The sequence below is a fragment of the Cornus florida genome, unplaced genomic scaffold (genome assembly GCF_030987335.1).
Source record: "Cornus florida cultivar Cherokee Brave unplaced genomic scaffold, ASM3098733v1 CherokeeBrave_3.0.0_Hap2_Chr06, whole genome shotgun sequence".
NCBI classification, from domain to species: domain Eukaryota; kingdom Viridiplantae; phylum Streptophyta; class Magnoliopsida; order Cornales; family Cornaceae; genus Cornus; species Cornus florida.
The window spans coordinates 87,931,838-88,059,162 of NW_026775576.1; the positions used below are offsets into that span (position 1 = coordinate 87,931,838).

Consider the following 127,325-nt stretch of genomic DNA (forward strand, 5'->3'; position numbering starts at 1 on the left):
CATCTCCTATTCAGGCTATTCCTCAAGGCTGTGAAGCCAATGTCCAAACTCCAACGTGTGGGTAAGACTACTCAAAGGCATACTCGGTTGTCCCTGTGGGCGTATTGCAACGTTTATGAATCATATCCAGTATATTGACGGTGGATTCAAATACCTCCTGTTATGCAAGTGCGGGAGTTAAATTTCATTCGCGTTCTAAAAATGATACAAGTGGGGAGTTTTCTTCAATTGGAAGATCTTTTATAAAAAGACATATCCCATTGATGGATGAGGTGAATTGATGACTCCGTTTTGATCTATATTTAATTATTTACAATAAAAGACTATCCACATCACTCACACGCATAATCACATCTTAAATAGAAGATTTGAACCCAATTTTCATGGACTCAATATGAATTCTGGGGTAACAACCAAATAAACTTCTGTCACACTACAGTTTGGAAAACGCATGAAGTACATGCACTCCAACATATATTACTTCTGTTTCCTACACTTAATTGAATATCATATCATAAGATTTGTTTAGGCCGGCTCAACCTGTCACATAAAGTATGTGTGGAAGCGAAAGGGAGCGCGAAAATAGTAAAATTTAAATCGCTCAAAATGAGAATCTGAGTAAAAATTTGTAAAGCGTGAAAGGTAGACCGATTTAAAAAAATTGTATGACTTAAAGCACAACCATAAAATAATTAAGACGGCAATCTAAAGCCTCTAACAAAAGAAAATGCCCCATACAAGTCAATTCATTATATTAATTATACATTTCTTGATTATGCTTTATTTATTATTTTAATTACCAAATATACACAATTGACAATAAAAATTGCCAATTAAGTGGCAGCCTAAACCCCCAGTGTGAGAATAGGCCCCATACAAGTCAACTCATTATATTAATTTTACATTTCTTGATTATACTTCATTTATTGTATTAATTACCAAATAAATACAATTACTCTTTTATACCCCCAAGTTGACAAAGTGAGGTGGCAGCCTAAGCCCCAATTTAAGAAGAGGACCAATACAACTTAACTCATATATTAACTATAATTTTTTTTTATTAAACTTTGTTTATTATATTAAATATCAAATAAATACAAGTCAACCCATTATACTATTAATTATACATTTATTGATTATATTTTTTTATTATATTAATTACCAAATAAATACAATCGTTCTTTAATACATCAATATAAATTGACAATTAAGGTGACAGTCTAAGCCCCCAATGAGAGAAGAGGCCGTATACAAGTCATCTCATTATGTAATTATATATATATTTTTATTAATATATTAATAATTATTTTTTATTATATTAATTAGGGTGCACTAAATAAATATAACTTCTTATCCGTTACGAGTTTCCAAAAATACTTATCTTATCATTACATCAAATTTTTCTCTCAACAATCTCACCCTTTGGTACTTCTTCCAATTTTAAATTTCATTGCATGTCAATACTTGTTCTTATATTAAATATATATTTTGGGTTTTGTAATTTATTGACTTGGAATTTGTAAGATATTGACTTCACTGCACAATTGATTTACTGTCTCTTAAGGTGTAAATATTACTTTTTGTATTTTCTCGCTTACCAAGAGCATTGTAAAAAAAGAAAAAAAGAAAAGAAAGAAAAGGCTTTAACTATGTTTTTCATTCATATGCATCCCATGGGGAATTTTGTATATTTAAGAATTTTTTTATTTTTTATTTTTTTGTCAAAAACTATCCCCTTTTTTGAGAATTGTATAATCTCCCCTTTTTAAATGACTTTGAGAGTTACATAGTCATGATACAATGTGATCAGGGAAAATCAGTCATCTTTAAAAAAATATTTCAGAAAAGCAAGTGTGTTCGGTGTTATTGTGTGGAGCACACTTGCTTGGGAATGTTATAAAAAATCTGGTTGGGGAATGTTAAAAAAAAGAAAAATAATATATATATATATATATATATATATAGAATGAGATATGTATTTTGAGGTATCTTAAAATAAAAAATAAACAAAAATTTTGAAACGAAGAGAATAATTTGAAAGGCAAGACTTACCTATTTATTGGAGTAGGTTTTCATTACTAATTGTTAATTTGGTTCAATCATAAATATACAAATAAACTGTAATTACAAAATCATAAAAATTATAAATAAAGATAATAATTTTATTTAAAATAAAATTCAATCTCTTTAATTTATTTATTTATCATTTTTTTAATTTTATAATTATACACTATATATATATTTGTAATTGATCCTTATCAGCAATCTTGTTTTTTTTCCTACACAGTAGATAAGTCATGTCCTAATTTAAATGCCGTTTGAGTGTAGTATATAATATGCCCAATTCGTCCAATATCTTTGGTCGAATCCAATTCTGAACGTGAACACAAGCAAAAAGTTGTAATTTCACCAGAAGAAAAAGGGTATTCTACTATGGGAAAATCCTTTGGTTTTCGTCAAGTCATATGTTCTGTGAAGACACTTGTCACCCCCAAGAATCAAAAGTGTAAATAGTATATATTATAAGACTCCGTTTTTCCAATTTATTTTTTTCTCTTTAAAATAATTTGGTAAAAGTATTTCCTTTTTGTTCTTTCCCTTGAAACAAACAACCCACACTCTTTGTCTTCTTTGTGCACATAAAGAACGACAGAGCTGAAGAACCGAAAAGGTACACTACTACTTGGAAATCACAACATTTTCTCATTTCGCAAAACCGAAAGAAAATGGTTGTTGAAGTCTAGAATAAACCCTAAACCCCTCTTTGAAAGTTAGCTCTCAAGAAAAAAGAAAGGAAGACGACGACATCACTCCCCTATCTCTATTCTTCAACTCTGTTCCCAATCACACACACATTCTTCAATTTCACACACATTCTCTCCTTATCTATGTATGTATATGTATTTATATATGCATAGGATCATTCACATATATGTGCATGTGTGTGTGTCAGAGAAATTTGTTGTAATTCTCACTTTTTTTAGTTAGAAGGGTTGTTTGATTCTATGGAAAAACAATCACATTTCTCTGCAACTTCATAAAAGCTACTCTGGCTTTATATTTAATAAATCTGTAGCAGAGAGAGTGTTTGGGAGTGCAATCTAATGCAGGTTCTCGAGTTGTCCTGTAATCTATGGCTTCGATTAATGTCGATGAGATCGCGAGCATTTAAAGCATTGAGATTTGATTCATCAGTCCAGTCCTATTAATTCACTCTCTCTCTCTAACACACACACACACACACACACTGTTTCTCTATCTATCAGTTCAATCTCAGAAGAGGAGGAGGAGAGAGAAGATGGGGAGAGCACCTTGCTGTGACAAAGCCCTAGTGAAGAAAGGAGCTTGGACTCCTGAAGAAGACAAGATTCTGGTTGATTACATCACCAAGAACGGCCATGGCATTTGGCGTTCCCTTCCTAAGCTCGCTGGTAATTCTTCGCCTCTCTTGATTTTTCAATCCTAATTTTACAGTCATCGTCGCTATTACTGTTATGGTCACATGTGACTTCTTTGATTTCTTAAGATGATGAAATTTTTTGTAGTTGAAGATGTGATTGATTCAATCATTTCCACAACCACTTTCCAAACATCTTAGAAACTCTCAAATAAAAGCTTGTTTCTCACAAATTGATCCTTCACATAAAGTCGACTACACATATATAATTTTTCCTAATATAGGATTAACCCATTCGCTAGTCACTTTGAACTTTTGGATGATTTACAAAATCCAGATGCAAGCAATCGCCTGCAAACCACGTGCATCATTTAAGTCCACACCCAAGGAGAGTACCTCTAAAGACCTTATTAGTTGGGCTACATATTCCTCAAGAAATATGGTCTACATATTTGTGTATCTATATATTATATATATTTGTGAGTTGTAATTATCTATGGTATATACTTGGGATTTTCTTTGATTACTGTAAAGTTGTGTTTATATTTTTTCAATTTTTTATGGTAGTGTCACTCCCCTCAAGTTTTTTTTCAATTTTTGGTTAACTTCTTGACCATTAATCTATTTTAAGGTCTCCTTCGATGTGGAAAAAGCTGTCGGCTTCGATGGACAAACTATCTTCGGCCAGACATCAAACGTGGCCCCTTTACTACTGAAGAAGAGAACACCATCATCCAGCTGCATGGTGTGCTTGGTAACAAGTAATAAATTGCCTCAATTTTTTCTTCCCAAGTCTCTTTCAATTGCGGAAAGTCTATGGATTCTTTAAATGCTTTGCTTTGTCAAATCTTTTGACCAGTGAGTTCTTTTACCTGGTTAGTTTCTAAATTTTTTATTCACTCCTACTATATATGCATCCATGACAAGAGCCCCGTGCACTGGGTTAGCCCTTTTATGAAAATATCCATGAATATATCTGTCGAATTATATAACTCTGTTCTTGCATAACATGGATATCGACTTTGTTCCAAATCATACGAGGCACGAATTATTGTAAGCACATGGATCATGTTCTAAGGCTTTAAGAGGGTGCTGAAATTTGAAGCTCCTTCACTTGACTGTGTTCATTGTTCTACACTTGGTAACTTGTAGTCTGGTACTGCTCTTAGTTAGGTGAAGAAACTACTGTAATCTTTACTCTCTTCATTGAGGAATTTATGGTAATTATAGAATTTGAAGTAGTTTAATCAATGGGATTTCTGGTCGGATAGGCCAACAAACTTAAGGCCTTTTGTCCAACTCTCTGGTTGATCAGCTGAGTAAATCATGAGCTTGATGTCAAGAACACACATTTTCAGGTGGGCTGCCATTGCATCCAAACTACCAGGAAGAACGGACAATGAGATTAAAAACTTCTGGAACTCTCATCTAAAGAGGCGACTCTTCTGCATGGGACTTGACCTGCAGACTCACAGGCCATCCTCAGATTCAAAGTCACAGCCCCCATCAAGTCGCCATATGATACAATGGGAGAAAGCCAGAGTTGAGGCTGAGACTCAGCTTTCAACAGAGTCATTACTACTCAACAAGCCATCAACAGGTGAAACCAACTGCGATTACTTCCTCCGCATATGGAATTCTGAAGTTGGAGAATCATTTCAAAAGATTAATGAATGCGATGGAGTGGTGTCTCAAAGCCCAATGTCTCATGCATCCTCTTCGACAAAAGATGGGTCGGGTTCAGGTATCACAGCACAGGCAGCCCACACCAGGGCTAGTACCTCTAGTGACACTGCTGATGTGCAAAAAAATGTGGACTATCTGGATTCTCGAAACGAAGCAAATCACATGATGGCTGGATCAGACACCTCAAATTCGCATGAACCGGATGATTCCTCTTATCTACTGCTAGATTACCCCAGTGGCGATGATTTGGGATTCCTAGAAGAACATACAGATGACATATCCATTTTCCCGCAAAAGTAAATATGACTGCTTTTGAGTAGTGCAGGAAGTGCAGCTAATGGTGCTTTGGAGCCCTATTATGTTAATCTGTTATGAACACTTATGTTCAATCTGGTTGGTTTACTGACTTTCATCTTATAGCTGCCTAAATTTTCTCTTTTATTTAAAAAATGTGGGGCCTAAGAGAAATCAAGTTAGGGGTATGAGCAAAAAAAGATTACCCATTTCGATGCCAAGTGGAAGATTAGTAGAAATTGACAGTTGGGGAAGCGATTTTGTTCACTGGTTGGCTGTGCAATTATCCATGCCATTACATTTTCCGACAGTAGGAAAACTATGCATTTTGAACATGCATGTATATATCTGTTTTAATCTTATTTTGGTCCCCAAAAAAAAAAAAAAAAAAAAACATTCTTTGTTTTTTTCTTTGCCTTCCATTACAGTTAATCTTGTAATATGCAGACAGTGGAGCAAGGACCACAAACACATTGCAAGAATTTGTAGGGTTTTCACATTAGTGATCACATCCACAAGTGAAAATATATGATGGTCTTCCATCTCCCAGATATATCTGTATAGTGATGTGCAACAATTCCTATTTTAATCCAACTCTAGATAAACTTAAGAGTAGTAAGTTCTAGCACTTATCTACCTGAAAGAGTACTACATTAATTGGAAAAGAAAAACAATTTTATAACCTGAAATAGAACAATGTCCCTACAATGCTTTACGATGTTTCACACACACAGGCAATTTACACTAACCCCACGAACAGCAATATGACAAGTGGTACTGTATTATTGTACATGGTCCCATGGTTGCCTGACACGTTTTGGTTATGATTTGTTTACATAATTTCACTAATTTGTTTTGTTACTGTACCAGTTTTTAATGTACTGCTAAATCTATAATTATCTGAGATTTCCAGTTTTTTCAACACCTTGGTACCTCTACCTTCATGACATTGAAATCATTGACATGGTATATATCACTACAAACTCAATTCTTACAAATTAAATAAGCTATTTTTCTCCACAAGGGATATATATACACACAAATACACCACTATGCACATAAAATAATGAAAATTCTCCACCATATAAGCTCGCCACACATCTGAAAAGAACAAACAAAGCCCAAAGATATTTACAGATAGGAATCTAGGACCTGATAATTTCAACTTCAGAAACATCCAATGAGTTTCTTTGGACCACTTCCAGTCGCACGGTACTTTGCTGCCATCTCCTCTGCTTTGAGAAGATCTTCCCCGCGTTTGGCTTCAGTCATTGCTCTCTTTTCTTCGGCTTCCTTGTGGATGAGCGCTATCTTGTTTTTCATTTTCTCTACGTACTCTGCCTTCTTTTTCTCCAAATTCTCCTGTTCAATGCATATGTGATGTGAAATGATCTCAACTCTGATTAGATAAAGGTCTTCTCTAAAACATCAGTGTGGTAAAGTTAAATACTAGTCATCTAAACTCGGGAGTTTGTTTCTATAATATTCTTTTACAGCATGATCATGACTTCTTACCTCAATCTTTTTCAGCTCAGCCTCTATAGTTGCTTTCTTGCTGTTCTCCCATGCTGCAATGGAGGATAGCTTTTTACAAGCTCTATTCAACAATTTAGAATGTTAGGTTTCATATACATAATCCACACTGATCAACATAAGTAATTTCATATTATTTTGAATTGAAGATGACATTCAAATATGAAAATTAGCCCATCTGCGTGTAAAGGAAAACTTTCATCAACTAAAAGTTTGACTTAACAGAAAAGCATTTGATTTTGTAAAAGTGCCTCAAATTGTTGGCATGTTTTCTGAAAAATGCAAATGATTGTGAAGGCAAAAATTAATGCAGAAATTTTTTTTTTTTTAAAAAATTAATTATTATATCAGGATCTTTTGAAATAAAAGAATATAGAATCTATATCAGATAATCAGATTATATGGTATATATAATACAATGACCGGGATAATTTATCAGAAGAACGTATTCATAGATCAGAATTCGGAATTGAATAATATATAAGCTATTAAATCTTATCTATCACCGATATCACTATACATTCATTGGCTAATTCACGCAATGTACATAATATTAGAACAATGAGTAATATTTATTTCTTCCCCCCAATCTATCTCCCTTGCCCCAAATAGAGAAAAACAAAAAACAAAATGAAAATATGACATAATGGTGCTGAATTTGCTGCATCTGCATAAAGCAGTATTAATATAGCAGAAGCACATAACTCACCGTGACTGATTCATTTTAAACTAAAATAAATTGACTTTTGCTAAGAAATCAAAAGCACAATTGTCAGTGTACCAAAATAATGTAGTAACTATTCCTGAAGATGTGTATGGCTATGCCACAATTGTCAGTGTACCCAGAACATCAATTTTCTTTATTCAAAGACAATTTTCCGGTTGGACATGGTGAAAAAAATAGTGTTTAAACGCTTATCATTATTACAGCATAGAATGCACTTTTAGCGGACGTTTTGGCAATATAAAATATATAAAGTTCCATACATGCTTGAAATAACAAAGTATACAAGAAGCTGAAACAGTAGAGTACATTCAAGAAAGTTCTTACTTGTTCTCCGCTTTTGACTTCTCACTTTCCTCCCATGCTCTGATCAGGGACATCCTCTTCTCAGTTGCAACTCGTGCAAGCACAGCATCTGAACAGATTATGAGCAAATTAATCACGAGTTTCAATCATCAACCCGTGACACGAATATACAAGATATGAACCAGATAAAGGAACAGAGAGATATTATTCGTCATTACCTCTGTTGACAGAGCCTTCAGTACTTTTCCCTTCTTCAGAATCCGGTACCTCTGTTAGAGCAGAAATGTTTAAACAATCAGAGTATCATAATTAGCAAGTTAAATCCTATGTAGTTAAGCTTGGGGCCAAATATTAATTTGGTCAGAAATGGGAAACAATCATTTCTCATGCTTCATGAAAATTTATTGAAGTACTTCAATCTTTTCTCATGCTTCAGGAAAACTTATTGAAGTAGAAAATGTAAAAGTCATGCACCATCTGGTGGTTTACTTGGACCATGATTAATATCATTGGTGAAAAAATGAAATAGTAAGTACCATGAAACCGACTTTTTGAAAGTCAAACATGACTTCCTTTCAACTACATCGTGTGAAGTGGAAAGATGCTGAGGTTTCTACCTAGATTTTTAATTATAATTGATTCAAAGGCACTGAACCCCACTTCGCTTAATTATCAAAAATTAATCTTCTACATTATCCTACCAGCACAACCATGGATGATTTTCATTACTTGGAACTTCTGGCAAGTCATTAACTGGGATCGCAAAGCCTAAAGGAAGAATTTCAATACTGTTCAAGCTATTAATATTTAACAGCAATGCATCTTGTACCATTAACCAGTAATAGGAAAAATCCCGTTTCTAAAGCTAAAACATAAAATGGTTAGATAGTAGTGATAAAACTCAGTAAAGAACAAATCATACTTGACGTGAATGAAAATTAACAATATTTTCAAAAGAGACCACCACATCCTACATATACAATCGCTTGACTTTTAAAATCACTTGATTCACACCACATTAGTTGAGAATGCGAAGTGTTATTTCCATGCTTAAGCACTTTCCAAAATTTCCAAACTTATAAAGATAACTAGGCAGCTATATGAAGTGCAGTGGCATACACAGCCAGATGTTGACAAGTGTAGGAAGACTTGTGATGGTAAGTTTAGCCTGTAAACACCAAGTAGCCAAGTTTTAAATTCTATAAAAAATAAAACCTAAAACTACCTAAAAAAAAGACCAATCAACCATCTCATTAAAGAACTCCTAAACCCTAAGACAATTACTGAACTATATGCAATGTCAATTATAATGCCTTCTCAGTTAAAAAACACTAACAAAGTTACTTCCCACTACTAACTTAACAAATATAAGTGCCCCACATCACTGAAGAACAAACAATTATATCAACCAATTATATCTTGTCACATAAGTAAAAATGCATTTATTTAGTGGGTCATATCATTACGTGTTAGCATTTAATTAGTTAGTGATACCATGTCATCAAAATAACAGGAGCATTAAAGTATTTCTCGTGTGTACCCCTCCTATGGATAATCCATAACAGCCAGCTCATCATTCAACAAACCTAGAAATATTTTAGTATGATCTTATTCTATCTCTTTTGTAAATGGTTCTTCTTGAATATTATATATCTCGGTACTCATCAAGGGACACTTGAGATTTTCCACTCAACTCAAATCTTATCATGGTAACTGATATGATTAATCTTTTCAAATATTTGGCTCAATAATATCACCAGAAAGAATTTAAGAGTAATTATTTATTCCCACTTTCTAGAAAATGTTTGTTTTTAATAAAGGGAAAGACTATTATTATTATTGGTAATAAAGATAAAGACTATTATTATTATTGGTAATAAAGAGAAACATTATTGCCAAAGAAGTTTTTGTTGCTTTCAAGTTTCAAATTTTGATGGTCAGTAAAAAGAAACATTAAAGCCAAATAAGCTTTTGTTGTTTTCAAGGTACAAAATTTTGGGCTTTGACCACTCATGCAACAAAGTAATGAATAATGATAACTATTACAAATAATATCATTCACTTCTATAGTAAAAATTTTCAATGCTCGACTTCGCTAATTTTTCACCTCCTGTTATTTACAGTAGTATTTAGGAATTTTGAGAGAAAATCTGAACAAATTAACAAAAAATTCGGTCAAGCGTCGAAATCTTTGGCTAAATATCATCAGGTAAATCTTGTCAGAAATTAAGCAGGACAGAAAAAAATTGAAGTCGGGATTGGAACTTAGAAAAATTAAATTTTTAAAAAAAGAGTGTGAATTCACAAATTGAAACAATGAACACACTGTTCATGCAGATCTGAAGAAAATATCAACACATAAAATTTATACTGTTACTTCTAATCCCAACTTTCTTTAACTAAATTTTATTCAAAATCAAACAAAAGAAACTTAAGCTAATTCAAACGAAAATCAATATTTCTCTGAGTTATACTTACAAACATATCTCCTATTAAAAATTAAGTTAAAAAAAATAAAATAAAATCAGAATTCCATACAGATAAGAAAAAACTGATCAGACTTTCATATATATATATATATAAAGAAAAAGAAAAAAGAATAGCCTGAATAATCTTCTTCAACTCCGTTTGGTTGGTGAGAAAATAAAAATAAAAAATAAAAAAATAAAAAGGAAAAAAATCAAAATTCTGGATGTTAAATACTTCAATATTTGAATAATTTAGTCAGTGACCACTCTCAGGCTTTTCCTTTTACAAGAGACGGAGACGGAAAGTAAACACTAAAAAAAAATAAAAGAAAATTATTTTTCTTAAAATTTCTTAGAATTTACTTCGTTTAGAGAGAGATAAATTACTTTCGACAACGGCGAGAGCTTTGGAGTCATCGGGTTTCTCTTCAGGTGGTGGAATTACGGATTTCTCCTCGGAAACGTCTTTTGGAGCTTCAACGGGTTCCGGTGCCGGAGCGGGCGAAGGCTCGGAAGGAGACTCGGACTCAATTTTCTTAGGCTCCTCCTCGGCCATCTCTCTCTGCTCTAAAATTGGCGAAAGGAAGGAAGTATAACCAAACAAACTATATGTCTAGAGAGAGAAAGAGGAGAGAGAGTGGGGAAGTTGGAGTGAGGTAACTGTCTCAAAAAGACTAGCTGGATGGGGTTGGTATAGATGCCAAAATATAGTTGGCAGACAGCGAAACCACCCCCATTATTCTATTCAAATTCAAATTCAATACTACTGCCAATTTTTAATGTTCTAATTAACCTATTTTTGTTTATAAATTATAGAGATCTTGTTGGGATTAATTTCCACCCAATAAATATATGGCTGGGATTAATTAACAAACATGTAATCGATATCTACACACATCATCGTATTACCACGATACAAACATGTACTCTAATCGATATCTACACACATAATCGAATAATCGTACTACCACGATATTAAAGAAGTTGAACATATTTGGGCCAACCTGATGTAAACAGTCTGGTATCGGACCCACCACACACCATAAATAGATTAAATACTTAACGTCTAAACCAAAAAAATAATAATAATAAATAAATATATTGAAACAAATTGCAAAAGCGACAAACAGACGCTCTCACCCTAAGATCGCGCCACCATTGTTGTTTGCGCAACATTATTTGACACAAATTTAAGAAAGCCACCACTCAAGGGCGGAGCCAAAAATATAAAATTGGGGAGGGGCAAATTATTAAGTAAAAAATTATTTTTTTTTTATTTATTTAAATTATGACAAAATTTTTTTACTACCTTGTTTTTTTTTTTTGTTAACATGTCTATAAATGATATCTAAATAAAAAATGGAATAAAAACATATGACATTAAATGAGGTTGTCAAATTAAAATATATATTTTTTAATCTTTAATTTATAAAAAACTATATATATATATATACATATATATATATATGCGCGCGTGTGTGTATGTATAGAGTATTATATAATAAAAAAAATTGAATATTATATGAAAGATATGAATAGAATACTCATATGTTATATCAAGATTATAATAACAACCTTCCAAAAAAAAAAAAGGAATAATTCCATAAAAATAGAGTTTTGGAGTCAAAGGACAAAAGAATGGAGTCAAAATTAAGTTTTTCAAATTAATGAAATTTTATAAAAGTCTGACGTGGAGATCAAAATTTATTATATATCATCTTTTTATTCCCAAAACACCCTTCTCTCATATCTAGAGAGAGAAATCCATCTATGGTAACCCCTCCTCCTAAACCAACCACCAACAATCCTATCTATCATCTCTCTCTTTCACCCACCTTACCAGTATACCCATTTAAAAAAAAAAAAAATTGTAAATCTTTGTTCTCCCTCTCACGTTTCCTCCAAAAACATCTTCTCCTCCAAATCCGATTTAAATCCAAAATTCATATCATACAAAAGAAAGAGGGAACGGACCCTCTCCAAGGGAATTCCTCTCGTAATATCTCCAAGGATTTAATCCTGTGGTTGTTATAGTGCCACATCACTATCTAACCATTCTCTCATTAATTTACCAAAACTTAATTATAATTAAATATGGTATCTTTTGGATTCCAAGATAACAATTACGGCGGATTTTCCATTCCGCTCATTTTACTTTTTGGTGCTAAAATTTCCATATAACAATTATGCTTCATTTTACTTTTTGGCTCTAAAATTTCTAAGATAACAATTACCATTCTGCTTCCCTCTTTCAATTTCTCTCCACTATCATCAATCTTTATTCGCTATAATTTAAAGTTTGGAAGATTTTACAATTTTTTCTGGTTTGAGAAAGTATTTTAAGATTTTGGTACATCAGATAACTCAAAGCTCATCTGGATCTCCTCTATCTTTCAGGGTTTTATCCACTGCAACGTCTAGGTTAGTTGAATCATATATATATATATATATATATCAATTTTTATTGAATAAGTTGGGATGGGAAATCAGCCGTAATTGTTATCTTGGAATCCAAAAGATACCATATTTAATTAAGTTTTTTGGTAAATTAATGAGGGAATGATAAGATAGTGATGTGGCACTATAACAGCCATAGGATTTAATCTTTGGAGATGCTAGGAGAGGAATTCCCTTGGAGAGGATCCGTTCCCAAAGAAAAATCAAGATTCAAGCTGAGATTCAAAAACTCAACACGAAACATCATAAAAAAACCAACACAATCCTCTCAAAAGGTTGATGCAAATGCTTGTGGATCCACAATAAATCTCCAAGTGGGTCTGTGCAATCCAAGTCACACCATAAAAATTGGAATATTCATAAATGAGAACTAGGCCCTTCTCCATTTTCCTGAAAGGTTTACAGTATCAAAGTAGCAAATATCTAACTTTTTTTTTAAAAATAATAATAACAAATATCTCTTAATTTCTAAGGTTTTGTTGGACTTGGCGACATCGATGATTTTGACAATGTGTTTCGAGAGTTTAAGGAAGGAGGAGCTGCCCGAGAAGGAAAGTTTGAGAGGATTGACATAGATGGGTTTCTCTCTCTAGATATGAGAGGGTAGTAGTATAATTTCATAACAACTATAGAATGGTATTTTGGGAATAAAAAGATGACGTATAGTAATTTTCCATGTCCACGTCAGACTTTCATAAAACTTCATTAATTAGAAAATTTTAATTTTGACTTCATTCTTTTGTCATTTGACCCCTAAAACTCCATTTTTATAGAATTATCCAAAAAAAAAAAAAAAAAAAGATTAGTTAGACTTTGATGAACACAATCAATTTCTTTTGCAAATCATCTTTAATAACCATAAATAAGTAACAAAAATAAGTATTTTTTGAAAATTTAGGGGGTCAATTTTAATTTTTCTATAGTAAATTACCATTAATAATTATAAATATACACTATTAATAGAAGTTACAGAAAATTTTGAGGGAGCCAAATAAAATTTTTATATACTAAATTATCTTTAATAAGTATAAATATACACCACTAATAGAGGTTACACAAAAAATTGATGAGGCCATGGCCACCCCGCCTCCCACCTCCCTCCGCCCTTGCCACCACTTAGGGTCAGTTTGGTAGAGTGGAAATGGGAGGAAAGGGAAAGGTTTGGAGGGTTAACTTGTGCTTTCAACAGTAAATTTCTTAACCTCCCAAAAATGAAAGGAAATGAAGGGAAAGGGAAGGATAGGCTTATTGTGTGATTTCAGATGCCAATCTTGCCCTTGATTAATTGATTTAGCAGTTGCAGAGAGAGAGAGGAGGGCAAGCTTGAGAGTTGAGAACGACGAAGCTTGCTTGCGAACAGTGAACCCGAATTGGAACAGCGGGTGATGGAACCTGATATGGGTTTTGATCGATATGGGTTTTGATTTTTTGAACAATCTGAAATTGGGTTTTGATTTTTTGAACAATCTGAAATGATGCCGATATGGGTTTTGAAGTTTTGATTCTTGTAGACAAATATATAAACCGAAATAGATGGGTTTTGAACTTCTGATTCTTGTAGTAGTTTGTAGTTGGAGAGAGAGAGAAGTTCGTCAGCCCATCTCGTGGTGTAGGTCGATTGAAGCGAGCTGCTACGCGCTACTTTTTTACTTGGGTATTGGGGTTGGGTAAAGGGCTAATGTTCATCATGGCACCCAAAAATCTCAATCAATTCTGGCGGTTGAGAACGAGAATAAAGAGATGGAGTTAAGAACGAGAAGAGGATGGAGTTTATTTGCCCTAAAAAAATGGAAGCTGAAATGATTTGCCCTAAAAAAAAATTTCCCTACGAGACAAATATATATATATATATAATTTTAAAAGGAGACAAATATATATATATATATATATATATATATATATATATATAAATTTATATTTTAAAATATAAAAGGGCATAATAGTAAATTTATTAAAATAATTCTCCTTCTTATCATTCCCTTTCTTTCCCCAAACATGATTATTATCATTCCCTTTCTTTTCCTTCATTAATCAACCAAACACAATACCAAATTAAAATTATCCTTCCCTTTCATTTCCTTCCCTTTTCCTCATAACTAATGTTATCCTTTTCCTTCAAACCCACCCTACCAAACATAGCCTTAGAGTACCATTCTTGTAGAATTTTTCTTTAAAAAAAATGATACTTAGAGTTAGAGCTATCTTTCTAGTCCGGAGGCAATGAAAAATGAATAAATGAGACATTCTTAAATATATATATATATTAGAAAAATGAACACGTGAGGAGAAACGCTTGTGAATATTTAAATTTTATTCGGCAAATAGAGTATATATATATATTCTACTTTTCCTTTCTAAAAATTGTTTTAGTAATATAACTTTAAACTAAAACAAATACTAAAAGTTACAGTAATGTTTTCTTTGATCATGTCAACATATTTGAAAAAAAAAAAAAGTACTAAAAAACACGATAAGACTTTTCAAGAAATTTGTATTAGTAGATAACTTTTCTAAAATACGTTTGAAAAAGGATAATAATAAAATTTCAAATATTCTTTAAAATAACTTTCTTTTAGTGTTTTCAATCTAACGGTAATAAAATTCAAAAGATTTTTTTTTTTCTTTAACTGGTTTGATTGTATGTTTTTTTTTCATTGAAAAGTTACATGTTAATATTTTCATAAACCACATGACATTTCAACAAGGCTTTGAATCTAACTACCTACGGCTTTTTAATCATCTCTGTATACCTCTTATGTTTTTTTCTTTCCAAAAATTCTTCTCTATACAAATTTTTTTTCGCAGTAAAAGAGTTGAATGAAATATTTTTTTATAGTTTTATGACGGTAGGTTTGTATAGTAGTAAAATTTAGAATAGTAGGCTCAATTGAATTTAGGAGTTTCTGAGAAAGAAAAAAAAAAATGACGGAAGTTCTGAAATGGAAAATGGTGACTTATATAGATGAGTTTGACCACAATCAATGAATGATGTTATGGTGAAATACAACAATGACGTTAAATAATTATACTCATACAAGGACTCTTACATATCACCGATACCTTGTGTCAACTCCGAATTAATGGTAGAAATTGCTCTAGGCGATGTCCTTGTGTGTGTTTAGATCTGGGTTTTCTAATAATAAACATATTCTGCAAATTTGTTTCTAGCATGTTTATTATATCATATTTTATTTCATAGGTGCTTTATTGTTTCTGTCTTAGAACTCTGTTCCATTTAGTTATTTAATTTGACTTAAATTTTGAATAGAACAATATTTGTTTTGGAGTAAATTACTCTTAAGGTAATTTTGAATTTTATGTCTTTAATTTTATTAATTAATGTTAGGGACATGAATTTGTTGAAAAATAGTAAAAAGTAAGTCACGTCTGTTAAAACTGTTTTCATTTTGAATAAATAATAATAACAATAATACTCATTTTAAATTTTGTTTCGATTGAATTAAAAATACTGAAAAGTCAGAAAGGCATGGAACTATGTGAATCCTTCACCATTAACTCACTAAGTAACATCAATATCAATTTTATATCTCCTTTTGAAAGGAAAGCCTTGCCAAGCTTTCATTATAAGAACTGGCACGAAATTGATCCATATAGATTTTACATCTCAACCATAGAGAGAAAACCTTCTCCACTCTCGCCGTTCTAATTGCTTGTCCTCTCTAAACATATTCAATCATCATCTTGTTTATCTATTCCCAAGCACTGTCCTAACTTTCTAACTTATCTATAGAGCTTTGATATATCAGAAAAGTGACAGTCTTTTATAATTAAGGTTAAATGAGTTCTAACCAAAGGATATAACTTTTACAATTATATTATAACTGGTGTATTAGTTTCACTAAATCACACGTATAGAAGACACGACGTTTCAAGTATTGTATTAAAGGGTTAAAATTTTTAAACCAAAATTTTATGACTCGAACTGAAAAATAATACATACTTGCTAGGTGCAATGGATGATTACCGTCGTAGTTTTGACATCCAAAATAATTATTAATTTTTTTTTAATTCTAAAGAAAAAATGTAAAAAGACTTGGATGTTAAATCTGGCTCGATCTATGCAAAACAAGAAACAATGTTGAAAAACAATACAACTATTACCTCTCAATGGTGCAACCTAAAACAGATGTAATCATAGACTAAAAGTAAAAACAAAAGTTGTATGGCTTTTTTTATCAAAAAGGTTAGAAATTGGTTAGTATAGAATTCAAATTAAAACTTACCTTAAAAAAATGAACAGGTGTTGATTAAATTTGATCAAATTTGTACCGAAATTCAAATTGAAACATACCTTCAATAAAAATAAAGCTTGGTTTAGATGTCAAAATCCAACTGAATAGATGTAAAAAAAAAAAGTCGATTCGATGTTTAATTGAGAGAAACTCCTTTTAAAACAAGAACTCTTTGCAAAAAAAAAAAGTGAAAGGAAAGTAAAATATGGAAAAAGAAAAATGACGTTATGTTTTTTTGTTTGGGTGAATGTAAAAAAAAACAATGTTGTGTTATTCTATTTTTGTTTATAATTATATAAATTATGGAGATATTGTTGGGATTAAGTTCCAACAAAGAAAGATATGGTTGGAATTATCAAACAAAATGAAATTGATATCTAGTTATCTACGCACCACGATATTAAAGGAGTTGGAAATATCTTTCCAGTCCCGATTTGGGCCAACCTGATGTAAACAGCCTGGTATCGTACCCACCAAAACACCATAATTAGATTAAATACTAACGTCTAAGTCAAGAGAAAGACAAAAAAAAAAAAAATAATAATAATAATAATAAATAGAAATTTTATTGGGCCAAATTGCAAAAGCATTGCTACAAAGAGACGCTCTCACAATAAGATCGCGACACCCATCATTATTAGTTGCGTAACATCATTTCACACCCAATTTAAGGAATGGCAGCCCACTTTTGAGTAACCCATTCTCGTAGCATTTTTTCTTAGAAAAATGATATTTAGTGCTATTATTCTAATGGAATTCTTGAGCCAAATGCTTGATTAGTGGGAGAAAAAAAACATGAATGGATGAGATATTTATGGTGTCATTTTATTTTTTGTTCGGTTAGATGAAAAATTAAATTAATAAATCATAGATGAGATATTTATTTTCACTTATTTTCGATTAGATGAAAAAATAAAAAATAAACTAATAAACAATTTACTGTATTCATCAAAAGATAAGGAGAGAGAGAGTTTTAAATTATTTTTATTATTTATATCATCACTATCTATTTTATTGTGATTTATGAAGTATATTATAATTTAAAACTTTTAAAATAACCTCACTTGTTTTCTCTCCACTCTTTCACTCATATTTAGAGGAATTAAAATTTGTGAGTCACCACCATTCTATTATCTTTTCTCTTATTCTCGTTGTTACCAAAATAAAGAAGTTTTTTACTCTTTCTGTTCAAAAAAAAAAAATGTCATGCTTTCTTTTTTGGTCCATCCCAAAATAATTATCATTTTTCTTTTTCAAACAATATATTTTACATCTTTCCATATATTTCCTTGGAGTTTAAAATTTCGAAGTTGAATATTCAAAATTTAGAAGGATAAATTATTAACTTTTCATAGAGACAAAGCATGTCTCACATATCCCCTTAAAAAATTTTATTCTCTAAAAATGACATTTAAATTAAGAACGAGGGATAGGGATGGCAATGGGGCGGTTTGGGGCGGGTTTCCCATTCCCCATCCCCGCCCTCGTTTAATTTTGGTGCTCCCGAAACCGCCCCATAACCGATTAATTTTTTGCTTCTAATCCCCATAACCGCCCCCCGCCCCATAACCGATTATATTTTTAGGGTAACTAAAGTTAGCCTCCCTAGTCACCTCCATCTCTATTCTCGTTCTCAACTCTGAACTTGCCCTATCTCTCTCCCTCTCTCTCTATGCAACTGCAAACTACAAAATCTATAAGAATCAAAAAGTCAAAACCCATATATTTCAATTTATCTATTGTCTGCAAGAATCAAAAGTTCAAAACCCATATCGGCATATCATTTTAGATTGTTCAAGAATCAAAAAATCAAAACTCTGAACTTGCCCTTTCTCTTTCTGCAATTGCAAACTACAAAATCTACACTCTCCAACGACTCATCCGGATCTGGTCTGACTCGATTCGATCCCGACTGATCACCCACCAACTCACCGCCTTGCCGCCTCCCAAACTCACCCAACAGCCTCCAGATTCACAGTCAAACAACCAAGAAGTTTGGACATCACAATTGCTAGCTTATTCAAGTGTCCAATCTCACTGGACGTCATGAAATCCCCTGTGACTCTCCACGGCGGAGTCACCTACGACCGCTTCAGCATCCAATGCTAGCTCGACGATGGCGAATTCACCCAACAGCCTTCAGACCTCGTCCCCAACCACACTCTCCAACGACTCATACGGATCTGATCTGGTCTGACCTCGTTCCCAAAATGAAATGGTGGATGTATTTTGGGTTTGAGAGAGAGGGAGCTCGGCTGCCGCTGCTAAGTGTAGGGTTTGAAACTTAAGTGTAGGGTTTCCAATATATATATATAGTGAAGGTTAATTTGGTAAATATATTAACATGGCAGGGTAAATTAATAATTTGAAATATTAAACGGGCGGTTATGGGGCGGGTATGGGGCGAGGATCTTAGTCCCCCGCCCTCGCCCCGCAACCGGCCGGGGTTTTTTTTTTAACTCCCATCCTCACCCCATTTAAGTAATCGGTTCTCCAAATTTACTTTAAATAAGGCAGGGGCGGGGGCGAGGGCAAGGGAGGGAGCGGGAGCGAGACGGTTTTCCACTGAATTGGAAATTTTTGCCACCCCTACGAAGGGAGTACTTTATGTTTTTGTCTTTCCATCATCACTCCTTCTTCCTTCTTACGGTGTTTTTGAATGCTATGAAAAGGGACCCACAATAAGCCAAAGTATCCCAACGGAGTATTTTTTATTTATTTTTATTTTAAAAAAGTAGTGCTCCCATTCTATCTTCAACGTATTGCCTCATTTTGAAATTCCAAAACCACTTATTTGTAAGTTAAAAAGTTCATATTGCTAGTTTGTTTTTTGTTTTTAAAAAGTAAAAGGACATTTTGGAGCATATGCAATTTTTCTCTATTCAAATTTGATATGAATTTATGATATCCAAAAATGAAAAATGTTACAAGAATTTTAGAATCCGAAAATATTGTTTTCTATTTTTAGAGTGCAATTTGAATATATATATATATATATACAATTTGAATATCACTTTTTCCACTATATAAGTTACTGAAAAGGCAGGTAATATTCACGTTTCAATTTTTCTATTTTAAAGTGAAATGATACCATTGCCTTTAACTCGTAAAATAAGAGAATAAAGTATTAGAGACACTATTATAATAAAAAAGAGCATTTATAAAAAAACGCATAGATGGTTGCTCAGCTCCACTGTCCACACCTATGCATGGATGGAATCAAATATTCTTTTATAACTGTAAATAATTAAGTATACAGTTATACGGACCAACGCACAATAAAAGGAAATTACACATATCAATCAACGTGGATAAGTCACATTGATTAACACAGTCAAGAGGATAGAAACTTCATAAAGGCATGAGAATGAAGTATGATGGTAAGTTATGTCGTTAATGGACAATACTTAGCTTATTAATTAGTGAGTTAGAAAATTTATACTCACTCTATATGTGACGGATTACTAAATTAACAAGTATCTTTACATTTAAAAAATAAATAAATAAATAATTTAATAGTTATTTGGGTTAAATCAAAATAAATTCGAATCAAATTATAATTTTCTTTTATCTCCCTCTTTTTCATGTTTGATTGTAATTACTATATCTCTTCTCTGGTGGTAATCAACCATTTATCAGGTAATTCTCATATTGGAGGGTCGTTCCAGTTCCCATAATGTTTCACTGTCTAGTCAATAGTAGTCTCATTCTTCGTTCATGCATAGATAGATTCTCATTTAATTTCAAGTTTCAACTGTCTTTTTTCTCCGGTAACTTTATAGAAAGATGGACAAGGGCCTGGAGTGGTATATGAATTCATTTATTTGTGTGTTGGCATTGACCATGTCAAAGGAGCAAATCATATGATAGATTTGTTTTTTTCTTTTTCTACACATCAAGGTATTTTTGTGCAGAGTCGAACTTAGAACGCTTGAGTATATGATTTGTTCCCTTGAGACCCTTTAATCACAAGACCAATAGTGCAGATTCATATGATGGATTGTTCTTAATATATGCACCACTTTTTTGTGTCTAAATTCTTTGAACCAAACCTTATTGATATGATGGATTATTTTTAATATATGCACCAAACGTAAGAAAGAATGAGAGGAGAGAGAATTATAATTTGATTGGGATTCATTTGGATTTAATTCAAATAGCAATTAAATTATTTATTATTTATTTTTTAAAATGTAAGGACACTTGTTAGTTTAGTAATGCGTCATATTCGTAGTGAGTAAAAGTTTCCTACTCATAGTGAGTAAAAGTTTCCTACTCACCGATAGGCAAGTATCATCCTTCTTTAATTACATTCTAAAATGAAAATTGAAAATTTGGGGTGACAACTTTTTCTTAGTAGTTGGATGGGGTCGTCTTAGTAGCATTCTGAAATTACTTGTATATCTTGAAAATTATTCGTATGATTGTAAATAGATCACAACCATCCTTATAATTGCGAGTAAATCACAACCTTTTGATACACCATAACACCGTGTTATTATCTCACCAATCCACTGACAACATACCCTTTCCTTAGATAGTAATTAATTAAGATTATTACCATTCTCATTATATCCCATTATATCCCAAAACTGTAAAACTCGTTGATTTTTCTCTTTTATTGATATATAAATTTATTATTTTTCTCTGAACTTTTCACCAGTTGTAACTATCCCACTATTTTAATCTCCTATAGCACATATTCTTCACAAAATAAACGAAATGAAGCACATATTCCACCACAAACACAAAGATAAAAATGCGATTGGGACACACGAACGTCAGTGACCAAGTGGACAAAACATTCACATGTGAAGGTTTCACATACTAACAATGATACCTCATTACACTCCAATTACATCATTAACAATTAACCACAACCAGAGATATGTTCATACAAACAATAGATATTAGTATTTTCATAGGTGACCATTGATATCAATAATATCTCATATAGCTGAATAGCTGTAGTCGTCTTCATCTGGAGGAGCTTGAGAAAAGACTGTTAACACCACAAAGCCTCCATACAGTATTGTAATAAGGGCAGTGAAGTTCACAAGGAAGGCCTCAGAGCCATACTTAGCAACGCCGGACGTCTCAAGGAACGTAAGCTTCTCCAGAAACCCTAGCGTGGCATTGGCAACAGCTAGAATATACACAAACAACCCGAATATAACATGCCAAGGAGCTGACGCATTTCTTATTGCAGTTGGTCCTCCAGGGTAGAAGAACACCAGGAATCCGTAGATCCACTGCAAATTATACCACCATTATCAAAGAAATTTCGAAAAGGAAGAAAAAATGAAGGAGAGGAAAACATTTGGAAAACAAATGATAAGAGTTAACAGTGTGGAAATGGAAAAAAGAAAGGAACTTCAGGAATTAATCACCTGAATGCCATAGAGAACGATAATTCCAATCCCGAGCCAGGAATGTAAACTGTACAGATTGGCAATGCTGCTCTCATTATGATATTTGAATGCCAAATAAACACCAATTATACCGAGAATCAGAGCGATAGCATGCAGAACTAGATGTATTAGCTTCTTCACGTCTCTCCTTAGAGGAAGAGTTTTGTAAGTCATAATGGCTGCATTGTTCTCAAACAGAAAAGGATAGAACTTATTAGAGTATGTGAAAAGTAATTAGTTCACAATTTCAATCAGTTAAACTACAACTAGGGTAGATTTGTTAATTACCTTCACCTCCAATAATAATAAAGCCAATTAACATAAGAACAGGGTGAAGCTGCAAAATAGAATAGGACATGTAAGATTCATAACATGAACATGGCAATCGAAACCACCCCCAAAGTTGCAGAACTTTATACAGCCGGTAGGATGTAAGATATTTGTTTGATTCTCTCTATTTGATAGTTAACATAAATTTTCTTAGATTGATTCATAATAAATATCCATAAATGCATACTCATAACAGCTCTGTTCAACATGCAGGGCAAATGCATTTTAAAGATAGTCACTCAAGTTCTCATTTTCCCTTCGGGTAATAATATCTACCATGTACCGTTCACTTGGCGCATCACCAACCTATTGATAATGTAGACCTGCTCAATTTTGATAGGGTTCGGGTACGCTCCTCTACCAGTCACATCAAATTCAACCTCACTAGGGTGCTTAATCAAAATTGGTCCTTTTACTTCTTAAATATCTCTAATGCTATGTTCGGTTGCATGAAATACGTGCTTTGAAATTGAAAATAGAGAAAATTATACTAAATTTTGATTTTTTTTTTTTTTTTCCCCTCTAATTCTAATTACAAGGCATCAACTTACATAAGTATATTCAAGATATAGCCACCTCGCCTGCAGCTTGCATCCTACTTAAAGGTTAAATTAGACCTCGGTAAATTTTAAATTTTAATCTGATTCAATTATGTTTTTTTGTGGCGGTGTTTTTTTATTTTTAAAAAATATATTAAACAAACATAAGGGAATTGCTATAGAAAAAATAATTCGAAAAAAAGGACCACTCTAATATATTTGTCTATGGTGAGTATAATTCAGATATCTGGGAGTCGTGTGGCTGCCGAATTCTCATCTCTTCGGAATAGAAAGGCAAGTAAATGGGGACCAAGAATTTAGAATAATCTCCAACTATCCGAGAAAAGGACACGTATTTGTGTGTAACCAAACAAAATGTTCATGAGAACAAGACAAACAAGAAAGGCATTCAGCTAGCATACATATCCGATTCCTATCATAATTCATTTAACACCACAAATATGTAACAAAGGCACGTGAGTCATCCTCAACTTAGATTAGTGGACGGATAAGTGATAACATCGCAAAGGATTATGTAATAAGGCCAAGACTAACTTTAAGAACGTCATGTGTTAGTCACAGATACATACTGTCCTACAAGGCATATATTGTAAGAAGTTTGTTTAATGGGAAGTAGAAAGGGTGTGTGATTGTACCATGGTAACCAAAAAGTTTTGAGATAATAATATCAACCTTGGGATATCCGGTATTGTTTACGGAATACATTACATTATTTAAATGACACGATTCATCAGTTATGCAACAAGTAATTTAAAGTATTTGTTGCATAAGTAATGTTGTTTCGTAATTGACTTAAAATTATTAGGGTAGCATAAGATAGGAGATTCCAATATGAAAGAGTAATGGTGATGTCACTAATTCAATTAATTTTCTCTTATAAATTTAAGAAAGTTAGTGATGTAGATTGTAGAGGGAGTATTAAAAACCAAATGGTAATACCATAAAAAGTTGTCAATTTAAGAGACAAACTTGCTTTTATTTGCCAATAAGAAGGGAAGGTGCTACAGATTTAACACCAATAAGTAAAGCACATGATAGGTCACTAATTTCTAAAGTGGAAATAAACGTGGGTATGTGTGTCTTACTTATTTATTACTGTATTATTTTTAAAAGAAAAAGAAAAAAGAAATAAAGAAAATGCCATGTGAGAAGGGTGTGTTCACCAAACAATCAAAGCAATGAAGGCATAACTCGCATGTCACGTGTTCACAGCCAGGTGTAAACCCACTCCCCAATAAGAAAATGAAAAAAAACAAAAAAAAAAAAACAGCCCAATAATGGTTAAGTTCAATTTAATACCCTTTTCAATTACCATAACTATAAGAAATGCACACAAAGGCAATCCTTTTGAGAGTGTGTTGCGACCATGGAAAACTCAGAAGAATTGAATGAAAATATTAGAAATACTTGAATGCATGGATAATGGAGTGAGGGCATACTAGTCTTTCAGCACGAAAACACTCATTCGTCCAAACAAAACAAAGTCACTGCCTAAAATCAAACCCAAATTCCCAAAAATACTTTGAAATTCTCAATCTAAGAAATGAAATATATATGCATAAACACATGTATAACAGTGAAAGAAGAAATATGGAGGGGGCTTACATTGAAGATGAGGCTTTTGTTTGAAGATTCCCAAGCTAAACCACCCCTGAACGCTATGCACCAAACCAACACCATAATAGCACCCGCTATAGCCAGCACTTGCGCCACAATCGTTAAAGGAATTGGCTTCACCCCTATCGCCATACTTTCTCTCTCCTCTCTTCTCTCTCTCTCTCTCTCTGCTTCTGCTTGCTCTTCTTGTTTATTCTCGATCGGTCTTTTGGTCTTCACTTGTTGTTCTTTGGTGAGATATGGACCGTCGGATGGAGATCTCCATCTAATCTGGATTGGTGAACACGTGGCAATAAACAATTAGGATAGATACACTGCCCACGTGTTTCGGACTTCGTGTCTCTTTTTCCTCCCTTGCCCTCACCAACCTTTCTTCTCACCCCCACTTTCCCTCTGATTTTGCCGGTGAGTGCAAAAGACAATAGGGTACAAATTATATGGGTTTAAAAGAAACTAATGAACGAGTTTATAAGAAGATTAGTAGAAGAAACACTTTAATGCTCAAGTTGTATTAACGATATGGAATTGTCAATTGATTAAATATTGATAATTAATGATTAAATTTATTAAAGTAAAACACTTTTACGTGATAGATATAATTGGTTGATAACACGAATAACATAATATAATCGATGCACAGGTGACATAATATAACTGTGCACAAGAAAGACTTTCCCGACTAGTAGACCAAAGTGATTTACTTGTGTGTAATTTATTTAAATATTAGGGAAGGTCAATGTAATTTGTTCAAAAGTTTAAAATTTTTTTTGAATCTGAAAAGTGAAATCCAAGGGTCCAAGTCCAGCCAAGAAGAAGCTACAGGGGTCGCAGATGAAGTAATCAGTGACGTTATTGGTGTCCTTTGGTGGGCCAATTGAATATTAATGTAAAAGGCATCTTTAGCAATCCCGGTATATGATCACGGTCACCTTCGCGGTTGTTATAGATTTGTGGTTTCTGTCCCCTCTTTAATTTGTAGCTGCAAACGGTGCTTTGATTTTACTAATTTTTAACCAACATGCAGATGCCATGTGGGGTCTTTTCCTCCATTTTGTCATCATCTTAACAGTGAGATTGACCACATTATTTAACTTCTTTTAATATATTTAATTTTTTAAAATATTTGTTAATTATTTTAACTGCCTCTTTAATTTTTACCAAACAAATCTACTTTCTTTTACTACCCATGAATCCGGATGTTCACTTATCTTCTTTTTACTTTCTCTTTTATGCTAACAGATGCCAAATCACACACAACGTCTTTTTTTTTTTTTTTCAATCGCTGACTTGTTTATTTTGTTCACCCCCCTCCAATCTTACTAATTATATCATCTATATTTTCTTCCTTCTGCATTTTAATTATACATATAAAAAATGATTATTTTGAATTTTAATAGTTATATTGTTACTTTCTATTACTTGATTTTTTTTTTTTTTGGTGTCAATGAGTAATTTTAATTGAAAAAATTTGGACAATTTCTTGATTTGTGCGTGTCATCCTTGTGCAAGAATGCTAATCTTCTTTCTATAGGACAAAATGGATAATGAATAATGCAATCCATTTTCTCTGTATCATTTTCTATTACGTACTTTATTAAACTTACTTCATTTATATCCTTCCTTATTTTATCTAAAACATCCGCTAACAGTTACTGGTTCAACATTGATCCTTATGGGTTGTGAATGAAGAAAACAGAACTTAATGGGCCTCACTGTTCTTGGACCCATGAGTGTTAAGCCCAAAGCAGATTGCCCCATGCAGCTGTAGCCCTGCTACTGCCACTCCCCCACTTTAGTTGCTTCCACTCCACACCTTCCTAAAACATTCCTCAAGAAATATATATATATATATATATAACAAATTTTCTTTTCTTTTCTTTTTACATTTGATTGTTCAAAATGTTTTACATTTCATCTTGGTTTTGCATGCACCAATGGTCGGACTGATGTCTGATTCAGCATGCGTAATATTCTGACGCACATTTCCCCTGAATTTGTCCATCATTGGAGAGAACTGCCTGTAAATCCCATCAAACGAAAGCCTCCACTGTTATGTACCAAGTCATGTGGCATCATCATCTTCAATGTAAGCCAAGAGGTGGAGTTCATATGGCACTTTCGTCTGGAAGCTCTGCAAACAACCCTGAGGAGAACTCCCCAAGAGATGGGTTACAAGAGGCTTCCGATAGATCCACCGAAAGCCCGGACGATATTTCTATGTGACAATCTTCTTGGAAGAAAATTCTGAAGGAGAGGAGAAAACATTCAAAGGAACATGACCTATCAAGACAAATTATTAGCCCAAAAGAGGAGACGTGCACTTGAAACATAATGTAAACAACTCAGAGCCATGCAGAACTATGTTCATGATGCAGAAGATTCAAGTCAATTGCAAACAAGAGTGAAAATCTAAGGGTACGAAAAAGAAAAAAGAACATATGAATAACACTAAGGCGACGGCAGAAGAATGTACAAGGATTTTTCATCAGTATATAATAAGTCTTTTTACGTTCCACCCTTTTGCATAGTTTTGAGCTCACTTAATTAGTTAATGTCAATAATCTATACACTAACAAGGAGTTAGCTTCATGAACACAGGTGAATAAAGCACGTGAGAGAGAGAGAGAGAGAGAGAGAGAGAGATTCATGCAGTGGACTGCACAATTTAAAAAAATGAACTAAATATCGATCGGTCATTTAAGGTGTCTGGTGTAAGTTCATCTCTCAGTCAGTAGTTCTATAAATGCCAAGCTCCTAGCTAGTTTTGGTCAAGGCAAAAAATCTATGAGCCACCAGGAATACAGATTTGATGTTAGAGCTTACCAATAGTTCAAGTATACATGTGCTTTTAGTGAATGCTGCAACAACTCTCAGATTTGTACCAATTACTGCGGATTTAAAGAAGCCTGAGCTGCAAACATAGACCCCATTTAATTAAGAATAGTATATGGCACCTGGATACTGTTGGTCTGTTGCTACATACAAAATTAACTAACCAACTTGTGTAATCAAAATGATCCTAGATCTATACATGTTTCATCTGCACTTACCGCTATTTTCACCTTGTGTTAAAATCTTCTGTTCACAGTGTGAGCATTCTTTTCACTCCAGATCAGCTTACTTTGTCCTCCGCCACCATTTGTTGCGAAAGAAAGTGTCTGCAGTTGGTCAAGTGTAAAGCTCAATACAATAAAAACAGACCTGACCATCATAGCAAAGGGGAATTCAGTTAATACACACCCGTCGTGCTCTCTTATCCAATGGAGTCAATGTCGGAGGAAGGGAAACTGAAGACTTCTCATTTTTGGAAGGTTGTACAGATCGCTTTTGCCTCTTATGATCGAGAATTTTCTTGGGAGTGCTTCCCCCTCGGTACCTGTAAAAGTCAAGAATAGATGGACTTTTTCTCTTGGTAACTTTTGATACATTCCTGGAGTACCCAAAACAAGGGGGAGACATGTCACATGGAAGTGATTGCTGCCGCAATCTGCTCTTCTCTTTGATTCTGTTAACTAACTCCACCATCCAGGGTGATCCTTGCTGTGCTTGTGCTAAGCGGGTGGCATTAGAGATTGGTGTTCCACCATATTGTGGTGTATCCTTTTCTTGAAATGAACTCTGGAAGTTTGGTGCAGTTTTGTGCCTTCGATCCTCCTCAAAGAGCATTTTGTGCCTTGAGGGCAAGTAATTGTTGTAAAAATCTCTATTTGAATGTTGATATGTTCCTTCCTTTGCACTTTCTCCATGATCTTCTACAGAAATCCAGACATCAGAGTCAGAACTAATCTCCGCAGCTGTTGGAAAAGTAGGAAGGCAGCTGCTACTGAAAGACAATCTTCTCGCAGTTGCAGAATTTCCTACTGCAGGATCTTTATCTATCTCATGCACCAGAGGTGAGAAACCTTTTGAGTCTGCTATAGAAGAGAAGTCCTGAGGTATCAAGGAACTATCATCGATGTCAATAACTTCGCCTATAAAGTCCTCCCGCATATTTTTGGAGTTATTTTTACAACGCTGGTCCAATTTGTTGATCAGAACCCTATCCATTCCCTGTTTTTGACCAAGAAATTTATCATTCAAGGGAAAATTGGATTTTCTGATTTCATCCGAATCCTCAGGCCCTCTTGACATTCGATAATCATTCGGCTTGCACGATCTAGAAGGGCTCATCATCATTGATAAACCTGAAACTGTTTTCTGACCAAACAAATCATCATTGAAAGATACACTGGGCTTTTCAGTCTCATCAAATATCACAGGACCTTCTGACATCCAAGAATCATTTTGCTTTAATGAATCAAAATTAAACAAGTCATCCATAGATACGCCAATTTTGTGTAAACTCCCAATGTGTTTATGTTTTTTTCTTGCAGTGTCACTTTGACAAATTTCAAAGTCAGGAACAGAAGATACTGAAGAACAGTCAGTCGTTCCAGATTTAGAATCCTCCCGCTCCCCATATCTGCACACAGCACTCAATAAAGTGACACTTTCGTCAGGAACATGATATTTCCGGATTGAAGAAATTCTATTCTCATGTGACCATTCGAGAAACTCAACAAGCATGCCTCCTGAAGACAGTATTGCATGAGCTGAGAGTGGATTAATTGAAGGAAATGTTGTAAGGAAAGATTCTGCAAGAGTCTCTGATTCAGACATTTTAGGATATACACCTTTGGTTAACTTAGTAGCATATCCAATGCAGCTCAGTATAATTTCATCAGTCAGCTCAGATGAATATGAACAAAACAGCTGTAAATCAATTCCTAGACTAGCTGCGGCAGCATAAAGTTCATCTGATGATTCCAAAATGGCAGAAAGGAAACTGCTTTCTCCCTCAAAGACCTGAGAAAGAAAACAACATAAAGAATTTGAAGAGTGAGCTTAATCAGGAAATGACTTCATGTAGCACAAGCTCAATGAATGAGAAATCAACTGAAATTATAAATTAGAGACTTCTATATTTCAATCCATTTTAAACTAAATCAAAATATTCAAGAGGCACAACAATCAAAATCCTTGAATTTTCCATGTTTCTTTGAAGTTTCACCAATTTGATTACTCAATATTGGGCTTTATAGTTTATACTATGTGACAATTTCTTGCAAAAGAACTAATACATATTTAGTTCTGCCAAAACTCATCTTCCAAATGAGCTGTCACCTGATTATCCAATAGATAACAACATGACGAAGAATCAAAAACGAAAAATATGGCCTTGACGTTTAATCAAAGAGGCTACAAGGAAACCAAAGTAAAATGGTCAATTCTTGGCACCTAGGAAGCATGGACATGCCAAAATGGGCGAAGAATCCGTGTCTGACACGTGTCGGACACGCCCCGACACGTGTCGAACACACCAAAAAACGTGTCTGGAATTTTTATTTTTATTTTTAATTTTTGGACATTGCACGGACACGCGTCCGACACGCCAGGGGTGTATGTTCGACACTCGTGTCTTATTTTTGGGGGTCTAAAAGATAATTTTTGAAAGAATATTGGGTTAAAGTATAAATATGTGAAGTTATTTAACAACTTTTACTCACTTATGTGGTCAGTACATAATAGTTTTAAACTTGTAAGGTTAATATGCAATTTTAGACAAAACAAATAGATATTTAAGGGCCAGTCATTACACTATTACAGTAGATGAGTTATGATTTGTGTATTTTTTTTATTACGAGGTTGATGAAAAGTAGTAACACTCAGTAATTTTTAAAGTACTACATCATATATATATATAATATACATATACTATTCACTGTGTCCCTGCCGTGTCCTAATTTTTTTGGATTTGCCGTGTCGTGTCCGTGTCCCGTATCCGTGTCCGTGCTTCTTAGCTTGGCACATTCTGTGCGACTTATAACATGACTATTTAACTTCTTACACCAGTATCACATTATCCTCCAAAACTATTTTAAACAATCATTCTGAAATGCTGTAATGGTAAGATAAACACTAGCATGGGTTTCAGTATCAGCTTACATCATCAGTCCAATTCGGTTTTATGGATTGTCATGAAAATCTCCAATTTGCGATTTGCCTCTATTATGTAGTGTGAATCCTTGGTCAGTTATCTTTACAACTTTTATTTCTTTGGGTCATCTGTTGCTTTTGTTCAGACTTTTGGTATGATAAATTACAACTTCAACTACTTAATCATATGCACATATTTGCCATCCCTCATTGTATAAATTAGTGACAATTGTAAATACCTAATCCCAACTAAAAATGCCGATTAATTCTGCTTTGTCATTCTGTCCCATCTAAATTACTGTTACTGTAGATCTCACTAGTAATTTATGAATATAAAATGCACCTGAGCAAATTAAGTGTATGTGGATGAACGTACTGTTTTGAATCAAAAAATGAAAAAACGAACATAATAAGAAAGTTTTATATACAATTATCTGATAAACTTAGATTACAAGACATAGTTGCTAGGTGCACCTTCAACTGGACATGTTGGACACACTCCCAAAAGGTCAAAACCATAACCAAGAGTCATGTCTGACAAGGGTACATCACTCATTAGAAGAATCCATGTAATGAAGGTTGTTTCATAGTATCTGCTGCGTGTGTGAGTTTCAATTAGGTAAAATAAAAAAATAAAAAAAATAACAATAATAATAAACAATTCTTGAAGTTATATTTGCTCATTGCAGATTTGTATTACATTATAAATCTGTATTTGTGGTCACAAAGATGCAGACAAGAATTTGTCAAGAATCATTAAATGCTCAAAACATTTTCTCATAATATCAATAAGATCAATTGGAAAGGATTTTCTTTCCTGTGAAAGAAAGGTTGCTGCAACAAAGCATCCAAAGAAGCTCACAGGAAATGCAAACACTCTCAATTTACTTTTTGAGGACTAATTATTCTCTCTAAATAAAATCACTCAGTTAAATAGTTTAAACCACATTGACAGAGGAAAGACACTTACCAGAATGCAACCGCTGAAAGTAAAACTCAGAGACGTCAAAACATTTGCAGCAATATTCTCAACGCACAAAGGTAAGCATGAAGAAGCCTCATTTGGAGCGGTTGCTTTCTTTCCAATGTTTCTGCAATCAAACCATGCTAAGCAAACGGCAGCACTTATTATAACATCTACAGGCAAATTTAATTCACGCTCTAAAACTTGTGATCCTTCTTTTTCCATTGCAAGAATTCTTTGGTATGTGCTCCTCCTTGAAATTATCATTTCTTTCTCAAAATTCTGAGTGTTCACAATAATGATGGTTTCAGGAAAAGAATGCACACTTGTGCAAATTTGCTTGGATTCCAAAGACAACGGTGCACATGGAACCGGCAAGGGCATACAGCAAGCTTCCACTTTGTATGCAGCATCTAAAGATCCCATATCGTACTTAATCTCAACAGGTACGAAGTTCAATAGCTCTTCCAGTTTCTGATTGCTCTCGTTCAGAGTAGTGTAATGAGGATCTCCTTTCTAGTATATGATTAATGTCAGTGGTGGCATAAAGTTTTGCAATACAAACTGATAAGTGAATACCATTATGAATCAAGAATGAATTATTACATGAAGTAAAGACAACCATTGAATCAAGAATGAATTATTGCATACTGTTTCATTGTTACCAGGAAAGACAATAAAAAAAAAGTGACACTGCTGACTGTTGAAAGTCAATCAACTACAACATGCTTAAATTTTGATTAGAAAAGAGATGAGCAATGTTGGTGTAATGATGCATAAAGAAAGATACTTGCCATTGTAAATCCAAAATTCCGGGGAATGTCAGCACCTTCGCAAAGTGCTTTTGGAACACTAGAGTTCTCTAGTTCCACCTTGAGGAAATGAAGATGAGGAAAACCAACTAGCTTCGGGGACACAGTGGAAACTCTAGATGAGTCACGTGAACCTCCATATTCCAAGATGATTCCAAATTTATCGAATGGAAGAGATGCAGAAACATACCTTGAAAATAACAGAAGGAAGCATTATCCACTGCTTAACAGCTCATAAACAATTAATACTACTCAAAAAGTACCTTGTAAAGCAGAAACATGCAAATTAATACTGATCTAATGACACCAGAACAGAGAAGTTGGAGTACAGAAGACCCTAATTACAGCAAGCTTTGAATTTAAGCTGGTGTGCATCAAGATTTTGGTCACTGTGCACAAGGTAATATTTAGTTTAAGAAATGGTTCCATATGCTTTGGGTTTCATGAGTGGGTTTCACTACTTTGCACTATTTCACATCTCTGGAAAAAGTATTACTAAAGAAAAATTGTAAAACTACCAGCTACTATCAATTTATCAGGTAGCGCACACACATATATATATAATAGATGGAAAAAACTATGATTTTAGACATAAAAAATCTCATGCGACTACAAAAAACCAAGATAGATAGGAAGTCAGGAACATATGATGTTCCAACAGCTAAAACCACAGCATTACCCTACTTGTTTACAAAACCATGACTCATGTGTAACCTGCTTACAAGTATAAATTTTAGAGTGAATCGTGTTATTGCCTTACTAATGTATCATGTTATAAGGTTAATGATTTAAAAGAAAAAATATCCCATGGAACTGTTTAGTCATGCTTTTTCTTTCAATGCCTGTAACTGATCAGGAGCATATACACAATAAAAAAGTAGATATAGTTAAGGGCCTAAGGCAATTATGATATAATTTTTATTTCATTTCTAGTACATGGATCTCCTAATTACAAGTATATATAGCAAGAATTTTAGTTAGTAACCAATAATAAAAAATTTATGTTACCTCCAACCATACCCGTTTTATGCATAAATAATAAATATAGAAATTGCCGTCTAGTTTTCTTTCCTTTCATTTGAATAGTAAGCTCTGCTAGTATCCTGAACCTTGTGACTACAGCTAGGTGCCCTAATCTGCCTACCTAGGGGAGAGCATACATGATTTGAGAAAGTGGACAGCACTCCCAAGGGGGATCTAGCATAGGTAATCAGCTATCTTCCAAACTCTGGGTGGAGTGCCAAGCAGGCTATCATATTACCACACCACCAGTTACACCAACAACAGCAAGTTCACAAAGCCAATTGAAAGAAAGTAGTATTTATGGGCAAATAACAAGAATCAATCCCTGGACCTGCATGTAACCATACATCAGTCCAATTGCCAGGTGTCACCGTCTTTGCTGTTCTACATCTTGTATTATAAAAATTATATTGTTCCTTAACAGAAAAAACAAAAAACCTTGATTTTGTTGCTTTATTCGTACTTGTAGAATTTAAATAATACACTCACAATTTAGTTGTATAATAAAGCTATATACGTATATACATTAATATAACCTCTAAGGTCCATTATTTGGATCAACGACAAAAATTTGGACTAACAAGCATGAGGAAGAGGGTGTGGGTAGGAGAAACAATGCTTTGTGCAAAGAAATGCCAAAGGTTAACATTCTGCAGTCTTCCTCTCCCAGCTCCCTGTACAGACCCAAAAAACGCTAGCTAATGTCCTTTATATTGATATATGCCCTCTACAGACCCTTCCATTCTCAGGGTTTTCAAGAATCAATTCTCTTGCACTCTTGTTTAGTTTCGCCCTATGCTCTAGTCACTTATTACTGCAGTTTAGGAAATCAATTGACAGAAGGATAGGCTTGATACTAAAATGTGCCCTCTTGTAACATTAAGATAGAGAGAGAGTTAGACCCAGTGCCCACCTTAAATATTCCACTTTCTAATATGTGTTTGATTGTGACATCTCATCACCAATTCATCAAATATATAACAAAATTTTTAATTGGATAAAAATTAAAAAAACGAATGAAATGAAAACTTCAACCATTTATATCACCCGAAGAAATCAGAAATCAATGATTGATAAGTTGCAATAGTAGATGAGACAGATTTATAGCAACTGACATTCCACCAAAAAAGTACATTTATGAAACTAAGACTTACTCATGGGATATGAAAGAACAATCTGCATGCAGCATGGCATCCATAGTAGCATCTGTGACCTCATTACTGTGATTCACATCAAGTTGACTTGTATTCATATGAAAATTTTGTAGCTCAATAAATGATAGCTTCATGGAAGTCAACAACCGCTTCAATGGCCACCAGAAAAAATTTTCAGCCACAATTAATACTTTCAAACTACTCTGGTTAATGTTTGACTGCAAAATCTGCTGGATAACAGATAATGATGGATGTGATTTGGTTATGTCTTTGTTAGCCTTCACATGCTCATCTTCAATCAAGCTCTGGAGGGAGCTTAGTCTAAATTTTATGGACTCCAGACCTCGGCACAAATTATTTGCATAGATATGAGTTGTATGGATGCCATAGTAACACAAATACCAAGCCATTCGTTTAATTGCACATAATGTGACAAATGCCATTCCATTATCACTACCATGAGACAATAAAGTTCCTTGTGTACTTGTTTTCTTCATGCAGTTCATCAGCTTTTCATATGGAAGGCTGAGCAATTTCAAATTATCCACAGCTAAATACTGTGTCACTGCAAGCTCTGTTTCATTCTTCAAGATGGCTAGATAGATATTTTGGAAATTATCAATAAGTCCCAGAAAATCATGAGACAACTTAATTCGATGCAACTTTATATCCCACAGCTGCAACTGTCCTATGCTGGTAGCACATGCTGCAACTGGAACACCAGAAGAAACCGTGGGGAATGTAGCCTTAATATCAGAGGCCTTGTCAGCAGGTTTACTATTTTTTCCAGTAGTAGCCTTATGAAGATTTATGAAAAAATCAAGATCATTAAACTGTGGCATTGGATCAACTATAGAAGACATCTTCTCAGCATTTATGTCAGTTAAAACTTCCCGATTTCCTGTTTCTTGACATCCATCATTTTGCAACTTACTTAAAGCAATTCTGTTACGACGCCCATGAACCACTGAAATTCCAGCAAAAGTAGTGGTCAGTATTTCTTTGTTCTCTTCTATGTTTCGCCCATTTGGGGTATCACCAGAGAAAACAAAATCGAGTATCAGCATCCCATCATCAATACATTTCTTATCAGAATCAATGCTGTAAGTGTTTATCTCCTCAAACACATTCCGACAAGAGGAGTAAATATTGCAGTTGCAATTATCAGACTCCAAAAGATGCCAATCTAGATAAATATCATCAGATGCAGACAGAGACTGTGGCTTCAAATCAGAGAGCATTTCCTCAACAAAGGCGTACAGTGAACTTATTTTTTCATGATCAGAGAGAATAGGCACGGGCAATGATTTAAACATCTCATCTGCCAGAGCAAGCTCATGACTAACAATCAGATCATCAAAGTTCCTGATGTTCATCTCTTCACTGAACACTTGTTCACACATTTCTGGTTCCTTAACTAGTTGTGAGTTGGGAAAAATGTTGAAGAACTCAGATGAGTCCAAATCAACGAACTGGAGGTCCTCAAAGAGAAATATGTTCACTGACTCTTCTCTTGTCCCAGGATGAAATGCATAGTTTTCTTCACCAAGTGAAAGTTCAATAATACATGGAACATCCGTTTTTAGAAAAACTTCAGAGAATGCCAGCTCAGATTCAAGGCACTGCTTTGATAGAAAATAATCTAAAATATCAATGTTCACAGAAACCAAAAGTTCCCTGCAATCAACGGCTACCTCATCTACTTGGGTCCAATCTTTAGGTTCCATATTTTCAAGAAGTAGAAGAAATTCATCCTCTCTGGATATGCTTGAAGAAATTCCCAAGCTAATCTCATCCACTTCCAAAAGAGGAAATATGTGATGACACAGGTGAAATTGGTCCCCAAAAGAACCATCTTCTTCTGAGAAACAAGCCTTTTGCTCGATGTGGTATTTTTGAGTTATGTCATCAATAGAATAAACAGATTGTTGTATCTCAAATGGGTATTGCACTGTAAACTCTGGATTAAGCATATCCTGCAACAACTGACCAAGTTCATCATCAAACTAACTTAAAACTTTACAACAAACCTAGCAAACTACACTAGCAATGCAATATAAACCAATTTACATTTGGAAGAAAAAAAGTAGAAATGTAACAGCCAAAAATTCTTGTGTTAAACTTGCATTGAAGCAATCATTAATCCTACCAGCTTCCTTGTGGTACAAGTCAAATCTTAACACTCCTTCCCGCAAGTTTGAGAAAAATATACATACAAATACTGTTTATTGGGAAAAGGCAGAGTGAAGTGTTGGTAGTCAGCGGCGCTGGAGTCGGGGATTTACTTTAGGGGGGCCAATTTTGGGTAATAATAAGATAAAAGGAATTCTTTAAACTAACGAGGTAGTGAATTTTGTTAGGCAAATGATACTAGCACTTCAAAAAAGTACTCCTGCACTGCAATTTTTGCCTCTACAAAATGACTTAATTTCAATACCTAAAATGATATACAGCTGCACTGCTTTTTGCAGCTGCCCCCACTGGGCATAAAGTTGCTCCACCACAGGTAGTCAAGGACTTGACATTTTCATTTAAATATTAGAAATTGTTTATATTTTATATACTATTTGGTCTCACTATCTTTATTCAAAAGAAAAAAGAAATTAATAGCAAGAAACCCATCCTAGACAGATTCTTTTCATAAAACTGGAAACAGATCCATTCTCAATACCCAAGTCTGAAAATTCACATGGAAGAAAACAAACAGAATCTCTTCATATCTAATTCAGAGTTTTATCAGAACTTAATGAGTTAGACATATATCCAATAACTTCCATTATATAACCTGAAGTAAACAGATAAATTAGTAATGCAAATAGGTAAAAAGAGAATGTTCCGGCAATGAGTGTGTAAAAGAAAGCTACAAGAGGGACTAAGTAAAAAATGTGTTACATATGCAGTAATGACCTACTAGGATCAGTTTCAGGAGTCAATATGCTGAGACTTATAAAAGAAAAAGTCAATATGCTGAGATAATGCCATTTTAACTGTTTGAGAGTTGACAATCAACACTATATAGATCATAGAAACATGCACAGAAAAACACACATAGGCAGCACAATTCCCGGTCTTTTAAGATCATTTTGAACTGATGTGCAACAATCATACCAGTAAAATGTTTATCCCTGTAAACAGAGAGATGCCACAAGTTGATCTCTTTAATTACTGTAGGGCACTTTAATACCTAATTTCTTACCATCAATTTTTTGGTAACAGCAAAGAAAATAACTAAGGCTTTACCACTGCTCTAACACCCAAAAAAGAAAATAAAATACCGGGTTTGGTCTTCCACATTAGCTGTGGCTAAGGAAAGATAAAAGATAAAGTGACCTAATATACATGAGATATGAGATGGAGGAGTTCTCAAAATCTTTTACCGGAATATTTTCAGCCTCCAGGACTTCAAAGAAAATTTGCATATCCTCCTTTTCGGAAAAACAAGCATTTTCCTGTAGTGAAAAAACAAGAGATACAGCATAAGATTTTTTTTTTTTTTTTTTTTGACGAAACAAAAATTAATATTCACAGGTTTATAGGACAGTTATGTTACCACAAATACATCTAGCTCTGGTGTTTCGAACTGGACTACTTCAAATCTGTTTTCGTCCCTAGCATCAAATGTAATCTCATTTTCCTTCTGCAGTGAGGTGAATCAGACTTAACAAAGATCCTATACCAAATTTAAATAAAAAGAGAAGGAAAAAAAAATGATTATCCATAAACAAACCTATTCTAATGCTTTGATTAATTCAAATTCCACAGTTTCAGATCCAACATTCCTCACACCCTCCACATTCTTTTCTTCATATACACTAAAAGGAACTCCAGAAAGTGACAATTACAGGTCTATTCAGAATCCTTCTCTCACAGAATTGAACTTATAAGTTGTATGTTTCAGAATATAATTTGAGCCGAAAGGTCCAGATATAAAATCCAGCCACTTACCTTAAGGGCCAGTTTGCCATCAAAGAGAGAACTCTAATAATCCAAAAAACTTCAAACTTGAAAAGGTAAACACAGTCTGGGTGAGGGAATTAATAATGAAATGTCCTAATTTTTTTTTTTTTTTGTCCTAATATTTTCTTATACTAATTCTCTTAGTGATCAGAAAGAGCCAACCTCAGCAAGCATTAATCTTGTCACGTAAGTAGTATAATTCTCAAACTTTGTGGTGGAGCCAATATTTTAGAACCTAACATTCAGTATGGAAACACTAACAGCTAATTTGAAGCTACATTGATTAACAGTTTACCTGTAAACAATAGATTTCAATACCAAATTTTTTTATTTTTTTATTCTGATCCCTTTATTGTAATGATTGTCAAATTTAATGGTTGAATCAAATGAAGACTCCTAAAAGATCATTTGAGAAGGAAATAAAAACTGAAACTTCACAATAAGATTTTGCAAAACTTGGGAGCCAAATTTTAGAACTTAACATTCAAAAGAATCCGGGAATAGATGATTTAAAGCTACGTTTAATTGCAGTGACAGTTGCACCTATAAGCATTATCTGTTACACCACAACAATATTCTGATCAAAGGACTTTAATTATTATCAAATTTAATGGCCGAATCACATGAAGACTCCTAAAAGATCATTTAAACAAAAAACAGAAACTGCCAATTCCCAAGAGCATTGCTCAAGACCCTCTGAAATCTCTGAAAACCTAATCTCAATACATACAAAACCAAAATTCTATCAATAGTTTACCACAATATCACCATTTTCAAATTTAGCAGAAGAGTCAATGTAAAATTTCAAAAGATCATTTGACAAAATAATAAAAATGTGCCAATTTAGAACTACATCCATGCTATTTAATCCCTGAATTCAGTACCTTAAATTTATAATAACCACCATTTAATCTTAAAAATTTTAAACGATAACCCAAAAATGAAAGTAGAAGGCCAATATAAGATTAAATCTGAATATATTCCACATTTCACCTCTGAACATTAAATCTATGTACTTTATAGAATAAAATCTCAAACCATCATCCATCAGCCTTTCCAAATTATAACACAAATAAACTAAGATCCGGTACAACAATCATGTTCCTGGAATTCAAAACCTCAGTGCCTCAACGAGCACAATCTTAATCCAAAATCCATCATCAATTCCAGACTCTACTTTCGGAAGATTAAAAAATTAAGAAGTTCAAAAATCAAAAGTAGAACTAAAAACAAAAGGAACCTGAGAATAAAAACTAAATTTAACAAAACTCGTGCTTCTACCTCTGAAATTTGAATCGCAATACTGCCAGCACTGAACTTTCTTCCATTTCAGTATCAATTCTTACAATAGAATAATAGATGGAGAATGTCCGAAAGGACGGTGATGAAAACGTCCAATAAGAATCTACGTTTGATTAAATTCAATATTATAAAAAACTATTCAAATATATCAATAAATTACTTTCGATCTAATGCTTCCAAAATTTAAATTCCAAGTCATAACTGTAAAATTCTGTAGCACTATCAGCAAAATTTCAGAGAAAATAATTCATGAAGTAACAAATCATTTACATTGAATGGAACCTATAATTTACCTCTGAAGTTCGAATTTCTGTACTATTCTGAGAACTAAAAAGTCTTGGCTCATCAAAGCAAGCTTTCCGAGAGCAATGCTCATTAGCAAAATCTCCAACGTCGACATTGATGGTGTGAGGCAGAACATCAGAGAAGAACTTGGAGAGAGCGTCGCCAATCGGAGATCTCTCGATCTCAAGAGAGAGGCTAAGAACATAGACTTCATTGAAGCAGTGAAAGTCTTGGAAGTTGGAAGGAGGGAGCTCAGGGAGTGGAAGGCGGAGGAATTCTAGGGTTTCTGAAGTGGAATTGAAGTAGTCGATGTTGAGAAATCGAGTTCGCATGTCATGCACTACGAGTTTGCTTGGAGAGAGAGAGAGAGAGATTGACAAGACGAGTTGGGGCAGAGATTGTTTTGCAAATGAATTGGCGCTCTTTCATCGCTTATACTGTATATATATTATAGGTTGTGGTGGTGGACCGGTGGTACGTACCGCGCACACCTAGATGCAAGCTGACTCCGAAAGGAGTAGATGTTACACTGCTATGGCCCATGGGAGAGTTCAACTTTTGTTGCCTACGTGGAAATATGCATCCTCTTTTTTTTTCTTTTTCTTTTTTTCTCTCTGGTTTTTTCAATTATGAATGGAGAGGATATCAATCCTTTTCCGATTGCTTTTTATTTTTTCCAATGTCACAAGTTTTGATTATACTATTTAAGTTTTCGGATTTTTTTTTTTTTTACCAAGCTTTTGGAAAATTGAGTTATTCAATTTACTTACACGTGATTTCAAACCAATTAAATTTGGAATCAAAGACATTTCAGTTTTAATATACAGGGGTAAATTGCCCATGATTGTGGTACAAGGCCTCTTGATTAATTTTGGAATTAAGACATTTCAATTTTAATATATATGGATAAATTGCCCTTGACAGGGTGTCAAGCCTCTCTTAGAGCATTTGGTGTACACCATTTTACTCTATTTACTTTTATAAAAATATTTAATTTAAAAAAATTGTTGATGTGACACTCTATTTTTTTTTTTTTCAAATTCATGCAATGGTGTGCTACATTTACCTCATTGTCTACTTTTATTTTATTATTATTTGTTTGAGGATATAGCTGTTTTGAGGGAGAGAAAAAAGTGACCACAAAGCATTATAACGCATTGATATTATCTATAGGATTATTTAAATGTGGACATTATAATAGATTATCACAAATAAGGACTACTGATTTCATACTCTATTTTTCACTCGTATCATCCTTTGTTTCTCTACTTTATGAAAATGAATTCCACTTTTTCTCCCATCCCGAATGCTTTTAAGAGCAACTGGGGCGGAGGCAAAAAAAGAAAAATATTTTTATAAAGTATAGAGAAGAAGAGTCGGTGTGGGTAAACTATAGAGTAACAAAATGGTAGGCTTCAGCAGTTATTCTCTATTGCATTGTCCACAGTTAGAGAATGCTATAGAATATATTCATCCATTTGGACACAATTGTTTAATAATTAATTGTCCTTATTTTTGTCTTTTTTTCTCACATCACTTCTAAATTAATTATATAATAATAAAGTAGATTGTGGAAAAATGAGTTTCACTTACATAATCTAAAATGCATATTATACATCTACTTTATTAAAATATGCCTACTGGTACTCTACTGTAATACCCCTAGTTTAAAAGAATATTCCTGGGTTTTTTTAATTTTATTATTTAACTGCATTTTATTTGATTATGTGTGATTAGTTGAATTAATTGATTAAATTATTTTGTTTTCTTTTATTAAATTGTTTTAAATTAAATTGTTTTATGATATTTTATTTGACTTAATTGATAATTGGGTTTATTTAATTAAATTGGTTTAAATTAGAATTGTGTTTTCTGTATATTCACGTATTAGCCGACATAGGTTATAACTTAGGTTATTCTTGGGCCGATTAAGTGTTGCATTAGGGCTCAAATTATACAAGGATTAGGGTTGGACTACTACGCCTATATATATGACCTTATGTGGGTTTAGAGTTTGAGGAAAAATACATAAAACTCTATTCCCGTATACAGTGATACAGAGAGTTGTGAGAGCAGAGAAACAGAGAAGGAACTTGAGTATTATACAGAGAGGTTCAAGGAAGGTTGGACGGGGTGTTTTCTGGGTTGAACCAAGAACGTCGAAGGAGTAAGACAGTAGTCGACAACGTTGACGGACAATTCAGAGACGGAGGTTTAGAGTTTCAAAGTCTGAAACTCAAGGCAAGTCTTGTTCTTCTCTATCTCTTTAATCTGTGTTCTGTGCGTGTTTAGGAAGACTCCAGGAATTAAAATAAGGGTTAATTATAACCTTTATGCATGTTTAATTAATGTTCCAATTCATGGAATAAACCTGTTCTTGATTGTTTTAACAAGATAGAAATAAAAAACTGAAACTTTGTAACCTTGCTCCATTGAGTAACAGTTTGTTTTTCAATTCAAGTTTTGATTAAATAACATTGTATATCCTTGTTTTATAATCAATCTGGAATTGGAATAGACCTTAAAAACATGTAATAAAATTACTACAGAGAACTAGTACTTACAGGAATCAGAGAGATGAAGTTTAAACGGACAGAAGGCTGCTAAGGGAGGAAGAAGAGGCTTCCAAAACCCTTAGAGCCGGCTCCCAAAGAGGAGGAGCCGGCTCTTGGTGCACTAGAGTAGGCTCTAGTAAGTCTAGAGCCGGCTCTAGATGGGAAGAGCAGGCTCAACTTTTTTCTAGAGCCTGCTCCCTCTTTAATTGCCCGGAATGTTGATTTTAGGGTCCGTTTGGGCTGAAAATTGGTTTTCTAAAATCATTTAAAAGCTATTGGAGAGTGTAAATCATTGCCAAAGACTTATAAAAATGCTGGGAAGCATGGTTACAAGTAGGTATTGAGGATGGAATTAACTTTAGTTTAAACAGAGAATCGTAGGAGGATGATTGAAGAATTAATTTTCTTTTGTCTATTATTTTTTTGAAATTTTGATTTCTCTGTATAATCTTAAACTGCTAGTTATATTTTTTATTATGGTTTAAGCATATAGTAGTATAATTAGATGTAGATATGGATGGAATTAACTGATGATTTAAACTGGATATAAATTGCACCAGTTATGGCACTGTTTGGAGAAATAAATTGCATGCTTTTGTTTTGTCATTTAACGGACTGGAATTGGGATTTTTATTTATTACTGTTTTAATTATGTTTAGACAGTTTTATAAGCATAGTAAAATTCTTGGAATTATCTATGTTTGGTTGGAAGTAATTGATATAACAGTTCAGTTAATTTTATCAATTAGTGAATTTGATGCATGCTATAAATGCTATGTTTCATAATTAGCAAATTTAATGGTTGGACTGAATACCTAAGTTTTATGTTTATGGATTAATTTGGTTGGTGCATATGTTGGGAGTTGGGTTGATGACTATCTAGTACTGTTTTATCAACTCTGTTAACTGGAGGATGGTATGTATCGATATGGGACGGTGACATATTAGGTATAAAATAGTTCAGACACTAGGCCTACCTAAATGTGGATTAAGGTATGGATTAATCATAAAGTTAAGTCCATCACCTACATGTGTCATATCAATTGTGAATTGAATGACCTACTATGGTATCAGGATGGATTTGTTATACATATATCAGACCACTACACAGATGGATGGTATACTGTATTATGATGGGTTCGGACCTTATATATATATTATATGGTGCCGTGGTATGAGCTTGAGTCTCATGACCATGGTTAGGGCGCGTATATCACCTAGGATGGATAACTGGACATAGGTGTTGTTCCCTGGTAGGTCCAGGTACTCATGCCCACCTTAGGGTGCGTATTTGCATGTTGCCTTCTATTCAGGCTGAGACAAACCTACTGGACTAGCGAGCGTCCTATAGTGTGTACTATATACTTATATGGACTACTATAGTTATTGTTGAGTCTTTCTAGGATGTATCTGCGTATCGGATTACTGTTTGAATTGTAGTAAATCAGGACTTGCATGTGGGCCTGACCCACTTCTTTATTTTTCAGGTGTTCGTCAGTTCCAGGGTTAGAGCTTGGATGTGCAGAGCAGATACAGATATTCATTCTTCCGACTATGTAGGAATCTCCTTTATGTTAGCTTTGGTCTTTATTTCTATTATTTTCAGTTCCGGTTTGAGAATCTTTAATAAGGGGTCCAATGGATGGATTCCCAAGTTGTAAACCTATGGGGTTTGGATTTAACGGATTTTAAATAATTATATTATTTTAAGAATTTTCAATTAGCATTCTTTCAGCTTATTATTTTTAATTTTTATTTTATCTTGTATTCTGTGTTCGATTACATATTAATTGTTTGACATCCCTCGGGTTTGGGCCTGAGCCTAATCAACCCGTGTCTCTGATCCGAGGGGTATCACAGTTGGTATCAGAGCACTTCAGGTTCAAGTGTCTCTAGGATTCTATCGTATAAGACTTCCGCGTAGCGTTCTCTATTGTTTAGAGCTTAAGTTTAGGATTCATTGTATTCTTTACGGTTCGATTTAATCGTGCTGATGTCTGTTTTTCTGTGTTGACAGAATGGCTAACGCAAGAACCAGACGGAACAATCGGCAACGAAGGGAAGTGGCCCGTAGGCAGCGTCAGGAGGATGAAGGTCAGTTTTATGAGGAGCAGGAGGAAGTTCAGCAGATTGGGGATCAGGGAGGAAATCCAGAGTTTCCTTCTCACCTTAATGACCTTATTGCTCGGGCTATAGAGGCAGGGGTAACAGCTGCACTTCGGAATCAACCTCAGGTACAGTCGGCACCACTACCAGCACCAGTGGTTCAGACGGATTCTTGGGGAAAGGCTAGGAGCTTTTTCACAAAGGGGAGTCCACCTGTGTTCTCAGGCTCAACCGATGCGAGAGCAGCTTACCAGTGGAAACAGGACATTGAGCGTCATCTTCGTTTGGTTCAGTGCACGGAGGTTCAGAAGCAGATGCTTGTTACTTTCAAGTTAGTTGGGGGTGCACTACAGTGGTGGGAGTCAGTTACCACCCCAGAGGAGAGGATGACATTGATTTATGATGAGTTCAGTGCTCGCTTTGACGAGAAATATTTTCCCTATGCAGTCAGGGCAGCTATGAAGACCGAGTTTCTAAATCTGCAGCAGGGAAACATGACAGTGGCGGAGTATGAGCAGCAGTTCACACGCTTGTCTCTCTTTGCACCGGAGGAGGTGGATACAGAGGAGAAGAAGCGTAACAGTTTCGTTAATGGACTGATGTGGTCTATCAAGAGAGCTATTACAGGTAGTCCAGCCTATACTACCTATGCTCAGGTGGTAGACGCCGCTCTACAACAGTATCAGTTGACTGTGGACATCAGACAGGCTCGTGATGAGAAGCGAGGTGATAAAGACTCTACTAATCAGTCAGTTGAAAAGGGGAACGGCAATGGTCACCGACAGAATGACAAAGGCAAGTTCCAGGGACAACAGCCTTGGAAGAAGCACAAGGGTGGTTCAGATGCTCATCGAAATGGGGCACCTATTCAGAGGCAACAGAATGGGGGACCACAGGTAGGACAGGGTCAGCCACAGGTTAACCGACAGAGGATGCCATTTGGTACTTTCCAGGGTAGTTGTTACACTTGTGGAGAGTATGGTCATACCACCAGGCAGTGTCCTAAAACAGGAAGGGGATAGGGACAGAAACAGTATATGCAGCAGGGACAGAGGGTGCCAGTGCCTCTACCAGCTCCACAGGTTCTACGGATTCAGGGACAGACACATCTGGCTTTACCGGCACCGCCGCAGACTCAGGGACAAGCACCACAACAGTTGCACTATGGCAGGGTGTATAATCCCATGCCACAGGATGTTCAGGCACCTCAGACTATTGAGGGTAAGTTTCCTATTCATGGTTTGCATGAACGTGTTTTATTTGATACAGGTGCTACACACTCATTTGTAGCTAGGACTTTTGTTGCTTTATCTGGGATGAGGACGAGGGTATGCACTAGACCTCAGGGTATTTCTACACCATTGGGTGATACAGCTATTAAACATGAGAGTGATGGGCCTATGACATTAGATATTGGCAGACTCAGATTTCTAGCCAATCTATTGGTCCTGGACATGCACACTTATGATGTGATACTTGGGATGGATTGGTTGTCTCACTACCATGCCCAAATTGATTGTTTTGATAGATCTATCATTTTTACCATACCTGGTCAGGATATGTATGTAGTAGCTATGCCACGTTCTAAAGGGGGGGTAGCACCTATTTGTTCCATGTGGAGGGGAAAAATGAGGAGGGGATTACTGTGCCATTGGATAACATACCGGTTGTACAGGATTTCCCGGATGTATTTCAAGAGATTCCAGGGTTGCCACCTAGTCGCGAGATCGATTTTGTGATAGACTTAGCTCCAGGCACTGCGCCTATTGCTAGGGCACCTTATAGGATGGCACCGGTAGAGATAAGAGAACTGAGGGATCAGATTCAACAGTTACTCAACCAGGGTTTTATTCGTAGGAGTACATCACCTTGGGGAGCACCGGTTCTGTTTGTGAAGAAGAAGGATGGTTCACTTCGTCTGTGTATAGATTACAGGGAGTTGAACAAGGTTACGATTCGTAACAAGTATCATTTGCCCAGGATTGATGACTTGTTTGATCAGTTAAGGGGAGCCACATACTTCTCCAAGATTGATTTACGTTCTGGGTATTATCAGCTGAGGGTTAGGGAGCAGGATATTCCTAAGACAACATTTCTCACGAGATATGGTTCTTATGAGTTTCGTGTTATACCGTTTGGGACGACTAATGCACCTGCAGTATTCATGGACTTAATGAATAGAGTCTTCCGGGCTTATTTGGATCAGTTTGTTATTGTCTTTATTGATGACATCTTGATCTATTCTCGGTCGGAGGACGATCATGCTAGATATCTTTGAATAGTCTTACAGACGCTTCGTGAGCACCAGTTATATGCCAAGTTCGAGAAGTGTGAATTTTGGCAGCGGGAGGTGAAGTTTCTGGGTCACGTGGTGTCAGAAAAGGGGATAGCAGTGGATTCGGCCAAGGTTTCAGCGGTGGTTGAATGGGGACAGCCTACATCACCTACCGAGATTCGGAGTTTTCTCGGTTTGGCAGGATATTACAGGAGATTCATCCAGGGGTTCTCCAAAATAGCAGGACCACTCACTCATCTGACCAAGAAGGGTGTACAGTTCGTGTGGGATGAACACTGTCAGTGAGCTTTTGATGAGCTGAGAAGGAAGCTGACTTCTGCACCGGTTCTGGCTACTCCGCAGAGTGGGATAGAGTATCTTGTTTACACGGATGCTTCGTTGTAGGGTCTTGGATGTGTATTGATACAGGAGGAGCGACTGATTTCTTATGGATCTCGGAAACTTAAGCCTCATGAGCTTAATTATCCAACACATGATTTGGAGTTGGCAACAATGGTCTTTGCCTTGCGTATTTGGAGGCATTATCTGTTGGGTGAGTCCTTCAGATTATTCAGTGATCACAAGAGTCTGCAGTACTTGTTCACCCAACGGGAGCTGAATATGAGACAGCGCAGGTGGTTGGAGTTTGTAAAAGACTATCATTTTTCTATACAGTACCATCCAGGGAAAGTGAATGTGGTGGCGGATGCACTCAGTCGCCGACCTGTTGGTAGTCTTTCTGCTCTATTCACTACTGAGTGGAATGCGTTGAAGAGTGTTGATGAGTTATCGGATGCTTTTATGGCTTGCATGGTGGTTACACCTTCCATCATTCGCAAGGTTTTACAAGGACAACTCACCGATCAGCAGTGTGTCGACAAGGTCGCAGAGATAACTTCCGGAGAGGTTCCATTCTACTATGTTGGGGTTGATGGAGGTTTAAGGTATAAGGGACGGTTAGTGGTACCTTCTGCTGATGGTTTGAGGAAGGATATGATGACTAAGACTCACCACTCTGAGTTCTCTGTTCATCCAGGAGGCGATAAGATGTATCAAGATATGAAGCGGCAGTTTTGGTGGGCAGGTATGAAGAGGGACATTGTTCTTTTTGTTTCTCAGTGTAGTACTTGTCAGATGGTTAAAATTGATCATCAGAGGCCGCCAGGAGCTCTACAGCCACTACCAATTCCGGAGTGGAAATGGGAGAGCATATCTATGGATTTTGTGGAAGGGTTGCCAAATTCTTTCAAGGGGCATAATTCCATATGGGTCATTGTGGATAGGTTGACCAAGTCAGCTCATTTCTTGCCTATTTGTACTGACTACACTTCGGAGCAGTTGGCGAGGCTTTACATTTCAGAGATTGTGAAGCTACATGGCATTCCATTGTCTATTATATCGGACAGGGATTCGAGCTTTGTATCTGGATTTTGGAAGAGTTTTCAGCAGGCTTTAGGTACGGAGCTACACCTTAGTACTGCTTATCATTCTCAAACTGATGGACAGACTGGGAGGGTGAATCAGATTATGGAAGATATGCTTCAGTCGTGTGTTCTGGATTTCAAGGGCCACTGGGAGGAATATTTGCCACTTGTGGAGTTTGCTTATAACAATAGTTTCCAGAAAACTATTAGGATGGCACCTTTTGAGGCGTTATACGGTCGACCGTGTCGATCACCTGTTTGTTGGATGGAGGTTGGAGAGAATCGATTCTTAGGTCCTGAATTCATCAAGGATACCTCTGAAAAGATTGCTCTTATTCGAGATCGCATGCGTACTGCTCAAAGTAGGCAGAAGAGCTATGCTGATCGTCGCACTCATGCTTTGGAGTTTCGGGTTGGGGATCAGGTTCTTCTCAAAGTATCTCCTATGAAGGGTGTTATGCGCTTTGGGAAGAAAGGGAAGTTGTCTGCGCGGTTTGTAGGTCCATTCATGATTACGGATCGAGTTGGAGCTGTTGCTTATCGGTTGGCACTGCCGGATAATTTGGACCGCGTACACAACGTATTCCATGTGTCCATGTTGCGGAAATTTCTGCGAGATGAGGATCGGTATCAGCATATCGATGTTGGGGAGATTGAGTTATAGCCGGATGCAACTTATTTGGAGCCACCATGTCATATTGTTGACCGTCGGGATCAAATCCTTCGCAATAAGGTTGTCCCTTTGGTTCGTGTGCAGTGGAGTCATCACAATGAGGCTGAGTCCATTTGGGAACGGGAGGATGTCATTCGCTCGCAGTTTCCTGAAATATTGGAAGAAGGTAAGAGCGAATTCCGAGGACGGAATTCCTTTTGTTAGGGGGGAAGAATGTAATACCCCTAGTTTAAAAGGATATTCCTGGGTTTTTTTAATTTTATTATTTAACTGCATTTTATTTGATTATGTGTGATTAGTTGAATTAATTGATTAAATTATTTTGTTTTCTTTTATTAAATTGTTTTAAATTAAATTGTTTTATGATGTTTTATTTGACTTAATTGATAATTGGGTTTATTTAATTAAATTGGTTTAAATTAGGATTGTATTTTCTGTATATTCACGTATTAGCCGACATAGGTTATAACTTAGGTTATTCTTGGGCCGACTAAGTGTTGCATTAGGGCTCAAATTATATAAGGATTAGGGTTGGACTACTATGCCTATATGTATGACCTTATGTGGGTTTAGAGTTTGAGGAAAAATACATAAAACTCTATTCCCGTATACAGTGATACAGAGAGTTGTGAGAGTAGAGAAACAGAGAGGGAACTTGAGTATTATACAGAGAGGTTCAAGGAAGGTTGGACGGGGTGTTTTCTGGGTTGAACCAAGAGCGTCGAAGGAGTAAGACAGTAGTCGACGACGTTGACGGACAATTCAGAGACGGAGGTTTAGAGTTTCAAAGTCTGAAACTCAAGGCAAGTCTTGTTCTTCTCTATCTCTTTAATCTGTGTTCTGTGCGTGTTTAGGAAGACTCCAGGAATTAAAATAAGGATTAATTATAACCTTTATGCATGTTTAATTAATGTTCCAATTCATGGAATAAACCTGTTCTAGGTTGTTTTAACAAGATAGAAATAAAAAACTGAAACTTTGTAACCTTGCTCCATTGAGTAACAGTTTGTTTTTCAATTCAAGTTTTGATTAAATAACATTGTATATCCTTGTTTTATAATCAATCTGGAATTGGAATAGACCTTAAAAACATGTAATAAAATTACTACAGAGAACTAGTACTTACAGGAATCAGAGAAGACGAAGTTTAAACGGACAGAAGGCTGCTAAGGGAGGAAGAAGAGGCTTCCAAAACCCTTAGAGTCGGCTCCCAAAGAGGAGGAGCCGGCTCTTGGTGCACTAGAGCAGGCTCTAGTAAGTCTAGAGCCGGCTCTAGATGGGAAGAGCAGGCTCAACTTTTTTCTAGAGCCTGCTCCCTCTTTAATTGCCCAGAATGTTGATTTTAGGTCCGTTTGGGCTGAAAATTGGTTTTCTAAAATCATTTAAAAGCTACTGGAGAGTGTAAATCATTGCCAAAGACTTATAAAAATGTTGGGAAACATGGTTACAAGTAGGTATTGAGGATGGAATTAACTTTAGTTTAAACAGAGAATCGTAGAAGGATGATTGAAGAATTAATTTTCTTTTGTCTATTATTTTTTTGAAATTTTGATTTCTCTGTATAATCTTAAACTGCTAGTTATATTTTTTATTATGGTTTAAGCATATAGTAGTATAATTAGATGTAGATATGGATGGAATTAACTGATGATTTAAACTGGATATAAATTGCACCAGTTATGGCACTGTTTGGAGAAATAAATTGCATGCTTTTGTTTTGTCATTTAACGGACTGGAATTGGGATTTTTATTTATTACTGTTTTAATTATGTTTAGACAGTTTTATAAGCATAGTAAAATTCTTGGAATTATCTATATTTGGTTGAAAGTAATTGATATAACAGTTCAGTTAATTTTATCAATTAGTGAATTTGATACATGCTATAAATGCTATGTTTCATAATTAGCAAATTTAATGGTTGGACTGAATACCTAAGTTTTATGTTTATGGATTAATTTGGTTGGTGCATATGTTGGGAGTTGGGTTGATGACTATCTAGTACTGTTTTATCAACACTATTAACTGGAGGATGGTATGTACCGATATGGGACGGTGACATACTAGGTATGGAATAGTTCAGACACTAGGCATACCTAAATGTGGATTAAGGTATGGATTAATCATAAAGTTAAGTCCATCACCTACATGTGTCATATCAATTGTGAATTGAATGACCTACTATGGTATCATGATGGATTTGTTATACATATATCAGACCACTACACAGATGGATGGTATACTGTATTAGGAGGGGTTCGGACCTTATATATATATATTATATGGTGCCGTGGTATGAGCTTGAGTCTCATGACCATGGTTAGGGCGCGTATATCGCCTAGGATGGATAACTGGACATAGGTGTTGTTCCCTGGTAGGTCTAGGTACTCATGCCCACCTTAGGGTGCGTATTTGCATGTTGCCTTCTATTCAGGCTGAGACAAACCTACTGGATTAGCGAGCGTCCTATAGTGTGTACTATATACTTATATGGACTACTCTAGTTATTGTTGAGTCTTCCTAGGATGTATCTGCGTATCGGATTACTGTTTGGATTGTAATAGATCAGGACTTGCATGTGGGCCTGACCCACTTCTTTATTTTTCAGGTGTTCGTCAGTTACAGGGTTAGAGTTTGGACGTGCAGAGCAGATACAGATATTCATTTATCCGACAATGTAGGAATCTCCTTTATGTTAGCTTTGGTCTTTATTTCTATTATTTTCAGTTCCGGTTTGAGAATCTTTAATAAGAGGTCCAATGGATGGATTCCCAAGTTGTAAACCTATGGGGTTTGGATTTAACGGATTTTAAATAATTATATTATTTTAAGGATTTTCAATTAGCATTTTTCAGCTTATTATTTTTAATTCTTATTTTATCTTGTATTCTGTGTTCGATTACATATTAATTGTTTGACATTCCTCGGGTTTGGGCCTGGGTCTGATCAACCCGTGTCTCGGATCCGAAAGGTATCACATCTACTATTTTAAAAGTAAATAGATGGTACGCTTATTACATACCAGATGCTCTTAAAGAAGTCCATAATCCATCCACGCATAGACAAGTCTTTCTATCTCATAATCTTTAAGGTTTGTTTGGTTAGCGTCAACTAGTTAGAAAGGAAAAGAAACGAAATTTTTTCAAATTATTTTGTAGTTTGGTTAGCGTGAAAAGGGGAGTTTTCAGGAAAGTAATATTCCCGCAACTGATTATTTTTCTCAAAATATTTCCTCCGTAAAATACATAAAAAATTAAGTTTTCCGTGAAAGTTGTATCATAATAGGTTAATTTTCAATTATATCCTTGTCAGTTATTTCTCTTCATTCTCTTTCGAAGTCACAAAAGGAGCGACTTCTTTTTGGTAAATTAGGACTCCTAATTATATTACAACTCTTTAAATTAGGACTCCTAATTAAGTTACAATTTTTTTACTCTTTAAATTAGCACTCCTAATTAAGTTACAATTTTGTGATTCTTTAAATTAGGATTCTATATATATATGCATGCACATATATTTTTATTCATAAAACAATTATTTATATTTTTTATTATGCTTGTTGCATGATGTATAGTACCTAATATTGAATTCATAAGGATAGTTTTGGCATATAAATTATTTTACTTTCACTTTCTTGCTAATCAAACTAACGAAACAACATTTTTTCACAAAAGTTTTACAAAAAAATCATGCTAACCAAATGCATGACAGAAACATAATTTTCTTTTCTTTCACTTCACTTTCTTTTCCTTTCACTTTCCACCATCAATTTTCGGCTAACCAAACGAACCCTTAGAGTATTTTTATTTTTGAAACACTCTAAAGTGAATTTAAACTCCCAGCCTTTTAAGCGGGATTAAAATTAAAAGTTATTAATTTCACTCTCTAAAATTGAACTAAATTTTCAAATGGTATTATTATTCTGGTACTTCCAAAGTGTTACAACAGAATATTTTTTTATTTTATTTTTATTTTTTCAATATCACGAACACTGACTAAATAAGTTTTGTTCATTATCATTATTTAATTTAGAAATTTAAAATTCTACCAACGGGAAATAGGCCGGTTCCTCGGACATTTGACTTAACATTAAATTAAAAATTGAGCTCGTTTTAATATCACTAATAACAAATAAGTGCTTCCTTTTCGATCCAATAACTTAAATTGTCACATATACTGCACACCTGTCCTTATAAGTCCACCCTTCTCATCCACCATATTCAATTTAGAACAAAAACCTCGAAATTTTCTAACATCATTCCAAATGGACAACCCATGAGAGTAGAATAAATAAATGGAATTGGACTCTCAATAGTTTTCATCGTTTTGTTTGAAGTATAAAACACAATAAGTACAAATGATGATGTGAGACATTTTTTTTTTTTTTTTAATATCCTTAAAGGTAGATTAAATGTTTATCATAAAATTTATATAACAACGCAATTTGAATATTACTTTAAAAAGTATCACTTAAAATGAGTTAATTTTTTAAATCATGAAAATATCACTTATCATTTAATTTTGAATTTTAAAATTTAAAAAAATCTATAAAAAAATATTTATTATTACCACTTAAAAAATTTAGTAATTAAAATTCAGTTCTTAAAATTTTTCATATTTTATTTTTATTAAACAGAGATTCTACTTGGAAGAAATTTGAAATTGAATATAAAATTTAACTTTGTTTTAGTATAAATTTGAATTGGAAAAATTGCATAAAACTCCTTCTACTTTCAAATTTTGGCAAAAAAACCTTTCTGAAGAAAAAAACTAACATAAAACCCCCTAAGTTTTTAATTTTAGCAAAGTGGTGCTACAATGACTAAAATGCCCCTTAATACAAATTTAATAAAATGATGGCCCTTAATATTAAACTACAATTAATAAAAATAATTCATTTAGCATAATATTATTTAAAAAAAATTTAAAAATTAATGGGAGTCTATATGAAAATGAAAAATACGAATATATATATATTGAAATTTTCTTAAATTTTTATTTTTAAAAACAAAATGGAAAAGAAAATCTAAAATGAAAATCATTTTAAAGTAAACCTAAGGAATAAGAACCTAAAATGAAAATCTTTTTAAAATTTATATTAAAGGCATTTTCATTACTATAACATCTATTTACAACAAAATTGATAATTAAGGGGATTAAAGTTATTTATTTATTATTATTTTTTTTTTGTCAAAAATTAAAAATAGAGGGATGGTTTGTGCAATTTGCCCATTTGAATTTTAACGGAGCAAAAGCAGCCCTTCTGCGTCCAGAATGATGGGTTAAGACTTAACACAGTTTACTGCAACCGCTACACAGTTTTTCCTTAAATCCCGCGCGGGACGATTATCCATTTCGGTTGTTACAATAAAGCGAATCCTCACGTCCTCCACCTTAGCAACATCTACAATAATTAAAAGACACGCGTCGAAATTAAAAGACACGTGTCAGTTATCAAACACGTGTTTCACTATTGGAGTGCCACCCTATTCCGAACCGTGGCAAAACATGCAATCACTCAGTCTCTCTACAAATCTCAACATTTTTATCTCCTTCTCTTTGTATTTTCTGCATCTGTAAGCATACAGACAAACTTACTTACCATTTGAAACTCAAAACTGTTCTGGCTATGGAGTCACAAACTACACATCCTCATGCCCATACTTACGCTGAAGACCCACACACAGGTAATAAGTTAATGATCGAGTTTTTTTTTTTACTTGAGCCTTGTTATAATTTGTATTAATGATATGAATTTTGTTTAATTTAGTGGAAGAAGGAGAGGATGAGCATCACCACGAGAAGAAATCTGTACTAAAGAAAGTGAAAGCGAAGGCCAGGAAGATTAAGGACACACTCACAAAGCATGGACACGGTCACGACCACGAACCTGATCACGATTACCATTACGACGATCAGTCTGAAGAAGACGAAGAAATGGTAGAAGATCCACAAGTTGACGGTGCACCAGGTACGTGATAGGAAGTGTGAAGCCTTATTTATAGTGGACTATATAGTGTATATCATTCTCTGTGTTCTTGTTCTATTTTTTGTGTCAATTTATTGGTTGATTAACTTACAATGTTTTATGGAATTGTGGTATAAAGATAATATAGAAGTGTATAAGTCTGTTCATCACGTGCCTGGTGTCGACAAACATGTATCGTTCCCTGATGAAAGTAATGGGACCAGGGTCGGTGCTGGTAGTATCACTGGGGATGTTGTCCGTGGGCGAGAAGAAAATATTGAGCCACTGAGGGTCAATGTTGGTAGATCAGATCTGGAGGTGGATCCTGATGCTCCCAGGGGTTCGCGTGAGGCCTTTTCTGATCCTTCAAATTATCAGGCCAAAGTCAGTGATCCAACTGGCACAGGTAAGGCCAATTCCTATACAACAATTAATATAAGTGTTCATTTTGTTGATACATATATCTCATTATTATTATTGGGTGAAGACTCAATTGTGAACCTGATAACAGCATTTTAGATTATGGGCATTTTTAGCACTGCTGCAAATTCCTAACTTTGTGCGGGACAACAGGATTTGGAACTTAATTAGAGACAAATTAATGCTATATTTGGAGTATTGAATTGTTGCGGTGGATTTGAATGTATTTCACATATGGAATGCATTAGACCCAACACTTTGGTACGTTGAAGTGCTGAGCTCCGAGTACCAGGACTCTTAATTTAAAGTTTAAATTGAATTTTCTCTGATTCCGTACTTCTAGACTCAAAACATAAATTTGACTGGATTGGATTTGATGGGCATTTGAAAACAAAAAGATAATGTACTTGATCATGTGGATGGTTTTAAATCTTGAGACTTGTTCATAGATGAAGTAGTATGATTAATTAAAAACTTTATTTAAATTTATTCAGGCACAAATTTAGATTCATTTCTTCTTACTAAGGGGTATAAAACTAGCAAGTGTAGTCTTTTTGTTGGTAACACACAGTTGACATGACTAAAATTGCTATGTTAATTGAATTTGGCACTATGATTTGGAACTCTGGACTGATGGTCCCTTTTTCGCTTACTTGTATCAGGTGGTGAAACAGTGGGTATCACTCCACTTCTTCATTCATTCAATAAAATGGACGTCTATGACGAATCAGCTCCGACGCCAAAACTAGGAACAGGGCTGCAGGTTCCATATACTATGGGAAGCCATGACCAGTTCTCTCCAGAGACAATTCCTACTAGTACTACCACCACTCCAGGAATTAATACTGAATCATCCCCAAAGAGATTTGATGCTACCGAACCTGAAAGTCTACCCCACGACACTTTGAGTAGCTACACCGGTAAGGTATCGTCCGCCACTTCTGCAATAACTGACAAAGCTGTCTCCTCCAAGAATGTCATAGCTTCTAAGCTTGGATATGGCAATAAAGAAGAAACTGAGACACCGGAAATGCACGAGAAAGGTGACACTGGCAATGCAGCATCTGTAGGAGAATATAGGCAGAAAATTGCCTCTGCAGTGACGGGGAAGTTGGCACCGGTGTATGAAAAAGTCGCCGAGGTGGGCAGTACAGTGATGTCAAAGGTGCCGGTGGGCACAGGGACGGAAGACCCGGGACATGGAACCGGAGAGCAAGGAGCTGACAAAGGGGTATCAGTGACGGAGTACTTGGCTGGGAAGTTCAGGCCTAGCGATGAAGACAGGGCACTTTCGGAGGTGATTTCTGATGCATTTCAGAAGCGGAAGGAAGAGCCGGAGGAGTCGGGAAAGGCAAAGCCGATGGGGAAGGTGACGGAGTCCGAGGAGGTGGCGAGGCGGTTGGGCACTGACAATGAGGGTACCAGGAATTATAAGGGTGATGGTTTTTCTGGAAACATGAGCACTACTAAGGGCGTGGTGGATAGACTTAAGGGTGCAGTTGGTACTTGGTTTGGGAAGCCCAGTGAGTCACAGAGTTCTCAGGAGTTACATGGCACTTCATATGGTATTTATTTCTTTAGTCTTTTTACTTTATAAGGTTGCTGCTTGTAAATTGATTCCGAGTATTTTAGATATTTTAATTTTTCGTTCAGGCAAATGTGTGCATGCCTATTCTAATACATAGTTCAGACACTCAAACCGGTTTCGAGGGTAGAGATCATACTATCTGAACAAATGTTCATTGGTGTAATGCATTAATTGCATTCTACAATTTCTTTTTTTGCAGCTGGTACAAAAGGATTTCCGAGTTATGCTAGTGAAGGTGTTGCAAAGGGGCATGAAGATGGCGGAGAGCGAAGACTTCAGGAGTAGGGCAATTGACTGGTCCTACTACTGAGGGTTTTACTGTATTTGGGAAAGGAAATGCTTGTTTTGTTTTCTAACGGGGTTCTTGCGTTTCTTTTGTTCTGTGATGATTTATCCGTGTCTGTTGTTTTACTTGCATTACCAAATTTTCAGTTGCAATGTTTTTGAGGATATAATGGCCGATGAATTAGTGATACCTTGATGTTTGTTGAATATTTTTTCACTTAGGGATGCCTTTTTAAGGTAAAATATTTATTTTATTTTATATTTTTGGTGCTTGAAAAATTGGCCGAGGTTGAGATGAATGGGTAAATTATTTTTGTTTTCGTAAATATTTTACCATAATTAAATATTAAAAAATAAAAAAAATATTTTTTAAAAAATACGTTATATCTAAGCAAACAACCTAATCTCAAAAAGTCTTTTACTGGAATGTTGTCAAGCATATAGACACTGAAGAATCTGGACAAAAAATAAAATGGAAAACTCACTCACGTTATGGATAAGTAGTTCGAATTGTGTATGTTTCCTTGGGAACACACTCAACCTCTTCAAAGCTTATACCATCTGTCCCTCTTTCATGGTATTATTAAAAATAATTATTAATTAATATACTAAAGGTAAAGAAATGGACGATAATGGCCTTATATTGGTTTCTTGTCTTGTATTATTATAAGCAATTAACCCCAACAACCCTTACAACACGCGTATTATAGACGCCATTTTTAATTGTTTTGCTTCAGGGTTTGAGAATAAGATGCTTTTCTAATCTTCTCTATCACAAATAGGCATGCTGTTTCCTTATTTATTATATTTCACTTTCAGAGAATGATATTGTCTGCCCAATATAGAATTCGAAGTACTATTATGATGAATGAGTTTCATAAGTAGTCCCTTTCATCTAAACTAAGCAAGCAAATATTGAATTGATTCCTTTCTTATGTAGCAATTTTTTTCTAGTTTTGGCAGCTTTGCTTTTTGTTCTTGTTTCCCAATGCGTGAGAGAGCTCATCTCAATTCTCATGGGCCTCACCCTGTTCAAATTTGGAGTCCGAACAAAAAATTTCATTTACAATACTATTCTTTAATTCAATTGACACTTTCAAAATTTTGCTGTAATTCATTTTTTTTTTTTTTTTGACATAGAACTTCTGCAATGTTTTGAGAGATATTTTTAACCTTTAACTTTTCACTTTTAAGAAAAAAATAAATACCACTTAGTCACAGGTCTTTATGCGACTTAAATATTTTGGAGTAATTGCATGGAACCTTTGTTAAATTTAATTTGCATGTAATAAACTTTTATTCAGGTGGACCGATAGCAGTAGCGTTCTACTTGGTCATATATGAAGCTCTCTTAAAATGACTTTTTGATTTGTGGTGGCTTCAAAAATCAGCAGCACAGACTATGTGGACAAACAACAGCAATATGATCTCAATATTAAATGCGGAATGTGATGTGATATATAGATATGTGTGTCTGTGTGTGTGTGGTGGTGTGAATTTGCTAACGAATTGCACTTCATGTCACATCTATGCACAATTAATCAACAAGCGATAACATTTAGGAGGTTCTATCTCTAACCGTTGTGTTTGAACTTTGAAGTGATCTCTTGCTTCACTCATATTCATCTTCTTTCTTTTCCATCATCTCTCTAACTGGTGGAAATATGGAATCTGGTGTTATTTCGCATCTTCTTTATTTTCCATCTTATTATTATTATTATTTATTTTTTATTTCATGTGGTGACTACTAGGCACTGCCTAGTGGTAGGTAAGTAGTTCCTTTCATCTCAATTCCTTGCAGTCATTTATGTAGCAAAGTTTACGGCTCTATTCTGGATTTTTCTGAAATTTTCTTTTCATTGTTTTTTGGTATTTGTTGAACTGTACATACCATGGGCCATCATGACTCATCCGAATGTCTATCTTGCTTTGCTCCTTGCTTTAGTTTCAAGTCAAGAATCTAATTCTCAAACTTGGCCATTATCTCAACAATAAATTAATATTAATCACTGATATCTGCAAAATTGATACATACCTAATATTTGACATTATTTAGGCAACTTCAGATAAACAATTCATAAAAAAGAGAAAAAAATGACGAATCGAGCTTTTATCACGTACGGCAGCAAACAATGATCCTAATTAGTTCTTGTGCATCCAGTGATTTAGGAAAGGCCATATATATATTTAGATATATATATATATATATGTGTGTGTGTGTGTATGGGTCACTTTTATTGGAAGCTTTGTATAATGACTTGCTGACACATTGATGGCGGCTTCAAAGATTTGAATTGCTCTCTTCATATCAGATTCATGCACAAATTGACCAAATAATACCCTAGCTACCTAATACTCACCAGATATTTATGCATGAAATCAACAAACAGTTACACATGGGAAAATATATCCAAATCAGTTATGCATGGAGTAGTAATCTCCTAATTCTTGAGTAATAGTCATGGCAATCTCAATCAACAAATAATTTCTCCCATCACTTCTTGCAAATATGAAACTGGTGAATTACATATGTCCGATGATGAATTATGAGTTGGACACCATTATTGTCAATGAACAATGTGATGAGCATTTATTTATTTAATTATTTTGAGGCATTTTGTTGGATGGACATTGACCCACTAACAAGTAGAAGAGGAAACTGGTGAACACACAGTTTCTTTGCTCATCTGTTTCACAATGGACAAAATCAGCAGCTTCCTTAATAAACAAGTGCATCATAAATTTAGCCATTGAAAACCCAAGAGGAAACTGACAGCATTAATCACTTGTACCTTGTGTAAAAAAGTGGTAGTACAAGAGTTCATTCATGAGTTTTTATTCTGGAAGTTTTTCCATAATTTATTTCAATAACAGTCCTATATATAATATTAATATAGTGGCATATAAGTATTTTAGAGAAACCTCACTGGTGGAAACTGGAATTTGGTGGTTTATTTGGCCTCTTCTTTCTTTTCCTCTTTCTTTTCTTCCTTCTTTTCCTCTTTCTTTTCTTCTTTCTTTTCTTCCTTTTTCTCTTCTTTCTTCTCTTCTTTAGCAGGCCCAACTGAGATTATATCAACCTTTCCAACTTTCTTCAATTTCTTCACCACTGCCACTGTATCCATCTCTCCTATCACTGTCAGCTTCTGCTCCTTCAGATCAGCCGCGATCGAATCAACTCCTATATATTCATCAATTTTCACCCAAAAATTTATTAAAAAAACAAATAAATATCATGTGATCTATGGTGTAGAGAATAATCGATATCTGCAAGATATAAAAATAAATAAATACTGAAAGCAGAGCATATTTGATGAATACCAAAAATATCAGCAGCAGCCTCAATAGCTTTCTGCTTTGTCTTATCATCAGTCATGGTCATCACCTTCAACACCACCTTCTGCTAATAAATTTTAAACAAGAAAAGAGAAGATAAAAGTTATGGACAACTAATTTATCTGGAAAAAAAAAAAATTAGGGACATGAAAAGCAATAACAATTTCTAATGACTGTAGTTAAATTGGTAATCCAATACCTGAGCCATTTGAAGAGCAAGCCAGTATGAACTCTGAAACTTTAAAGCCTGAGAGAAGAAGTGAGTTTTGGAGGGGTGAGATGTGAGGGCTTGGGTTTAGATATGAGAGGGCCTTGTCTAATAAGAATATTGCAGACCTAAAAGGTGCATACTTAAATACAAATCCAGCTTGATGATATGGTATCATAAGAAAATGATGGGCTTGATTGAAATTTTTGAGCCACGTGATTGGTTGGTTGTCTTTTCTTATTACTCCAATTTTTACTACTTTATTTTCTTCCTATCCTAGAAACCGAAAGAGAATTAAGAAAAGTCATATGATGACTAAGAAAAATTTGGGCATATATTGCATTCTAGATGATTTTCGTTGAGAACACTTTAAATATGAGTACAAACATATATATATATATATATATATATATATATATTTGAATGGTAAAGTGAGTACATTTTTCTGCAGCCACAACGAGGAAATAGAGTTACCCAAAGTCGAATTTCAATGGGCTGAAAAAAAAGTTGTAAAGCAATGTTGTTGTCAACTTGGCTATCTATTCTTTTGAAAAGGGTTGGCTCTGGTTACACATTTTCAGATTCTCTTTATTCCAAAGTCGTAACAGACAAACTACTCCTCCTTTCAAAAGTACCATTTGTAATTAAAGCGTTATAGTTATTGAATATACCCACCAGCTAAGATGGTCAACTCATAAAATCACCAAATTCTTCTGCGTGTGCTTTGAATTTATTTTATATATTTTGAAAGTTCCAGTAAATACACACCCGTCACATCTTTTTGTGCACACGAGAATTTGAACACTCGTGATTGTGAAAATTTTACATGATAAAAATTAAATTGTTCATGAATAATTCGACAATGATGAATTAGGGTTTGGTAGGACTGCATTGCATTGCGTAACGGTAGAGGGATAATGTGTTCGACTTTGATGGTGCAGTGGTGGAGGCTAGGAAAAGCAGTAAATTGGTGGCAGCGGCGGCTGTGATGGTGGCATAAGGTGGTAGCTGGCAGTTGATTTGGTTTGAGATGGTCATATTAACTCTGGGACATCATAAATGGCCATGGTCCCTTGAAATAGGAAAGCAAATACTAATATTGAGTCCCTAATGTGTGTCCATGTAACCAAACACTTCTAATGTAACCGTAGCCAATAAAAGTATAGTGGCTTAGATCAGATTAGATGTCACTGAAACAGCATCAATGCTCATCAAAATGTTTGTTATATACGTATAATGTATACTTTTTTAGAAATGGAGTCCAGCTATTTGAGCATGACAAAAAAAATTTAAATGAAAATATTTCATAATATTTTTTTGGATTAATTTCATAAAACAGTCACTACTTTTAAATTTTGATTATAAATTTCTGACCTATTTTAGAAAATCCCCCGCACTTTAAAAATTAATCAAATTGTCTCAATAACGACCCGTTAATTGGGATGTGAAATTACAAATTGGACTTTACTATTTCTTGTTAAATTAAAAATTAAAAATGATTATTTTTTAAATTACAAAAATACCCTTTTTTTCCTTGCTGATCATCTACTTAACTTTTATTATGCCCGGCAACCTTGCTGCCGGCTAGAAAAAGTGTCGGCCGATCACTGCCAGAGTCTTACTCCAGCGTTAAGTCGTCGGTCTTAACAGAAAACTAGTTGTTGCACAAGGCAGTGACTTGGAACCATGAATTGACCCAAATAACACATATCACAGACAAAATTCACAAATCACACAAATCTTCCATGCTCATTTTCTTTTCCTAGCTCCCAAGGCCTCTGTTATGATGTGTGGAAAATATTAATCAAACTCAGCATTATCAAAATTAACCTCAATAACTCTGTAATATGACAAACACATTGTGCCAAAAAAAGAAAAGAAAAATGATGTAGTACTAGCCCATCAACAACAATCAAACAAGCATGCAGTACAACCCTCCTCACAAAATTTGATTTTGAATTACATGAAATTAAAATGCTCGAATGTCGTCTGATCACATGATAGTGCATGCATGAGGATTTTCGTCGCTGAAAAGCGAAGCAAAGGCCTCATCGGACGCCACAGCAAGAGAGTAAACAGCAGGGGTGTGGAAAAAGGTATGAACATTAGCAGCAGCTCCATTTGTGTGTGTTTCATAATAGTGGTTGACAATGTGAGATGGATACTTGTAAAATGAAGCAAAATGAGAGTACCCTCCTGGATATGGCCACAGCTCTGCTGCTTTTCCGGTGCGCTTAATCGCCTTGAGCACCTTCTTTTCGTCCAACGCGTACCCTCTCACTGTGATCTTCTGTGTCTCCATTTCTATGTCTACTTCTTCAACCCCTAAAAATTATCATAGATTGAAGTGATGAAATGTAATTTGATGAAAGTAAAGAGTAATTATAGTAATTATTATCTTAAATGATGAAACTATAGCATCAATCAAAGTCTATTTTATGAAAAATAAAAAATGTGATACAAACAAAATTTGAAATTGGACATGTCACATTGTCTGACTTTATAGACGAAGTGGTCCAATGTAGGACTCACTATGGGGCCATTTCATGGAATAAATGAGGTTTGTGCAATTATTTTAGAACAAATTTGAGCAAACATTATATATTTTAGAAAAAGAAAAGAAGGAAAAGAAAATAACGAGGAACAATTGAAGTCCAAGCTACCAGCCCGAAATAGATAAATGCGGACCAATGAGAAATTTTGGGCTTCCGGCCCATGTCACAACTATCACCCAAAATCTTGCCAAGGCGAATGGCAACACAACCACCCAGGTAGTATGAGAGATGTTTAGCGCCGACTGTGCAGTTACAATGGTCGTAGTCTTTTATATATACACACACACACACACACACACACACGAGAAATGCTACGGTTAGTTTGTTTGGGCAAATTCAATCCTTAGATATGTGAAATTTACAAGATTCAATGACTATCATCGCCCGGTGGGAGGGAGTAGAATATATGTGAAAAATAATATGTATATATATATATAGTAATAGATCCGTGCCTGCACATTAGTACCTTTGAGCTTATAAATGGCTTTCTTTAGCTTTGAAGCACATCCTTCGCAATCCAGGTTTGGAACTCTCACCTCCACCACCTGCAACACATGCAACCATGCACATTGTTAAAATCCCATATCCGATCACGACTTCATGTCTAGATTAACACACACAAAACACACACATACATTATACATATATACTCCATATTCATATATATATATATATATATATATATATATATATATGTTATGAGTGAGAGAGAAAGAGAGGGACTTACAGACATAGCTCAAAAGTATATATGAAATTGTGTAATGTGTATGTTAGAGACTGCTCTGGTGAAGATAACAAGAACTCTATATAAGAGAGCTAGCTTCTCTTGGATATGGGTTATTTTAGGATTAAGAAGGTTCTTTAAATTGACTAAGATAACATTGGGTTTTGAAATCCAAATGCAAGTGAGTTCACGCGTGGAATGGGAAAGCGTGACTTTATGCACTCCAAAAGCATATTCTCTCTCTATACATATCAATTTTCTTACATATATATACATGCAGCATCCCCACAAATATTCATTCAGCTTTGCAGCCCTTAAAGTTATTAGAAAGAAAAGAAAAAAAGAAAGAAAAAAAAGAAGAAGACACACACACACATATATAGTCAAAACTCAAAAGTACGTGTAAAAAGCAGGGAAAGATGATCATGACCGTTTATATAATTTTTCGATGGCCATGATTAACGAGACAATGAGATGTACTCCACATAAGCACACAGAGGATAATTCCAATGATATATATTCTCCAGGAAGGCTGCAAATTTTGGAAAATGACATAAAGCAAATGGGAGAACGTATCATTCTCATCTGTCTCTTCAATACTACGAGTAACAGGAAGTATATGCTCACAATTTGTAAGGCTCGTTTGGGAGCATAATTATCACAACCCATGATGGCTATCGGCAACATAATTAGTATAACAATTCTAATTTAAATTTCCAAATATTCAAATTTTTTTATTTTTATCTTTAGCTCTTATTTCTCTACCAAAAGTTTCACACACACACACACACATCATTTAGCCCATCTCATCTAACATTACTTTTAAGATTAACCATAAAGATTACACATTGTCTATTCCAATTTCCAAAATAAATGTTCCTGTTTTTTCTTTTGGGAATGTTTAGGAAAAAGTGGTCTTTGATAAAAGTCAATGTATAAAAATTATACACTAGCTTTCAGATGATTAACTGGAAACTTTTTAAATTTACAATTTATATCCTTAAACTTTAAACAAGTGATAATTTTTCAAATTAGACACGCATTAAATGTAAAAAAATAAAGCAATGTTTCTCATGATTAATTCCCAAATTTTCAGACAAATTGATTTAGACTCGAGTAGGCCTAACTTTTCAAATTTGTATTCATAGGTTATGATAGCTAGATTTGTATTGCCAGTGGCGGAGCCACAATAGATCAAATGGGGAAATTACTGAAATAATAGCTTATTTTTATTTTTTATATACAAATATAAATAATATAAAAGTGTCCCTACTAAACTTCTACAAAATTCATAAAAGGCTCATCCATTAATCTTTAATATTTATTATTTTAATTTAAATTTTTTTATTATATTATTATATATAATTGCTCCGTCTAAAGTAAATTTTTAAATTTGCCACTGCAATGTAAGCTTGTTGAAAAATAGAACACCCAACGGACTACCAATATATATAGTCTATATAGATATATATAATTTATAACATAGTTTTCTCATCTGAGATGTGAACCTGTTAAATAAACATTAGGAAGTGACCCCACTGAAATAATGAGATTTAACACAGTCGAGCATTTAGTCAACTTTTTAGTGACACCACTTGGCATCAAATGGTTAAATATAGTGTGGGTTCTGCGCAAATTTGTCACATCAATGAAGTTTAAGTACTGATACTTTATTTATGAACCGTATGGTCTGCAAACAAATTTTCACATTAATATTTCAGATATTCTTAACTCTATTTGCTGAAAAAAAAAAAACAAAGAAAGAAAGAAGTTCCTTAATGTATAAATATTTTATGTTGCACATTATAACACTTTCACTTTCCAACCAAATTTCTATGACTTCTTTAAATCATTTACATAATTGTTGCAACAAATAACGAACACAATATAAAATTGGCAAAAAAAAAAAAAGAAAAAGAAAATCACACTCTACACAAATTTACTATGCAAAAAATTACACCCTTTGATCTCTCTCATCCTGGATTTTGATTTTTAGTACTCTTCTATCTAAACAATACAAATTTTAACATACTTATGTACCGAATTAAAATAAAAACTAAAATTTGAGTTGGAATGCCCAAGATAAAAATAAAATTATAAAATATAAAAATGAGTCAAAATTTTAGAAGAACAAATTCAAAAAGCCAATTCGGATCATAATTGAAGATATTTATTTATTTATTAAGTAATGATACTTACGCTTATTTTTTAGGTAAAATAATTTGATCTAATTAATTAGTCCAATTTAAAACTTATTTTAATGTATCTGATTCCATCAAAGTATTGGAGCTGTTATTATAATTTTCCTAAATTTTTTTAATTGTTGAGCTTCTAATTCTGTTGGTGTAAGTTTACGGACCAATATCTCATGCACAACACACGTCTATTAATTCAATTAAGTGCATGCCTAATCATAAATCTAGATCAGTTACCAGTTTGAAATTAAACCCGTATCCATTCCAAAATTTTCTCTTTTGTTTCCGTTATTAATTTCTCTTTCCTCTCTCTTGTTTCATTTCAGATCTGATACAGAACCAGTCCTCTCTCTCTCTCTCTCTCTAAAACTCTATCGCTCTCGCCATCACTTCTCCTCTCAACCCAGATTTGGAATCACAGCATAAATTGGGGATTGGGGTTGGCGCCTTATTGACAAGATCGAAGCATGGTCACCTGCGACCAAATTCTTCCAAGTATGTACAATTTTAGATATATATATTTATATAATATGTATGATATAATACCTACATAATATAAATTGATTTTTATTTATATATGTCTGTGTGTGTTATATATGTCTCAATTGAACTGCCACAAGCCTGAGGTTGGCTAAACAGTGCCAAGCTGAGCCTGCCATAGGACAGGAGGCTAAGCTTATTACTACCTCCATCATAAGTGTCCTGTTACTTAAATTGTGAGTTATGATTTTCAAAACACTTAAATTAAAAACAGAGAAAGTAATATATAAGGAGTCCAAAAATTCGGATATATTTAACCACATTCAGTTATGCCATTTGAAATGACTGCATTTATTATGTGAGTTATGTCAGTGACGATGACATCTCAAATAAAAAATTTTATTCTTTAAATACAGAGCATTCACGATTTGAATTTTAGACATGTGAATCATTATCTTTATTTTTAGTGAAAAATGATTCTAAAACCTAATATTCAAACTTGGGTATTATCCAATATATCCTTCTATCTCTTAACGAACATCTTTGGTTTTATTTACAATGTAAAACCACTCATCAAACATGTGACAGTTTCTTTCTGAGACAACTACTGACTTCATTCCCTTTTTTCAGATTCACATTCCTGCAAGTCTGCAACAAATTCTATGCCTTTTGATTAAAGAAAGAAACCGCATGATCATCAGATTCCCTCTCTGACTATGTTTCAATTACTTTACTACAACTTTAGTAAGTACTCTCAAACCTCCTGTTTTCATTTTCTGTTACTTTTTTTTTTTGTTTTGTTTTCTTTCGCGGACAATCTTATGCTATGGTGGTGCTATAATTTGTCAACACGTTAATTCTATTTATCAATACGTTCATTCTTGTTTAATTTGTTAAAAGCATATTTAATTATGTTTAAAAAGGTTCTGTAGCACGGTGTTGTACACAGCAAAGGATCGATGCTTTACTTTTCGATTAACTTTACTCTCAACTAAATTCTCTCTCATTTCATTTTATATTCACTCTTTTTCTCTCTTCTATATTTTCTTAGAACCTAAGTAAGAGATTGCATTCATTTCTCTATTCAATTCAACTGAATTAATATTTCACCAACCATATTAGTTACAAAATCCATTTGATGCTAATTTGAATCCTCTGTAACCTTCCTGAGTATGTATGTATGTTGTGAATTGTCAAAGATTAGGTGGTGGGGAAGAGAGAGAGAAAGCTAGAGAGAAGATGCAGGGATTTCAGAGGAATTTGTTGCAGGGATATAGACTTCAAGGACATTTGAAGAATTCCCCTGCAATTTCTTCTCTTCTTTTCGTCTTCTCATTCTTAATCCTCATCCTCTTCCTCGGCGCTTTTGTCTCCACGCACTTGTTCGACACTAGTGTCACTGTAAGTTCTTCCTTTTTGCTATTGTCTTGCATCACATTATTGTTACAATTGTATTTATTTATTTATTTTTTAAAGGAATGCTATTAAGAAAAAATGAGTCTGAAGTTTGAACCGTTTGATGAATACACTTAGCTGCGTCTCACATCACTCCTACATGAGTGTATTGAACCTATGGAGAGCCTTCGTTTCTCAATTTCAAACTCTCCGGCCTCTGTAATTCATATATATATATATATATATATTTTACTATATTATTTTTACTACCACAGTCCTACATTACATGTCTCTTAAAATTCGAACTTTTTACAAGGTTTTTATTTAATGCATTTGAATTTACATTATTAATTTATGAAAATTCTCAGAACATGATGCTTTGAGCAAGATAAAATCCTTTTAGGTTGAGGATTGGGATATTTGAAAAGAAAACTGGATATATGTTTTGGGACAAAGCGAGTATATATATATAAAATGTTACAATGAGGGTGATCACGAAATAATTCTATAAAGAAATGATAAAACTAATGTAATATTTACACAAAAGCACAAATTAAGTGATTATTGCACTTAATTTATAATTTTTGTAGGTGCTGTATGATCTTTTAGTACTAAATTAAGTTAATTTATGGATTGATCAAGTGGTTATTGCACTAAATGTGATTGATAGCACACATTTGCATCACCAGAAAAACTAATAGCATTCACTTAAAATGGAATAAGATTTTGAATGAGTGAACTTTACGTTTTGCTACTGAACACTTCCAATTCAGTTCTTAATAATTTTAATTTCGATCAAGTAACTTCTTGAATTGATGTTATAAAATCTTAGCGTGCTTACCAAGAAGAGGAAAAAATTTAAAAAAATAAAACTAAATTGATGACTTTAACACGTATTAGGGTGCATTGTTATTGGAATTTCTTTGTTTGAGGGTATCAACAATTTAAATGCAGTCGTGGCGGTCTTTTGATCTCATTAGTTCCACAGTGGATGTGATTGTGCCGTCGAATACATTCCTCTTATATGCATTTATGTATACACAACGAACCTATTAAGGCCAATGATGATCATATCACAATATTGAGTTTTAGTCTTTATTAGTTTTGGCAAAAAAAAATATGTATGTTTTACTAATCCAAAACAGTTAATTAGTTTTGTCAAGACTCCACAGGCTTGTCTGAAATCTCATTATGATAGTATCATCAGTTGATGTGAATTTCAAGTGAATGATGATCATATTACAATTTTGGCCATCCTCTAATGGATTTTGTTCTCTGTTGCAGTCTATAGCTCGCAATGCTGCACTGCAATTTGAATATCCACTCAGCTGCTTAGAGGGCAATCTCACACGAACCTGTCCAGCAAATTACTACCCAGCAGAGTTTTATGTACGCAATCAGAACCCTTCATCAACGACTCCCACGTGTCCTGATTACTTCCGTTGGATCCACGACGATCTACGGCCATGGAGGGACAAGGGGATTACAAAGGAGATGGTGGAAAAGGCCAGGAGAACAGCCAACTTCAGATTGGTGATCGTGAAAGGTAGGGCCTATATTGAGAGATATGTGAAGGCATTTCAGACCAGAGACGATTTTACGCTGTGGGGGATCCTACAGTTGTTACGGAGGTACCCTGGACAAGTGCCCGATTTGGATCTGATGTTCGACTGCGTTGACTGGCCGGTCATCAGATCAGTCGACTATACCGGCCCCAAAGCCACTGCTGTACCACCTCTGTTTCGATATTGCGGAGACGAGGCCACACTAGATATTGTTTTTCCTGACTGGACCTTCTGGGGATGGTACGATCAAAATAAAGTTGTTTTTCGATGATTAAAAGGATTTTTTTATATTTTTTTTAATTATTGCTGTCATTGAAAACTAAACTACTTAATAAGTATGAGCCTTCTGCAAAGAAACTTAAGAAGTATGAGCAGTTTTAAATGAAACAAATAAATCAAAATTATTACAAAACAAAAAGAGTATATTTCGATCTGTTCATGACTTAATTCTAGATAAGGATGTAATTATTTATAAGGTGTTATTTAAAGTCCGAAATCGAACAAGAGAGAGGACTGGTGGCCACAGTGCCACACTCACCACATTGCGGTGCCCATTGCCCCCTCTCTCTCTTGTTCGGTTTCAAACTTTCTGAGGGCAAATCATTTCTTATTGTTTAGATAATATACCTTTTAGAAATAGTCTTTCATTACCATCATGATGAAGTTGCTTTAGTTATGATAAAACATTTGTTTTCTTTGTTTTACTTCGATAGCTGAAAAGTAACTGTGCCCTAGTCTTGATACCAGTGTGTCATTGAAGAAAACTTGAAATAAACATTTTTTTTTTTTTTTTTAGGCCCGAAACCAATATAAAGCCGTGGGACGCATTGTTGAGGGACCTAAATGAAGGAAATAAGAGGAGGAGATGGTTAAACAGGGAACCTTACGCGTACTGGAGGGGCAATCCGAATATTGCTGCAAACAGGATGGATCTCATCAAATGTAATGTCTCTGATAAACAGGACTGGAATGCTCGTCTATATATCCAGGTAAATTTTCATTATGCTTTATATTTATTGTCTACTTGTACAGTCGTTTCATACTTGATTAAACTATGAATTATTTTTCCTCTACAAGGTCCAATTCAACTATTCATATATTAGCTGGATCCTGGATGGTATGAGAGCTAGACAAAGTTACATATGATACTTCATATGGTATCATTCTAATATAAGTTAAATTTGCTCTAATTTTCATCTACTAGTCCTCATTTGATGATGAGGCAATGTAGAACATGGATTTGGAACGTCAAAAGTCCAAATGAAAGGGCTGACACAATTTTTGGTGCAGTTTCGATAAGTTTGTTTCAATTCGCGCACACTTTTTCCTTCTGATCGGAAACAACCCAACGACACCAGCCATGCTATGCTAGCTTCTGAGATATGCCAAACTTCATCATTTAATGCCTCATTTTAGTGTTTTTTCAGTGCTATAGGGAAAATATCCGAATTTTAGTTTTCTGGTTAGTTGGAAACTAGATAGTCTCTTGCTGTCTTGTATGGCAATTGATGCATTAGGCAATATTTGCAGGACTGGACTAAAGAATCAAAACAAGGGTACAAGCAATCAGATTTGGCCAGCCAATGCAACCACAGGTAAAATGTTCAACATTTAGGCTCGGTCTGTTTAGGTGTAAAATATTTTCTAAAAAATATTTTTTTATTTTTTTGGTGTTTGATTGTCAGTCAAATATTTACGAAGAAAAAAAATATTAAAATTTAACAAATATAACTTATCCATCAACTTTCAATAAGTTATTTTACACTCCCGTCTGATGGACTTGACTTCAACCTCGACCTAAACCTCTGCCAAACACCGAATAAGTAAAAATAAAAAAATATTTTACCTAAAAAAGGAAAATCTTTTTCAAAAAAAAATATTTTACGTCGAAACAAACCCAGCCTTACTTTTTCATTCTTTACTTATGCTTTATGAGTTTAATCACGCATGCTCATAAAATTTTAAGGTTTTCTCTTCTTTAGGATGTCCATTAGATTGCCTTCTTTTTTTCTTTTTCTTTTTTAAAAAGATGTATTTTGATCTTTAATATATTATTAATTTTCTTTTTGTGCAAAACTTGCAGATATAAAATTTATATCGAAGGATCTGCTTGGTCTGTAAGTGAAAAATATATTCTTGCCTGTGATTCCGTTACCTTTCTAATAAAGCCACAATACTATGATTTCTTCACGAGAAGTTTGATTCCTGTGTACCACTACTGGCCCATAAGGAATGACACCAAGTGCAAATCTATTAAGTTCGCTGTTGACTGGTGCAACCATCACAAACAAAAGGTAATTCTCATATTCAAGCTTGTCTAGAAAATGCAATGCATGAAACTACATCCACATTTACTTACTGTAATCACTTTTGGTGGGTATTATCAGGATCAAGTAAAATAATAATAATAATAATAATAAACCAAAAACAAAAAAAAGAAGCAAAATCGGAGCTTTTTGTACTGCTAATTTTCCAACTAAATCTGTCTTCTCCATGGATTTACCAGGCACAAGATATCGGCAAGACAGCAAGTGGTTTCGTTCAAAAGGAGTTGAAGATGGAGTATGTGTATGACTACATGTTTCATCTCTTAAATGAATATGCAAAGCTCTTGACTTACAAGCCAGCAGTACCTGAAAAAGCAACTGAACTCTGTTCGGAGACAATGGCTTGCCCTGCAAATGGATTGGAGAAGAAGTTTATGACGGAATCCATGGTGAAGGGTCCTACATATACAAGTCCATGCAAAATGCAACCTCCTAATCATCCCACTGCTTTTAATTCACTGCTTAGAAGAAAAGCAAACATAATAAATAAAGTTGAATCATGGGAGAGGAGTTACTGGGAGCTTCAAAATAAGCACAACTAGGGAGTAACTATATTGGATATATTTTTTATTATATATATATATGAATATATTTAGTTTTAGTTTCTATATTAATTACATTATATTTGAGTACTTTTCTGAGTAATAATAAAAAAAGAAAAATTCCAAAATTGAAGTGCCAATGTTTTAACATTTACGTAACATTATTTTGTTGTGATCCGTGAAGGTAAACTTGCATACATCTGACTCTCCTTAAATCAAAGATTCGTGCACTGAGCCATTTAATTGCGGGGGTTGGTATTGTTAGTTTAGGGTGTTGTCTTGTGTTGTTGGTTGTAATTGAAATTTTCCTCTTTCTTTGGCTTTTATTCTTATGAGTTGGTATGCCAACTTTTGCTGAGAAAGGTCTGTAGGGCATACATGGTGGTTGTAGCTTAAATTAATATTCTTAAAAACAGTGCAACTTTCAATGGTAGTAAGTACAAGGTTCTGGTGAAGTTTCATTAAATATATACCCCTACTTGCGTAAAGGCTTTAAACTTTTGTTTTCCTTAAAAACCTACTAGGCCAAAATATTTACCGTATTATTTTTATTTTCGATTAATTATACTCATCTCTCTTGCAGATTGTCTAAATGACAAAAATCTTACTCATAGTTTTTGTTGATGTAAAAATTTACACAGTTTAGAGCGGGGGTATTTCTTACAAGACAATAGAGAAGTGACGGCCGGTATAGTGTCGGACGGTTAAGTTAATACTTAACGATTGAATATCCTAAAAAAAATAATTAAATATTTGATTTTTGGCGTACCTTTCTATATTGACCAATAACTATTTTTATAATAGTTTTAATGGTGGTAGTGTTTTGTCATGAAACCAATTCATTTTTCTTATCCATCACGAATTGGAAGAGTCATGAGAGGGTGGTAGTAGTTATCTTTATCTCTTTGAGTTTATATATACCGTTTGGGTTTCTGTTTCACTTGAACTTTCTATCCCGTCAAATATTTGGTATCAGTTTCAAATATAACATTGACGTCCTATTTCAGTATTGATTTTGACCAATGTGTTAATATTACTATTATACCCATTATAATTTTATTAGTTCAACATATAAATATAATAGCATTTTCAAATTTTTTAATGACATTCTCGAATTTTAAATAAATTTTGAATAAAACGTCAGCAGACACAAGTTTTTAGGAAGTAATTGTAATTATTCCTTTTATTTATTTTTTTTTTTTCCAACCAAACACGATTCAAAATAAATGATAAACTCTACTGCTCCAATGCCAGACACGCTGAAAAATGGAATAGATTTGGAGTGAACGTATGTCTGGATTAATATCTTAATGTTACAGATTTAAATTCAAGTCAAATTTTATAAATACAATTTTTTTTAGGGTGAATGGCATTAAACCTTCCTTTCCTATATGGGTTTTGCATTAAACCCCCATTTTTTTTTATTATTTTTCTAAAAAAGTTCCTTCAATTATTCAGGAGTTGATTTAATCGATGGAAGTTAGCTAAAAAGAAACTGTTTGGATAATGAGTTTTCTCATATACTATTTTTTAGACAAAAACAACTCTATACCTATTTTAATATACCCCCCACACACACACATATATATATACACACACACATTCCATTATCACTCTTTGTTGCATATCCTCCACCATTACAGTAACACGTACTCAACTTGTTATATTTACCCACATATATGTGTGTGTGTGTGTGTGTGTGTGGACAATACTTAGGTCCATATATGTTGATGTTAATTTTTATGAATGATGTAGTAGTTTAGGTTATTTAATAAATAAAAAATTCAAGATGCACTTACAAAAGTAGATTTTTAAATATGCTAATGGTTAATTAAGTCAATTTTTATTTCAATTCCCTTTCTTGCTAAGTCCCCCTGATAGTTGAGTGTTTTTTTATTAGCAAAAAAATTGAATAGTTGAGGATTTTTTTAACAAAAGAAATTAAAAAGAAGAGTTTAGTGCAAAATGCAAATTAAAAAAAAAAAAAAAAAAGTTTAATGTAGTTCATCATTTTTTTAATCATAAATACAATTCATATCCGCCTTATATTATAATCTGTAAGTAATCCAAATAAAATACATTTCAAAAGAAAAAAAAAATAAGGGCGATAAAATGGAATTGGAATTGGAATTGAGTCCGCTCATGAGTTAAACCAAATATATTGGATGCCAGACGACAGCAAAGGTGATTGAAATAATTGGTCATTTATTTATTTAACTTTTCTAGGAAGGTCACCCAATTAAATTTCATAAAAAAATACACTCGCCAAGTTTATTTCTCCGTATAATAGAAAGATAGAAGACAAATTTGTGAGAAAATCCAAACCACCCTTTTGAGTAAATTACATAAAAACTTTCTAAGAAATTTGTATATTACCCAAATAATAATGATGGCCATTAAATTTCCTATCTTTATTTTTATTTCAATGTGGTCTGTCCATTCCTTTGTACGAGTCTAAACACAGTCAACAAAATGGTCAAGATTAGCACGCTAATTGTTTGTTATGTAAATTAGGGTGGCAATTCGTATTCGTGTATTGTGTTTGAGTCGTGTGGGTGTAAGAATATTATATTAAATAGGTAAATTTAGTCTTGTGAGTATAAGAATATTATATTAAATAGATAAATTTAAACTCAACTCATTTAATAATTTTGTCAAGAATTTTCAGTACTAACTCAACCCGAATTAAATACTAAATAATAGAAAAATATATATATATCATAATTAATTCAAGTATTCAAAAAAAAAAAAAAAAATCATAAGGCATCCGATAAAGTATATGTTGAAAGACTTAATTATCCATATTAATTGAGTTTAAACAGATAACATATTATATATATGTCATATTTATGATTATAACATGTTGAGTTAAATGAGTGATAAACAGATTATATGGATTGAAATTTTAAAACCTAACTCGATACGATTAAGTAAACGAGTTAATTTAATCGTGTCGACCCTTTTATAATCTAGACTTATTTATGTTAAATCCATATTCTTCTACCTCGTTTGATGTTTATGTCGTAATTTGCCTATGTAATGCTAAGATGTTCTATATGAGTGTTTTTTTCGTGGCTAACTCTAGCACACAATAATAATTGATTTGGAAGAGTTTTTTTATTTTTTAAATAAGAAGTAAAATGGTCCTTCGACCCCTTCCACAAATAATTACTTTTTTTTCCGGAAATTTACAAAGATTAGAATTACTGTATTGAATTATTACTACTTTAACAACACGATAAGCCCTCTGGTACGAATCAAACCTAGGCATAGTTTAACTTTATTCATCTTTACAATGCGGCGAGGACAGCTTGCGCGGCTTTTGTTGTTGACTTTCTCTCTCCTTACCTTTCCTCTTTCACAAACCTGCAATTATAGAAGCAAGAAGTAGTACTACTCCAAACCAAAAAATTCACTATACCATCACGAGATCCACCCCTTGTTAGTAAGTTCTCCGTGCCTTCTCCGCTCATCACTTTCTCTCTCTTCCCAACTTTACTCTCTCTCTCTCTCTCTCTCTGAAATACTACTACTTCGGAGTACTATCTAACTTGCTGGTCCTATCTCGTTTTACTTTCAGGCCTTCCGTCCATATATTTCCACTTTCTGCCTTTTTTTCATTTACTTTTCCATTTTTTCTTTCTTTTTCTTTTTCCGTTTAACGTCGATCCGCCTAAAATTTGAATAACTTTTGTTTCTAGTACTTGATCGACTTGATTAGTCTTTCAGAATCTGTGAAAATTTGATCAAATTACATCACCGTCGTCTTTCATCTTCTTTCTCTCTCTAGAATGTACCAAAATTAGTTCATTTATTGTGCGATCAAATCACTTAATTTATTGAAGTGAGTGATGATCTTCAGAACTATTATTACGAGTCACTTCAAACGGTTCGACAAGTGTCGTAACTGAGTCGGCTGTTTTGAGAGAGAGCGAGAATATGCAGGGATTTCAGAGGCATTTGATGTTCGGATCTGGACTTTATAGACATTTCACAGAGACAATCTGGCGTCCATTATTGACTATCAAGAAACTCCCTGCAAGATCTCCTCTTGTCTTCTTCTCCTTCCTCCTCCTCTTCCTCGGCGCGTTTATCTCCACGCGCTTGCTCAGCTCTACTGTAACTGTAAGTTTTTTTTTTTTTTGAAATTTTTTTTGTTGACTTTGCTCAGCTCAACAAGAAAATCAATACATTTTTTCTTTTTTTAACAATAATTTTGAATTTTATACTATAGATTTTGTCAAGAAATAATACAACCAAGGTGAAATCTGCACCGTACAAGTCAGAGGATGAACCAAACGTCATCGTCCTGTCTTGATTTTTTCCCACAATTACCGCGAGATTTCTTGGTTTCCTAACTCACGCCGATAGTGTCGGTTACTCTTTTTTCTACGGAAAAAAGCAATTAAAAAGTCACGTTGGCACTTCGCGACGTGTTATGTGATGCAAGCTTAGACTTAGCATGTTGTTTTGTTGTGGACATGTATAGATTTTTATTTTATTTTATTTTATTATATATTTTTTTTCAAACACACCCCACTAATTTTTATTTTTTTGCAATTATAGGAGGAATAGAATGGAAATAATAAAATAATGATTGTTATTGTTGTTACAGAGTTACACACCTGTACATAAATTGCCCACCAAACTCAAACCCTCAATTGTTATGGAACCCTTATCTCCCTTTTGATGGAGGAGAGATTTTAACATTGAGCTGTCCATTGATAATAATGTTAGGTTCCATGTTTTGATTATCTATTGTGTAAATTGTAATATAATTCCCTTTTTTTCTCAAATAAATCAGTTGCTTCATGTAACATTAGGAAAATAAAGAAATTATGTTTTAATATCAGGAGAATGATAAAAGATTGAATTGGTCTTTGTCATCCATTGATATGGCAATGGAAAATGAGAAACGATTCAATTGATCTTTGTCATCCATTGATGTAGCAATCATCGGACATCGCATTACTTGTAATATTATGATCGCTATCCAGTGATACATGTTCACAATTGGATTTTTTTTTTCCCTTGTTGCAGTCTGTCGCTGATAATTCCCCACAGAAAACGATACTGACCACTAGAACAGCCCACACTTACACTCATAAATCACCTCCCAAAATCCTCAATAAGCCGCTGCCGCCTAAGAAAATTGAAATTCCTCTCAACTGCTTAGCCACAGTCGGTAATCTCACACGAACCTGCCCACCAAATTATTACCCAAAAAAGTTCCATCCAGAAGATCATGACCGTGATCAATCGAAAACTCCGACATGCCCTGATTACTTCAGTTGGGTCCACGAAGATCTACGGCCATGGAGGGACACGGGGATCACGGCGGAGATGGTGGAGAGAGCCAAGAGGACGGCCAACTTCAAACTAGTGATTGTGGATGGGAGGGCCTATGTGGAGAAATATCAAAGGGCTTTCCAGAGCAGAGATGTTTTTACACTGTGGGGAATCCTACAGTTGTTACGGAAGTACCCCGGGAAGGTGCCTGATTTGGAGCTGATGTTTGACTGCGTTGACTGGCCGGTCATCAGATCGAGGGACTATCGTGGGCCCAATGCCACGGCCCCACCGCCACTGTTTCGATATTGCGGGGATGATGCCACACTGGATATTGTTTTCCCAGACTGGTCCTTTTGGGGTTGGTACGTGCATGTGCTTATGCCTAGTAATGGTGATATATTATGTTATTTTTAATTTTTTACTAGGTAGTATAATTAATCAAATTAAATATTTTTTAAGCAAAGATATGATGTTCTCTGAATACTAATGAACACTAGTGATCCCATTCGGACCTTTCAAATTGTTGGTCTCCAAATGATTTCCCATTATGGCATCTACACGTTTAGATTTAATTAATTGCTAAATAAAATGACAACATTTCACCGTTATATTGAAGTTTTTCCACTTCTATGATGTACTTCACTTGTAAACACATTTCCAAGATGATTTTTTTCTTTTTATTTTCTGTTTTGTAATGAATTTGTAGGCCAGAAATCAACTTAAAGCCATGGGAGGCATTGTTGAGGGACCTAAAAGAAGGAAACAAGAGAAAAAGATGGATGGATAGAGAACCTTATGCATACTGGAAGGGCAATCCAATTGTTGCTGCTACCAGAATGGATCTCATGAAATGTAATGTCTCTGACAAACAGGACTGGAATGCTCGTGTCTATGCCCAGGTAACACCTACTAACATTGCGTTTTATATCATTTTTACTTATAAATTATTGACATTATTGTGTACTAGAAAAAAACAGTAGCATTATTAAGCTATGTGACTAGAAGGCAGAAAAAGAAACAAAAAACAATACATTCATGTACTTGAGATCTTCCTTGCTGGAATGATTGATCTGTTGTTTTAGTCTCCTTGTGGAGTGCTGTTGGTATTTTGAGTGTACTCAGAGGGGTATGCCCCTCTTATTTATGTACATATGTTTTTGTTTAATAGATAGCTCAATTATAAAAAAATAAAAAATAAGAATAATAAGATGGATGATAAAAGTGACTAGAAGAGGTAGGAGTGACATAATTATTGAGTGGTGCCTATTAGTGGTAAAATAAGAGAAATTAAACTCATGTGGTAATTAAAAAAAAAAAAAGTAGACTCAAGTTGCAATAACAGAAGAAAAAGTAGACTCACTTGTTACGAACATGTATAAAGTAAACCCAAAGATGCATCAGTAAGAAAAGGGGGATTGGTCTGCGTTGAAGAAAAGAGATAAAAAGACCTACCAAAGCTAACGTGGATGATTTTAAAAATATAAATATAAAAAGAGAAATGACCTTTTATAGAAAATAATATAAAAAGAGAATTCATGTGGCCAACCTATTCATATGGGATAAATAATAGTATCATCTATATATTTAACTAATCTAATTGGTCCAAGAGATCGAAATTGTAAGATAATATGCCTTTACAATGTAGCATGCCCAATTACATAGACCAAATTGAACTATAAAATTGAAAGATGATGATTTATAATAATGCAGGACTGGATTCGAGAATCACAGCAAGGCTACAAGCAATCAGATTTGGCAGGTCAATGTATTCACAGGTAAAAGACTCATTTCACTATTGGTCTCTATTCTTGTGTGTCAATACACGCGATCCCCTATGTTTTGTTTATTTGGTTTTAAAATTTTCAGGTTCCCCTTATTCTGGATGGTCACTTGATTGTTTCTGTTTTAATTTTAGCCTTTTATCATATATTTTCTGGATGCATTTTGATTTTTTGATTTCCTATGCAACACTTGCAGATATAAAATTTATATCGAAGGATCTGCATGGTCTGTAAGTGAAAAATACATTCTTGCTTGTGATTCCGTTACCTTAATAGTGAAGCCCCGTTACTATGATTTCTTCACAAGAAGTTTGAACCCGGTGCACCACTACTGGCCCATTAGGGTTGACGACAAGTGCAAATCTATTAAATTTGCAGTTGACTGGGGCAACAGCCACAAACAAAAGGTAATTCTCATATCTAAGGCTTGTCGTACGTACGCAACAAATGGAACTACACCCACAACAAATTTAGTATCTTTTCTTGTTTTGAATATTGAAAAAAATAAAAAAAAAATAAAAAAATCACACTTTAGTCTAAAAGACCAAGCCTGGATTCTTAAGAGCCATTAGTAAATAAAGCAATGAAGGATTTGTCATTTAGTGGCTTCTTCTATAAATCATGATTGAATAAAATTAAGACCATTTCTTTGAGATTTCTGTGAGTCCTTTAAGGAAAGAAGAAAGAATCATTCTCTAAAATGTCATAATTTCTTTGATTGTATCACATATCATATGATTATCCTAAAATTTTCACTAACTAGAATTTCTTGCACACTTGAGTCTATAGACCATAGTAGAATTTTTATGCTGTCATTTTTGGAGATGCATGTGTGAAGTTATGTTACATGGACCGTTCAAAAAGTAAATGAAGTACCTTTGTCGGACAAACAGTACTCTGACATGGGTATGGAATGTGTTCGATACTTTTTTGGTAGGACATACACCTGCAAACATATTCAATAATTCAATTTTATTATATTATTACTTCAAAAAGAAATGAATTGCCAATATTGAACACTAAGATACATAAGGGCATTATTTTACTCTAAAAAATAAAATAAAATATTAAATAATTTGAATATTAAGCAGTGTTCAAGTGTCGTGTTAGGGATGTGACACATCTGACATGTGGATACAAACCCGTTACCAACACACATACCCGAGTCCATATTACACAGCTGTGAAGTAGAGATGGATTCGTTTTAAATGCCCTCATTTTAGGAAATTGTCAATGCTTTGAATTTACTATGATCAAATAATATTAAGTGTTTCCTTGGGATATGGTAGTCCTTAAGAGAAAGATAACCATTCTCTAAAATGTCATAATTTCTTTGATTGTATCACATATCATATGATCAGGCTGACAGGTTTGAGTTTCAAGTCTCAAAATAGGCACTTTGTGCAAAATATTGTCCAATGTGAGGTCCGTTTCTCTAGTGTTCCCCTTTGTGGACCAGAGAGTAGGTAATGAGGACCATGTTATTTATACAAAAGATTTTCTTCGTAACAAAAAGTCTAGTTGTCGTCCACGAATTTAGTAATAATTGATGAGAGAATATTTTTTTCTTGCATCTTCTTTTCTTTTCCTCTTTTTGGATTTGGTATCGAAAAGATCAAGTATAACTGCAGCTGTTCTGCACTATAATTTTGTGTTGAGTTCTCTCTCACTTTATATGGATTTAACAGGCACAAGCCATTGGCAAGGCAGCAAGTGATTTCATTCAAGAGGATTTGAAGATGGAGTATGTGTATGACTATATGTTTCATCTCTTAAATGAATATGCTAAGCTCTTGAGATTTAAGCCCAAGGTACCTCAAAAAGCAGTTGAACTTTGCTCAGAGACAATGGCTTGCCATGCAAAAGGATTAGGGAAGAATTTTATGGTGGAATCTTTGGTAAAGAGTCCCTCAGACTCGACACCTTGCGCATTGCCTCCGCCTTACGATCCTCTCGCTCTTCGCTCATCTCTTAAAAGAAAAGCAAATTCAATAAAGCAAGTAGAGTTATGGGAGAAGAATTACTGGGACAGTCAAACTAAGCAGAGCTAGGAAGGCATCTTTATTGTATTTACGATAAGACAAAAAAAAAAAAAAAAAAAAAAAAAAAAAAAAAAAAAAAAATGAATGTATTTAGTTTTAATCCGCGGCTTAATTTGTTCCTTCATATCTTCATATCTATATCTTGATGAGCGGTAATAAGAAAAGCAAAATGAAAATTTTAAAATGATTTAATGTTTTTCGGCATTTAAGAAATAGAATTATTCTATTGATGTGGAAGTTAATCATCAATTCTGATAAATTGAAGTATATTATTGAAGTACGATGATGACATATACAGTACTTGTAGTCAATCTTTGCAAACAGGAAAGTACTTGCATCTGCAACCGACCTTGATATCTCAGTGGGTATTAAGATTCTTTATATGTTACAATTTTTGGCCTTGCGCTTTTCTTGAAACTGTATCTTCACCAAGGAGTAGGCCAAGCTGAGTATTGTGTTGATCAAGCTTAGTTCCTTAAAATTTTGTTGAGTTTCAGATAAGCCCTAGGTTTAACTCGAGTTTAAAAACAAGCTCCTTAAAATTTTGCTGAGACATATATATATATATCAAGCTTGTTTTTAAACATGTAAGTATATAAAAAGAAAAAATATGACAATTTTAGAATCAATATAAAACAAATGACCTAGTTTGTATGAGAAAAATCAAAATGCTTTGATGTGAGAGCTTGAAAACTCTTGGAGAGCCTTCGACGGGAATGCAAAATGGAACACCATTAAGTCCACACGGTATGCCTCCATTCCATTAATGAATTGTTGAATTTTCCACAACCTGTAATTTTCCACAACCTGTAATTAGTTGAACACCATTAAGAACAGGGTTTTCTACGATCACAATTAAATTTCCATTCCTCTTTGGCCACTCTATGCAGGATTGATTAGATCTTAAAAGAAAAAAAAAGTCTGTATTCCATTAATGAATAGTTGAATATTCCACCAAGTGAGCGTTAAATGTCCTTGGAAAGAATTGACACGAGTTGCGCTAGTGCAATTTACCATATATACATACATACATATATATGTTACACGAACGCTTCAAAATGTAAATGAAGTACCTTTGTCACACACGCAGTACTCTGGCATGACTATAGGATGTGTTCGATACTTTTTTGATAGGACATACACCTGAAAACATATTAAATAATTTAATTTATTATATTATTACTTCAAAAAGAAATGAACTGCCAATATTAAACACTAAGTTACATAAGGACATTATTTTACGCTAAAAATATTAAATAATATGAATTTTTAGCAGTGTTCAAGTGTCCTTCTGTTTTGGAATGTGACATGTTTTGGCATGTGGATACCAAACCTGACACACATACCCGAATACACGTAACACAATTGTGAAGTAGAGATGGATTCGCCCTAAATGACCTCATTTTAGGAAATTGTCGATGGTTTAAAGTTACTATGATCAAATAATATTAACACCATTTCCTTGGGATATTGTTAGTCCTCCTATAAGAGAAATATAACCATTCTCTAAAACATCATGAAATTTGTGATTTTTATAAATCATGTGACATTCAAAATATTTTCACAATGTGATTTGTTAGGATTGATATTGGCCATTTCTTGGTTCAATGACAAAAGCTCAGGCTGACAGGTTTAAGATTGCGGTTTCAAGTCCCAAAATAGGCAGTGTCCAATGTGAGCTCCGTTTTCCAACCTTTTAGGCCCAAAGTAGATAATGAGGACCATGTTATTATACACAAGATTTTTCATAACAAAAAGTCTAGCAGAATCCAACCTTTTGTGCACTTCATTTCTTCAAGATATGATGCCACCAGGAAACCTAGCTTAAGCTGAATTTTCTCTTGTTGTCCATGAATTTACTAGGAACAATTGATGAGATAATATTTTTTTCTTGTTTCTTATTTTCTTTTCCTTTTTTGGTATCGAACAGATCAAAGTGTAACTGAAGCTGTTTTGCACTTCATTATTTCGTGTCGCTTTATATGGATTTACCAGGCACAAGCCATTGGCGAGGCAGCAAGTGATTTCACACGAGGATTTGAAGATGGAGTACGTGTATGACTACATGTTTCATCTCTTAAATGAATATGCTAAACTCTTAAGATTTAAGCCCAAGGTACCTCAAAAAGCAGTTGAAATTTGCTCAGAGACAATGGCTTGCCATGCAAAAGGATTAGGGAAGAATTTTATGATGGAATCTTTGGTAAAGAGTCCCTCAGACTCTAACACCTTGCGCATTGCCTCCTCCTTATGATCCTCTCGCTCTTTGCTCATCTCTTAAAAGCAAATTCAATAAAACAAGTAGAGTTATGGGAGAAGAATTACTGGGACAGTCAAACTAAGCAGATCTAGGAAGGTATCTTTTATGTATTTACGATAAATAAAAAATAAAAAAAAATGAATGTATTTAGTTCTGATCCGCGGCTTTGTTACTTCATATCTATATCTTGATGAGCAGTAATAAGAAAAGCAAAATGAAAAATTTAAAATGTTTTAATGTTTTTCGGCATTTAAGAAATAGAATTATCCTATTGATGTGGAAGTTAATCATCTATTCTGATAAGTTGAAGTATATTATTGAAGTATGATGATGACATATATAGTACTTGTAGTCAATCTTTGCAAACAGGAAAGTACTTGCATCTGCAACCGACCTTGATATCTCAGTGGGTATTAAGATTCTTTATATGTTACAACTTTTGGCCTTATGCTTTTCTTGAAACTGTATCTTCACTGAGGAGTAGGCCAAGCTGAGTATTGTGTTGATCAAGCTTAGTTCCTTAAAATTTTGCTGAGTTTCAGACAAGCCCTAGGTTTAACTTGAGTTTAAAAACAAGCTCCTTCAAATTTTGCTGATATATATATATCTATCAAGCTTGTTTTTAAACATATAATTATATACAAAGAAAAAATATGACAATTTTAGAATCAATATAAAACAAATGACCTAATTTGTATGAGAAAAATCAAAATGCTTTGATGTGAGAGCATGAAAGCTCTTGGAGAGCCTTTGACGGGAATGCAAAATGGAACCACACGGTATTCCTCCATTCCATTAATGAATGGTTGGATTTTCCACAACCTGTAATTTTCATCCATTCCATGAATGAATAGTTGAATTTTCCACAACCTGTAATTTTCATTGGTATGAAGAACAGGGATTTCTACGATCACAATTGAAATTTCCATTCCTCCTTGGCCACTCTACGCTGGAATACAAATTGATTAGATCTTAAAAGAAAAAAAAGTCGGTATTTTGTGTCCCACTGTCCCAATATTCCACCAAGTGAGCCTTAAACTTCCTTGGAAAGAATCGACACGAAGAAGCTGAGCAAGTCACCACACCCTTACATACGCAATGAATTAACCGAAGTGTGTGGACACCTCTCTATAAAACCCACACAGTTATTATCTTCTTATTCATCTTCCTTCCATCATCATGGACAGCTCCATCACAACTTTTACAAAGTTTCTGCTTGCTTTTGTCATCATAGCAACAACTATTAGCATTAAAGGCCTGTGTACTCCAAACTCAGATGCAGTTTGCATTCAAAGTGAGAGACAAGCCCTCCTGAGGTTTAAGCAACATCTTAAAGATCCTTCCAATAGGCTCTTGTCTTGGACCATCCAACAAGACTGCTGCAAATGGGCTGGAGTTGTTTGCAACAACTTAACCGGTCATGTCCAGAAGCTCCACCTTCGTGCTACTCCATCTGACTTTTTTTCTTCAGACGACTTAAAGTTGGGCGGTAACATTGATGCTTCTTTGATAAACTTGAAGCATCTGCGTTACCTGGACCTAAGCAACAATGAGTTTGGAGGAATTCGAATTCCCGGATTCATTGGTTCTCTGAAAAGTTTAAGATATCTGAATCTCTCTCTTGCAGGATTTGAAGGGGTGATTCCACATCAGCTTGGAAATCTCTCCAGCTTGCGCTATCTTATTCTTGGAGATTTCAATTCCTATTACTCCAATTACAATTCCTTGCAGAGTGGTGAGAATCTTGAGTGGCTTTCGGGGCTTGCTTTGCTACAGCACCTGGACATGAGTGGGGTGAACTTGAGCAGAACATATGACTGGCCGCAGGTGATGAACGCCCTACCTTGTTTGGTTGAATTACATTTGTCCTATTCTAGTCTTTCTCACTTTGTTCCGCCGTTACCTCCTGTTAATTTTACGTCTCTTAGAGTCCTTGATATTTCTGGCAATAGTTTTGGTTCTCTGTTACCTATTGATTGGTTGTTCAGTATAAAAGGCCTCATCTCTCTTAATCTACGTTACAATATTTTGCAAGGTCCAATTCCAAGTGGTCTTCTTAACATGTCTAGTACTCTTGTACATCTCGATCTGTCCGGAAATCATTTGAATTCTACCATACCCACTTGGTTGTACAGCTTTAAGCGTCTCGAGTCCCTTGACCTTGGTTCCAATTCTCTGCAAGGTGTGATCTCTAGTGCCATTGGAAATTTGACTTCTCTCATTGAAATCCACCTATCATTCAATGAACTTGAAGGTAAAATACCAAGTGAATTACAAAATCTTTGTAACTTGAAGGCGATTGATTTGGCAGTTAACCGATTTCGTGGAGAGGTATCACAAGTGTTTAAAAGTTTGTCCGTATGTGCTATAGATGCTTTGGAGTCGTTGGAATTATTTTCCAATCAACTTTCTGGTCATTTAACAGATCACCTTGGACACTTTAAAAGTTTGCGCTCCCTCGATCTATCGAGTAATCTAATTTCCGGTACCATTCCCGAAAATCTTGGACACCTTTCAAAGTTGGAATTCCTTTCGATCGTTGATGATTTGTTGGAAGGGGTTGTTTCTGAAGTTCACTTTGCTAGTCTTGCAAATTTAAAATACTTATATGCGTATCAAAATTCATTGACTTTGCAGTTGAGTCCAAACTGGATCCCACCCTTCCAACTTGAAGAAATACAGTTGAGTTCTTTGCGTGTGGGACCAGAATTTCCTACGTGGCTTCGATCACAAAAAGAAATTTCAATCTTGGTCCTATACAATTGCTGCATATCAGATGAGATTCCCTCTTGGTTTTGGAACTGGTCTTCCTCCGCTTATTATGTAAACCTTGCTCACAACCAAATCCATGGACAGATCCCATACATTCCAAAATTTGATTATTATTTCTCAGTAGTTGACTTGAACTCCAACAAATTTAGCGGTCCATTACCCATTGTCTCTCCTAATATAATTGAACTAGATCTTTCCAACAATTCATTTTCAGGAGAAATTTCTAACTTCCTGTGTCACTCCAGTCACAAACCGCATCAACTGGTATATCTTAATCTTGATGAAAATCTTTTGTCCGGAGATATTCCAGATTGTTGGATGAATTGGCAGTCGCTAGAATCCATCAATCTACAAAAAAACAATTTCAATGGGACCATTCCAAGCTCCATGGGATTTCTAAGTAGTCTACAACTCATCAATCTACAAAATAACAATTTCACTGGGACCATTCCAAGCTCCATGGGATTTCTAAGTAGTCTACTACTCATCAATCTACAAAATAACAATTTCACTGGGACCATTCCAAGTTCCATGGGATTTCTAAGTAGTCTACAATCATTACACATGCGCAACAATAGCCTCTCTGGAGAACTACCTTTATCTTTACAAAATTGCACAGATTTATTGACAATTGACTTGGGTGAGAATAAGTTTGTTGGAAGCATACCATCGTGGATTGGGAAAAGGCTTTCAAAATTGATGGTTCTTAGACTTCGATCAAATAAATTTGATGGCAAAATTCCTCCTGAGATTTGTCACCTCGCATCTCTTCAACTCTTAGATCTTGCATACAACAATTTGTCGGGAGCAATACCGCGGTGTATCAACAAATTCACTGCCATGGCACTGAAAGGGAACTTATCCACTGGTCGTCTCATTATTCGATCCAATCATAGTGCTTGGTTGGAGATTGCAATTGTTGTAACAAAAGGAAGAGAGATTCAATATGACACCATTCTCAGATTTGCAACCAGCATGGACCTTTCAAGCAACAACTTATCCGGAGAGATCCCCGAGGAGGTAACAAGTCTCTTGGTCTTGCGATCGCTGAATTTATCGGGAAATCATTTGACAAGTTTGATTCCAAGTACGATTGGTAATATGGTACTGTTAGAGTCTCTTGATCTCTCAAGGAACCAACTTTCTGGTGAAATCCCAACAAGTATGTCGGATATGACATTTTTGAATTACTTGAATCTGTCACATAATTACTTGTCAGGGAAAATTCCATTGAGCACTCAACTCCAGAGCTTCAATATTTCTAGCTTCATTGGGAACGACCTTTGTGGACCTCCCGTCACAAACAATTGCCGTGTGAATGAAGTAATCCCCAAGATTCAAAATGGAGGAGACAAAAGAAATGAAGCTAAAGTGGATTGGTTTTATTTGAGTTTGGCGCTAGGATTTGTAGTTGGTTTTTGGGGTGTCTGCGGTCCCTTATTATACAACAAATCGTGGAGATTTTCCTATTTTCATTCTTTAGATCGCATGTGGTACAAAATTACCGGTTGTATTAGTAATAAGGTCTAAACTATCCATAGATTCCAACAGTTAATTGAATGCTGTGTTTTAGGCCTTCACATATAATAAAACTGCTACTTTTATGGGGGTGGGGTTGGTACTGTGCTTCTTTTATTTTAAATGTCTGATATATTATGGTTGAAATCTTTGCGAGTGTCTAGTATTTATGGTTGAAGTACTATTTATGACTCTCTATATGTGACACACACACACATATATATATATTGGTAATTAAGCATTATATAATTCAAACAAAATATGTACAAATATTCCCCGTTCAAAAATTATTACATGGTATTAAGCAAAAAAATTATTGAAAGTGGTATAAAGCTGACACATTTATTTATGTGTCACTTTGTGGTTGATCCGGACCATATAATAATTTTTCCAAAACTAGAGCCAAAACAGATATAGAACTTCAACAATTGTTACCCTTTTCTTTATCATCATTGTGAAGCAAACATGGTCCACCTAGTCGATTCAGTCTTAAACTTAGAAACTCTAGTGTATACGCAGAGCTTCGTGTGGACAAATTGTGTGTAAGATGACAAAGTCAAAGTGACTGAGTGAGTCTGTTGTATTCCAAATCTAAACTGATCCCAAGGGAAGAGAAGCAGCAGAATTGCAGAAAGGAAAGGCTTGAAAGAAAAAAAAAAAAAAAAATCATAATATTGCATTACAACTATACGGTTTAGTATAGACCAACGTAACCAAAAATACAATAATATTGCTCACAAAAAATGTGACAAATCAGCAAAGAATGATGATCACAATAATATTGCTCACAAAATGTGACAGTCTGCAAAGAGGGCTACAATCGGAATGCTCTTCCTTGTACAATGTCGAGGCTCATTTCACTAGGATCCGTTGCTTGCAACTCAACTTGAATACCATCCAATTCCCTCTTGAATCTATCCTTGGAGCTAGCATAAACCATCTTCATTCTCACCTTTGCTGTATCTGGTGACCTAAAAATACAAGAAAATAAATTAATCCATAAACTATTCTGAATGCGTCTCAATTGAGTATAATGCTCATTATTTACAATGTCCTGTGTGGGACTCGAACTCTCAAGCTCCACCTTTGGGAAGGAGAGATCATGCCGTTGCATAACGCTCATTATCCCTCTTGTTTTTCATGTACTAGCCTTGTCATAACAAGTAATTGCACAGCCAAAAGACATTTGTACAGACTCAACTTTGTCAATAGAAAACCGTAAAAAACTAGCAATTGCACATTAATGTCTTTGGCTTCATATGGAGTATAAATATGTTTGCCTAGTTCTGTCTAAACAGCCTATAATACAAATTCGACGAGAAATTATTACATGATGTGTCAGAATAGTAATAGTTTTTTATTAATTTGTCATGTGTTGGTTGGCCGGGAACATAGTTTCAGGAGCATGTAATAATTTTTGCAAATGACAGGCATTTTGCCAAATGCTAGTTTTCTCTTTTGGGTCATGCCAAATGTAGAGCCAATAGCAAATAAAATGTGTCACTATAATTTCTTAATGCATATGTAATTTCAAGTTAAATCTTTGAGATTGAAAAACAAAATGACTGATTAAAATTACCAAGCAATGAAGAAAATCTTGCTTTTCTGGCAATTTTCATCAGTGACGAAATCCAAATCAAAGACAGCATAGCGACACTCATCGGCAGGTAGAGAAGCAGTGAAATCATCATAGCTTTCATCTGGATTCCCCAACTTCTCCACAACCACTTGTTGACCCTCAATCTTGAAGATAATGAACCTGTAGTTCCTCTTTGTTTTTAATTCCAAGAACTGCAGCTTACAGTCATCTTGCACAGCCATTCCAGACACCGCATTCGCCTAACCAGAAAAAATGAAATAAAATGGTAATAATTTTGTTACAAAAAATGCTAACATAAACAGTTATTCGCATCGACTGCATTAGGCCTTGTGATAGATGACTAATGTTTTACATAATGTGTGATATCACCTTGGTTGTTTTTTTAGGCATCTGAAGCACTTTTCAAACTATGAAATGAGAAACATCCATATATAAACTACTCCGTGACGGAAATAAAACACAAAACAAAAGAAGAAGGAAAAAAAAAAAATAGTAATAATTATAAAATAAATAGATAAAAGGCCATGCTACGGCTTTTTGATCATCAACATGAATTTCTTTTTCTTTTTTCCGTAATAAATGTAGCTTTAACATTCATTATAGTCGCTCAAATAACAAATATGGCTTTAATGTTCATTATAATCGCTCAAATAACAAATGTAGCTTTAACGTTGAACAAAAAGTAATTGTGGTAATATGTCTGATTAGATCTTGAATCTCTTTTTCTTCAATCATCGCAATAGAATTAAAGAAAATGAAATGTATATAGAGTGGGAGAGAAAACAAAGAAAATGAAAGATTTGAAGAGACTAGAGAAAGATATACCATTGTGTCTTCAAATATGGTGTGGAAGCTCTGCGAAATGAGAAGGAAGAAAGAGGAAAAAGAGATGGCAGACTATAGAGGAAAATGGAGATCGTCCAGTTGAGGAAGATGTGAGATGTGGGTTTTCCCTTTTGCTTTAAAAAGAAGAGAAAAATGCGGAGGAGAAGAGACTTTTGAGGGAGAAAACAAGGGTTGAGAATTGTTTGGCTGATCATATCCACATACACCAGCTTCTCTTTTTCATGGCATACACGCCCTGCATGTCAACCAACAATTTTGGTTTCTAATTTGCAAATAAAACCCTAAAACCCAAATTTTTTTTTTTCATAAATAAGATATTATTGGATTTGAAAAGGTCAGACCTAACAAAATTTCTTTCCCCCATGGAGTCGGCCAAATAAAACACAAAACAAATGTCTTGAGTGCCTCCATAAAACTTGGAAAAAAAAAAAAAACACACACACACACACGCACTCATGAGACTATTAAAAACTGATAATAGCTCTTAACATATTACAAACAATTCCGCTACATGTCATTCAAAGACATGAAGTAATCAAGCTACAAAATTCACAACTTTGGGACCCCTCTTCTTCTTTAGTTTTACATTGTTCTCTTCCAAATCCAAATCAAGACCATCTTTCAACTTAGAAGGCTTGTCTTTGTTACCGCCATTTGTGTCCTCTGTGATAAAGTCATCGTCAAGATCATCCCCGCTAACAAATTTGGTCACCCGTCCTCTTGGAATTTCCTCGTATTCAAATGCTGAAACCAAGAAAACCGTCAGAGTTGGAACTTAATGGATGTCAAAGTATACAGATATAAGCAATTGTTGTGAAGGCTCTACATTTTGAGTTATCTATTAAAATTTTTATCTCATTTCCAAAAGTCATTTGAGAATGCTGAAAATAGAAATAAAGATGCATATAATTTGGATTCACAGGCACCAAACAACAACATTAAGCATATCAGTAATTCCGGATGTGCTTCAATGTTCATTACAAATGATTGAAGGACACAGAAAAGCAGGGCGCGCTATTCATATGTCCTAAAAGATTAATTCAAGAATTCCAACAACTATTTCTTCCCTGACCTCAAATTGCTCATGCCAAACGTATTTACAAAAATTTTTTGCATCAACAAGCATTCTTCAATCTATTTATTTCTTAAAATTTCTTATTAAGTTGAGGAAATGTTTTTAGTTTCTAAAATCCGTATCAAATGGTTGGCTTTACAAACATAGCAAGTCAATGCTCATCTATCAGAAGATACATATATCTGAATCAGTTTGAATATAATTGTGGTAAATGACTATGATCAGCTTATAGACCACGGAAGAACTTAAAATGGGGACATCGGTTCAAAAAACTCAGTCAACTTGTGTTCTAGGATGCACGCTAATGCTAGGCATGTAAGTAAAGGAACTAAGAAGTAAGAATATGATATTTCAGTTTTATAAGCACAAGCCACTCAATCTAATAGCAATTAGAAATTCTTTTACCATGTGTCCTTTGAACACTGGAACTCCATTCAAGCAACATAGTCTAAATTCAAGTCTTACACCAATTCCTCCAAGGCGCTAACAATTTTTAAGACAGTGCTAGATCGTATGGGGAGAACATTTTGTTGATCATTTAAAAGTTATCTAACTTCATATTATTTTTATGATATTAAATCCAATTAATATGGACAGAGATAGTAAAGAATGTTATAATAGCATGTTACTCCCTCCGTCCAAAATATTTGTCCATCTTTCTATTTTGGGACATCCCAAAATACGTCTCATTCCTAAAATGGATGTACTACTTTTTATAACATTCCTAAACTACCCTTTTGACATTTACTTTTTTAAATAAGTGCACTAATTTCGAAGTAGTCCAGCAAGGATAAATTTGAAAATTCACTCTTATCACTACAATAAAAAATATTTAAAACCTACCATCATAGAAAGTTGGATTCCCCAAAACACCTAAGAATTTTGGGACAAAGGGAGTATTTAGTTGAAGTTATAGCCATAGATAGAGTAGAATGGTAAAACACGATTCACAATATTAACCTAAATTTTAGAACAAATAATTGTCAAGTTGAGGTTGAGAGGCAAAGTATTGGTTCAGCCTAAACATGTTACCAATACCAACTTACCATGCAGTCCTTTTTCCCCAAAAAGAACAGATAATGATGTCCAACATCTGTGAGTTCAACAACAGCTTTTTTTTTTCTTTTTTTTTTTTCCCTTTCCTGCAAACTTTTGACTCTAGAAACTAGATATAGCAAAAAGGCATGCACATTAAAATTGTTGAGGTAAGTCTTAGACAATTGCGGGAACAATGGTTGACCAGAATACATACTCTTCAACATGTAAATCAAATTATAATAAGCAAAACAATTTCAAAAAACATTATACAATATAGGGAATGCTTACATCCTTCACCAACTCCACCAGCTCCATTAGAAACTCTGTTGCCTTTATTAGGACAGTCTTTGGCCAAATGCGTTATGCCACCACAAATTTTACAACAACCACCCTATAGGAAATATCGTTTTGAAAGATGTCAGAGTGGAACAATGAACGAAGTAGAGAGAAAACTAAGGACTCAAATGCTCAACGTGCTAAAAAAATGAAAAAATAAGAATTCGCAGCATATGCAATAAGATAAAGAACATAGTTGTCTACTTGTCTCTATTCTTACAGAGTAAAACATCAAAACTGTAAAGGTAAATGTACCTTCGGATAGATCCCATGAGTATTCTGGGGACAGTTCTTACTCAAGTGGCCGCGTTCATTGCAAATAAAGCAACTTGCAAATTTTGTCCCCGCTGTGTTACCAGAGAGAGAGAGTCATGACATATGTTGAAACAAAAGTCTGAGAACACAGTTTCATATGAGTACCTGTAAGGTTGGCTCAGCTATAGCACATGTTATTATTACTCAATTCACATGTCCTACTTGATCAATAGAGCCAATGAGGGAATGTGTTGCCACAACTTGCAAAGAAGTAATCCCTTAAATGGGTGAATGAATTATCTCATAACCTTCATATTGGTGCAAGTACAAACTTTTAAATTTGAACAAAAATCTCTGATTCTAAGCAAGAAAGAAATACATAAACACACCACCTCAATATTAAATCAAAATTTGATTAAAAGTTCTATACATCTGTCTGCTGCCACCATGAATGTGCTTGGACCATCAGAATCTTACTAAATTCCATAGTATGATGGAAACAATTTTGTGAGAGATGCAGAGCAAAATCCACAACCCAGATAAGTTCTAATTATAGATCTTCTCTTAAGGGAATCATCCAGTTGTGCATCCCAGGCTTCTCCTTCCCTTAAACCAAAGTATAGATGCTCTCTGTAACATCAATGCAATAATTTGCCAACATAAATGGTTTAGTACCTAAATAGATATTGTTTCTGGTGTGATTCCCTATAATGTTCTTCATACTTTCTGGGTACTATTTTGAGTTCTAAAATTGTTCCTTTATAATAAATAGATTGTATTGAAAGATCTCCAGGGGGACGTGAACCATGTACATGCAGGATACATTCCTGGAATCATGATTTTGAGATCACCGACTGAAGTCTAGTAGAGTATGCATCATTTTTTTCAATCCTAGCTAGATTACCCACTAGTAATCAATTTTGTAGCAAAACTAAAGAATTCTACAGAATATCTCCTTCCCAATGGACCAAACATAATAGCAAATGTAAAATTTTAAAGTTTCTTAATGAATTGTATAAATTTCATCACACGTTTTATTTTTCACAAGCTACAACATCGTGATGTCACTATAAATAAATAAATAAATTCCTTAACTTCCAGGTTGGGAAATGTCAAATGCCTGAACCTAAAATGTTCTTGATTCCACAAAGAACATAAATATGAAAATACATGAAAAATGGTAGTTAGATGTAATTAATCATTCAATGAAATTATTTTAATACCACCCAAATCGTCAACTTCATCTGCTAAATGACAAGTTTCATGCAACCATTCGAACAGCATAACACTAAATCAATATGTACTGTAAAGCATCCCAGAACCCCAAATAACTTTTTCAAGCACAAGATAACATGACTAATAAAGGGGGGACAATGGATGTTCTGAAATCTAGTCAAACAATTCTTGCCATAGGGCAGAACTTGTGAAAGCAAAAACCCACCTAAGACAACACTACATCAATAACATTATAACCATACCTTCAGGTAAACTATAATTAAACAGGTGTCATATATCATAATATCATATTGCATTATTCAATACGAATAACTTGACATGTCTAATATGACAGCAGAAAAAATTAACTGCAAGAAATGTCTCCGCAAGGGCATCTTAATCGAAAAATGTAAATTCAAAAGAAAATGACCAGAGGGCAAAATACAAAACATAGACTGCAAAGCTAACAGAAAGGTAATTTACCATCTTGAATAGGTTGGGGACAATTAGCAAGAGTATGTCCAGTTTCTCCGCAATTATAACACAGTTTCTTATCCATAATCTCCTCGGTCTTGTTCCAGCAATTCTTGAGAGTGTGCCCACGTTGCCGACAAAGCAAACATATCTACAAATATCATAGAACACACAAAACAACCGCTATCAGTTCGTTTTTTTTTTTTTTTTTGGCCAAATTCAGAATAGAACAAAAAAATCCCAACTTCCAACAAAGTTTTCAATAATCTTTTGCAATGACAAAGCAACCCTCAATAACAAATCAAGTACATACCCTTATAGCTACATTTAGTACTTCTTATGAAACCCGACAACGCAAAAAGAACAGGAGATTAAAGCAAAATGGAAAAATTTTAGCCTCGACAACTAAAATACTAACCTTATAAATCCCAATTTGTACTCCTGTTGATTATCTAGTTTTACTTACCGATCAAAAAATAATAATAATAATAAAACATATGATTGAAGCACAAAAACACAACTATTTTTTCTTTTTTCATTATTACTCCGTATTCAACTACACACTTATTCTACAATTACTGAAACACCCAATTGAAAAAAGAAAAAAAAAAAATTTGAAAAATTTGAAAGAAGAGAAAAAGAAAGTGTTGCTGAAAATCAAACCTTGTTCTTTTCCCACAGAGATTTTTCAGGGCAATTTTTGGCAATATGGTCTTGGGCTTTGCATATGAAACAGCTCTCTCCAGGCTTCATTCCAGGGACTCTTAATGGGTGTTTCCTATGGGTCGATTTGTTAGGGTTTTTGAGCTCTTTGGTTTCGGATTTCTTGCGCTTGAACTGGCTCTTCTTCTTCTTCTTATTTGGGTCTTTAGGTGGTGTTGGCTCTGGTTTTGGGAACCGTTCAGGGTGTTCTTCTCTGAATCGCTTCCGAGCTTGTCTCTGTCTTTCGCTCACCATCTTGTCCGCAACGACAGTGGAATCAGGGGTGAGAGTTTCAGTGAAGTAAACGAAAGCAACGGTTGAAGAGAGAAAAAGGTTTTATCAGGGTTTCACCCCGAATTATCCATGTAATTTGGGCTGAACAAGTCAATCTGATCCAAATCCAATTTGTCTCTATAATGGGCTTCAACAGTTTTCCAATTAGGTCACATACTGTGTTGGAACTTCTTGTTCGTTATTTTTATTTTTTTATTTTTATTTTTTATGTCTCGGCAACACACCCCGCAAAGATTGAATATTGAGTGTCCTACCAACTTAGGCGGATAAGTAATACTCATAATAATTCTTCTTATTTAATAAGTCAAAATCCAAAAATTAGAGTAATTATTTTACTAATGAGAAAAAAAAAATTAAAAGATGGTAAAATAACACATACAAGTATAATGCATTTTTAGCTCACAAAGGCTAACTCAACTAATAAGGCATTTGAAGATAATCATTTATGTCTTTATTTCGTTCAAGACTTAATAAAAGTGAATTTCAAGACTTATTAGAAGTGAGTTCTGAACTTAAATAATGCACGTGATTATATGCATCTTAAGTTTACAAATAATTGGAGAGTTCAATATAGATAGCAAGAGAATTGATTTTTCGTTATAAAAAAAAAATGTATAATACATATTTTCTTGAAAGTATAATTAAAAATTGACTTCTCAAAACATAAATGACTAATATACACATATGGTATAATACAAATGCTGTTTAAATAATTCAAGATAAGAACTATGGTAACGTATATATATTTGTTGTTAGCATTGTTTTTCTATTTCATGTAATGAAATGTAGGAGCTTGCATATTAATTTCTTTATATATCCTATTTGTTATTTACTAAAATATAATATAAATATTGATAATAAGTCTTTGTAAAGTAGTATAATTAAATAGTTGAATGAAATCCATGTTCCTCGTTAGAATGAAAATAAAAGTAGTTTAGAGTTTGAATTGAAGTAGTATATATGTTCATAATTTCAATTTTAAGATGTGAATTCAATGTTATATGAAAAACATCATGAGCTTAAAATTTTGGAATATATATATATATATATATATATATATATATATATATATATCACATCTTCCCCCCTGAATTATATCACATGGTTCACACTGGCTTACTTCATAAATATATGTTTAGAGTAGGTACTACTGTACTAGCTAATTAACATAACAAAAAATGTACTCCGTAATAAATACTGGTTACACGTTAATTTCCTAGCAATTCACTGTCCTTACAGTGATGTTGGTTATTATAGCTTCTCATATGTCATTAACATAAATTTTTTTTCTCCTTGTGCAATCTGCTTAAAGAAACTATTGAAACTGGACAAAAGGTCTATAGCCTAACGTAAAGAATTTGAGTTTAATTATTGACAAAAATGTGTGTGGATACTTACTGGATAAATACATATATCAACAATTAGTAGAGTTTCAACATTTTTCTAATAAGATATTTTGTATTATCGAGAAAAATGATGATAGAGTATCCAGTAGGTAGCGTATTCCTAGAGCACCCAACATTTTTCAAGTCCTTCCATTGCAATGTCAAAATGTTACATAGTTTTTATTATTATTATTATTATTATTATTATTTTTTTCTAGTTGGGGCTCACACACTGCCTCCACTGAGGTTCGAACCCTTAACCTCCCTTTGGGAAGTAAGAACCTTATATCGCTAGGCCACAGACCTGTTGGTAATGTTGCATAGTTTAGCTTGAAGTTTTGTCAAAATTCGAACTTTAATTACTAATTTTTGAGTCTTTTTTCTTTTTTTTCTTTTTTTTTTTTTTTTTTTTTTTTTGTTAAGAATGTACTCACATAACATTTGTACGTATGAAGTCTCGAATGATAGTTTTAATCAAGTAACAAAAATCGTGTGATTGTATTAATCACCATTAAAATTATCATAGTTTTGCTTGAGTGGTATGTTTTCCATCTCTTGAAAGTAGGAGTTTATGATCAGAGACTCATAAATATATTTTTACTCACATAACTTTTGCACGTACAAAGTCTCGAATGATAGTTTTAATCAAGTAACAAAAATCAACGAGTGTGATTGTATTAATCGCCATTGGAGCCATTGGAATCACTAAAGTTTGCTTGAGTAATATGTTCTTTATCTCTTGAAAGTAAAGGTATATGGTAAGAGACTCGCGAATATATTTATCTACAAAATATATATTTACCTTTTATAAAAATAAATAAATCACAACTGAATTGATTACCATTAGTTGAGTATTGGACCCAGTGGTGTCCTTCGCTTTGGTACAAAGGTTTCATGATCTCGACATCTGCCCTCCTTCTTATCATTTTCTGATGACTCTCTTGCTTCTTCTTTTTGCCACTCCGAATTTTTTAAAGCCTTTGTTATCTTGGTTTTTGCTTATGGGGTCGCCCCAATAATGTATAGTTTGAGTGAAAGAACAACTAACAACAGACGGGTGCAGAGAATAAAAAGATTAAAGACATTCTCTTAGGCTCAATTTGGTTAAAAGGGAAGGGAAGGTGATGGAGGGTTATAAAAAAATTATGTTTGAGTAAAGTGAGTGAAGGGAAAGGGAAGGAGAGGGAAGGATTTGGAGGGTTAACTTGTGCCTTGAACAGTGAATTTCTTAACCTCCCAAAATTGGGAGGAAATGAAGGAAAAGGGAAGAAGAGGCTTGGTGTGTGATTTCAGATGCCAATTTTGTCCTTAATTAGTTGACATAGCAGTTGCAGAGAGAGAGGGACGGCGAACGACGAACCGGAATTGGAACAGCGGCGATGGAAACTGATATGGGTTTTGATTGATATGGGTTTTGATTCTTTGAACAATCTGAAATTGGGTTTTGATTTTTTGAACAATCTGAGTTTTGAAGTTTTGATTCTTTGAACAATCTGGGTTTTTATTTTTTGAACAATCTAGGTTTTGTAGTAGTTTGTAGTTGTAGAGAGAGAGAGAAGTTCGGCTTTGTAGTTGCACAGAGGAGGGGGGGAATTCGGCGTTGAGAACGAGAACAGAGACAGAACGAATATACATATCTATAGCTATATATATATAAATAAATTTATATTTTAAAATATAAAATGGCATAATAATAAATTTATAAAAATACTTCTCCTTCGTATCCTTCTATTTATTTCCCCAAACATGATTATTATCCTTCCTTTTTTTTTCCTTCCTTAATCAACCAGACACAATACCAAATTAAAATTATCTTTCCCTTCCCTTTCTTTTCCTTTCCTTCATAACCAATGTTATCCTTCCCCTTCAAATCCACCCTACCAAACATAGCCTTACTTTCAATAATTTCATTTCCTTCTATTTTTTTTTTAGAAATTTCTCTCAATATTTTAGAATTTTAAAAAGTTTTCATTTCCTTCTATTTAGTCCTCTCTAAACAGCATTCCACCATATTTGCCCTCTATCTACACATTTCTTTCTTGTCATGACACCCATTACCACTACCACATTATATATAAATATCCAAAACAGAAATAATATTTTTATTGTGAAGTGTGTTCAACGGTGGTTGGAAGTATTTTTGTAATGTAATGATTGTTTCAAGTTTTTTGGAAGTAAACACATGATAAACATATTTGGTAAAAAAATATTGTAAGTTTTAAAAATAAAATTACTAGCTAGAAAGTCATTTAAGAGTTTTTTTTTTTTTTTTTTCTCTTCTTCTTTTTTTTTTTTGTTTTTTTTTGGGAGTATTGTTCATGCTACATTGCGGGGAAAACAAAAACATAAAATTTGTTGTTTTCGGTTTCGACTTTTTTATAAACAAGTACGACACTATTTAAATCACAATAAAAGTTACAAAACATGTTTCTATTTTGGTTCGCTATAATTCACCATTTGCAGCAACAACAAAATGAAGTAAAAGCAGTTCTCAAACAAATAGTGAGAAAATGAGGTGGTTATGTTATTGGGTGTAGCTTAGTATCCAACGAATGTGTAAGTGGCAAAATTGCGGACATCTAACCAGGATTATGCTCCCAGGAGCATAACTGTATTGACAGGTGTAACGACTCACTTCACCATATGGTATGATATTGTTCGCTTTGAGCCTGAGCCCGCACAGTTTTGCTCTCGAGCTTCACCCTAAAAGGCCTCATACCAATTGGAGATGATGCACTTACATATAAGCACTTCACCTTTCTTCTATCCAGGTGATGTGGGACTTGTGCACCTGTAACTCGCCAGTGCGGCAGTGTGGTAGCCTGACAATGTCTCTTGCACCCGTCCACGGCACACCCGCCCACAAGGTCATCACAATCCACCCCCCTTGGAGGCCCGACGTCCACGTCAGCACACTTCCGGTTGGGTCAGGCTTTGATACCATTTGTAACAATCCACTCCACCATATGGTATGATATTGTCCGCTTTGGGCCTGAGTCCGCACGGTTTTGCTCTTGGGCTTCACCCCAAAAGGCTTCATACCAATTGGAGATGATGCACTTACATATAAGCACTTCACTTTTCCTCTACCAAGGTGACGTGGGACTTGTGCACCCATAACTCGCCAGTGTGGTAGCCTGACAGTGTCTTTTGCACCCGCCCACGGCACACCCGCCCACAAGGTCATCACAACAGGGATTCGGGAGATAAGTTTTGGAGGTCTCGCTTTCGAATTACACTCTTAACTTAAATAGTAAGTGTGTTGTGAGACTGATAAGTGTGTTATAAAAAAAAAATTAAAAAAATAAAATAAAATTAGGACTCGTTGGTATAATAACAAACATGAAAAGTAATTGATATTTTTACCATATCATTCCAAGGATGATATAATTGTGATTGTCTAATTTAATTTCATTGAAAGAGATCAATTTTGTCACTGATAAATTGACAAAAAATCATTTCATTCTCAGTTATGACCATCTACGAGGAACATGACAATGTAGTTGCAACAACGCAATGGCTGGCACGTGATCAGTTTCAATATCACGTGTTGACTTTAACAATTTCATGCTCACAGACAATTGGCATGATTTTAATATATTATTATCGGAGTTCCATTTCCACGTGGCAGTTGCGTTTACTTCAATTACTGTAAGAGCGCGTATGAATCAAAATATTCAAAATTAGGGTTTCTAATTTCAAAATTTAAATTCCCACTTAAACCAGACGGCGACGTTACCGTTCCCCTCCCAACTCTCTACGCTCACATAACGGCGGACAACGGCCGTTAACATACCACCATAAAATCCCTCCTCCTCTCTCATTTCCCCCAAACTGCAAAAGCAGACCTCCCCTTCTCTCTCTCTCTCTAAATCCCCGATTCGCCCCCCCTCCTCTCTCTAAACCTCACCGCCTTCTCCATCTTCGTTGTACTTTCTCTCTCTAGAAAATGCGTGAGATTCTTCATATTCAGGGGGGCCAATGTGGCAACCAGATCGGGGCAAAGTTCTGGGAGGTGGTTTGCGCCGAGCACGGTATCGATTCGACGGGTCGATACCAAGGTGACACGGACCTGCAACTGGAGCGGGTCAATGTGTACTACAACGAAGCCAGCTGTGGCCGGTTCGTCCCACGCGCCGTCCTTATGGACCTCGAACCAGGCACCATGGACAGCGTCCGATCCGGGCCCTACGGTCAGATCTTCCGACCCGACAACTTCGTGTTCGGGCAGTCTGGTGCCGGCAATAATTGGGCCAAAGGTCACTATACTGAAGGGGCTGAGCTCATTGATTCTGTTCTTGATGTGGTTAGGAAAGAGGCAGAGAATTGTGACTGCCTTCAAGGTAATATAATTATATTATTCTTTTTGTGCTTTGGGAAAGCTTTTGTAGTTGTTATTTTTTCGTCTGCTTGAATTGGTTGATTCAATTGTTAGTGTTTTTTTTTTTCCCAGTATTAAAGCAATTTATTCTGTATGTGTAGTGTAGATCTGATGATCGTTGTTTTGCTCGTTGATTCTACACACCTTTTGTGATTTTAATTTGCATTTTTGCACAGTTAAGTGTACTCCTTACTTGGTTTATATGTGTGTAGTGTGTGCGCTAGTAATGAACTACTGTGACTGTTTTGATGTGATTTAGATTATTCTTTGTGAGTTTAGTGAATTTTCATATGCTATTTGTGGAGTATATTGATCCTTGTCAGGATTATTTTGTATGTTGCTGTGCAGAGTCGTCCTATACACTGTTTTGTGTTCTGATTGAAGGTGCATACTCGTCAATTTATTTGTGGTTTGTATGCCACTGACCTCTATTTTTCCATTGATCTGTTTTCATTGACATTTCACAAGATCTATTCAACCTTGCTGATCCTGATCCCCATGTTAGGGTTAGTGTACGGTAATAAAGTAAAATTCACTGTAATTTTTTGCTTAATTATCCTTCAGCAAAGTATTAGAATTGTTTTTTAATATTTCAAATGGATCTATCATTTTTCTTGATTTACTTTGGTTCTTGTTTTCCTTGCCTTTTACCCTCTGTTTGATGTAAAACATTTTCATGTTGAAAATGCTTTTACCATTTTGATATGTTTGGTTGACTGTGTAATGATTTATGCCACACTTGATAAAAATGGAAATAGCTTAAACCTTGATAAATAACTTATTGTTTTTTTATTTTTGGTAAATAATTTCCCAAATTTAAGTCATTTTAAACAAAAATCATGTACGAGTATATTTTTTATAAACATATATATGCTTGGATATACACTAGCATAGTGCCTGTTAACCTGCACTACGTATATTAGTGGTCACAGAGACACACATATACCAGTGAGATTATATTAGTAGCCACAAAAAATATTCTCCCATTGCACTTGATTGTTATTATCTTTAAATAAAACATTTGTCCTTAACATATTTTCATGTTTCACAATTGTTTCAAAACATACTTGGTGCCATTGTTTGATCAACTCATTTCCTTCATCTGAATTGGTGTTTGTGCACTCTACTTTACTTAAACATATACATATATATGCTCTAATACATGTCTCTCATCAACCTTTATGTATGCCAATGAAAAAATGTTTTATTTGTGTTTGCCTTTTCTAAGAATTGGTAAATTGTTATTAGAGTTTAAACCAAACACTGAAAAAAGGAGGAAAATGATTCTTTTTAATATTTTCTGGTGTAAAGTTTTAGGCCAAAAATAATAACACTGATTTCCCATATAATTAGATTGGTTACCATGACAAAAATAAATAAATTAGAAAATAAAGTTTGAATGGTATGTGTTATGTTGCCAATAGTGACACTGTAACCACTGCTAAGCTAACTGGTATCAAGCTTAGGAGAGTGGTTGTAGTTTATCCTAATAAAATTCTAAAATATATTGTTCTTAATCATCTTACATTCCTGCACTTTATCAGCAGCCAAACTAGAGAATAATTCAAGGTATCATTTCTTTTTTCTTTTTCTTTTTTTCTGTATATATTTTTTTTGGTTGTTATGCAATTGATTTTCTGCTACTTTGTACTTTTGCATATTTTGAAAACTTATCCAAATCCTAACCTTTCTTACTTTTTGTTCAAATTCTTTCAGGATTTCAGGTCTGCCACTCTTTGGGTGGTGGGACTGGCTCAGGCATGGGAACTCTTCTTATTTCCAAGATTAGAGAAGAGTACCCAGACCGAATGATGCTCACTTTCTCTGTGTTCCCATCACCAAAGGTGTCTGATACTGTCGTTGAACCTTACAATGCAACACTATCAGTTCACCAACTTGTTGAAAATGCTGATGAGTGTATGGTTCTGGACAATGAAGCTCTCTATGATATTTGCTTCCGAACCCTAAAACTCACTACACCAAGCTGTAAGTTTATTTTCCTTTTACTTATGGCCATCACACTCTTTTAACATGACTGCACAGACTTGCCTTTTAGCTTTCTTGTTGATTTTGATTGTATTTTTAAGTTCATCTTTCTTATTGTATATTAATTAAATCTGGTCTAATGTATTCTCACTATCCTAGGAAATTATATGAGATGGTATAAAATGAAACATCTTGTTGGTGAGAACATTGTATTTGTGTGTCCAAGTTAGCACAGTAAGTTATGTGCTTGTGCATCTGGCAAACAAGGGGAAAAAAGAGAGAGAAGGAAAAAGGATTTTACGGAAAAGGCACTGTGAGATTTGTGTAGTTTATAGTGGCTGTGTCCAGCAAATACGTTAGCTAAATTCTGGACCCTGTTTTTTAACAACTGTTTAGTGGAATAATAATTGACTGTTAGGAACTTAATTTTGTTGCGTGGAGCAGTACGACTGTATGCTTGTGGGCTCACATGAGATATGGATTTTTTAAAATTCAATAAATTGATTTAATTTGGTGTCTGTTGGACTTTTTGTGTCCCTGGTTTTGAAAAAATATATAAGGGGATTTGGGGCTATATTGTAGTCAACCAACTGCACATGTGCAGTTGTGTCTTGTGTGGATTCTCAAGTTTTTGGGATATTTTATGTTTAATCATTGATTCTCCTTTCTCTTGAATATTAAATCATTTGAAGGAATCTGAAGTATGATCTGCTTGGGATTGTCTAATATTCTTTTAGTTAAGGGGATTCTTGTAGCCTTGAGTATGGAAGATTAAGAGGGACATAAGAAAGACACAGGATCTCAAGAAAACCTTATTTCTGTATCTTTACAAAATTTGAGTACTTCAACTATATACGAACTTAACAATTTTTTATTTTTTGGTCAGTTGGAGACCTGAATCACCTGATTTCTGCCACCATGAGTGGGGTAACTTGCTGCCTTCGATTCCCTGGTCAACTCAACTCTGATCTCCGCAAGCTAGCTGTCAACCTCATCCCATTTCCTCGTTTGCATTTCTTTATGGTTGGGTTTGCTCCACTTACCTCTCGTGGGTCACAGCAATACCGTGCTCTTACTGTTCCCGAGCTCACCCAACAGATGTGGGATGCCAAGAACATGATGTGTGCCGCTGATCCCCGCCATGGCCGATATTTGACTGCTTCAGCTATGTTCCGTGGCAAGATGAGCACCAAGGAAGTTGATGAGCAGATGATTAATGTGCAAAATAAGAATTCTTCCTACTTTGTGGAGTGGATCCCCAACAATGTTAAGTCTACTGTTTGTGATATCCCTCCAACTGGCTTGAAAATGGCATCTACTTTCATTGGAAACTCCACCTCAATTCAAGAAATGTTCCGGAGGGTGAGTGAACAGTTCACAGCTATGTTCCGCAGGAAAGCTTTCTTGCATTGGTACACTGGGGAGGGCATGGACGAGATGGAGTTTACTGAGGCGGAGAGCAACATGAACGATTTGGTTTCCGAGTACCAGCAGTACCAAGATGCAACGGCTGATGAGGATGGCTATGATTACGAAGATGAAGAGGAGGAACTTCAGGAGGCCTAGGTAGTGTTGATGTTTGGCTTCTTCCGGTTGCTTATGTTGTTGCATTGTTTGTGTTTTGTACTTGAATACTCCTTGTATTGGGTTTGGATTGTGTTGATGTGTCTCTTGTTTGCTCATCTATCATAGGTACTGAGTAATGGTCATATGTTTAGTTTGTTAATGAGTACTCTTAGGTGAGAAATTTCAGTAGGAACACATACTATGTTAATGCGTTACTATGCAATCTAAATCTAATTTCTGGAAGGAAGTTTGCTTTGGAGTGTTATTCGCTTGGGAAGAATTAGTGTACTTTGATCATATTTTCCATTCTGTGATGTTTTCCATCAGTCTCTTTTCTAGCAAAAGTTTTCAATATGGCAATCGATATGTTTCTGTTTGGTAAATGGTTAATGTTGACTCGCTGTTTGATAATGAATTTAGGTGGCCTGTGCTTTTCTTATGCTTTTTTTACTGGAAAATGGTCTCCAATCAATTAAGGGGAGTGTGATGTGAAATTGATTTTAGTCAATATGTACATTCAAATGGTGTGATCCAATTTCTTAAGGGAAATGTGAACGATCCACAAATTAAGAGCATGTCTAATATGCATTTTGTTTTTGATAGGGTTAATAGCAGTGAATAGTGAAAATTAATACAAAAACACATTTGGTAAAAAAAAAATGTTTTGTTTTGCACGGTAACATAACAAAACTTTCTTAAATAATGGCATAAAGTCGAAATATCAATTTGATTTTTTTACTTATTTTTGTACTTACTATAATAATGATCAGTATTAAAAAAATAAAAAATTTTGAAATCACATAATTAAAAATTTTACAACAAATAAACATTATCAAATATACTTTCAATTACTTATTCAAAATACCATATTTCAAAACATTTATTTTATTTCGAGTTCAAACAAAAAGGTAAATACAAAATGTTTACAAACAAGGACATAGCCCTAAATGAGCAAACATATCAAGCTATTTATGATATTTGGTGCCCACTGTACACCATTTATCATTGAAGTTCGACTTTAAAAATGGCCTACTCATTCTAATGCGAATCCACCTCAATAACCATAAAAATACAAAAACACAGCAGTTGCACCTTAGAAAAGAAAAAGAAAACGATTCATCATGGAACAAGAAAGAATTTTTTTTTTTTGCCTAAATTGGGAATCACTCAAATCAATAAAGAAAATTAGGAAATTTTATTGCATATATTTGTGATGATATCCCCCCAAAAAAAAAAAAAAAACATGACTTCTGTTACAATTAATTAGAATAAGTGAACTTCAGTTCCCAATTTTCAAAAATCCTTATATCCGTGTATCAATTCGTCTGAAAAAGAACGACTCAGATTAAATAGACATAGTCTAGGCGCCAAATTTGGGGACTTGAGCGGTTGAGATTTGAGCAAGGAAGTGCTCTGCTACAATCCGGCGTTGGATTTTACCTGTGGCAGTCTTTGGGACAGTATCGGTGATGAAAACCTTCTTGGGGACCTTAAAAGCAGCAAGGTTTTTCTTGCAGAAGCTCGACACCTCAGCTTCGTCTATCTTTGATCCTTCTCTAGGAATGACAGCACAATTTATCTGCAACACAAAGTGATGTTTAAACACATGTTTAGCATTTGGAAGCTTCATTAAATTTCATAGCCACCGAATCATAACTGATGTGAAAGGTCATACAGCTGAACTTGGAACCAAGCAATTAGCAGAATAATGCAAAACTTATTATGTACTTAATAATCTGTATAATAGTAGAATTCCAAGGAGGAGGAATCACTTTCTTTTTCTTTTTAAGCAGATTATAAGCCTCTAGATTTCCTTCATGCCATTTAGTTTCAAATGGTCCCATAATCAAAGAAATCGGATCGAAAGATGACTCCCACTAAAAATTTTAAAATGATCCACGAACAGACACTTGCTTAGATGGTATAAGTTCTTCTCTTCAGAGGAGAGATTGGATGTTCGAGCTCTGTAAAATATAATGAATTATTGCGAGTAAACCATGCATCAAAACTCTCCCGTCAGTTTAATCTCCCCTTTCCAAAGAATGGGATCAGAAAGTGAAACCTACTCATGTGCCAAATACATGAATGGGTGAGTCATGAAAGGTGCATTTCACATGAATCCAAATCCTTCAAACCTGAAATTCTTGTGATTACGTTTTAAATGGGGCCCATAACCACACACAACTTGCAATGTGTGGGGCTTGTGGCAGCTAGCTTATAATGTCCATTAGTGTTGCATGATAATGTGTGACAGACAATGAGAGGTGGAGATTGAAATGTATTTCTTTACCTCTTCTCCATATTTGTCATCAGGGACACCAAAAGCGACTGCTTGAGCAATGTCTGGATGAGATAGAAGCACCGCATCCACTTCAATTGGTGATATCTTTTCCCCTGCAAATGGTAACAAGACAGATCATGTCTCCTCTTCTAAACCATTCCATATTTTATACAAATCAAATGTTTACTAATAGTGGGATCATAAAGTTAGCAAAAAGTTTGCCTTTTGTTTTAGAAATTTAAAGGCCATAATTTATTAAAATCATATTTTCAAAAAGAATAAATCTCTCCCATTGATATTTTAAAATAAAATAAATCTAAGCTTTAAAATTTTCCAACTCTAACTTCTAAAACTTTAACATCTTAAGTAGTAAAATCATGAAACTGAACCAAAATTTGATTTTTTAAAGAACATAGAAAAACCTTAAAATAACTACTAGTAATATTTTTATATATTGGCCAAACTTCCAATCATATGATTAAAAAAGTAGTTAAAAGTTGTTTTAAACTTACTAAAAATCTTTTTAAATTTTTTATCCAATATTTTAAGTTCGTGACTTATCAAAGATTTGTCCAATTCTCCAATTAATAGTTTTCAACACTTACTAATAAATATTTAATAATGTAAAAAAATAAATGATTAATAACAGGTCAAAAGTAGTGCAAATTTTCAAGGCAAGTAGTATTTTCTAGTGCAAATTTTCAAGGCAAGTAGCATTTTCTGAGAATATACCCTTTTGCCCACTCAAAAATCTGGGCATTTAATTTAACAAATCATTTGGTCAATGTCAGATAGTGCTACATTACCGAGGTGTGACCGCTAGGAAACAGAACCGTCGACTTTTGAGGTTTCCAAACAGGCATAAAATAATACTATCAATCATCTTAAAGAAATATTATCATTATAGTGCATTTAATCACATTATTATAGAGTATTAGAGAGAGAACAGTACCTCCACGGTTGATCAACTCCTTAATACGCCCAACAAGATGCAAATACCCGTCCGAGTCCAAATACCCGATATCTCCGGTGTGGAACCACCCGAACAGATAAGCGGATTTATTCGCTTCCGGATTGTTTTTGTACCCTTTGGTCACATTTTGTCCCCGGATACACACCTCCCCATTGGAGCCAGCCTTTTGTTCAACACCATTTTCATCCAAAATGGCCATCTCTTGACCCACGGGTTTTCCTACCGACCCGGGTACATGCGGACCATCCTCCGGTAGCGGGTTTGTGCACATGAGATGGGTCGCCTCCGTCATGGCATAAGCCTCCAACACCGGCGCGCCAAAAGCTTCCTCGAGCCGAGCCAATATAACCGGCGCCAGCGACGCGCTGCAGCTCCGAATGAACCTGAGCTTCGGGTATTCGGGTTCAGGGTTACTGGCGTGGCGATCTAGTACGATCTGGTGTATGGTAGGCACGGCAGTGTACCACGTGGCGTTGTATTTGCGCATGTCTGACCAAAATGTGGAAGCGGAGAATCGGCCAGCGGCTGGGAGAATGACGGCGGCTCCGGCGGCGAGTGAACTCAGTAAACCAGCCAGTAGTCCGTGAACATGAAACAGAGGGAGGACTATAACGGTTGAGTCTGACTCAGTGAGTTTGTATATCGACATGATGTTCTTCACGGATGAAGCCAAGTTGAGCTGTGTCAATGGCACGCCTTTCGGCCGACTCGTGGTGCCGGAGGTGTGGAGAAAAAGACCGACATCGGAGGGGTCATTGATGATTTTGGAGACCGAGTTGGGATCTGAGTCGGACTTAGTTGGAGAGAGAGTCACCACGGAGTCGGCTGAAGACAGAGTAGTTGTGACATGTGGAATGTTGAGCTTCGAAGCTGCAGCTTCAGCCGCCTTGTTCCCTTCTGTCGAGGTTAAGAGAAGCTTTGACTCGGAGTCAGATAAGTAGAACTCGAACTCCTCCGCGGTGTACGCCGCGTTGAGTGGCACCGCCGTTGCTCGGACTCGAATCACAGCCAAAAACATTATTACGAACTGTAATCAAATCCAATCAAAAGCAATATTATAAGATATTCAATTTTCTTGGAAAACAAACAATCAAGGCTGACAGTAAACTGAAAAATAAAAACAGATCGACGAAAAGAAATCAAAAGCATTAGCATATATTGAAACCGAAAAACAAAAATCAAGTTTTAACCTTTAAATTGAGTTATAGAATGGAAAGGCACAAGCATAAGACATTCATTTTTCTAAAATTTTCCTGCACCTTTCTTGGAAAACAAACGATCAACGCTGACAGTAAACTACATCAACAGAATAGAAATAGAACTTCGAAAAGAAATCAAAAGCATTAATACATATTTTAATCATGTTTTAAATTGTATAAAACGAATTGAAAACAATTATTCTGTGGCATAAGCATAAGAGATTCAATTTTCTCAAAATTTCTTGCACTTTTCTTGGGAAACAAACGATCAAGACTGACAGTAAACTGAAATATAAAAAACAGAACAACGAAAAGAAATCAAACCTCGACGGTGTTAGGGAAGGTAAGAGCGACGGCATCTCCAGGGTTAATACCGGCGGCGACAAGGCCAGAAGCGGCTCGTTCGATGAGTTCTTGAAGGCGAGCGTGTGTGAGGTCAAACTTGCCGGAAACAGACAGCGCTCGGCGATCGGGGAATTTTCCGGCGACCTCTTTCAATAATCCGGTGAGTGTCATACCTTCCATTTTTTTTTTTTTTTTTTTTATTGTTTTTTTTTGATGAGATATATTAGAATGCGGAGAGCAAAATGGGTATGTGTATATATATATATATCTAAATTATACCGGAGGGTGGTATAATTGGCGAGTATATCGAAGGAGATGGCGAGTTTGGCGGCCTTGGGTTGTGTACCTTCCCCTATATATTTGGGGGCCTGAATTCTCTCATTTATATACATAGATATACGGGAATTAATGTATGTGGGGAACCTCATTTCTCTCTTCTATATATTTGGATACAGTAATCTAGGCCATTACACTATTATTATGCAATAATTAACATTAAATTTGGTGTGTAATACTTGCAACATTTGCTAAATTGAGGTTGCAACATAGCAAAATCAAAGTTACTCTATAAAGTTTTTTTTTTTCTTCAATTTATTCTCTACCAGAATCTTAAACTCTTCTTATTTAATTAAAAAAGTTATTAAACAATTTTTTGACCTTTAATAATACTATTAATAAGAGAATCCCATGAACTTTTATATATATATATATATATTCATACGCTGTTACACTTGGATCTAATATGTGACGTGAATGTTGCATTTTTGCATTAAATGTGTTACTTGACATCGATGTTTGTGTATTTTTTTTCAAATAATATGTTGGTGGATTTTTAATTTTTAAAGAGTAATGTTATTTGGACTGATTAGAGCAATGCACCTAAAATTTATTTGTCTTGTGGATTCCAACGATAGGGAGGACTCTGGTGATGTACCCTCGGGTATTATAAATTTTCTCTCCTTTAATATAATGGATGAGCTTGTGCGCATTTCTATCCCTTTTAATGCAATGAATATTACCCGGATTTGAGTTTATCTAAAAGGGATAGAAATGCTTAGAACTGATAAATAAATAAAAAAATTTAAATAGTTCTGATTTAGTAATGATATGCACTAATTCAACACGGACAAATCAACTGTATCCCTTTGAGAATCAAAAACATTTTTTTTTTTTTCTTTTTTAGTTAGTATTGATACACTCATGCCTCATTCAAAACTCGAATTCTTTACTTTTTTTAAAAAAATAAGAGTCTAATTTGTCGAACTATTTGTTCAAAAACTTTATAGCTTAATGATTCTACCTTCCATACATAATTGAAAGGGGTGGTGATTACATGTACCATGCCTTCCAAATAAGGTAGATTCATTAATAAGAGATTAAGAATCCTGACCATGAATTTTAATTGAATTAGAATATCATATAGTTTATTACGAGTCCTATTAACTTTTCAAGAAGTGATGACCTAATTAACTTGGAATGGCTTTCCCGAAAATTAATCTTTTGGTGGCCGTCTCCTATTTGGCTTCTTTTAAAGGAGGAATTATTGACCAAATGATGGTCGGCACCGTCAAACATTACCATTCATCATTACATTGGGGTCCACTTTAAGCTTCCAGGTGTCAATAAAAATATTGGCAAACTTGTTCATGATGAGGCCCATTTTCTATGGACCTTGTATCTTTTTGAAATTTGAGAGTGATACGAGGAAGAAATCAACTTGGCTTCTTCCTCTTTATAAGATTTTTTTTTAGGCAACGGACACCAAACAGAAGAACAAAACACCCAACCACAAACACAAATCAATAACAAAAAAATTTGACCCAAAACATCATCCAAAGCAAGCTGCACTATCCGAGATGGAATAGAAAGCAACACTCGATCAGCCGCAACCGAGGCACGAGAAATCATCGTCAAGGCATGAGCCATCCGATTACCCGCACGCCGCACATGACTTAAGGAAGCCTAAGAAAAACGCTGAAGATCTGCCTTGATATCAAAACAAAGCAACGCAATTTCAGCTGGATTATGCGCTCCATCCCCCACAGCGTCAACAACCTTAGCATCGGATTCAAACCATAAAGAAGAATAACCCAAAACTGAAGCCCAATAAATAGCTCGTTGACAAGTTAGAGCCTCCTGTTACGGGCTTAGAGATTTGGCGCAGCGGCACGGCCCGTGCGGCACCAAGGCGTTGCTTCAGCTCGCGCAAGTGCCCTGGTCAGCCACCACGACCTGCCCTCCCAAGGATACATGCTGACTGGTTTCGGCCTGCCATGGCCTCGTCAGGGGAACGGCTCCAGCTCCCGACCAGTTTGTGCAGGGATGGCCAACTCCCTTCTTCATAGTCAAGTCCACGACCAGCGACAAGCACCTCGAACTGAACCGAGTCGGCCTGCCTGAACTCTGAAGAGGTACCATCCTGTGCTCCTGCACGCCCCTTCCCTGGAACCATTCCCAGTCAAACTCTGCTCTTTGCCAACCAGCATGCGTGTCTTCCATCCTCCAAGCGTCTTAGGAATCACTTCGTGACATTCTCCCCCACCCAAATCCTGCGACGTCCTCGTCGCAGTGCGACGCTTCACTATTGCGTCCACTCCCTTCCAAAGTCTGCCTCCATGCGGTATGCTCGCCTTCCCACCATCGCTTCCTTGTGCAGCTCCCTGCACTGCACTCGCCCAATGATAGGCCTCGGACCAAGGGGACGTCCACTCCTCAAGGACGTGACTCTTCTCCGTCATGCCGCCTCCGCGACATCCCGAGCAAGCAATGGCCTTCTGCCGACTTGATGCTCGCCCTTCACCATGGTTTGCATCACCCAAGGACTAAGCACGAACTTTGGTGCGCGCGGCCCTCCGGCCCTTCAATGCGCAACTTCAACGGACGCCTCTTCCTGGGGAGATGGAGGCTCTCCCCCCCAACTGCATTGATTCCTCTACATCGACGCAACTTCAATGCACCGTCTTCATTCTCTGACCCCTCCCGGACCGACAAGGGGGCAACCCACCGTGCTTTACCCCAAGTCCTGCTCTGATACCATTTGTCACGGGCCTAGAGATTTGGCGCAGCGGCACGGCTCGTGCGGCACCAAGGCGTTGCTTCAGCTCGCGCAAGTGCCCTGGTCAGCCACCACGACCTGCCCTCCCAAGGATACATGCTGACTGGTTTCGGCCTGCCATGGCCTCGTCAGGGGAACGGCTCCAGCTCCCGACCAGTTTGTGCAGGGATGACCAACTCCCTTCTTCATAGTCAAGTCCACGACCAGCGACAAGCACCTCGAACTGAACCGAGTCGACCTGCCTGAACTCTGAAGAGGTACCATCCTGTGCTCCTGCACGCCCCTTCCCTGGAACCATTCCCAGTCAAACTCTGCTCTTTGCCAACCAGCATGCGTGTCTTCCATCCTCCAAGCGTCTTAGGAATCACTTCGTGACACTCCGCTGCCATGGCCGATGAAGCATAGAACGGGCAAAACACAACCGCCTGAAGAATCGTTCCTTTAAAGTCACGAAAAACAACTCCTCCCCCACTCATGGACAATCCCGAACAAAAACTTGCATCAAAATTACATTTAATCGTACCCGGACCAAGAGGAACCCAACTAACCACTGACAGCAAAGCCTTTGCAGGGACAAAAGCTTTACATTGGGACTTGGCTTCCTTAAACTCCCAAAAACTCGCTACGGCCTTATCCACCACTTTCTCCGCCCTCCATAACATCCCTTCAAAAACTAAGCGATTCCTTACTTTCCAAATACACCAAGCACAAAACAATATTAAACCAAGAACTCCCTCGAGGAAACAACCTGCTTCACCATAAAACACCACCTATCCACGAAAGAGAGAAAAACAGATATGCTAAAAACTCAAAACGTAGCGGGGTCAACTTCCACACCTGTATGGAATAAAGGCACAAGAACAAAAGATGCACAACTGACTCCTCCTCCAACCCACAATGTGGACACAAAGGCGGCATAGCACAACCGCGCACCAACAAAAAGACATGAGTAGGCAACGCATTATGACAACACCTCTAGAGAAAATGTTACACCTTTGATAAACTATTGCACCGCCAAATTGAAAACCAAGAAAAATTAGCCAAAGCAGCAACCGAAGACATACTCATCGAGATAGCAAGATGATAAGTAGACCGAATAAAAAATTTACCTATCATCTCAAGCGCCCAAATTTGAACATTCGGCTTGTCCCATCGGCTAACATGCATTCACAAAATAGCTTGAACTTCAAGAGGAGAGACAACTCGGTACAAGACATTCACTTTCCAAGTCGAATGTCGGTGATTAATCAAATCCGCAACAGAACAAAAAGAATCATCAACCTGTGGTGTTGAAAGTTTCTAAGGGAGTACAAGAACCCAATGATCATTCCAAATATGCGTAGATTTACTATTTTCAATCAATGGTTTCAACCCCCTACTCAACAGTGCCTGGGTAGACCAAATAATAGGCCATCCCAGGAGGGATTAGATCCCAACAAAGCTTCCAAAAACGAGCATGAAGGAAAATACTTTACCTTAAATAACTGGAACACCAATCCTTGCTCATTAACCTAAAAACGCCAAGCATGTTTCGCCAAAAACACTAAATTAAACGTCTCAAAATCTCGAAACCCAAGACCGCCACTTTTCTTATGCCGACATAAATAATCCCAATGAATCCAATGAATTGCACGATTTTTATCCTTATTGTACCATCAGAAAGATCGAATATGCTTCAGCAAATTAACACACAACGTACGTGAGAGCTTGAAAGAAAACATCACATACGTAGGCAAGACGCTCAACACTGCCTTAATCAACACTTCTTTCCTACCCGCCGACAGAGATTTTGCTTTCCATGAGGACAATTGCTCTTGTATTTTAGTTAACAAAAACTGAAAGACATCCTGCTTGAACCGACCCAGAACAAGGCTCTCATTGTATAAAGAAAGAGAGCAACTTACATATATTTCCATCGAATGTCATCTTGGAACTTCTTCTAATTATAATTCTAGTTCTTCATCTTAAACTCTTTTTTCTCTAGGATATATATATATATATATATATATATATATATATATATATATTAGGAGGATCATTGGTTTCAGCCAGTAACTATTGAACTCGTAAGCAAAAATATTAAAAATAGTGACCTGAATACTACAATGTTAGACCGGGATACTCAATATATTTATTTTTCCTTGGGTGTTATAATTAGGGAGATTTACTTTAAGTGGTGAAGCAGTGGAAAACTAGAGATCCATAAATTATCCGTAACCTGTCCACTTTGATCCATTAGAAAAACAAAAAACTAAAGAAGTGTGTTCTCCACAAAATTTCCTCTTTGCTGAATGGGAAACTGAGTATTGGCCCGGATTGTTTGGGCTGGACAATGGGCATAGTCCAATATTTATGTATCTGTAGCCCAAATGGATTATTGAGGAATGTCCAATTTTCATAATCTAGCCCAAAAAAATGATTGACGCATATAGGAATGGGCCAGACAACCCAAACCCAGTATTACCATTAAAACAAGCCTAATCTAAGTCACATAATTCTTCTCTAATGGGTGTCGCTCTCATGCTCCGAGCGCGCTCCAGCTTTCACACTCTGCGCACGCTTTCGCTCAAATTCTCACCATTTTTTACTTAATTCTGCCGCTCTCACGCTCCCTGCTCTCGAATTCGTTCTCGCTCACATTTTACGTGACTTAGAGCCCAATCCACTTAAGCGTATTCCATCATCCTTTGCCCCCTTTGGAAATTAATGGTAGAAACTAGAAAGTTAACTGAATGAAAGGAAAATAAAAAATTTATCATGCATTTGTTTAGTACCCCCCAAAAAAAAAAAAAACCAATAAATTTTTTAAAAATAACCATTTTATAGTTAGTAGCATTAAACTTACAGTAACAGAAAGAACATTATTGTAGTTCATAAATTTTCTCAAGAAATCAAAAATTTTGCTGTTTTTTGTAGGAAATTTTTTATCTGAAAGTTAGGTGGTTATGGAAGGCAAATTTCTCCCAAAATTTTTCTTTTCCTAATAACCAGAATTCTTTAGAAAATTTTCATTTCCTTTTTCTATATCCATCTAACCTGCCTTAGGGCTAAGTGGCTAACTACTACTACTAATCATGAAATTAATTAATTAACTGGCTAACAATTAATGGACAATGGGTACTCTTCATGAAAAAAATTCATGATATTTCCTTCTTTTTTTCCTTCTTAGGGTTAACTACTAGTCAAAATTAATTAATTACAAATGGCTAAAAATTAATGGAAAATGGTACTCTTCGTCAAAAAATTTCATGATCCAAAAGCGTGAAACGTTTTAATGAACTCAACAAACCTCTTTTAATTACAGGCGCCACTTGGACTAAATGAAGTCCACCAGATTGGGGTCTACTGTTTTTAAGTGTAAATCATTTGGTAGGTGGTATAATAGTTTTGTTTGATTTTTTTTTTTTTTTTATTGACAGAAAATTTACACATAATCATATAAAAATTTGAACTTTCGACCTTTTATTTTATTAAATAAAATTGCTTTGAAGTGATTTCAGTATAACAATGATATCATTTCTTGTATAGTGATTGTTGAATTGAATTGAATGAAGAAATTTTGAGTAGGTGCTTTCACCCCACAATTTAGTGTGTGCTAATTCACGTCCAATTATCTGATAATGTCATGCAACTATATGAACTTAATTGTATAACATATAGCAGCACTGTAACACGCCAACATAACCATAAATTTAATTTCATATATCTCTCAAATCCATCACAACCAAGTACAACATGAGAGTGTTTAATGATGCATTACAGTTTACAAGCAATGGAATGTCATAATTGATCCGCCTACACACTCCACCTTATTGATTTTATTTGTTTGGTGATTATATATTTCCTCTCTCTGCATCCACACAGATGGGAACCAAAAACCTAAATTGAACTAACTGCAAACCAAATCCTAATATAGTATATATAAATTATGCTGAAAATCAGTAAGCTGGAGCCATTGCCGGCGCATTCAAGAACGTCACAGGCAGCACCCCTCCGGATTCAGGCGCAGGCGCAACATATCCAGAGCTCTTGATCTCAGCCATTTCACGACGTCCATTTTCACCTTGTGCTTCACATAATTTTGGAAGAAATACACCTGCACATGTCGCGTTTTACCATATTAAAAAGTTTTAAAATTGTTAGAGAGCGTGTAACTTTAATGTTTAATATTTATAATACCTTCGCCAGCAGCGAGATTGAAGTAGAGATCGACAATGTTGGGGCAGCTATCGTAGCAGAGAGGCGAGCAGAGCTTTTGAATGAAGGGAGACTCGAGCAGAGAGTCTGAGGAGATTCCAAGTGCATTTCTGTCAAGCCCACATGCTTCGATGCACTGGTCAGTCTCAATCCAGTCCTTCAACTTGTCAGCCTCGATCTCCGATGTACCGCATGTGTAAGCTTCCTCCCCGCTCCGGCGAACATTCTTCTCAAGCACGCAGCGCTTGCCGGAAGATGATACCGCAAATGAACAAGAGTCTTGGTTCAGATTCTCACATGCAATTCCTCCTGCACACCCCCAAAATACAGTTTTAATAACATCCTTACAAATTTTTTAGCCTATGCTATATAGCAGTCCTAATTAATACTATAGTACTTAGTATGAAAATGTCATATACAAGTTTTTGCATATATACACTTGTCATGACATGGACATTAGCTTAGACTGTATGATCTCTGAGTGTTCGAGTTGTATTAGGGTAAAAAATATGAGCGTGTTCACGTCTGGTTGAACTTTTGGGAAAGAATAAAAACTTTTTGCATATATAAAATAATAAATATATACATGCACATATAAACAAATAAGCGTAAGAGTAAGTATACACCCCAATGAGGTGTTGATTGTTGTGTGTGTGTGTGTGTGTGTGTTTTCATGTTAGAGAGGATTTTCACTCACCTAGAGTGCCTTGGACACAGAAAGCAAGTGCAAGAGCTAGGATTGGCAGGGTCTTGAAGCTGTTGTAAGAAGCCATTGTCACAATTCTAATGGAATATGGAGATAATGGGGTGTTGATTTTAGATGGAGTGAGCCAAAACTAATCAAGGGTTTTGTGATTGGCTTAGGTTTGTGAAAGATACACTAGGTGGAAGGGGTTATTTATACTTGGTTTTAGTTGAGAGTAGTATAAAATTATAAAGAAGTGAGTAAATGGGACTTGGATGTGAAAACAACCTTCTGCCAACTTTTAGACGTTAGTGAAGTTGCAGTGGGACACCACACAATATTATGAGACTCAGTTGGGGAGAAAGAAAACTTCATTATGAACCGTCAAAGACTGCACCATTAATGCCGGATTGTGATGACTGCCATTTCCTATTATTCTGAAGAAAAGTCTAATCTTTGGACTTGTGATATTGTTAATATATTCTTGACAAATTAAACTAAAATCAAAACACGTGAATCCCTTTTAGTTCAGTTAATTGAAAATAGTTTTCCAAAATTGTGGAAAAGAAAGCTTTTAAGTTTGGAAAAATGAAAATTTTTTCTTCTAAAAATAATTTGAACCCAACAGGTGGTTTTTTGTGTGTGGTTGCATGTGCTTCTCTATTGGTGTTTTCATTGCAATGGCCAATGAGAATTGGGTCCTGATTTGTTTGGTTATACCTACATTATAAAGTTTTGGTACGTAACCATTAACCACTGGTCATAAAATCTGGGTACATAATCATTTATCACTTGGAAGGGGACCGTTGCGGTTAATAAATATTATAGGATGATCTAACGAGTACTTGTATAACCTATGCTGCACGCACAACCTATATCATTCAGGTGTCAGTCATTACAGGCCGTCTGATCTCTTAATTATGAAGACTGTAAGAACAAAATCTACCATAAAAAAAAAGTGTAATCGAAGACCTCTGGCTCTGAACTCACACCTCACACTCTCTTGTTACAAACACTTCTTAAATCTTACTTCCTCTGTTCTATGAGTATATTTATGGTTATTACAAGGAATTTAATTTGGAGTAAGAAACCATGGCTTGGACTGATTAATGGAAATAGATTCAATCAAAGACTCCAAGTTGTTCAAGAATGGTGGTGTTGAGTTTTTCGACACTTTGCTATAAGATTAGTCATTTCTATTTCTCAATGGGACAGGAAAGAGTGGTTAAAGTCATCAATTCGATTCACATAATGTATGCTAAATTATACTCAACCAATATCAAATCAAGATTAATCGAACTTTTTATTTTTTTCTGAAAATTTAAGTAAACACATATACATTGCTCGAACACCCAACCACTTCATAGAGGGAGGAAAACTAATTTCATTTAAGTTGATGAATCGATGTTCACTAATGGTTGAACCAAAAACATACCAAATTTTTGACAAATCTAGATGAAATTGTACTTAGGAAGAAGACCATAATAGGTCCAAATCTGGACAAACAAGCATTTTACATGAACAGAGAAGACTTCTGTTAACTCATTCAAATATTGTACCTTAGTCAAAGAATACTATGGTACACACTTGAGTTCGTTGCCGTCGATTGCGGGGCAAAGTTAAGATGGCCCATCACATGATACTTTGTTAGGGCATAGACTAAGGGCATTACAATCCTTAATCCATGGAATTTTTGGTTTGAAATTCGTGTAACTCACTTATAAAACCCATAGACTGATCCCAAACTTTCGGAAAAAACTGCTGAATTTTCGACCAAACTATAACTAAATCTCGATTTGACCACTTGTTGTAACATTAGATGACACGACACACTATTGTGAAACGTTTGTTGAAATCAAATGTGAAAACACTGTTTTCATCATGAGAAGTGAACATTAGATTGAAAAAAATTCACAAACAGTAGTTTCTTTTTATTTTTAATAGTTGTGATATGCGCATGTCTTGCAGGTTGTCAATGCCTTTCTGCCACTTGTAAAGGTAAAAAGAAAGAAAATTTTCTTTTCATGACCAAGTTAAAAAGATCTTCAATCTTGGTTGATTACTCAACAACAACCTAATTGTTTTAAATTAAAAAAATACGTCCACAACAGTAAAAAGAATAAAAAATAATACTCACTTTCTTACATGTAAGAAATTTCAAAAAGCAATGTTGTAGAGTTATGTAGTATGGATACGATACAATATAGATACGTCGACATATTAAATTTTAAAAAAATAAAATATTGGTACGGTGTGGATATAGCTACGTAATAATATAAATTTTTATTATTATTCATCTATTCAGTAATAGTATTATAAAATTTTAATTCATTTATAATTTTTATACTAAAAGTTACTCTGAAATAAATTAGAAAATGAAATTATGTCATTATTGTTGTATTTTTATATCATATATACCATTATTTCATTACTTTGTCATGTTGGTATTCATATTATTTTCAAAATTAATTAGTAGAGTTGTGTTAGAAATATTCAAAAAATGTCGACGAAATATTCAGAAAGTGTCGGTGAAGTATTTGAGAAGTATCCGAAATAATAAAATTAATTTGTTGAATTCCAACTTGAAACATTGAGCAATTTGTTGAATTCAGGCAAATATTTTGAAAGGTCGGCTTTGTGAAACAAATGGTGGACTCGAGCTAAGGTGGTTCAACTTGAACAGTATGGTCGACTTGAGGTGTTGTTCAACTTCAACGGTACAAATTGTATCCAATCCGAAGCCTAATCCTGTATCTGAACGAGTTTTACATTGTGTGGACTGGTTTGGTTTGAAATTTTCAACCTAATTTGGGCGAAGTATCGCATAACACGAGTCCAATCAAAGTCTAACTTTATATTGGTAATTGGATCGAGCTCAATTGGACTGGGCTCAGATATGGACTTAGAATTTCATATATTGAATTGAGCTCGGATGGATCCTCATCCCGCCACCACTACTACTTTAGACTTGTGTCTCTTGCCAAATACACGAAAAGTGTGTGGTCCCCTTTCTGACTAGATCAGATTTGGAAGTTCAATGGTGGGCCATCATCTCATGCATGACTCCCTGAGATCCCAAAGGGTGAAGTATTGTGTAGCTAGGGGTGGCCCACATATCGGATGACTAGCCACATGCATGACTCCCTGAGATCGCAAAGGGTGAAGTATGACGAGGTTTGGAATGCCGTTGTTAATTTGGCATGCTCCTCTTTTTGAGAATTCAAGGATGCATCAACGTCCTTCCATTTGAGTTTGCCAAAGAGTTTGTTCGGAGATAAATCTGGGTCGTTGGTGTCTTCTTCCCTGTTTCGATGGTTTCCTCCTCCTTCAAGTATTGTAAAATGTAATGTGAATGCTTCCTTTTCTGTTTCGGCCTATTTAGTGGGTGGTGGTGCGGTCTTTCGTGACTCTTCGGGGCAAATTCTGCCGTCGATGGTGTTCAATCCTTTCTCTGCTTCCAGTGCGACATTGGTTGAGGCTATATGTCTCCGTAGAGCAGTTTTATGGGCTTTGTCTTTTTCTTTTGCTCATGTTTGGTTTGAATGTGATTCTCTTGTTATAGTCAATGCTATGTCTGGTGTTAATCCAGGGCCTATGGAAATTCATGCGATTTCTTTTGATGTTCAAGTGGCGCTTCGGAACTTTTCTTCATCTTCTCTTAGCCATGTTCATAGGCATGGCAATGAGGTTGCCCATACTCTTGCGGCGCTGTCTCAAAGTCATATACCAAAGGATGTGGCTCTTGTTCAGATTCCGTTTAATATTTGTAGTTTAGCAGCTAAGGATTGTCTGTCTTGATGTGTTTTTTTGCTGCTTTTTGTGTTTGCCAAGTTAAAAATAAAAAGAAAAAAGTATAGTGTAGCTAGGGGTGGCCCACATGTCAGATGATTAGACATTAATTAAAATTTAATCAATTTAAATTTGCCACCAATCAGTGAGATAACGGATCGGATTCGTGTAATAGCAGACTGGATATGATCGGATTCACGGATTGGAGTTTTTTCAAATACACAAATATTTTTATTTTTTTAACGATAAATAAAATTTTAATTTATCAACATTAATTCATATATTTAAATGATCATTAACTAATACATTCTCAGAGTCCACTAAAGGATCATTAACTAATTTTAATTTAAAAGATCATTAACTAATACATTCTTAAAATATATATATATATTTCATGAATCAGATTTTTAACAGCCCAATTCATAATCCGATTCGTGAATTGCGAAATTCGTATTATTAAATGCATTTGCGGAATTCATATTATTAAATGCATCTCCGACTTGTGAGTCTAATAATCCAATTCGATCCACGGGAGTTAGATTGGATCGAAACAAACTCGCGGATTGACGAATCAAATGCCCACTCTTAAGCGTAGCCTTATAATGTTATCGGAAGTGTGAGAAATATTTAAGAAATATCGTAATTTGTTCTCTAAATTGTATCAAATTTGTAGGAGCTTAGAATGTGATATTTGAACCGAGTAATCACAGTCCAATGAGTGTATTAAAACTTAGTTTCAAGAGAATTTGGGTCCAATTCAACACTAACGTGTAAGCACGTTTACAACAAAACATGAAACTTTTTGCCGGAGCTTGAAGCATAAGATAAGCCAGAAATTTAATACTACTACTTATAAATTCCATATTTGTGTACAACAAAAGTCTGAGTTTGTGTCAAAAAAGAACTCCTCAAGTGCTGCTAAATTTTCAGAGCAAAAGCCTAGTGAAGTATTGCGTCCAATAGCTTCACATGGAAAACGATAATTATTTTTATCACATAAAGAAAAGAAAAAAAAAAAAAAAAAAAAATTCAAGAATTGAGAAGTATGGTCCAAACACGTAGTAACAAAGTAAGGGGGCCAAACATCAGCCGTGACAATATAAGAAAATGACATCAAATTTCAAACAAAATTTCTTGTGAAAATTGACGCAATAAATTTTGTGTGGGGGCTTTGATTGGTCACTGTCCGATTGATAATTGGGTTGGGACCAAACAAACTAAATAAAAAAACAAGATTCAACTTTGTTTTGGCGGAACCGACATTTTCTTTCTTCGGGTAATTCCATTTGTCAGTCCGTCCAATATCTGCCGTCTTATCTAATATTTGGATATTTTTTTGGAGTCCAAGTCGAAATGCTTTCACACACTTCATGCAAAATAAACACACACACACACACATATATATCCTGAGCCCACACTTCATTTAGGGAGGGGGGATTGAGCTATATAGATAATATAAATATGTATTTTTTTCTTTACATGCCACGTTTAAATCTTTCCAATACGTGCAAGATATGAATCATATGATCCATTGCACTTGCCAATAACATTAAGAACACTAGTTTCTTTTTAAAAAAGGTATATGGCTTTTCCTCTAGTTACGTGTTGCTCTAGTGAATGTTTGGTAGGGATGCACATATAACCGGCAAGGCGGCAAATCAGTTTGAATCTAATCGGGTCTAGTTTCAATTCTAATACCAAGGAGCTATTGTATTTCCAAAAAAATAAATAAATAAATAAATAAGAAGAAAAGCTATTGTATTTCGGTTCAGTTTTGACTCTAGGCTCTTTATGATCGCGCCGGTTCTACTTATATGTATATGTATATATATATTATAATTAGGGAGGTAATATTTACATTCCTCTTTTCTACACTTGTGCTCTACTTATTTTTTTAAATAAAATAAAATGACAAAAATATCCTTAAACCTATTAGGATTGGTCCAAGGATTATGGACCAGTCCATCTGGTCTTATGCATGCAATTGAATTAGTTTCATATTTCAAATTGGAAAGTTGTAAAGGAAGATTGATATGGTAACCAGACATTATAGCCCAATGTTACTTTTTTATTTTTCAAAAGAGAAGGTTGAGGGTTCAAGCTCCCAAAGGAGTAAAGTGATTATGTAAGCGTGTTTCTTGCAAGCGAAAGAATATAGTAACTCATAATTCAAAGATTATGGACCGGTCCATCAAACAAGGTATTGGGTTTGAAAACGCTATATATAGAGACGGGTGTGAGAGATTAGAGAAAGAAAATGACTAAATATGTAAAGAGTTTAAGAATAAGTGTTATGAGAAGATGAGAAAGTACCCGTAATTCTCGAATATATTGGTATAGTTTCAAAATATTTAATGAACCTAGCTCATACCAAGGCTTAATAGGAATGACACTAAATAATAATTTTTTACTTTAGGAATAATTATGTTAGTAAAAACAATGAAATGATGAAATGGGTGAAAAAAATTCAATGTTGGATTAAGACAAAACACTTGAAAACAATGAAATGAAATGATGGGATGGATGAAGAATAAGTCAACTTTAGATTGAGTAAGAAGATATGGGTCGGATTGTTTATTGTATTCCGGTAATAATTGAGACCCACTAACAAGAAACCTAAATATAGAGGTCGGAAACAATTAATTTCCGGAATTTGGATTCAATAGGAAGTGACTACGTTGACACAAAGGAAGTGGGTCTGAAATGATTTTGTTGAGGAAGTTGAGTTGAGTTGAGAAGTTGAGAAGATAGTTAAAGTTGCAGTATCTCTCCTCCATGAATTGTGAACCGACCACTACGTATAATCTAAAATAATCCGAAATCGTAGTTTGACAAATATGACAACAAGTGTGTCATTTCCAGTGGTCGGTTGGTCCCAAAGACAAGCCAAGAGTCATTTTCCATTTCGCATTTTACACATTGTAAAGAAACTTCTTGTTTAACTTCTCATACCGGCCTTCTATTTTTTTTTTTTAGGGTTAAATATTACTTTTTTTTGGGGGGTAAAAACTTTTCTTACTTTTCACTCTCTAAATTGTTGTGTGCTTCTTTTCTTGTAGTATAATAGTGATGTGCCAATATCCTCTTTCTTTGATCAATTGTACTGTTCAATAGACATGAAATTTGGATTAAAAAAAAAATTGTTATCATTAAAAAATAATTTTATAAAATAACGATTTAATATAGTTTCAGTCCCATATTAATAGTCCATTATCTCATTTTTTGCTGTCCCTTTTTAGTTGTCACATTTCATAAATCAATACACTACTTTTTATTACATTCCTAATTTACCCCTAAAAGATTAAACTAATTAAAATTTCAAAAATAAGTGGACCCTATTTTCCATACTACTACTTTTGAAACTCAAAAATAAGTGGACACCATTAAAAATCAATACTCTATTTTTTAGGAAAGGACAAATTTGAAAATACATCTTTTGCCAACCCAATAAAATACGATAAAAGTTGTGGCTTTAAAAAGTGTGAAATGTGAAATTGAACTATTATTAAGGAACAGAGGGAGTATAGAATTATTGTATAGATTATATAAAGTGATTGCCTAAGCGACATGAATTATTGTATAAGAAATTTGAAAATTGAAAGAAATAATTAAAAAATCAGTCAACAGTGTTAGAGGGTAAAAGATAAAAAAGAAAAAAAGTAGAAGCAGAAGTACAAAATTTGACTTTTCATTTTATCTTTCAATCCCGGCTTCTCTTTTTCCTTCCTTTTTTTATTATATATATATATTTTTTTCAGTCATTAAAATATGTTTTTTTTATAATAATAATTCTTCATGATAAGTGGCTGTAAAGTTAGTCAACATCCCTCCCATTGTGGCAACCAGTTGACAGTAGAAGTTGAACCCCTCGCAAGACTACTCACAAGTCATAAACACGGACACAACGCTTCACAGCCAAGTTATCATTCCAACTCAGACTTTATCAATGCTACCATGTCGTCACCCATTATGCAAGCAATTCAGTTTTTTTTTTTTTTTTTTTTCAAAAAGTTGACGTTTCATTTATTCAGATAAAAATAAAAATAAAAATTATATACAGACAATTGAATCTTGTATAATAATATCACACCTATAAATTTTGCATTTTTCGATGATGTATTTTCCTAAATTTCAAGTAATGCTAGTATATTCTCTTTAGATTGAGACCAATTCCACATTCTAACAATTGAATTAATCCTTCATTAAAGCATTCGTAGGGGTGATAATTTGTGCAATATGCACATCATCTTTAAGTGTTATGTTAAATGTATCCACACAATTTGTGCAATATGCACATCATCTTTAAGTGTTATGTTAAATGTATCCACACGGTTATGATTATGATTATTATTTGTATTAAGAAATTTTTATACAAACACACGCGATTATTTCACAAGTAGTATGACATGATACATAAAACTTTGACACGAATATAAACATTTGTTATGAATAACATGACGAGACATACGTAATTTGCTTAATAAATAATTCGAGACTTGACTCAACATGATATGATATTACACGTTTAAATTATTTCTAAAACAAATACAACAAATTTAGTTAAATATATCATTTTTAACACGAATGCACAATGTTTAACTAAAAGAATGACACGAACACAACATTTTTAAATAAATAGATTATGAGTTAGGTTGACAAATCAAATACAATTAAAATACATTTAGTTACATGTCAATTCAAATTAGTTACGTGTCAATTCAGATTGATACGATTAAAATACAAACATGAGCGTTGACATTTTATAATTTGAACACTGCCTACAAAAATTTCATACAGAAAAAAATAAAAATAAAAATTAATAATAATAAAATTTCTTAATAAACAGATTGCAAGT

The 127,325-nt window shown here is 34.8% G+C and overlaps 14 protein-coding genes, 1 non-coding gene and 1 pseudogene across 22 annotated transcripts; 7 read left to right on the top strand and 9 right to left on the bottom strand.

The window, feature by feature from the left end:
* The first annotated feature begins 2,546 nt into the window (after positions 1 to 2,546).
* On the top strand, positions 2,547 to 5,931 carry LOC132312638 (transcription factor MYB17-like). 2 transcript variants are annotated; one of them, XM_059811086.1, is made up of 4 exons: positions 2,547 to 2,671; positions 3,267 to 3,431; positions 4,029 to 4,158; positions 4,756 to 5,931. In XM_059811086.1, the coding sequence occupies exons 2-4, from the start codon at positions 3,299 to 3,301 to the stop codon at positions 5,381 to 5,383; spliced, it is 891 nt and encodes a 296-aa protein (XP_059667069.1). In that variant the 5' UTR covers positions 2,547 to 2,671; positions 3,267 to 3,298; the 3' UTR covers positions 5,384 to 5,931. The 2 variants fall into 2 exon arrangements, with proteins under 2 accessions (XP_059667069.1, XP_059667067.1); XM_059811084.1 differs by having other exon boundaries at positions 2,548 to 3,431.
* Positions 5,932 to 6,321: 390 nt separating this feature from the next.
* Positions 6,322 to 11,081, bottom strand: LOC132312639 (remorin). The gene is made up of 5 exons (XM_059811087.1): positions 10,796 to 11,081; positions 8,159 to 8,209; positions 7,962 to 8,049; positions 6,893 to 6,974; positions 6,322 to 6,739 (listed from the first exon to the last, which is right to left on the bottom strand). Exons 1-5 carry the CDS (start codon positions 10,962 to 10,964, stop codon positions 6,545 to 6,547), a joined length of 585 nt encoding a protein of 194 aa, XP_059667070.1. The 5' UTR covers positions 10,965 to 11,081; the 3' UTR covers positions 6,322 to 6,544.
* Positions 11,082 to 21,852: 10,771 nt separating this feature from the next.
* Positions 21,853 to 25,235, bottom strand: LOC132312640 (transmembrane ascorbate ferrireductase 1-like). The gene is made up of 4 exons (XM_059811088.1): positions 25,025 to 25,235; positions 22,818 to 22,866; positions 22,509 to 22,708; positions 21,853 to 22,370 (listed from the first exon to the last, which is right to left on the bottom strand). Exons 1-4 carry the CDS (start codon positions 25,166 to 25,168, stop codon positions 22,068 to 22,070), a joined length of 696 nt encoding a protein of 231 aa, XP_059667071.1. The 5' UTR covers positions 25,169 to 25,235; the 3' UTR covers positions 21,853 to 22,067.
* A 1,224-nt stretch (positions 25,236 to 26,459) lies between these two features.
* On the bottom strand, positions 26,460 to 40,942 carry LOC132312641 (protein SHORTAGE IN CHIASMATA 1). Of its 5 annotated transcripts, none has more exons than XM_059811092.1 (10): positions 40,518 to 40,942; positions 38,516 to 38,602; positions 38,343 to 38,414; positions 34,966 to 36,950; positions 32,771 to 32,978; positions 31,983 to 32,492; positions 28,277 to 29,881; positions 28,087 to 28,194; positions 27,860 to 27,942; positions 26,460 to 27,280 (listed from the first exon to the last, which is right to left on the bottom strand). In XM_059811092.1, exons 1-8 carry the CDS (start codon positions 40,839 to 40,841, stop codon positions 28,105 to 28,107), a joined length of 4,881 nt encoding a protein of 1,626 aa, XP_059667075.1. In that variant the 5' UTR covers positions 40,842 to 40,942; the 3' UTR covers positions 26,460 to 27,280; positions 27,860 to 27,942; positions 28,087 to 28,104. The 5 variants fall into 5 exon arrangements, with proteins under 5 accessions (XP_059667075.1, XP_059667073.1, XP_059667074.1 ...); XM_059811090.1 differs by having other exon boundaries at positions 26,460 to 27,316; XM_059811091.1 differs by having other exon boundaries at positions 27,860 to 27,947.
* Positions 26,499 to 26,601, bottom strand: LOC132315156 (U6 spliceosomal RNA). Its single transcript, XR_009483589.1, has one exon. It is a non-coding gene; the product is annotated as a U6 spliceosomal RNA (small nuclear RNA).
* A 14,227-nt stretch (positions 40,943 to 55,169) lies between the features above and the next one.
* On the top strand, positions 55,170 to 57,564 carry LOC132314528 (low-temperature-induced 65 kDa protein). Its single transcript, XM_059813384.1, has 4 exons — positions 55,170 to 55,227; positions 55,311 to 55,511; positions 55,648 to 55,914; positions 56,591 to 57,564. The coding sequence occupies exons 1-4, from the start codon at positions 55,170 to 55,172 to the stop codon at positions 57,523 to 57,525; spliced, it is 1,461 nt and encodes a 486-aa protein (XP_059669367.1). The 3' UTR covers positions 57,526 to 57,564.
* A 2,956-nt stretch (positions 57,565 to 60,520) lies between these two features.
* LOC132312643 (heavy metal-associated isoprenylated plant protein 39) lies at positions 60,521 to 61,493 on the bottom strand. Of its 2 annotated transcripts, none has more exons than XM_059811096.1 (3): positions 61,337 to 61,493; positions 61,123 to 61,201; positions 60,521 to 60,982 (listed from the first exon to the last, which is right to left on the bottom strand). In XM_059811096.1, the coding sequence occupies exons 1-3, from the start codon at positions 61,343 to 61,345 to the stop codon at positions 60,753 to 60,755; spliced, it is 318 nt and encodes a 105-aa protein (XP_059667079.1). In that variant the 5' UTR covers positions 61,346 to 61,493; the 3' UTR covers positions 60,521 to 60,752. The 2 variants fall into 2 exon arrangements, with proteins under 2 accessions (XP_059667079.1, XP_059667078.1); XM_059811095.1 differs by having other exon boundaries at positions 61,123 to 61,204; positions 61,337 to 61,488.
* A 1,616-nt stretch (positions 61,494 to 63,109) lies between these two features.
* On the bottom strand, positions 63,110 to 65,126 carry LOC132315002 (heavy metal-associated isoprenylated plant protein 31). The gene is made up of 3 exons (XM_059813759.1): positions 64,628 to 65,126; positions 64,367 to 64,445; positions 63,110 to 63,670 (listed from the first exon to the last, which is right to left on the bottom strand). Exons 1-3 carry the CDS (start codon positions 64,631 to 64,633, stop codon positions 63,339 to 63,341), a joined length of 417 nt encoding a protein of 138 aa, XP_059669742.1. The 5' UTR covers positions 64,634 to 65,126; the 3' UTR covers positions 63,110 to 63,338.
* Positions 65,127 to 67,089: 1,963 nt separating this feature from the next.
* Positions 67,090 to 73,538, top strand: LOC132312644 (uncharacterized). 2 transcript variants are annotated; one of them, XM_059811098.1, is made up of 8 exons: positions 67,090 to 67,314; positions 67,930 to 68,043; positions 68,499 to 68,700; positions 69,979 to 70,499; positions 71,056 to 71,248; positions 71,790 to 71,854; positions 72,343 to 72,553; positions 72,766 to 73,538. In XM_059811098.1, the coding sequence occupies exons 3-8, from the start codon at positions 68,539 to 68,541 to the stop codon at positions 73,126 to 73,128; spliced, it is 1,515 nt and encodes a 504-aa protein (XP_059667081.1). In that variant the 5' UTR covers positions 67,090 to 67,314; positions 67,930 to 68,043; positions 68,499 to 68,538; the 3' UTR covers positions 73,129 to 73,538. The 2 variants fall into 2 exon arrangements, with proteins under 2 accessions (XP_059667081.1, XP_059667080.1); XM_059811097.1 differs by lacking the exons at positions 67,090 to 67,314; positions 67,930 to 68,043 and having other exon boundaries at positions 68,313 to 68,700.
* Positions 73,539 to 76,396: 2,858 nt separating this feature from the next.
* LOC132312645 (uncharacterized) lies at positions 76,397 to 82,427 on the top strand. The gene is made up of 6 exons (XM_059811099.1): positions 76,397 to 77,253; positions 78,169 to 78,782; positions 79,127 to 79,319; positions 80,131 to 80,195; positions 80,398 to 80,608; positions 81,890 to 82,427. The coding sequence occupies exons 1-6, from the start codon at positions 77,068 to 77,070 to the stop codon at positions 82,250 to 82,252; spliced, it is 1,632 nt and encodes a 543-aa protein (XP_059667082.1). The 5' UTR covers positions 76,397 to 77,067; the 3' UTR covers positions 82,253 to 82,427.
* Positions 82,428 to 85,484: 3,057 nt separating this feature from the next.
* Positions 85,485 to 89,361, top strand: LOC132312646 (receptor-like protein EIX1). Its single transcript, XM_059811100.1, has one exon. It carries the CDS (start codon positions 85,683 to 85,685, stop codon positions 88,803 to 88,805), a length of 3,123 nt encoding a protein of 1,040 aa, XP_059667083.1. The 5' UTR covers positions 85,485 to 85,682; the 3' UTR covers positions 88,806 to 89,361.
* An 80-nt stretch (positions 89,362 to 89,441) lies between these two features.
* LOC132312647 (uncharacterized) lies at positions 89,442 to 96,696 on the bottom strand (annotated as a pseudogene).
* A 5,152-nt stretch (positions 96,697 to 101,848) lies between these two features.
* LOC132312648 (tubulin beta-1 chain-like) lies at positions 101,849 to 106,270 on the top strand. Its single transcript, XM_059811101.1, has 3 exons — positions 101,849 to 102,356; positions 104,111 to 104,380; positions 105,267 to 106,270. The coding sequence occupies exons 1-3, from the start codon at positions 101,963 to 101,965 to the stop codon at positions 105,944 to 105,946; spliced, it is 1,344 nt and encodes a 447-aa protein (XP_059667084.1). The 5' UTR covers positions 101,849 to 101,962; the 3' UTR covers positions 105,947 to 106,270.
* Positions 106,271 to 107,122: 852 nt separating this feature from the next.
* On the bottom strand, positions 107,123 to 111,149 carry LOC132312650 (oxalate--CoA ligase). The gene is made up of 4 exons (XM_059811102.1): positions 110,724 to 111,149; positions 109,180 to 110,227; positions 108,237 to 108,340; positions 107,123 to 107,525 (listed from the first exon to the last, which is right to left on the bottom strand). Exons 1-4 carry the CDS (start codon positions 110,922 to 110,924, stop codon positions 107,307 to 107,309), a joined length of 1,572 nt encoding a protein of 523 aa, XP_059667085.1. The 5' UTR covers positions 110,925 to 111,149; the 3' UTR covers positions 107,123 to 107,306.
* Positions 111,150 to 117,480: 6,331 nt separating this feature from the next.
* On the bottom strand, positions 117,481 to 118,880 carry LOC132312651 (uncharacterized). Its single transcript, XM_059811103.1, has 3 exons — positions 118,694 to 118,880; positions 117,979 to 118,305; positions 117,481 to 117,895 (listed from the first exon to the last, which is right to left on the bottom strand). Exons 1-3 carry the CDS (start codon positions 118,767 to 118,769, stop codon positions 117,738 to 117,740), a joined length of 561 nt encoding a protein of 186 aa, XP_059667086.1. The 5' UTR covers positions 118,770 to 118,880; the 3' UTR covers positions 117,481 to 117,737.
* A 2,921-nt stretch (positions 118,881 to 121,801) lies between these two features.
* LOC132314529 (uncharacterized) lies at positions 121,802 to 122,479 on the top strand. The gene is made up of 2 exons (XM_059813385.1): positions 121,802 to 121,855; positions 121,907 to 122,479. The coding sequence occupies exons 1-2, from the start codon at positions 121,802 to 121,804 to the stop codon at positions 122,477 to 122,479; spliced, it is 627 nt and encodes a 208-aa protein (XP_059669368.1).
* The last annotated feature ends 4,846 nt before the right edge of the window (positions 122,480 to 127,325 follow it).

What these genes read in the sequence shown, in the direction of transcription:
- LOC132312638 (XM_059811086.1), top strand. Translation starts at nt 3,299, where the DNA reads ATGGGGAGAGCACCTTGCTGTGACAAAGCCCTAGTGAAGAAAGGAGCT. An exon ending in TTCCCTTCCTAAGCTCGCTG is followed by an intron (nt 3,432 to 4,028) that starts GTAATTCTTCGC and finishes ATCTATTTTAAG; the next exon opens with GTCTCCTTCGATGTGGAAAA. An exon ending in CATGGTGTGCTTGGTAACAA is followed by an intron (nt 4,159 to 4,755) that starts GTAATAAATTGC and finishes ACACATTTTCAG; the next exon opens with GTGGGCTGCCATTGCATCCA.
- LOC132312639 (XM_059811087.1), bottom strand. Translation starts at nt 10,964, where the DNA reads ATGGCCGAGGAGGAGCCTAAGAAAATTGAGTCCGAGTCTCCTTCCGAG. An exon ending in AGCTCTCGCCGTTGTCGAAA is followed by an intron (nt 8,210 to 10,795) that starts GTAATTTATCTC and finishes CTGCTCTAACAG; the next exon opens with AGGTACCGGATTCTGAAGAA. An exon ending in CTGAGCTGAAAAAGATTGAG is followed by an intron (nt 6,740 to 6,892) that starts GTAAGAAGTCAT and finishes TGCATTGAACAG; the next exon opens with GAGAATTTGGAGAAAAAGAA.
- LOC132312640 (XM_059811088.1), bottom strand. Translation starts at nt 25,168, where the DNA reads ATGGCGATAGGGGTGAAGCCAATTCCTTTAACGATTGTGGCGCAAGTG. An exon ending in TATTATTATTGGAGGTGAAG is followed by an intron (nt 22,709 to 22,817) that starts GTAATTAACAAA and finishes AGAACAATGCAG; the next exon opens with CCATTATGACTTACAAAACT. An exon ending in TCGTTCTCTATGGCATTCAG is followed by an intron (nt 22,371 to 22,508) that starts GTGATTAATTCC and finishes TATAATTTGCAG; the next exon opens with TGGATCTACGGATTCCTGGT.
- LOC132312641 (XM_059811092.1), bottom strand. Translation starts at nt 40,841, where the DNA reads ATGCGAACTCGATTTCTCAACATCGACTACTTCAATTCCACTTCAGAA. An exon ending in CAGAGCTAGATGTATTTGTG is followed by an intron (nt 38,415 to 38,515) that starts GTAACATAACTG and finishes TTTTCACTACAG; the next exon opens with GAAAATGCTTGTTTTTCCGA. An exon ending in TGTTCTTTCATATCCCATGA is followed by an intron (nt 32,979 to 34,965) that starts GTAAGTCTTAGT and finishes GTTATTTTCAAG; the next exon opens with GTATGTTTCTGCATCTCTTC.
- LOC132314528 (XM_059813384.1), top strand. Translation starts at nt 55,170, where the DNA reads ATGGAGTCACAAACTACACATCCTCATGCCCATACTTACGCTGAAGAC. An exon ending in CGCTGAAGACCCACACACAG is followed by an intron (nt 55,228 to 55,310) that starts GTAATAAGTTAA and finishes TGTTTAATTTAG; the next exon opens with TGGAAGAAGGAGAGGATGAG. An exon ending in ACAAGTTGACGGTGCACCAG is followed by an intron (nt 55,512 to 55,647) that starts GTACGTGATAGG and finishes TGTGGTATAAAG; the next exon opens with ATAATATAGAAGTGTATAAG.
- LOC132312643 (XM_059811095.1), bottom strand. An exon ending in GGCTGCTGCTGATATTTTTG is followed by an intron (nt 60,983 to 61,122) that starts GTATTCATCAAA and finishes ATGAATATATAG; the next exon opens with GAGTTGATTCGATCGCGGCT.
- LOC132315002 (XM_059813759.1), bottom strand. An exon ending in AGCCATTTATAAGCTCAAAG is followed by an intron (nt 63,671 to 64,366) that starts GTACTAATGTGC and finishes GATAATTTTTAG; the next exon opens with GGGTTGAAGAAGTAGACATA.
- LOC132312644 (XM_059811097.1), top strand. Translation starts at nt 68,476, where the DNA reads ATGTATGTTGTGAATTGTCAAAGATTAGGTGGTGGGGAAGAGAGAGAG. An exon ending in TGTTCGACACTAGTGTCACT is followed by an intron (nt 68,701 to 69,978) that starts GTAAGTTCTTCC and finishes TCTCTGTTGCAG; the next exon opens with TCTATAGCTCGCAATGCTGC. An exon ending in GCCAGCCAATGCAACCACAG is followed by an intron (nt 71,855 to 72,342) that starts GTAAAATGTTCA and finishes CAAAACTTGCAG; the next exon opens with ATATAAAATTTATATCGAAG.
- LOC132312645 (XM_059811099.1), top strand. Translation starts at nt 77,068, where the DNA reads ATGCAGGGATTTCAGAGGCATTTGATGTTCGGATCTGGACTTTATAGA. An exon ending in GACTGGTCCTTTTGGGGTTG is followed by an intron (nt 78,783 to 79,126) that starts GTACGTGCATGT and finishes ATGAATTTGTAG; the next exon opens with GCCAGAAATCAACTTAAAGC. An exon ending in GCAGGTCAATGTATTCACAG is followed by an intron (nt 80,196 to 80,397) that starts GTAAAAGACTCA and finishes CAACACTTGCAG; the next exon opens with ATATAAAATTTATATCGAAG.
- LOC132312646 (XM_059811100.1), top strand. Translation starts at nt 85,683, where the DNA reads ATGGACAGCTCCATCACAACTTTTACAAAGTTTCTGCTTGCTTTTGTC.
- LOC132312648 (XM_059811101.1), top strand. Translation starts at nt 101,963, where the DNA reads ATGCGTGAGATTCTTCATATTCAGGGGGGCCAATGTGGCAACCAGATC. An exon ending in GAATTGTGACTGCCTTCAAG is followed by an intron (nt 102,357 to 104,110) that starts GTAATATAATTA and finishes AAATTCTTTCAG; the next exon opens with GATTTCAGGTCTGCCACTCT. An exon ending in AAAACTCACTACACCAAGCT is followed by an intron (nt 104,381 to 105,266) that starts GTAAGTTTATTT and finishes TTTTTTGGTCAG; the next exon opens with TTGGAGACCTGAATCACCTG.
- LOC132312650 (XM_059811102.1), bottom strand. Translation starts at nt 110,924, where the DNA reads ATGGAAGGTATGACACTCACCGGATTATTGAAAGAGGTCGCCGGAAAA. An exon ending in CCTTCCCTAACACCGTCGAG is followed by an intron (nt 110,228 to 110,723) that starts GTTTGATTTCTT and finishes ATTTGATTACAG; the next exon opens with TTCGTAATAATGTTTTTGGC. An exon ending in ATGACAAATATGGAGAAGAG is followed by an intron (nt 107,526 to 108,236) that starts GTAAAGAAATAC and finishes TTTGTGTTGCAG; the next exon opens with ATAAATTGTGCTGTCATTCC.
- LOC132312651 (XM_059811103.1), bottom strand. Translation starts at nt 118,769, where the DNA reads ATGGCTTCTTACAACAGCTTCAAGACCCTGCCAATCCTAGCTCTTGCA. An exon ending in CTGTGTCCAAGGCACTCTAG is followed by an intron (nt 118,306 to 118,693) that starts GTGAGTGAAAAT and finishes GGGGGTGTGCAG; the next exon opens with GAGGAATTGCATGTGAGAAT. An exon ending in CAATCTCGCTGCTGGCGAAG is followed by an intron (nt 117,896 to 117,978) that starts GTATTATAAATA and finishes CGACATGTGCAG; the next exon opens with GTGTATTTCTTCCAAAATTA.
- LOC132314529 (XM_059813385.1), top strand. Translation starts at nt 121,802, where the DNA reads ATGACTAGCCACATGCATGACTCCCTGAGATCGCAAAGGGTGAAGTAT. An exon ending in AAAGGGTGAAGTATGACGAG is followed by an intron (nt 121,856 to 121,906) that starts GTTTGGAATGCC and finishes TGAGAATTCAAG; the next exon opens with GATGCATCAACGTCCTTCCA.